Source organism: Myodes glareolus, chromosome 3 (assembly GCF_982192425.1).
Source record: "Myodes glareolus chromosome 3, mMyoGla1.1, whole genome shotgun sequence".
Taxonomy (NCBI): domain Eukaryota; kingdom Metazoa; phylum Chordata; class Mammalia; order Rodentia; family Cricetidae; genus Myodes; species Myodes glareolus.
This window is the reverse complement of record NC_142028.1, coordinates 92,350,816-92,494,994: the sequence shown is the minus strand read 5'-3', so window position 1 is coordinate 92,494,994 and position 144,179 is coordinate 92,350,816. Positions and strand designations below refer to the sequence as shown.

The following is a 144,179-nucleotide window of genomic DNA, read 5'->3' as shown; positions in this document are numbered from 1 at the left end:
GGTGGATTGTAATCTTGAGAGTAATCTTGAGAGACAAAGAGATCTCCCCTAGTAATTGTCACCCCCTAGTAATTTTCACCGGAATAGGAACTAGCTGATTAGGACCTAAGAGAATGATCTTGAGAGGCAGGGAATTGCCCCTTTGTAATCATCACTGGAATTTTTGGAATCTTCTGTGACATCCTCCCTGCCCCCCCTTTCGGATTACTGGGCTATATGGTTTCTTCCTATAAAAACTACTTCTCCCAGTCACTCGAGGTCGAACCCTTCCCCTGTGTGGGTTATGAGTCTCGGCCCCAGTGCACTGGTCCCCGTCTTGTCGTCTTGTCATTAAACCTCGTGTGATTGCAGCAAGGACGGTCTCTCGTGAGTTACTGGGGGGGTTCGCGTCATCCCGAGGCTCGAGTGAGAGCCTTCCCAAATTGGGGGTCTTTCAGTCTGACTGCAACAGAGTCTTGATCTAAAAAGCAATCACAAAAACAAGTATGTGATTATTATTTGTTTTGGGTCATGTCCCCTGTCGTGCTGGTCCATCCCCCCCCACCTCCCTATCCTCCCACCTCCCACCCTGTGTGGCACCAAATAAACCACGCCTCCTTTTATTTGACACATATTTGACTGTTGTGTGATTGTTTTCAGAATCAAGAGACTGTGATTCAAGTTCAATAGAGTTCAACTTACCTTTTTTCCCCCTTTTAGGGCTTGATTTGGATGTGTTGGTTCTCAGGAATAAATATGAAAAGTTTTTGCACCCCGATAAGTGTTATGCCCAAATCTGCAATTCCTGCAAGCCGACAAGGAAACCAAGAGTCCCATATGTAAAAGCAAAGAGCCTTTATTTTAATCAAGTTTGCATACTTGGTCTCTCTGCAAAAGTATTGGAATAACCGGAGACTCCTGAGCTCAATTAGAATAGGGTTTTATAGTAGTAAAGGTGGGGGTGAGGGGTTTCTGAGGTTTTAAGACCCCTGATTGTCTGACATTCATCTAGAGTTTCCTGGTGACTGTGTGCTGGCAGGTGTTTCTATTCTATGTGCTTGGAATGCCAGGAATTTCCGTTGAATGGTCTGTTCTTGGGTGGGGGTCAGGTGATCTCAGCTTGTGGTTCCTTCTGCAGCCAGGCCTCATCTCAGGTAAACAATTGAGACTCCAGACTCCATTTAAATTCATGGCTGGCCAGAGTCCCAGGTGATAATGGTTGGAAGAAGTAAAGAACTTCCTTTGGGTGACCTGCCCAGACTTAGATTATCATGGCTGGCCCTCACAAAAAGATAAGCTTCTCTGTCAACACAGCAGTCCAAATCAGAACAAATCAAACCAAATTAGAAAAACCCCAGGTTTAATGAGTAAAACGCTCCTGGATGGTTTTCTGCACCCCTAGAGAGGAGAAAGACCGAAAAACCACATGTCTGTTTTCTAGGGGACAGTTTAAATACCCTGTGGGAGTGGTCTTGAGCATCTCCGGGAGAGGAACCATGTTTGACAGACTTTCTGAGAGATGAGGCAAGGTTTGGGGAGAGAAAGATGGGGAAGGGGGATTGAGGCAGAGCTTCCCCAGAACATCCCAGACTCTTTAGATATATGGATGCCAGGGGCTAGGGTGGAGCTTCCGCCAGAACATCCCAGACTCTTCGAGTATATGGACTCCCATTCGTGTCTGGCTGCATCCTGTGGGCACGGGACAATGCGGGGAGGGGATGTCAGGAGTTGGTGGGCTCACACTCAGCAGGAGGTGTGGGTAGAGAAGCATCCAGTTAACTGCCATCCTGGAGACCTCAGCGTTCGTTTCTTGAGGGAGCTGGGAAGGCATTGCTAGGAGAAAAATAGACTGCTATCATCAGCCCTATGCATGGGGCTAGCCATGGGAAGGGTGCTAACTTCCAGAAAGAATGGAATGGAGACGTGCCGTGGTTGTACAGAAGCAGCAAGGGTGAATGAGTGAGACGGAAAAGCAAACATGCCCCTTATCTTGGAAAACCAAGTTCCAGTTGCTGGGTAGGTGCCTGCTTGAGTCTGGAGGGGTGGTACCAGTGGTGAAGTCCCAGGAGCTGGTGCAGGATTTGGCAGCGTATATGGAGGGCCTTCTGTGGGCTGGCCTTGGAGTGAACCTGGAAAACATGCTCGGAAAGGAATGGGGTCAAAGATGGCCTCCGGAGACTTAGTTTTTCACCAGACCAGATTTCTTTATACAGTAGCAGAACTTTTCCCAGGAAGTGAAACAACTTTCCAGCTTCTGAGGAAGTCCTAGGTTTCTCTTAAATGGGGAGGAGGAGGTCCCATCTACCCCTTACAGGAATTGGGAATTGTAGAACCCGAGTAAGATATTAAAACAGAATAGGTAGCTCCCGAGTCCGATAGAAAGTCAAGGGACTTACCTTCTACCTGCAGAGTCATCCCAGGCTCAGAGAGGACAGTGGGAGTCACCAAGTCTAGGTAACTCTGCCAGGCTGAGGAATTCGAAGGCTGAAAGAGTCTCAGATGCCTGTGTTGGTGAAGCTGGACCTCCGTGGAGTGGCATAGTGGATGAGCCCGCTTGGAGGTATTTCCATTTCCACTGTTCAGGCTATGGGCAGATGGGACATGGCCTCACTGGGTCAGAGATGTAAGGTTAAGTTGGGAGCGTCACCCCAGGCCCTGGCATCCATCCCAGCCACCTGGTCTGGGCGTTGTATTGGTCTGGACTCCAAATCCCAGCATGCTAAGTCTTGACCCCTCCCCGGGGGAGGGTCAGGACCCCTCCCACAGGGTATTTAAGTGGGCGCCCAGAGGGGGAGCACGTGGTTCCGGGTTTTGCATGTGCTCCTTGGTTTTCTGTCTCCCCTGCTATGCTCTTGGCCACCCGAGAATGCTGTATTTAATAAAACATGGGAATTTTAATTTAACTTGATTTGATTTCTTTGCCCCGGCAGAGCGGCTCGTCTTAGGGTTTTTCCTAACAAGAGCAATATCTTGATTAGCGGTCTCAGGCTGCATTTGAAGCCAGCTGGCTGAACTGACTTTGGCGGGGAAGGGGGGGGGGGGAATGGAGCCTCATGATCGACTTCCTTTGTCCCCCTTGTGGGGACCCTTGGTGGCCTCAGAGCAGCTGCTAAGGCTTGGGCTTGGAGCACAGCCTTTTGTTGCAGCCTTGTCTGTTGGGAGGACTCAGCTGCCTCTTCTCGGGAATTAAAAACTTTAAAGGCCATTTTTACCAATTCTTGTATGGGAGTTTGGGGACCCTCCTCGGCCCTTTTTTCAGTTTACCAATGTAAGTAAAAGCAAAAGGATTAGAAGGAATATTTCAGTCTCCTGTGTTTAGCTATGGTCCTAAGACATAATGCAAAGCCAGGTTTTAACAATGAACAAGGCAAAGTCTCTGAACTTTTATCTATTCATTCAAACTATTTAGTACTTAAATAGAAACTACAGAGAATCTTGGGAAATCAGACAGAAATCATTACCGTCCACATGGAATGCACAGTACGAAGATGATTGTGGCAGGCTTATACAGATAATTTTTTTTTGTTGTTTTTAAATAAAAGTGGGGTTTATTCAGTTCTCTCGCGTGATCGGGGCTGGGTAAATCAACAATGGTTGCCTGCTCACTAGAGAAGCAGCAAATTCGGTTGCTGCCCAGTCAAGGAAGCTCAGCAGTCCCTGAAGGTCTGGAAAGTCTCCCGGAGAACAGAGTCCACGCTGGAATGCTGAAGAAGCTGGAATCTGGTGCCAGCAGAGGACCTTGGCAGCCATGGTGAGACGTGGCTGCTCAGAGGGCAGGTGTGTTCATGCAGGTTTTTTCTGTGTATTTCTTCTTCTTCTGGGCTAGCCTTTCTAAGCTGCCATCCATAATGAAGCAAGGGACAGATAGATAAATGTTAAACAGTTTTTTTAAAAAAAGTTTGGGACTAGAGATGGCTTAGCAGTTAAGTGTAGCATGAATTCTAATTGTTCTTAATAATAAAAACCTGGAGTCAGTTATTGGGGTGAAAGCTGAGAGGTCAGAGAAGCAGTGTAGTCAATCACTAGAGAGACCTTTAACCTCTACCAAATCCTCAGACCAAACGGGCAATACTGTTCTCAGGCTGCCACCTCAAACTGCATTCTCTGACTGACTACTTCAGACTGCACCTCACTGCACTGAGCTCCTGTCTCCTCCTGCCTTATATTCCTCTCTCTGCCCAGCCATATCACTCCTGTCTCCACCTCCCTAGCGCCGGGATTAAAGGTGTGGGATCCCAAGTGCTGGGCTCACCTTTGTGTGAATTTTATTTCTCTTATAGACTGGATCAATTTGTGTAGTCCAAGGTGGCCTTGAACTAACAGAGATTCGACAGTCTCTGTCTCCTGAGTCCAGAAGTAAAAAGTGTGCACCACCACTGCCTGACCTCTAGTGGCTTAGCTTTGTACTCTGATCTTCAGACAAGCTTTGTTAGATCACAAACAAAATATCACTATAGTTAAGAGCCCTGGCTTCTCATCCAGAGGACCTAGGTTTGCTTCATCCAACTCACAGCTATCTGTAACTGAAGTTCCAAAGGATCCACCACACTCTCTGGTCTCTGAGGTCATCAGACATGCATGTGGTACACAGATAAACATGCAAACAAAACACTTATACACATAAAATAAAATAATTTCAAAAACTCTGAAAGCTAATGCTTATGGCATGTGTACCATGTTTCACTTATTTAAAGTAGGAGTAACCTACACATTTACAAATAATTATGCAGATTACAAAATCATTATGGTTCATTGCTTTTACACAGTGATTTTATTTACTCCTGCTGAACTTTAGTATCCATGCACAAAAGCATGTGGTTCTTACCAGAATGCTGGCTGACATTTTTATATAAGTTAAAGAGTAGAATGAAAGTAAAATAGAGGGGGCTGGAGAGATGGCTCAGAGGTTAAGAGCATTGCCTGCTCTTCCAAAGGTCCTGCGTTCAATTCCCAGCAACCACATGGTGGCTCACAACTCCTCTGTAATGAGGTCTGGTGCCCTCTTCTGGCCTGCAGGCATACACACAGACAGAATATTGTATACAAAATAAACAAATAAATATTTAAAAAAAAGAAAGTAAAATAGAGAGAGGAAAGGGAGGCCTTCATAACCATTCACGTGGCAATCATTCTTTACTGAATGCTGCAATTGGTTCATTTCCTTAATTCTGAAAGAATGTCTTCATTTGTCTTTGTTCTGTACACAATTTGATTGTGACACACACACTTTTTAGATTATTGAAGAAGAAACTAAAGGATGGAAAACAGAAAGAGTGGGGCTTGGTCTGATCTTAGGCAGGGCCGTGTATTCCCTCACCATGAATAAACATGCCCGTTATAAGGATGGAAACCGCATCTGTAGTCTGCAAGTGAAGCTGGGAAGTGTGGTTTTTCAGCAGGAAGTTATGACTTTTAATTTACATTTTTAGCATTTTTCTAGATTTATGTATTTATTTTTTCAATTTTATGTGTATACAAGTTTTTCTTGAATGTTTGTCTGTGTACTACGTATGTGCATGTGTCCGATTCCCTGGAACTGGAATTACAGGAGGTTATTACCTGACATGAACTGAACCTGGGTTGTCTGGAAGAACAGTGCCTTAGTCAGGGTTTTATTGCTGTGAAGACAGAAGTGGCAACTCTTTTTTCCTCTATTTATTTATTTACTTACTTTGTTTTTACAACTCTCTTCTCTCTCTTCTCTCCCCCACCCCCATCCACTCATCCTCCTCTGCTTCTCTTCAAAAAAAAAAAAAAAAAAAAAAAAGGGCAGGCTTCCCATGGATATCAGCCAGTCAAGGTATATCAAGTTGCATTGAGACTAAGCACCTCCTCTTTTATTAAGGTTGGACAAGGCAATCTGGTAGGAGGAATAGGGTCCAAAAATTAGACAGCAAAGTCAAAGACAGCCCCTGTTCCCTCTGTTAGGAGTCTCAGTAGGAGACCAAGTTACACAGCTGCAACATACATGAGGGGCCTAGGTCAGTCTCATGCAGGCTCTCTGGATGTCAGTTCAGTCTGTGAGCTGTTGCAGGATATTTGATCACAGTGTGAACCCTAAATTACTTACTGGAAAAACCTGTTTCTAGCTGTGGTGTGGCTCAGCCCTAGCACACACCTTTAATCCAAGAGCCTGCTTGACTATTATAAACAGGATTAAATAAAATCAACTATATAGATGCAGAGCAAGCAACCAGTCGATAGGAGATAATCATAGAGAGTAAGAGAAAGTCAAGAGGATGGGGGGGGGTGAAGGCGTAAGTCACAGACAATCCCACACCAGTTTGGAATTATGATTAATAGAATGGTTATTTATTCAAAGGGAAAAAACTTACAGATTACCGTCCCAGACAACAGCCCCTCCGCGCGAACAGGAAAGGAGTCCAGGGGCCGGAAACGGAGCCGGAAGACAAAAGAGAGAGTGGAGGACAGCCGCTGCTTTTTTTAAAGGGAGAGACCACGCCCCAATGGGCTGGTAACTCAGCGGCGATTGGCTGAAGGAGCTGAAGGAACTCCCACAGCATCTCCCCCTTTTGTTTAAGTAAGAGAGTTCTAAGCCTACTACGCAATTATATACAATAAGTACAAACCTACGAAATTATATACAATAAATACAAATATCCTATTCTAACTAGCTTAAGTCTTGTATAACAAATAACTTGGCCAAGTCATGAAAGGAAAGTAACTACATTTATATAATCTTCAATCCCATCGAAGATCTGAGAAGGGAAATAATGTTATCTGAGTAATTAGGAAGTGCAATCAAACAACTTCCAGAACATGTACCAAATCGCAGAGACAACTGGCTACCTGGACAAACACCCAAAGTCACATTTGCAGCGTTGAAGCAACCAACTTTGGCTAAGGCCTGATGTAACTGACATACCATTTTCAAAGGCAAGAAACTTCAAAACTATCTTACCCTGTCTTGGCAGGATATGACAGTCTTGTTTTATCCATTTACGGATATTCTGTAACTCTGTCAGTAGTTGAGGTATGAGCATTTTTTTACCCAAAGGCCAGTTCTGCCAAGAAGAAAGGCTCCAGGTGGAGTGTCTTTGGTGCTCAACATTCTCTCGGGCATAGATCAGTGTTGCCAGGAGTGATTGTGTCTCCCTACCATAGAACTCTGAATTAGATTAAAGGCCATTTTCTACAGCTCTTTGAAGAGGTTGAAGATTATCTATCTATACTGAATATAATCTCTATATATCTAAAGAACCTGATTAGTCTAATTATAAATGACAAACTTAGATGACTGTTGATCTATATAATTCTCAATATCTATCTAACTTAAAGACTGAGATAATAAACAAGTGTGCAATAAATGAGGACAATGAGACCTCCAAATATAAACAATGTGCAAGTATACATTGCAATATGGTAAATATATATCAATACATAAACAATATATAAGTATCTTAATCAGAGGTAGAAGTGTACAATGCAATATGGTAAATATACATATATCAATACAATATATATATATACAAATACATAAAAATGTTTTAAACAGAGGTAGAAGCATGAAGCATGCATGCATAAAATAGTCAACATAATTTAACTTTGTATCAATATATAAGAATCGATACCAATATGTTTGTCTAAAAGCAATAACTCACAAGTACAAATCTATTTATCCCATAATCCAATTATCCCTCCTTTTTTTTTTTTTTTTTTTTTTTTTTTTTTTTTTTTTTTTTTTTGGATTCCTGTGCTTATAAAATTCCTCCCCCAACCCTCAACCGTATACTAATTATAACCAACCCCTAAATGATGTCCCTAAACCCAAGGACAAACTTTATTGGGAGAGGGGACGTCGTTCTCTAGAATTACTTCCAGCTGTCATGGGGGCGACGTTCTTTCTGGGGGATCCTGTGAAAGTAAAATGATGGTTAAATTTCAAGATCAATGTCTTTTAAAATTGCAAATAGTCTCTGAGTATTTTGTGGAGGTCTGGCCAGAATGTTGTACAAGATGTGCACCATTTCAGCACGTTGGAACCGTCTTGTGCAGCTGGTACCCAAAACAGGTCTTGTAGTAGCGCTATCAGTATCATGACGTCATATCAACCAGGTGGAGTTGTTGTTATGGGGCCCCATCTTCTTCCTGGAAACTTCAAATGTCACTGTAGGAAAAACTCATTGTTCATTGTGGAAAACTTAAACATTAATTATATAGATATATACATGAATACCTATATTCAATGAGAGACATGATAGATATATTTAATGAAGGTATGATAGATATGAAGAAAAGTAAAGATGTTTTCTAAACTCATATTTCTTTCTGTCCCATATCATGGCTCTTGACATGAGACAGAAACTCCAGAAACTCTGGGTTTTTCTTTAAACAACAGGCTTGGAATTAGAGAGGGACTGAGCCAGAGTTCAACTCTAAAACCAGCTCTATAAATTTAGAAATATGATTTAGTATATGGTACTTACAGAACCTATTCAGTTTTCTTGATAGTCCCTATTGGGCCGTTATTTTCCATCTGTCAGTATTCAAATATCCAGGGTCCCTTGAACTTTTCAAAGATCAGTGTTTTCCTGTGGAGATAAGAACAGAACCCTGCCCCCATTCTATATGCTTTTCTTACCACCTGTATGGTTATCATCATTGTAGATGCTGTCATTTCTCCTTTCCAAGAGGTTTCTCCTCTTCAAATCGAACCTTTATTAATTTTGATGGTATCCACAATTTTTCTTCTCCTGTGGAAACAAGAGCAAAACCCCTTCCCCAACGTAGCACATCTCCTGGCTTCCATTGAGAGGTCAGCACGTCTTTGAAATAAACAGGTTGGTTTAGTTCAGAAGTTTTTTCCATTATCCAATGCCTCTCTGCTGCTGTTGTTCCTTTCTCATTAGCATTAAGAAAATTCAAGGTTAATAAAGCATTATGCAATCTATTTCTGGGGGTATCTTTCATCCCTTTCTGTTTGTTTAGCATATCCTTTATAGTACGATTTGATCTTTCTATAACTGCCTGACCTGTAGGATTATTTGGTATACCTGTAACGTGTTTTATATTATAATAAGCAAAGAAGCGTTTCATTTTCTTAGATACATATGCTGGACCATTGTCTGTCTTTATTTGTGCAGGTATACCCATGATGGCCATAACTTCCAATAAATGTGTGATTACCGAATCAGCCTTTTCTGAGCTCAGGGCAGTTGCCCATTGAAAACCTGAATACGTGTCTATGGTGTGGTGTACATATTTTAATTTACCAAATTCCATAAAGTGGAACACATCCATCTGCCAGATTTCATTCCTTTGAGTACCCTTTGGGTTACTCCCTGCAGGCAATGGTGTTTGATTATAGAAAGAACAAGTAGGACATCTCTTTATAATGTCCTTAGCTTGTTGCCATGTAATGGAAAACTCTTTCTTTAAGCCTTTACTATTGACATGATGTTTTTTATGAAATTCTGAGGCCTGCAGAACGCTTCCAATCAATAATTGGTCAATTTCAGCGTTACCTTGTGCTAGAGGCCCAGGCAGACCGGTATGGGACCGGATGTGTGTTATGTACATTGGACAAAGCCTATTCCTAATTATGTCCTGTACCTCGATAAACAATGAAGTCAACTCTGTGTCATCTGGTATGAATTCAGCGGTTTCAATATGCAAGATAACTCTTTCTGCATATTGTGAATCTGTAACTATATTAAGAGGTTCTTTAAAATCCCTTAGCACCATAAGAATGGCATATAATTCTGCCTTCTGGACAGAATTATAAGGGCTTTGTTCCACCTTACTCAATTCTTCTGATTTATAACCTGCTTTCCCTGATTTATTTGCATCGGTATAAAATGTCCGAGCTCCAGTTATTGGAGCATCACGTACAATTCTAGGAAGAATCCAAGAAGTTCTCTTTATGAGGTTAAGTCTATCACTTTTGGGATAGTTGCTGCTAATTTCTCCCAAAAAATTAGCACAAGCTCTTTGCCATGGTTCATTATCTTCCCATAACTTTCTTATTTCCTCAGTAGTAAAAGGCACTATAATTTCTGCTGGGTCTATACCTGCTAGTTGACGAAGTCTCAGTTTACCTTTTATAATTAATTCTGAAACCTTTTCTACATAAGTTTTTAATTTTTTACTTGGTTTATGAGGTATAAATATCCACTCTAAAATAATATCTTCCCTCTGCATTAAAATCCCTGTAGGAGAAATTCTGGAAGGCAGTATGACTAGGATGGAACTAAGATTCGGGTTGACCCTATCCACATGTGCCTCCTGTAATTTTTCCTCAATCATTGTCAGTTCCTTTTCTGCTTCAACTGTCAATTTTCTGGGACTATTCAAATCCTTATCACCATCTAAGGTTTTGTTTAAATGAACTATTAGATCAGGTGTTATCCCAACAGCTGGTCGTAGACTGGAAATATCTCCTAACAATCTTTGGAAGTCATTAAGAGTCCGTAACCGGTCTCTCCTAATTTGTGCCTTTTGTGTTCGAATTTTCTCTAACCCTATTCTGTAGCCTAGGTAATTAATAGAATCTCCTCTTTGAATCTTTTCAGGGGCAATTTGTAATCCCCACCTAGGCAAAACTTTCTTTACTTCTTCAAACATACTTTCCAAAATATCTTTATTTGAATCAGATAATAAAATGTCATCCATGTAATGATAAATTATGGACTTGGGAAATTGCTTACGAATTATTTCCAGTGGCTTATTAACAAAATATTGACACAATGTGGGACTATTGAGCATCCCCTGTGGGAGGACAGTCCATTGATATCTCCTAGTAGGCTGAGAATTATTATAAGTAGGCACTGTGAAGGCAAATTTTTCTCTATCCTTTTTTTGCAAAGGTATAGTGAAAAAACAATCTTTCAAATCAATAACTATAAGAGGCCATCCTCTTGGTAATAGAGAAGGCAAAGGAATTCCAGATTGTAGCGGACCCATAGGCTGAATTACCTTGTTGACAGCTCTTAGATCTGTCACCATTCTCCATTTACCAGATTTCTTTTTTACAACAAACACAGGAGAATTCCAAGGGCTGGTTGATTCTTCAATATGGTTAGCATCTAGTTGCTCTTGTACCAGCTGTTCCAAAGCCTGTAACTTATCTTCAGCTAGAGGCCACTGCTTGATCCATATTGGCTTCTCAGTTAGCCATTTTAAAGGTAGGGCTGTTGGTACCTCTAAAGGTTTGCTATTGGCTGTGTGTTCTTGTACAGCCTGAATGGCTGGTGACCTTTTTCCATAATACCTCATTATATCCTTCCCAGAATTGTGAGTTCCTGGAACTACAGGAATGTTAATCTGGGTATTCCATTGCTGTAGCAGGTCACGGCCCCATAAATTTATTGCAATATTTGCTATATATGGCCTTAATCTTCCTATTTGCCCTTCAGGCCCTATGCATTCCACCCATCTTGTGCTTTGTTTTACACGAGATAGGGTTCCAATTCCCAGGAACTGAACATCTACCTCATGAAGAGGCCAATTCGGATGCCAGGATTCTGGAGTAATTATACTTACATCCGCACCTGTGTCTAATAAGCCTTCAATAAAAATGCCATTTATACAGACTCTTAGCTTTGGTCTTTGATCGTTAATATACGTTTGCCAAAATATACGTTTACTCTGTCCTCCTGAATTTTTTGACTCATTCTCCACATGTAATTCATCATTTAGACCAGTATTACTTTTTACGGCAGACATTGGAGTTTTTAATTTTCTTGGTGAGACACATTTTCGACTGTAACTGGGAATGACTGGGCCACTTTTGGCTTGGGGGCCTGCGAGAGGCCCCTCAAGGAGTTTCCCGATGGTATCGGGTTGCCTTGTCTGTCTGTTGTTGACCTGCATTCGTTGGACCAATGTCGGCCTTTACCGCATCTTCTGCATATACCTGAAGGCTGAGATCTCCTACTTTTGTCATTCCCAGAGGAGATATTATTCCTAGGATTTCTTTGCCTGCAATCCCTTTTCAGATGTCCTAATTTACCACAATTAAAACACCTGGTAGTTTGATGTCTCCTCATAGCTTTGGAAATCGCTTCTCCTACCCAGGATTCATCGTTATAGCTAAACATCTCAACATTCATTGTATGCTGTATCCATTCTTCCATTGGTGCTGATCTAGATCTTAAAGGCCCAATTATCTTTTTACATTCAGTATTTGCATTTTCAAAAGCTAGAGATTCAAGAAGTATTCGTCTAGCTTCTGGGTCTGTTACCCCTATGTCCAGAGCCTTAATTAATCTTTGCACAAAGTCAGTAAAGGGTTCTCTCTGTCCCTGCCTAACCCTGGTATATGATTCGACCCTTTTTGCTGGATCTTGTATTCTATTCAAAGCATTCAAGGCTGCTTTGTGACATAAGGACAGCACTTCTTCATCATAAAGAGCTTGGACCTGTGGATCAGCATATGCTCCTACACCAAGAATTTGATCTTGGGAAACCTCCACACCTTTTGCTCTTCCTTGCTGTTCCATATGTTTGGATTCTTCTCTGAAATAAATTCCAAACATCAAGGAAGGCCCATCATCTAAAACTGCAGACACTAGCTGAGAGAAATCATGGGGGGTAGCTCTGACATTAGAAGCCCAAGTCCTTATCATTTCCTTAACAAATGCAGAGTGCAAGCCAAAGTTAACGACAGCTTGCTTAATTTCTTTTAAATCATTCATTGCTATTGGTGTCCATTTAGCTTCTTTAACTCCCTTTGAGCCTTTGGAAGTTAACCCTTTGTCAGAATAAATTACAGGGTATGTTGTTAGGACCCTGGGTAAGCCAGTTCTAACAGCTGGTGGTGGCATTGTATCCTGTCCTTGTGCCTTCTTACTCTGTTCACCAGCTCCAATAGTTTCTTCAATCATTTCTAATCTTTTTATCATTGTATCCCTTAAATCCTGAATCTCCTGACCTACCCGTGTTTCTAGTAATTTCACTAAGGTATCAGTTTTTTGGTTCCCATTCTGGAGGTTCATTCTATCTGTTACCTTATCAAAACTTTGTGGTAACATCTGAACGTCAAATTCAACAGCCTGTACCCTTTCAGGTAACTTCCTAGTACCCTTGGACATGGAGTCAATTTTGTCTATCATAGTATCCACTTGTTCAGATAACCCCTGATTTTCAATAATTTTAATCCTTTCAACTAGTTGTTCAATATTAGTCCGTAAAAATCGTATCTTTCTTAATGATAAAATATTGAAAAGAAAACTGAAACCTAGCAACAAGTAAATTAATATATTCCCATAGTCATATAAACCTTGCATGACATAATCCATTGTATTAATAAAGAAAACAGTAAAATTGGCGTTGGAAACAAAAACTGCCATATTACCTCTTGTCTAGTTGGCGGCGCTGTTGCCAAGTTGCGACTAGAACCACTGCAAAGGTGACTTAAACAGGTCCTGTTTCAGTGTCTGCCTTAGTATTTGTTAAAAACTAGGAAATATAAGTTGCTCAAGAAAGAAAGTTTAATTAAATCAATTCCATACACGGAACCAGAAACCCAGAATCCAGGGGTAGAAAAGAGCAACCCGGAAGCCGCGTATGCCTCCACGTGACCGAGTCGTTCTGATTCACGCCACTAAAGCACCGCACTTACAAGGGAAATTTAAAAACAACTCAGAAAAGAGCAAACCAGGCAGGCAGAGACTGTCCCGAGCCTGTGGAGCTTGGGAGGCGTGGGGTTTAACTGAACTGCTGGCTCCACACACAGGGCACAGGCCGCAGCTGAGGGAGGTCTCGTGACTAGCCGAGCTGGTAGCAAACAGTTGAGTGGGGGGGAAGGGGGGGTTCTACAACCAAACGTGGGGCGCCAGATGAAGGCGTAAGTCACAGACAATCCCACACCAGTTTGGAATTATGATTAATAGAATGGTTATTTATTCAAAGGGAAAAAACTTACAGATTACCGTCCCAGACAACAGCCCCTCCGCGCGAACAGGAAAGGAGTCCAGGGGCCGGAAACGGAGCCGGAAGACAAAAGAGAGAGTGGAGGACAGCCGCTGCTTTTTTTAAAGGGAGAGACCACGCCCCAATGGGCTGGTAACTCAGCGGCGATTGGCTGAAGGAGCTGAAGGAACTCCCACAGCAGGGGGGGACATCCAGTTGGAGGAGTTTCTGTTTGAGAAAGCTTTCTTTCTGGGATGACAGTGGAGGAGGAAGCAGCCAGGTGCTTTTTCTGCCTCTCTGACTTAGCAGGTTTTCACCCCGGCATCTGGCTCCTGCGTCTTTATTGATAAAATGGAACAATAGACACTTAGTTAAAAAACAACAGTGAGCTGACCATGGCATCTCTTATAAAGGAAAACATTTAATTGTGGATAGCTTACAGTTTCAGAGAGAGGTTGAGTCCATTACTATCATTACAAGAAGCATGGCAGTGTGCAGGCAGAAATAGTACTGGAGAAGTGTTATGCCCAAGTTCACAAAGTCCCCCAAAAGCCAACAAGGAGATCAAGTCCATGCATAAAAGCAAAGAGCCTTTATTTTATGCAAGTTTGCAAACTTGGTTTCTCCGCATGTCCAGCGTATTGGAATAAATGGAGAGCCCCGAGCTCAGTTAGAGTTGGGTTTTTATAGTAGTAAAGGTGGGGGTCAGGGGTTTCTGAGGTTCAGGACCCCTGATTGACTGACATTTGTCTAGGGGTGTCCTGGTGAGTGTGTGCTGGCAGGTGGTCCGATCTACAGCAGTTGGAATTTTAGGCTTTCCTTTGGATGGTCTGTTCTTGGGTGGTGCTTAGGTAATCTCAGCTTGTGGTTCTTCCTGCAAGACCAGGTAAACTACTGAGACTCAGGTCTCTATTAAATTTATCGATGGCTGAGTCCTTCTCTGGCAGGTGATAATGGTTGGAAGTAAAGAACTTCCCTTGGGTGATCTGTTCATATTTAACTTATCATGGGTGACTCCTACAGAAGGATTTGAGAGTTCTACATCTTGACCCTAAGGCCGAAGAAGGAGAAGCTGTGTACCACACTGGGAGTATCTTGAGCATATAAGACAAAGCCCACCTCCACAATGTTACCCTTCTTTCGAAAGACCACACCCACTCCAACAAGGTCACACATCTCCCATTAGTGCCACACTCTCTCTGGGTCAAACATTCAAGCACATGAGTCTATGGAGGCTATATGTATTTAAACTACCACAAGGGTAAGTAAGTGTCACAGCTCAGATGGAAAAGGGATCCTGGCAGTCAGGAGCCAAGGAATACTGAGTGTTACAGCTCGGGTGGAAGAGTGTTCTGCAGTTGGGAGCCCAGGAATAGCACAGGGCACCATAAGCATAGCAGCTCACAGCCCTGCTGTAAGAAAAGGTTTCCCCAATATAAAGAACTTCCCCAGAAAAGTTGTTACACTTGGGTTCTAGTGCTCAGAGTTTAACAACTCAGCTCTGCTAGGGGAAGGTTTCCCCAGGGAAAATGTTACAGCTCTCTTCTCCTCTCCTCTGTCTCTGGCTTCCCCAGCAAAGCTGTAACAACTGGGTACTGCTAGCGGAAGGCCTCCCCAGTGAAAGGGTTACATTACAGTCCTGCTCTGTTCCATCCACTCCATCTCTGCTCCAGCGAAAGAAGGTCATTCAAGAGCTTTATTGGGAGGGAAGAATCCAGGAGAGTGGCTGTCTCTACCGGGGAGAAAGAAGAGCAGTCACAAACTGAACAGATTTCAGTCCCTTGAGCTAAGATCTCTGCTCAGGGATTGGATGGTTTTCTGCTCAGGAATTGGTTCATTTTTTCCTGCACAGGGATTGGTGGATTTTCAGTTTAGCTGATCAGGGGCAGATTTGGCTCTGGTTTCAAAGCCAAACTGTGTTTCTTTCACTGATCTACTGATTTTTCTTTTTTCTTCTTTCTTTCTTTCTCTCTTTCTTTCTTTCTTTCTTTCTTTTCTTCCTTCCTTCCTTTCTTCCTCTCTCCCCCTTCCCCTCCCATCTCCCCTCCCCCTTCCCTTCCCTCTTCTTTCTTCTTCCTTCTTCTTCTTCTTCTTCTTCTTCTTCTTCTTCTTCTTCTTCTTCTTCTTCTTCTTCTTCTTCTTCTTCTTCTTCTTCTCCTCCTTCCTTCTGCCTTCTTCCTTCTTCTTCTTCTTCTTCTTCTTCTTCTTCTTCTTCTTCTTCTTCTTCTTCTTCTTCTTCTTCTTCCTCCTCCTCCTCCTCCTCCTCCTCCTCCTCCTCCTTCTTCTTCTTTTGCTTTCTGACTCTAGTTTTGGAGTCAGGGCATACTTCTTTCACTGACTCTGATTCTAGGGCCAACGTGTGTTTCTTTGGCACTGGTTTCAGAGTTCAGAGTCAGGGTGCATTTCTTTGGTTCTGGGTTCAGGAATAAAGTACTTCTTTCACAGGCTCAGGTCTCTGAGCCAGACTGTGTTTCTTTTACTGATGTTGATTTCAGGGCCAGGGTGGGTTTCTTTGGCTGGCCTTTTAACCCTACAACAAGCAGCTAGTGCTCTTAGTTACTGAACCAATCTCTGTAGTCCGTTTTAACATTTTCTTACTCGATTTAAGTCTAGATGATGAAAAATAGGATCAATCTATTTTTAGAGATTTGTTTCAGTTTCCGTGGAATAAATATTCTCACTTCTGCTGTTCTCTTTCTTTTTATTCCTTTCCTTCCCCCCTTTCACTGTCCCTTCCTTCTCCAGTCCTGGGACATGAACCCTCTGAGCTATAGGCTCAGCTCTTTTTTTAAAGTTTTGCTTTGAGACAAAGTCTTACTAAGATACCCAGGCTGGCTTCAACAGCGACTCTCCTGCCACATCCTCCCAATCTGCTGGGATCACAGGTGTGCACAGCTGTTCCAGGCACTGCAGTCACTTTCCAGCTGTTTATACAACCTCACTAAATGAGACCATATGAAAGTAGAAGGTAAGAGCCTACTGAAATGATTAGAAATACTGAGGTTTGGATATTTACCTTTGTTTTAATATGCCTACGTTCTAGGTTATAATGAGTATTGTAAGTTTATTTATTTTCTAATTGTCTATCTCAAGAAAAAGAAAACAACTACCACAAAACAAAAATCCTGAAAATAAAATATTCTATTTGTGAGCCAGTATGAGCTGCCTGTAGCACTGCTGGAAACATCTAACATGCTAACATTTGTGCTCTTTCTTTTCCCTTCTTCCTTGCAACTGGTCTTTTTGTTAGGATTTATGCAGTGGAGAACCTGGTCAGGTACCAGGGTAAGTTACAAAGATCACAGCATGCGAGAGCTCTCACACAAGAGATTCACTAGGCTGGGGGAGCTAGTGTGGGGAAGAAAGAAGGCCCAGACTCAGAGCAGAGAGCAGGTATGATGGCAGGGAACTTTTAAGGGTACACATGCTGCGTTTGGTGGCTGGTGATGATACGGTCATTGGTGTTGAGTTGCTGAAGGCAGGCTGGGCTAAACACTCAGAAGTATTCATGCTGTCTTGAGAACTATGATAGTTATAAAAAAGCCAACAGTAACAACTACACAAAAGAATCCTCATTATAAACAGCAGATTAAATGAACACAATCACCCAATCAGCACACATTTGTCCTAAAATTATAGAGTGACCCTCAGAAGTTCCAAGAAAAAGGAGACTGGGAGCTGAGTCTGCATAGTATGGTTTGGAATATGACTGACGAATGAGAACAAATATGCCTATCTAGGGAAAAGTAAAGCCAAGCTTGCTGAGAAAGCAGAGAACCACAAGGTGATTTATGTTGTGAAATACCCCTTAAAAGTGTCAAACTGAGCCACGTGTGGTGGTGTATCCCAATAATCCAGAACTGGAGAGGTAGAGGCAGCAGGAGAGCAAGGTCATTCTCACCTGTACAATACATTCTGGGCTAGGCTGAACTACAAGAGACCCTGCCATGAACAACCAACAGCCCCAAAGCGTCAGAACTAGAAACATGTAGAGCTAAAATTGGAAGAGATCTCTGAAAGTAGAGCAAAAAAATAATAAAGAAAATGGAAGACATGAGAAAACCAGTTCGCTTCAGTTTGGGGTAGTCCTTTGACTGAAATTGCATGTACTACAGAATCCCCTTCTTCTAAAACAGAGAAGCTTGAGGCAATGAGTCATGTGGAATCTTGTTACTACTGCTTCGCTTAACCTCCAGGTATTACAAGATTCCCCACAACCTTGGAGTACTCAGACTTCATGCCCTTCAGGGATGCCGGAGCAGCAATTAACTCCAGTGGGCAATGTAGCCTGGTCCAGTAAGGCCTTCTTTTAAAACAATGACTAGCCAGTCATCCCTCAGTGTTGCATAAGGAAGTGTCTGGTGGTGGTGTGGAGGAACCCTATTTGAAGTGTTAAGAGGAAAGTTCATAGCACTAAATGCTTACATAGAGAAGCTGGAAAAATCCCACACTAGTGAGTTAATAGAACATCTGAAAACTCTAGAACAAAAAGCAGCAAACTCACCCAGGAGGACTAGATAGCAGGAAATAACCAAATTGAGAGCTGAAATCAACAAAATAGAAACAAAGAAAACAATACAAGGAATCAATGAGACAAAGAGTTGGTTCTTCAAGAAAACGAACAAAATAAACAAACCTTTATCCAAACTAACCAAAAGGCAGAGAGAGAATATCCAAATTAAAAAAATCAGACATGAAAAGGGAGACATAACAACAGACACGGAAGAAATCCAGAGAATCATTTGGTCATATTTTGAAAACCTGTACTCCACAAAATTGGAAAACTTAAAGGAAATGGACAATTTTCTGGATAAATATCACTTACCAAAATTAAATAAAAACCAGATAAGCAAATTAAATAGACCTATAACTGCTAAAGAAATAGAAATAGTCATCAAAAATCTCCCAACCAAAAAAAGCCAAGGACCAGAAGGTTTCACTACAGAATTCTACAAGATTTTCAAAGAAGAACTAATACCAACATTCGCCAAATTATTTCACACAATAGAAACAGAAGGAAACTTGCCAAACTCTTTATAAGGCTACAATCTACCCTGAAACCCAAGCCACACAAAGACATTACTAAGAAAGAGAATTGCAGACCTATCTCACTCATGAACATTGATACAAAAGTACTCAATAAAATACTGGCAAACCGAATCCAAGAACACATCAGAAAAATCATAAACCATGATCAAGTTGGCTTCATCCCACAGATGCAGGGCTGGTTCAGGATATGAAAATCTGTCAATGTAATCCACCATATAAACAAACTGAAAAAAAAAACCTAATCACATGATCATCTCATTAGATGCTGAAAAAGCCTTCAACAAAATACAACATCCCTTCATGATAAAGGTCCTGGAGGGAGCAGGGAAACAAAGAACATACTTAAACACAATAAAGGCAATATATATCAAGGCAAGAGCCAACACTGAACTAAATGGAAAGAAACTCAAAGCAATCCCACTGAAATCAGGAACAAGACAAGGCTGTCCACTCCATATCTATTCAATATAGTTCTTGAGGTTCTAGCTAGAGCAATAAGACAACAGAAGGAGATCAAGGGGATACAAATTGGAAAATAAGAAGTCAAACTCTTACTATTTGCTGATGATATGATAGTTTACATAAATGACCTCAAAAATTCTACCAAGGAACTTCTACAACTCATAAACACTTTCAATAATGTAGCAGGATATAAGATTAACTCAAAAAAATTAGTAGCCCTCCTTTACACAGATGATAAATGGTCTGAGAAAGAAATCAGAGAAACATCACCCTTCACAATAGCCAAAGATACCTCAAAATATCTTGGAGTAACTCTAACCAAACAAGTGAAAGACCTGTATGACAAGAACTTTAAATCTTTAAAGAAAGAAATTGAAGAAGACACCAGAAAATGGAAAGCTCTCCCATGCTCTTGGGTAGGTAGAATTAACATAGTAAAAATGGCAATCTTACCAAATGCAACCTACAAATTCAATGTGATTCCCAGCAAAATTATTCATAGACCTCAAAAGAATAATACTCAACTTCATATGGAAAAGCAAAAAAAAAAAAAAAAAAAAAAACAGGATAGCTGAAACAATCCTGTACAATAAAGGAACTTCTGGAGAAATCACTATCCCTGACTTCAAACTACTACAAAGCTACAGTATTGAAAACAGCCTAGTATTGGCATAAAAACATACAAGAGGACCAATGAAACCAATTAGAAGACTCAGATATCAATTCACACATGTACGAACACCTAATTTTTGACAAAGAAGCAAGAAATATAAAATGGAAAAAAGAAAGTATATTCAACAAATGATGCTGGCATAACTGGATGTCAACATTTAGAAGAATGAAAATAGATCCATATCTACTGCCATGTTCAAAACTCAAGTCCAAATGGATCAAAGACCTCTACATAAAGCCAGCCACACTGAACTTAGAGAAGAGAAAGTGGGAAGTACACTTGAATGCATTGGCACAGGAGCCCACTTCCTAAATATAACCCCAGCAGCATAGACACTGAGAGAAACAATTAATAAATGGGACCTCCTGAAACTGAAAAGCTTCTGTAAAGCAAAGGACATGGCAGCTTTTGGGAAGAGATCTTCACCAACTCCACGTCAGACAGAGGGCTGATCTCCAAAATATACAAAGAACTCAAGAAGTTAGTCATCAAAAGAACATATAATCCAATAAAAAAAAATGGAGTACAGACCTAAACAGAGAACTCTCAACAGATGAATCTAAAATGGCTGAAAGACACTTTAGGAAATGCTCAACATCCTTAGTCATCAGAGAAATGCAAATCAAAACAACTCTGAGATTCCGTCTTACACCAGTAAGAATGGCCAAAATCAAAACCACTGATGGCAGCTTATGTTGGAGAGGATGTGGGGTAAAGGGAACACTTCTGCATTGCTGGTGGGAGTGCAAACTGGTACAACCCTTTTGGATATCAGTATGGCGATTTCTCAAAGAATTAGGAAACAACCTACCTCAAGACCCAGAAATACCACTTTTGGGTATATACCCAAAGGATGCTCAATTGTATCACAAAGACATGTGCTCGACTATGTTAATAGCAGCATGTTTGTCTTAGCCAGAAGCTGGAAACAACCTAAATGCCCCTCAACCAAAGAATGGATAAGGAAAATGTGGTACATTTATAGAATGGAATACTACACAGCAGAAAAAAAAATGATATCTTGAAATTTGTGGGCAAATGAATGGATCTCAAAAGCATCATATTGAGTGAGGTAACCCAAACCCAGAAAGACAAATATCTTATTACTCACTCATAAGTGGCTTTTAGGCATAAAACAAAGAAAAGCCAGCCTACAATTCACAATCCCAGAGAACCTAGACAACAACGAGGACCCTAAGAGGGACATACATGGATCTAATCTACATGGGAAGCAGAAAAAGACAAAATATCCTGAGTAAATTGGGAGCATGGGGACCATGGGAGAGGGTAGAAGAGGAGGTGAGAGGAAAGGAGTGGAGCAGAGAAAAATATATAGCTCAATAAAAACAACAAAAAATTTAAACAAAAATAAAAATAAACAAATTTACTGGTTTATTAGAGTGAGTGTGGTCTTTCAATGTCATTGGCTTCCATAATCTCATAGGGAGTGGCACTTTTAGGAGGTATGGTTTTGTTGGAGTGGGTTTAGCCTTATTGGAGGAAGTGTGTCACCATGGGGGCAGGCTTTGGGGTTTCCTATGCTCAGTAAACTGCCCATTGATTCAGTTGACTTCCTGTTGACTGTAGGATGTGAGGTTTTCAGCTGCTCCAGCACCACATCTGCCTGTACACTGTCATGCTCCCTGTCATGATGATGATCACCTGGACCTCTGAAACTGTAAGCAAGCCACCCAGTTAAATGTTTTACATTATAAGCTGTGGTGTTTTTCACAACAATAGAAACTCTAACCAAGACAGGGGAACTTGTGGTTTAGCTCAACTGGCTATCCCTCTGTTCTGTCATTCTGACACTCCATCCTGTCTAGGGATCTCTCTCACAAAGAAAGAGAACTCTCAGTACCAACAGGAGCATCGACCCTCATGTTTATTTAGATGCTGTTAGAGCACTCTAAGGAAGCTTCAGTGAATCAGAATCAAACCTGAGTTTAGTCTTCTCTACTTTGGGGTCCAATGTCAATAGAAATATAGACTGGACTAGTTATATCTTCTATAACTAGTCAAGATTTGTTCATTATGCCCAAGATACTGTAAGAAGGATCTCTGAGCAACTTGACCCCACCAGCTGAAAAGCTTGAGGAAACAGAATAGTCACAAACATGATACTAGCTGAAAAGGGCGGGGTTGTGTGATGCTAGGATGGCAATGATGCAGCTTCATTTTCAGCAACATGGCCCCAGATGGGAGCATTATTGGAGCTCTCCAAGGCTTCCAAGCCCTTGGCAACGAATTGGAGAAAAATTCAGAAATAGGCAACTCGTCAATGTCATGGAACAGTGGTTTAGCAAAAGGAAGGAAATAATGTTAATGCCTTAACATCATTAATAAAAAAAAATCTCTATCTTAATGAAATGTGGTATAAACCCCCATATCAAGGGCCTATTAAAATAAGTTAGGGAGATGGCATTGCTAAATGTCTTATAGAGACAGCCACTGTTAGATGAGTTACAGAGACAACCATTGTCAAACAGCACCTACAACTATATCCCATATCCTCTACCTTCTAGATATCCAGGAAAAGGAAGCCCAATGCCTTTTTAATGGAATTTGAAGAATAAAAAAATAAAATATATATCAAAGGAAGAGATTGTTAGAAACATTTTTTTGGTTGTTTTCATTTTTTTGTTTGTTTGTTTATCTGTTTCAGGATTTTTTTTAACTTTTTATTGTTTTGCCATCAAAGTGTTGATGCAAAACCCAGAGCTCTTGTCTGAAAGGGAACAAAACATGGTTTATTCTGAAGCCATTTGAATGACCACGGCCTGGGAACACAGATCTAGGTTGCCCAAAATTCCACATTCCAACATGGAAGCATGGAAGTAGTTTAATAAAGAGTGGTTTTTTAAAAATAGCTTTACAGAACAAAGAGTCATGAATCAAGACAAATTTAAAATACAGTAGAAGGACCATCAGAGAAGCAGGTAAGTGAGATGGGAAATACTTTCCTATGGTCTAAGATGCTTGTCTGAGCTTTTAGGTTGGTGGAAGTTAGCAGCCTGCTAAGTTAATAGATTCTAAAAGGTTTCCATCTGTTAGTCAGAAGATGCTGGTTCTGATACAGAGTGTGCAGGAAATGGCTGTTTTGGAGGGCTAGAACTAGCCTAAGATAAGGTAACTAACTCTGGACCTGCAACCTCCCAATCTCGCATAGTATCGGCTCCAGTCAGCCTCTGCAGATACAGCTTCCTTCTGGGAATTCTCTGTGCACAAAAGATGGTCAGGCCAACCAGGGTCAGTATTCCCAGAACCTTGTTCTGTTTCTTTGTGCCCATTAGCCAATCGTGTCAGATGTGAAGTTGAATTCCCACCAATGGGATGAAATTCCAGTCACATTTTTAAGTATGAAATTCAAGATCCCGAAAACACAGGGCATTCAACCTGGGAAACTGAAGGGGCGCCCCAGGAATTGTATCTCTACAGAGGGGCCTCAGGGCCTGCCTCTTTCAGGGTACGAATGTGGTCTCAAACAAATGCCTACTTCCTAGTTAAGGACTTTGGCCTCATTAATGAGGCAGTTGTCCCAACTCACTCGGTGGTCACCAACCCCTGCACCCTTCTCTCTAACATTCCTCCTACAACTTCCTGCTTTACCGTCCTGGACATAAAAGATGTCCCTCTATACCATGGCTCATATTTCCTCTTCGCCTTCACTTGGGAGAATCCTGACATGCAGTCTGAATGACAGCTCACTTGAACAATTCTCTCCTAGGACTTTTGGGATAGTCCCCATTTCTTTGGTCAAGTCGTGGCCGGGAATCTTTCCACCTTTGACCCCAGTCCTACGACACTTCTCTAGTATGTAGATGACTTCCTACTTGGTGTGTTCTCCCACTATTGTGTATTTGGGCGTTCAACTCAGCCCAGGGTCTAAGACCCTCACCTCTGATGGAGTCTGAGACCTGCAGGACTTACAGCCCCCAAACATGTTCAACCAGATTCTCTCATTCTGGGACCTGATGGTATTATGCCAAGTCCGTGGGGACCCCAAAAGACCACCAGGAAGACTGACTCACCAAAATGCAAAAGGAAGGTTTATTGGGTACACAATTACAAGCTGGCAGGGACCTTGTCAGTACAGCAGCAAGAAAAAGAGGTACCCCGCCCTCTAGAGGGCACTATTTAAAAGCAACACCCAGAAAAGTTACACTAGCAGGGTGTGTAACTCAGGTGATGAGTTCATCCTGATTGGCTGACATTTGTCTGGTGAAAAGTGATGGGTGTGTGCTGGCAGGTGATCCTATCTACAAGGGTTGGAATGTTTGGAATTTCCTTTGGATGGTCTGTTCCTAGGTGGTGGTGCCGGGGTAGTCTCGGTTAGCGGCCTTTCTCAGGACCAGGTATTGCCTTAGGGTAAACTACTGAGACGCGGTCCTCTATTGATCTTTTCTCACTCGAGTCTCGCGATAACACGACCCCCCCCAGTAACTCACGAGAGACCATTGTTGCTGCAATCACACGAGGTTTAGTTGACAAGATGGGAACCAGTGCAATGGGGCCGAGACTCATAACCCACGCAGGGGAAGAGTTCGACCCGAGTAACTGGGAGAAGGGGTTTTTAAGGGAAGAAACCACAGCCCAGTAATCCATAGGCGTAGGGAGGGCATCATAGAAAATTTCAAAAATACCAATGATAATCACAAGGGGGCAACTCCCTGTTTCTCAAGATTCAATCTAACTTTATCTTCAGCTAGTTCCTGAAACTGAACCAGCTAATCCTAGATTTCTGATTCTTCCCTCCCTGCTTAGATTTTTGGCTCTATTTTTTCCTGCTAGGGGGATCTGGTCTTTCACTACAATGGGACTCCTCTGTCACTGGACCCCTAACTTTGCCATCACAGCCAAGCCCTGTACCGGGTGGCCAGAGAGACCCTCATGGGAGTCTCTCACCCACCCGTCTACCACTGCTTTTCTTTCCTGCAGAATGCCCGGCCCTGACTCTCCTGGACTCCACCTTCCCCGCCCCCTCTTTACAGATAAAAAGGTAGAAGTGGTCAAAGGGGTTCTAACCCAACTTGATGGGCTCTCACATCAGGTTATTACTTTCCTGTCCAAACAGCTAGACCCCACCGTGTGGATGGCAGCCATGTTTGGAGCCCTAGCAGCAGCAGCCGAACTCACCCAGGAGACCCTCCAGATCACCCCGTTTCCGCCAAATACTGTATACTCCACCACCTCTCGAACCTTCTGACTCATTCTCCTCTTCCCCTCTTTGGGCCTTTACAGGTCCAGGTCTTTCATAGACTGTTTCCAGAAAACCCCCAACTTACCTTAGCCTCCAGCCCTGCCCCAAACCCTGCAACTCTCCTCCCTTTCCCTTCCTCCTCTTAGACCTTCTGGGTCTGGCAGCCGAAGGCCAATGCTGTCCTGTGTGACAGCTGAAGACTGATAACTGCCCCCAACAAAGCCATTGAAACCACAGGAGCCTAGGGCCCCCATCTAGGTGGCCGATTAAGTCTCTACCATTTTAATTGATACTAAGGTCATTTGGTTTATATTTCCTGTTATAAATCCTAGTGTCTTAGTTAGGATTCCTATTGCTGTGACGAGATACCATGGTCACAGCAGTTCTTATAAAGGAAAACCTTTAATTGAGGGCTGACTTACAGTTCACAGGTGTGGTTCATTATCCTCATGGTGGGAAGCATGGCGGCTTGCAGGCAGATGTGGAGCTGGAGAATGAGCTGAGAGTTCTATATATAGATCGCCAGGCAGCAGGAAGAGAATGAGACTTGCTCAAAGTACCACACACCTGTTAGCTGTTTTTTCTACAATGTGGACTTCAGTACAGATTATAAACAGTGGTAATGCTAGCACATTTAAAACTCTTATTTCTTTCTGTTAACTAAAAAAGTTCATATAAACTTCAAAGAGTCAAAGGAGTCGTAAGGCTTGGATCCATCTCTCACAAGTCAAATGAGTTCCAGGTAAGTACTCCTGCCCATCAACTGCTTAAATTTCCACATCTGTCTATTCCTGAGTGCAGAATCCCCCCCCCCCATACACACCCTATCTTGGGACTCTTTCCCTCCCCTAACTGCTAGGACTATGGGCCCGAATGTTCCAAATGTAAGATTTTCTTTTAAGTTTCTACACTTTAACTTCTATCCCTAGTCTATGTCTGTCCCAGCAGATTTCCACTGGGCTGACAGACACCACCCAGGAATCAGTTCTGGACTACACACTGCTCCAAATGACTGAAAGCCCTGAACTTGCTGAAAGCTGATCTGAACCAGTCCAACCAGTATGGTTCCCTGTCTCGCTTGAGCTGGTTCAACAAACCAGATGCTTTTGATGAGTGCCCCATTACTTGAATCCCCTCCCAGCCTTTGACTAGCATTCTAGTCTTCCTAGGCCCTGATGATGACTTTCTAATTTCAGTAGGAAAGAGTTACAGAAGAGAGTATGTTACTGCTTGTCTTCAAGAATTAGGTCCAAAGGAAATTCCCTGGCAAAGGGAATAAATAAATACCTATAGAGCTTATTGATACCAGGAAAGGAACCTGTTAGAACCAAATAGATCAAGATTCATTAGCTGAAGTAGTTCTACAATATGATAGGACACTCAACCTGCTCTATGTGAAATTAGGAGGTTATTGTATGGCTTAAAGAGAAAACTGTTGCTCCTATAAAAACGACTTGGGAATTATTAGAGATAATCTGTCTCTACTCAAAAAAACATTGCAAAAAGGGGGGGGGGGACCTGAGATGAATTAAATGACTGTTCCCACCCTCGTTTTCAGATTCCTCCTAGATAGTAACTCTGATGTCAGTCATCACAGGGCCTTTGGCCCTTCTGTTTCTGCTAAAATTATTGTTGGCCCTTGCGTCATTAATACCTTAACCAGATACACACATTTTCATGTAGGTACCATTAAGATTATTAGATTCCATTATGAATGGGTACCTACCATAGGGTAAAGGCTTTGATTCAGAACACAACTCATGTGGGGAATGTGATTGTTAAAGCTTTAAGTTTATGCTTAAGAGATGTATAAAGCAAATGCCTCTGACCTGTGTTGACAGAGGCTGCTTGTTCATTCCTGGATGATCAGACCTGAAATCATCACACAGAAACTATATTATTTGTAATACTGTTTGGCCAGTAGCTTTAGCATGTTTCTGGCTTACTCTTATATCTTTTTTCCCCTTTTTAAGAAAAGATTTATTTATTATGTATACAATGTTCCTCCTGCATGTACACCTCCAGGCCTGAAGAGGACACCAGGTCTCATTACAGATGGTTATGAGCCATCATGTGATTGCTGGGAATTGAACTTGGGACTTCAAGAAGAGTAGCCAATGCGCTTAACCTCTGAGCCATCTCTCTAGCCCTTACTCTTAAATCTTAAATTAACCCATTTCTATTAATCTGTATATCGCCACATGGCTGTGACTTACTGGGTAAAGTTCTCTCCGATAACTGTCTCTGGTGGGGCTACATGGCTTCATCTCACTGACTCCACCCTCTTCCTCACAGAATTCAGTTTAGTTTTCCCACCTAGCTCTATTCTGCTAAGCCACTGGCCGAAACAGGTTTATTCATTAGCCAATAAAAGCAACACATAGACAGAAGGACTTCCCACACCAAACCTGTAAATTCCACTAATCTAAGGACAGATAACTTCCTAGAATTCTGGGGGCTGTTGTTCATGGGGCACAACCAGCCACATGTTTCTGCTTCTCTACACATGCCTGGTTGCTGCAACTGCACAGGATGTGCTTGATCACATGTAGGTGGGAGGCACATAGGCAGGAAGTACATCAGGATGTATGCTTGCCCCATTGGATGAAGGCAGGAGGTTTATAGCCTTGTGGGTTTTGCATTTACAAGCCTCTGCCTAATGTGATTTGGTGCTATACTTTGGGAATGCCATGCATGGACCTGGCCAGTGTCCATTGTCCTAGCCAGTATTTAATAAAACTTGCTTCAAATTTAGCCCCAAAATTGTGGTAATGGTCTTATTCTTGCCTGGTGGGATTTACAATAGCCCAATAGTAAACATTTTTAGTAAAAAATGCAGATAATGGTGGGTAGTGGTGGCACATGCCTTTAATCCCAGCATTGGGAGGAAGAGGCAAGTGGATCTCTGTGAGTTTGAGACTAGCCTGGTCTACAGAGAGAGTCCAGGGCAGCCAGGGCTACACAGAAAAACCCTGCCTCAAAAATATCGAAAAAAGAAAGAAAAAAAAGGAAAAAATTCAGATAATAAAATAATTTTTAATAATTCAGCTGATAAATTTTAATAAAAATTGTTTTAACAATTTTAACAAAATGCACACATTATAAATTGAATTATTTTAGTAATTCTGTCTCTTTAAAGAACTCTGACTCTCAGAGTTGAGACCCAACGGCTGCTACCAGTAAGAAAGGCATCTGGCTTTGGTCCTGCTGTGGCTGCTGTCGCTTTCCAGGATCCCTGGCTCCTCCACCATTGCGAATCTAAGAGCAGCAGACTTGGGCTTCTCTTTCTGGCCCTGTGCTTCACTGGCTCCTGGTGTGATAGTTTGTCCCCTCCACTCTGACACTGACCTGCCTCTGACCTCTCTTAACCCCGTGTGAGGGTGGAAAGGGGATGTTACTGTGCTGATGTCCTGAGGCATTCTTCACAGTGTGTGGGAGAATGGTCTGCTTGTCACAGTATGGAAAAATACAGTACACTCTTCAGGGGAAGAAAGGGCCTTTTCATATATTCCAGGCTGACCCAGAACTCATTTCTCAAGTGTTGAATTACATGTATGCCTACCATACCAGCCTTCCAGGAGAAGTTCTTTTTACTGGGAAATTCTTAGCAACTTCCACCTTTTCTTTCTTTCTTTCTTTTTTTTTAAATATTTATTTATTTATTATGTATACAATATTCTTTCTGCATATATGCCTGCAGGCCAGAAGAGGGCACCAGACTTCATTACAGATGGTTGTGAGCCACCATGTGGTTGCTGGGAATTGAACTCAGGACCTTTGGAAGAGTAGGCAATGCTCTTAACCACTGAGCCATCTCTCCAGCCCTATTTTTTTTAACTTACATTGTATTTTATTTGTTACTAGCATGAAGCAATTTTGTGTATCAATAGGGCTCAGTGTGATATTCTGACACATGTGTATGGTATGCTCCAACCCACTCAGGGCAATTAACACTTGCATCTCCTTATCTCTCCCGCTTTGGGAGCCCTCAAGATGCTTTCTTCTAGTTCCACATACAATATATAATAGGTTGTTATGAGCCATAGACACCTGTTATACTTTGGATCATAAATATTTATGATTCAAGCTGGGCAGTAGTGGCGCACACCTTTAATCCCAGCACTTGGGAGAAAGAGGCAGGTAGATCTTTGTGAGTTCGAGGCCAGTCTGGTCTACAGAGCGAGTTCCAGGACAGCCAAGTATACACAGAGAAACCCTGTATCAAAAAAAAAAAAATTGTGATTCATACTGAGAATTCAACACTGTAGTTTCTGATGGTTGCTGAACTTTAAATACAAAGACTCTCACTTGGTAGTTCTGACTGGTCTGAAACTTACTGTGTATAACAGTCTAGGCTGGGACTCAAGAGATCCTCCTGCCTCTGCCTCCACTCCTGGATCCAAATGGATTTTTAAAAAGTATTCATTTATTATTGTTTATGTTTATGTGTGTATATTTGCATGTGTAAGGTTACTCTCAGGGGTCAGAAAAATTTCCTGGGGCCTGGAGTTACAGGAGGTTGTGGGCTACCTGACGTGGGTGCACAAAAGCAGCCTCTGTCTTTGGCAGAAACACACTGTTCTTAACCCACAGAGCCATCTTTCCAAGCACCTACCTGGATCTTTAATATCTAAAACATTCATATCGCTTGTAAGTCTGTTTGCTTACCAGTATGAAGCTACCCTGTCTGGACATTAGTTATTCCAGCCCTAATGCCTTAGTGATCATCTTTTTTTTTTAAAGTAAAAATTATAATTTGGGGGCTGGAGAGCTGGTTGAGTGGTTAAGACTCTTACTTCCCCTGTAGAGGAACTGGGTTCAATTTCCAGCTCAAAACTGTCTATAACTCCAATTCCAGGGAGTCTGACACCTTCCCTGTCCTCTGGGGACACCAGGCATGCACATGGTGCACTTAGATGCAGACAGGTAAAACACTCATAAACATAAAATAAAAATGAATCTAAAAATTGCCTTCAAATTATAATTTGTAATCTAGTCATAGATCTTTTATTCAAATACACCAATTTATTTACAGGGGAAGAAACCTTCCATGGCATGAAAGTCAAATGCCAACAAAGGAATGACCTTAGCTATGGAAAAACAAAGAAAGGAAGAAATCAGGTCTGTTCTGGTGAATCTGGGACATCAGACTGTGAGCCCTCACATGTGTTCTTTCCCTCTGGCCATAGGTCACTGTCAGCGTTTGCCAAGGCATCCGATCAGCCAGACACTGCGAAAGCTGCTCCCGTGTACTTTGGTGAGTGTAGAAAGCTGCTCTGCTCCCGTCTTATCAGGCACGTCATTGTAACTATGCAACATTTCTCCCTGAGAATATCAGTGGGGAAGCAGTCATTTCCTTAGTGGTTGTTTTTGCTCAAGGTGTACTAAATGACATCGGTTAGAGATCTAAGGACTGGGGAAACAGGAGTTTTATCTGAATAATAACTGAATTATTCAGATGGTTGTAAATGTGCCAGTTGTCTGGTTTATTTTATTTTATTTTTTGATCTGGACACTGTGGTATACACAGAGACACCACAGACAGACAGACACACGCACACATGTGCATACATAAACATGCACACATTCATACACACATGTACGCTTGTGCACATACACACACACACGCACGCACACAAAATCTTCCTCTCTCTCTCTCTCTCTCTCTCTCTCTCTCTCTCTCTCTCTCTCCCTCTCTCTCTCTTTCTCTCTCTCCTGGAACTCTATCAACCAGAAAAGAGAATTACTGGGATTTTGAGATACAGCTTTCCAGACTTCATACATAGGTTCTGTTTTAATTTAGAAATTCTACACAAATCTGCTTTGTAGCCTGGCTATAAAACTTCAGTATTCATGTGCATATTTCTGTGTCAACAAGTGAAACACTAATACATCTGTTAGTTATTACACAGTATTTTGTAGAATGAATGTCATCATAATTTATAATTTACATAGAAAAATCGTTACTAGTTTGTTTCTAACTTTTGTCATTTATACACATGAAAATTATGAACCCTCTCATAACCAAAAATTACTGAAAATCTTCTTAGATTTCTAAAGATAGACCTATAAGGTGTATTGCTTAAGAGTCTTTGGTGGCAACTGGCAGAATAATTTTTAGGAGAAAAGATGGGATTTACCGACACATTTAAAAACCTTATTTATAACTTTTGGTGGTTTTGTTTATATTTCAAATGAGAATATGAGTGTGCACAAAGAAAATGATGGACATTTGTGTTTTTTTCAAAGCTCTCATCTCAGTTATTTACACACACACACACACACACACACACACACACACACACACACTGACTTAGACTCCCCTGAACCGCGAAGTGGGAGGCATCTGTAAGTCTTAGGACAATCCCTCAAGACAACAGTTTCTTCTTTGCTATGTTACACTGATTCTCACTGCCTAGGCCTCCCCAGACACTGAGCTCAGATTTACCTGGATTCCCAGTTGCTAAGTCGTAGTAGAGAGCTCTCTTCAGACAGTGAAATGGGGTGATCGTGGGGCTCACATACTGTTTGCTCTGCTGCAGAGATAGCTGTCCTCTCACTGATTCGTGATCAGGGCTGAGAACCACTGTTTCTCATATTTTATCTGGTTTCAAAACAATTTCATGTCGGCAGGTAAAGCTGGCCTCTGTCATTACACCTTGGAGTCAAGTGTCTAGCACAGCAATTAGCTGGGGCCTGGATGGCATGTGCCAGGCACCTGAGGTCTCAGCTTTTGTGGAGAGTATGATCAGATTGCAGGAAGGTTGGCAACAGAGCCGGTGCCAGTGGTGGCAGGGTCCAGGGTAGAAACGACATCCCCATCACCATTCCTGTGACTGCTCCTTTCTTTGTACTGTTTCTTTGTTCCTTCCTTCCTTCCTTCCTTCCTTCCTTCCTTCCTTCCTTCCTTCCTTCCCTCCCTCCCTCCCTCCCTCCCTCCCCCCTCCCTCCCCCCTCCCTCCCTCCCTCCCTCCCTCCCTCCCTCCCTTCCCCCTCTCTTTCTTTCTTTATTGGTTTATCGAGACAGAGTTTTGCTGTCATTTCAGAGCCTGTCCTGGAACTAGCTTTTGTACACCAGACTGGCCTAGAACTGACAGAGATCCACCTGCCTCTGCTCCCAAGTGCTGGGATTAAAGGCATGCGCCACCACTGCCCGGCTCCTTGGATCTTTCTTCAGTGATTCTTTTGAATTGTTTGAGAATTTCGCACATTCATATGCTGTATTTTGATTAAATCCACTTCCCTGTTGCCTCCCCTCTTTCTTTCCTAACCCCTCTCCCACTCTATTCCTCCCCAGCATCATGTGCATGGGGGTAGGGCAACTTGCTAGGGCATGTTTATCCTCCAGGCTGCAACCCTGAAGGAAACTGACCATCCACCAGTAGACATCAAGTATCAAAGCTCCTCAGACTGGGATAAGGGCTTCATAAGCTCCTCTTTTATCCCTGCTGGGTGTGGTGGTTTGAATTAAACGGCCTCCCTAGGTCCCTAGGGAGGAGTACTATTAGGAGGTGTGGCCTTGTTGGAGGAAGTGTGTCAGTAGGGGAGGGGCTTTGAAGTCTCAGAAGCTCAAGCTAGGCCTAGTGACTCACTCACTCTCTCCTCCTGCTGCCTGCTGATCTGGATGTAGAACTCTCAGCTCCTCTCTAGCACTATGTCTGCCTGCATGCTGCCATGTTTCCTGCCATGATGAAAATAAACTAAACCTCTGAACTGTAAGCCAGCCTCAGTTGAGTGTTTAAGAGTTGCCGTGGTCATGGTGTCTCTTCCCAGCAATAGAACCCCTGAGAAACTGGGATTTCAGTGGCTTGATCTTGGGTGTGTATGTATGTACAAATGCGGGAAATAAAGTTCAAGGACGGGCTGGAGAGGTGGCTCAGCGGTTAAGAGCACTGATTACTCTGCCAGAGGTCCTGAGTTCAATTCTCAGCAACCACATGGTGGCTCACAACCATCTGTAATGAAATCTGGTGCCCTCTTCTGGCCTGCAGGCAGAATACTGTATACATAATAATAAATAAAATAAAGTTCAAGGACTCACACATGCTGGACAAGTGTTCTGTTGCTAATTTATACACCTAGCCTTTCCCCAGTTTCAAATAAGGAAATGTTTAGAAAGGAACTATATTTTGCTGAGCTAAAAAGGCCCCAGGGGAATTGTCACCAGGGCAGCCATCCTAGGTAGGTCTACAATTCTAAGTGGGCCAGTTTCCAACACTTCAAAACTTCTTTGAAATGATTTCAAACTTGAATGGATTCACCAATGCTTCACGCTAAGTCAAACAGCCAAGGTCAGAGGATGAAGACGCTAAATGAATTCGATGTTTGGAGGAGCGGGGCAGGGAAAAGCAGTGCATCATAGCAGGGCACCTAAGAGCCCCCAGAGGAACCAGAGTAAGCTCCTCAGGTTAGCTTACTCAACACTGTAAAAACCCAGGGCTAGTAATTTGAAAACATTTAGGCTAACCATGGCAGGCATCCTGGCAGAGAAAACTTCCGTTTTGGAGTCATTTGTGATTGATTGGTCCCCACTGTGTAAGCTCTCCAGGCAACTAGGCATCCAGCACCATCCACCCACCATTTGGGCAGCATTTGAGTCTGTCCACATCTCTGGACTTCACTGTCTTCTTGCCCTGGGCTCGGCCATCTCTTGCTGGGCTTATGTCAAAATCACTTGGATTTGACTCCAGTGTTGATTTCGGTAGTGGGTGTTATGTTTGCTGTTCTGAATATATATTTGATCCTTCTTCTGTCAATTCCACAAATGCTAATTGTGAAGACTCACTTCCAGAGAGGTTCCTGGCTAGACTGTCCTCAGTGGGTTCACTGACTTAGTCAATTTGCCAACTCATTTAGTGAATTTACCTCTTCTCTTCACCTTTTAAATCATTTTAGACTAATTAGACACAAAAAAGTAGATGCCGAGGGCTTCTGGGAAGACCACTTCATACTCCAGAAGGTTCTTCCTTTGTGTAATGAGAACAAAGGAGAATGGAAGCTATGGGTGGCCGTGACGAGAGCCAACTTTAGTGACGACAGAAAAACCAAAGAAGAGAAACAGACAAGTAACAGCACACTTTCTGCCTCTAAACTCACAGTAAGAGAGGGAGAGAGAAAGAGAGAAAGAGGGCTGGAGAGATGGCTCAGCGGTTAAGAGCATTGCCTGCTTTTCCTAAAGGTCCTGAGTTCAATTCCCAGCAACCACATGGTGGCTCACAACCCTCTGTAATGAGGTCTGGTGCTCTCTTCTGGCCTGCAGGCATACACAACAGAATATTGTATACATAATAAATAAATAAATATTAAGAGAGAGAGAGAGAGAGAGAGAGAGAGAGAGAGAGAGAGAGAGAGAAGGAATCTGAGTATGTTAGGTTGAATCACAATTTCTTTTTTTGAGACAGGGTTTCTTTGCATAGCCTTGGTTGTCCAGCTCTGTAGATCACGCTGGCCTCGAACTCAGAGATCTACCTGCCTCTACCTCCCAAGTGCTGGGACTAAAGGTGTGAGCCACTACTTCCCGGCTTGAATTATAATTTTTATAGGGCTAAGAGAATAAGTATAAAGTCTAAGAACCAAACTACTGTGTCTGTGAAGTCAGTTTTGGACTGTATTTTTTCTCAGTGTCTGTAAACTTCACAGCTATGCCCCTGCCCTGTTTATTGTTGTGGAATATTTAACTATGCAAAGATGTTTTATATTTGTTTATGCTGAAGAATATTACTTTAACTACATGAAGGTGGGTTACATTTATTTCTGCTGCAATTGTTTGATTATGAAAAGATGTGTTGCATTTGTTTTTCTTTGCCTGCTTAAGGCACCTGATTGGTCTAATAAAAAGCTGAATGGCCAATAGCTAGGCAGGAGAGAGCTAGGAGGGGCAGGCAGGCAGAGAGAATAAATAGGAGGAGGAATCTAAGCCCAAGAGAGGAGAAGAAGAGAATGAGGGATAAAGAGAGGGACACTGTGTGTGCCCAGGGCCAGAAGCCAGACAGTTGCCAGTCAGCCAGACACTGGAAGAAGTAGCAAAGTAAGACATACAGAAGGAAAGAAAGAAGGCAGGAAGGAAGGAAGGAAGGAAGGAAGGAAGGAAGGAAGGAAGGAAGGCAAGAAAAAAGCCCCAATGCAAAAAGTATATAAAGAGAAATAGATTAATTTAAGTTAAAAGAGCTAGCCAGAAATGGGCCTAAGCTAGGCCAAGCGTTCATAACTAATAAGAAGTCTCCATGTCATAATTTGGGAGCTGGTTGGTAGTTCCAAAGAAGAAGCCTGGTACAATTTATCAGTTTGCATTTTCTTACTAAATCAGCAAGTTCTTCCTCATTGTCTTCCTTGTTTCCACATTGCTATAGACGTGTGAAATGGGGTGGATAGAGAGTGGTCGTTGAAGGAATTTATAATCTACTCAGAGAGGTGGATAAACAAATAGACTGTAACACTAACATCATGCTGAATGCTGAAAGCAGAAAACAGTGGTTTTGCTTCTTCAGATGGTATGCATTGCTAACCAGGAGTCTCAGCTGCAAGGGACAGAAACCCAGTCTCAGACTGTCTAAGCAGAAAATGGAATCTACCGGCTCACGGGATTAAGAATTCCATGGTAGAACTAACTGGCTCCAGTGATGTTGGTTTTGGCGTTTCTTTCCAGTCTAATTCTACTAGGATCTCATTTTCTTCTTTAAAAGTCAATGTGAAATGGATTTAGTGGTATACCAGCCAGTTGGCACCTTGAGTATCGGGCATGATTTCCTCAGCTCTTGGGATTGCTTACTGGCGCCAAGTCCAGACGCCCTGTGTGAATTGTCCTGGCACCTCACTCAGTGCTCTGTCACCTCCTTGAAGGCAGCCTGCACCCACAGACTGAAGAAAGAGATACAAGGGCCTGAATGCCTGTCGTGATGTTTGAAGGGACATACAAGATTTAGAGCCACCTGTGGAATACGTTGAGGGACCCAAAGATTTAGAGGGTCTGATTCTTGGCAGAACTTTTATGGAAAAGATCATCAAATTCACCCCAGCCTCCATCTCAGTCCCCCATCCACCAGAAGAAATGGTGGTGGGAACAAAAGACCGTTGCAGACAGCGAAAGACTAAGTGATTTGCACTGTGCCCTGAGACCCTTTTCTGAGTGTGCACAAATGTGCGCAAAGTCAGTGAAAAGTCTGGTCTTCTCCTTGGACTGGCCTGGAACAGGATCCATCTGCAACGGCAGTCATGCCTAGAGACTTAGAGACATTCATTTTAGAAAATAAGTCCTAGAAGTTGTCAGAAACACGCCACGTACAAATCGGCATATGGGGCTGTACCTGCTATAGTCACAGGTGTCTTGGTAAGTGGTGTATGATTCCCAGTGACTGAGGAGTGAGCAGGAAAACCAATGAAGGCCTCAAGGGGCCATGTACTAAAATAAAGGCCAAGTGATGTAGGAGCAGAAAGTTCTCTGGACTAATTGGTTAGGGTTTTCTTGTTTTTGGTTTTTAAGGTGGTCTGTACTAGTTTTATGCCAACTAGACACACGTTAAAGTCATCTGAGAGGAGCAAATCTTAATTGAGGAAATGTCTCCATAAGATTGGGCTATAGGAAAGCCTATAGGGCATTTTCTTAATTAGTGATTGATGTGGGAGGGCTCAGCCCAGTGTGGGTAGTGCCAGCGCTGGACTGGTGATCCTGGGTTTTATAAGAAAGCACGCTGAGCCAGCCATAGGAGCAAGTCAGTGAGCAGCGCCCCTCCATGGCTTCTACAGCGGTTTCTGCCTCTAGGTTCCTGCCCTCTTTGAGTTCCTGCTTTGGTTTCCCTCATTGGACTGTGATTCAGGATACGTAAGCCAAATAAACCCTTTTCTCCTCAAATTGCTTTGGTTATGATGTTTTATTGCAGTCTTTTTTTTAATTTTTTTAAATTATCACAGAGCTTTATAGTATAGAGAAAATGATAAGAATCAGCCAGGCCTAAAGTTATTATATAGAAATCTGATGATAAAAAGAAAACCAAAACTCAAAACAAAACCCTAGAAATTATTGTCCATTAAACATTTAAAAAAATTAGGTTTGATGGCATACAGCTATAATTCCAGAGCTTGTGATTGGAACCAGGATGACAGAGAAAGTCTGAGGTTCTATGTAGCAAGTCCAAGGGCAACCTGAGCTACAGAATGAAAACCTGTCTCGAAACGTCAAGAGCTGGATATGTAGCCGGGTGATAGATTTGCTTTTCATGCGCGCGCGTGTGCGCGCGCGCGCTGCGCGCGCACACACACACACACACACACACTTCATTTATTTATGAAAGATGAAATAATTGAAATTCCAGGTTCCAGATAAAAATAGTCTCCAATATTTTATTTGCTATTAAAAATTAACAACTTTAAAAACCAGAACGTTCGACAGAACCGATACCTCAATAAGTGAATTTGTAACTCGATGTTAAAGTCTTACTAGAATATATGCTAACTCATTCCATAATTCCTGCAGAAGTAGATCTACCCCTTATTACAAAATAGTGTTGATTTAACATGTAAAAGTGTAAGAAAGAACTGACAATCAGATAGCAAGTCACGATCGCCATCTACTGGCCACTCACTGAAATACGTTTAATTCATTAGGTTCTTAAGCCTGCTGTAGCAATAAATGAGACTGAGTATCGGAGAAGCTTGATCCTTGGAAGCACGGCACACGGCTTCATTATCAAAGAAAGTGTCATTACTATGTCAGACATGATGTATAACATGTAGACTCATTCTTGGAAATGTCTCTTTGAAAGGAAAATCTGTGAGAGGGTTAAAATTGGAAAATCAATTAGCTTTTATTCTCTTTGCACTCAGTCCTCCCTCATCATCCGACGCTACCCAGTCCTGTTCTCTTTCCTAAGTGTTACACCATCCCCCACGTACAGCAATTACATGAATACATTATAGGGCAGGACCTGCATATGAAGAACAGGTGACTTACCTCACTTAATATTGTACAATCTCAGCCCATCCGTTATTCTGCAATCTTTTCCTAAAAGCTAAATTATTTTTAATTTTTTTATTAAATTTATCCACTTTCTATTTTATGTGTGAATGTTTTGCTTATATTCATATATGTATACTATTTGATGCCTGGCGCCCACAGAGATCAGGAGAGTGTATTGGATCCCCTGGAACTGGAATTACAGGTGTTTATAAACCACCATGTTGGTGCTAGGAATTGAACCCAGGTCCTCTGGGAGAGCAGCATATGCATGTGCATTTAATTGTTGATCTCTCTCTCTCTCCCTCTCTCTCTCTCTCTCTCTCTCTCTCTCTCTCTCAAGACAGGGTCTCTATGCAGGTTTGCTGGCTGGAACACAGTGTGAGTTCCAAACCGACTTCACTCGCTCACAGTGCTCTGCCTACCTGTCTGCTGAGATTCAAGGCATGAGCCATCATACCCGGATCATCTCTCTTTAGAGCTGAATGATGTGCTATTTTATAAATGTAGCATGTTTTCAGGATCTATTCTTCTGCCGATGGACATTTAATTCCTTCCACTTCTTGGAGATAATGAATAGAGCAATCATCAATACCAGTGTGCCGGATATCTCTGTGGTAGGAGATGGAGTTCTCTGGACACATGCCCAGCTGTGGGAAAACTGGATTCCCTGGTGGGTCTGATTTCAGCTTTCTGAGGACCATCCATGCTGATTTCCATCATGGCTGTGTTAATTTGCATCTCACAGCAGTGAATAAGGTTCTTTTGTCCTCATACCCTCTCTGACATTTGTTGTCAGATCTCTTGATGACAGTCTTTCTGCCTGGAGTGAGGTGGGATCTCAAAGTAGTTTCAATTTTCATTTCCCCACTGACAAGGGATTTTGAATCTTAAAAAAATAGTTATTTGATATTTGTGTTTCTTCTTATGAAAACTGTATTTGGTCCAATAGTTCACTTGTTGATGGGCAATTTTATTTCCTTAGTATTTAATTTCTGGCACTGTTTTTATGTGCTATTTTGTGTTTTTTGGTTTATGTCAAAATAGGATAAGTTAGAGAAGACTGATTATCAGATCATGATTTATTGGCTTATTTAGTGATTTCCTTAAAGCAACTACTTACACTGCATGTTTGCCAAGTACAACTTCACCAACCACTTATAACAGAATGACCTGGAAAAACAGCAGAAACAATGGGTCAGTGCCTTTAACAACCTGCTGACTGTCACATTCACTTCCGTAAAATCTTGTTTGCTTGCCTGCCCCACCTTGTCATTTTCGAGTGGAAAACAGGGATGCAAACTGGGCCCAGTAACAAAGCCTTCCAGGAGCTCTCCTGGCTCCTGTCCATTGGTCCATCGTGACACCCCCTCTTTCCCAACCTCATTGGTGTCGGAGTGCTTATTCCAGAAGGTTTTCCGTAACAATGTCTTTAATGATTAGCAAGACGGACCCTAGAAATCAGATGGCTGAAGCAGCAGTACTGTTAGAGATTTTTTTTTTCTACTTCTGCATCCCCCAGACTTAGAAGACAAAACCTTTTGGTTCATTCTAGGTGATCTAGGCGGCTAGGGTCTTAGAGGTGCTTCAGGGGCATCCAGCTCCATGATGTGCTCCAAGTCTACAGAGAATACCATCAGAAGAATGTACCCTGTTTCTGGGCTGGAAGGAACCCCAGCAGCTTGTCCAGAAAGAGCACTGTACACAGAGCCACCTTGTACACAGAGTCACATGGGGACCCTTTGGTGGTGGGACTTTTCTGAAATATAGAACATGGGTGTAGGGTCATTTTTCTGGGAAGGAATACCCATCACATAGCACACATTACTGACCTACACTGACTCTAGTACTAACTCTTGCTTCTGCCACCAGAATGAGCCTTTAACAAAAGGAATCTTAAAACACTATTGATGGGCTATGGGTGGAGTTACTGAATCTCTTGCATGGTATGAATGAGTTCCTAGGATTGATCCCAGAACTACATGAACTGGGTGTGGCGGAACATGCCTGTAGTCTCAATATTTTGTGATGGAATGTAGAGTGTCACATATGCAAGGAGCGCAATCCACTACTTTGTTAGACTGTCAGTCTTTTATTATAACTAATGTCAAAACTCGTCTTATTGCCCATGTAAAGAACTGGTGTATTAATTCAAACTTGGTAGCTGCCTTGAAATCCAGTTGGGCCTTTACTGATCCATGCAGTAGCAATAAGCCTCACTTCATCACCATCATCGGCAGATTTGGAAGACAATAGGGAATTCTTAAAGAGAGGAATTAGTTAAAAGAGAGAGTTTTCCCACATTTAAAAAAAAATGGGGAGGGCTGGAGAGATGGCTCAGAGGTTAAGAGCACTGGCTGCTCTTCCAGAGGTCCTGAGTTCAATTCCCAGCAACCATGTGGTGGCTCATAACCATCTATAATGAGATCTGGTGCCCTCTCCTGGAAAGTGTATATATAATAAATAAATTAATTTAAAAAAATGGGGAAACCCATTACAATGGAGGGAGTTGGATATCTGTATAATAACGTGCTAGATGGTCTGAAAATGGAATGAGAGGCTATCTAATTTAGATGGAACTTATGTAATGTCAATTGTAAACATCATCAACTTTATCATTTTTGTCTTATCACTAAAAAAGTTGGTTAATCTGAGTGCTAAGATACAGGACATAGAAAAACTTAATAAATTAGATCACAGAGATACTCAAATCTAGACAAAGGAATTTAATGGAGAACCAATTTCAGTGTTGCATTATAAGAAAAGAAAAGAACAGCCTAAGGTTTTCAAACAATGAACCTTAATATAGCCAATAACCTTACAAAATTACTAAATGACAGAGGCGCTGTTACAGCTAACTGAACTCCTGTGCCACTGTTAGATTTAAGGAGATTCAAGGAAGCAATAGTCTCATATGGCATGTATGCACCTTTTGTGAAACAAATGTTAAACTCATGGTCAGTTTGTAATAGAATTATCCCTAATGACTGGATAGAGTTGCTTAAAACTGTTTTAGTGCCTGGTCCACAATTACAATGGAGTAGACAAGAGGCTAAGATTATTGAACCATGGAATAAAGCTAGAGATAGCGAATTCTCCCAAGATCAAAATCTTGGAGAAGGAGACTACACTACTATAGAAAGGTGATCTGTATGTAATGACCACACCCTGGATTTATGCCACACAGTAGCTTTGAATGCTTGGGACAGAACTGGAGAAATAGGAAAGAAATTGAGTCATTTACTAAAGTTATATAGGGTCCAAAGGAAGACTTTATAGATTTCTTTTTTTTTAAAGATTTATTTATTTATTATGTATACAGTGTTCTGTCTGTCTGTATGCTTGCTAGCCAGAAGAGGGCACCAAATCTCATTACAGATGGCCGTGAGCCACCGTGTGGTTGCTGGGAATTGAACTCAGGACTTCTGGAAGAACAGTCAGTTAAGAAGGCTTAACCTCTGAGCCATCTCTCCAGCCCCTATAGATTTCTTACAAAGAATGACTTCAGCAGTAAATAGGATAATAACAAATTCAGAAGCTAGACGAATAATTGACTCTCTGGCTTTTGAGAATGCCAATTCTGTATGCAAAACAATGATTAGGTCATTAAAGGTAAGGTCAGCACCTCTGAAGGGATGGATTCGAGATACAATTAATATTGAATCTCCTGACCATGATGATACATGGCTAGGAACTTTATTTCAGGTAAAGCAGAGCATAAAATGGGTCGAATGTATAGGGCCAGAGGAATATTAAAACCATATGTGGATAACATAGCAATGAATTTGTGGGGATGTGATTTGTTACAGCAATGGAAAACTCAGTTTAATATTCCCCTAATCTTAGAAACAAACCATATATTGCATATAGTTATTGTACTTATTGTATATAGTTTTTCTTATATTAGTTATAGCCTTCTTTCTATTTTAGACAAAAAGGGGGAAATACAGTTGTATATTACTTGTGTTTTAATAAATATAGTTTGCCTGAAGATCAGTGTGAAACAGTCACACTAGTCAGCCATACAGGCCAGGCAGTGGTGGCACACACCTTTAATCCCAGCAGCCACACTATTAGAATAGAGGCTGGGTGCACGCCTTTAATCCTGGCACTAGAGAGGAATATAAGGCAGGTTGAGACAGGAACTCACTCATTTTCAGCATGAAAATTTCTTAGAGGTAAGAACTCTCCACTGGCTTGGTTGCTTTGCTTTTCTGATCTTCAGCTTGAACCTCAATATCTGTTTCTGGATTTTTATCATTCATGCTACCTATATATACATATATGTATATGTTATATATATGCACTACTTAGTATCATAAATATTTCAGCCACATTGTCAGTTATATAATCTGTATAGCAACTTCCTCAACTCTTTGTTATTTCATAACTTTTTATTGTAATCTGGGTGTGGCCTCTGCTTTGTGGTTTTTGACAAGGCTAAGTCAATGTGTCGGCCAAGGCCTTTGCTCTCATCTGAAGGCACAGGAACAGGAAGGCTGCACCTCCATGCTATTCGGTTGTTTACAGGATTCGGTTCTTTGAGGTGGTTGGGCTGAGAGTTTTAGTTCCTCCTTGGCTATTGGCCATATCCACCCTCGGTTCATTGCTACTGGCCTTCTCCAACAATAGCAACTTGCTCCACAGAAACTAATGAGCCAAGAAGCTCACAAAGATGGTCATCCAGATAGACACCATGGTTTTATGTAACCAGCACTTTTTCTATATCGTAGTAGTTGGACGTTATCCACGAGGCCCGAGTCATGTTCAAGGGGCAATGACTGCACCACAGCACAAAAGCAAGGACGTGAGCGTCACTGGAGCCATTTTTGAAGACTGCTTGCTATATCCATCTATTGTAAATGCATGGTAGCTCATGAATACCTCCCAGTCACAGATGGAAATACAAAAATCAAGAAAGCAGGTGCTTGGCTCTACTGAGAAACGATTGCTTTATATATATTAATTTTTATCTAGTTATTTTTGCGTATTCTAATAACTTAAAGCACATTTCTATGTATTATAAGCTATTTATAAACACTATTTAAAAATATATGCTACTTTAATACCTTACACTTAATTTCCATGGAAAGCAAATCAGACACTTCCCATAAACAATCATTTCTTTATTCTATATTCCAGTATGCCCCCATTTCAGATTCCCCTGGCTCAAAAAACTGTTTGTCTGTTTTTTTCTGTGCTGGGGATTTTGCCCAGGACTGTGTACATGACAGGCAAGGGCTCTGCCACTGAGCCTCATCCTACTCCCCCTCTTCCTCTTCTAGCATTACTTTTGATGTTTGAAGGTTCAGAATTCAGTGGGTTTGTAGGACAGGGAAAACACCTAATGTCGGTAGTGCATCAGTTGAACCCTAGACTAACCCCACTATAAGATTGAAGAAAATTCCAAAGAGGCCACTTGATGTTATTAATGTTGAGCCTTACTATGATGAAAGTTATATTTAAAAACATACAATTTCCTGAGCAGAGGGGAGGGTGCCTGAACTGTCCTTGCCCCACTATCACACTGATGACTATCTTGAATATCACCATAGAATCTTCATCCGGCAGCGGCTGATGGAGATAGAGACAGAGACCCTCATCAGAGCAACGGACTGAGCTCCCAAGGTCCAGTTGAAGAGCAGAAGGAGGGAGAAGATGAGCAAGGAAGTCAGGAGGGGTTGGTCCACCAACAGGCAGTGTGCCTGTTCTAATGAGAGCTCACCAAACTCAGCTGGATCAGGTCTGAATGAGCATGTGATCAAACCGGACTCTCTGATTGTGGCTGACAATGGGGGCTGACTGAGAAGCCATTGATAAAGGCACTGAGACTTGTTTTTACGGCATGTTCTGGCGTTTTGGGACCCTAGTCTATATAGATGCACAGCTTCCTAGGCCTGGATGTAGCGGGGAGGGCCTTGGACTTTCCACAGGGCAGGGTTCCCTGCTCTCTCTCAAGCAGGGTGGGAGAGGGAGGAGGAGGTGTGGGGGAGTGGGAGGGAATTGGGAGGAGGGAAGAAAGTGTAAATATTTGAATGGAAAAATAAAAAAAAACATACAATTTTAGAGATGGTAATGTTAGTGCCTTTACTAAGCTTACTTCTGATCTTCAGCCTGGTAGGTTTGAAAGGGTGAATATCTTCTCAATAACAACACCTCAATGTTAGGCATAGGAACTGAAAAGGTCACCCACGAATTTTAATGAGAAACCAAATTATGAAGAAATATAGATGGTTGGGGACTGGAGAGCTAGCTCAGCACTGGCTGCTCTCGCAGAGGACAGGGGTTGACATCCCAGCACCCACATGGCAGCTCGGAGCATCTGTAACTCCAGCTCCACGGGCTCCAATTCCTCCCCCTGAGTGAAATCTGCAGATACCAGGCACACATGTACACTTCTGTACACATACGTACACTTGCAGGCACACCACTCGTATCCGTGAAATAAAATGAATAAATCCTTTAAAAAATTAAAAAAATATACAGATAGATAGTAAAGGACAATAATTCATTCAAATATCTAATGTGATGGAAAGGAGAGAGCCAGGGTGATGCTCAAGGTTGAGAGAGAGCTGAAGGAAGCTGTTCCGGGGATTTTATTTACTGTCTCAATGAGCCCGATGACAATCATCAGCATACTACTATAAATTAATATGAAAAAGCAACCTATGTGAATAAGTTTAGTGTTACTGTCCATATCTAAAAATAGTGTTGGTATTATTTAACTAATGTTTTTAAATTAAGTTTAAAATGTTACTTAATTATAGTAATTTTAGTTCATAAGATTACCATAACAGTCTTGTCTATAGCAGATATCAAACATGGATTTATTTATTTTATCTTAGATGTATGAGTATTTTCCCTGTATGTGTATGCAGTGCCCAAAGAGTCCTGAAGTAGGGGTCTGATGTCCTGGACCTGGAGTCACAGAGGGTTGTGAGCCACAGTGTGGGTCCTTCTCAAGAGCAGCCAGTGCTCTTAACTTCTGAATGGCATGGAGTTGTCAACTCCATGCCAACTAAAGTCAACTTTTATTCATATGTAGAGAAAAGCAAAAGTATGCTATTTTTAGGACAATGTATGGAACCAGAGGTCACAGTGTTAAGCAAAATAAGCCAGACTCAGAAATATAAATATTGCATGTTTCTTCTCTTGTGTGGAGCTTAGTTTAAAAAATACATAGAAATAGAAAGGTCAGTATTTGGGGTTTAGGAGGATAGGGGGAGTGAGGAACAAGGGAGAGTGAGTTAAAAGGTGACACATATTGAACACATATATGTATGCATGCATATATGTACACATATATACATATACATATATGAGACATGAAAGCAGAAGTGGGATTCTTTGGAGAGAGGGCCAAGAGGAGGAAGACAACACAAGTAACATAGAGGGATACGAGCAAAGTACAGCAATACACACACGTATGAAAATGAAATTTTCAGATTTCTGCATGTCACATTCTTACCCAAAATGATCAATGACAGATTTTTTTGCCAGTTATTAAAATAAAGGATCAATTCTTTTGTATAGTAATTAAAATGGTAGCAAAATGTTAAAGAGATAAAAACCATACTTTCAGAAATTATATTTGAAGTAGTTTTTTATAATTCAATACAAATGGAAAGCCCTGTGATAAGTTATGTGAGCCACATTAATAAATCAAGACCTTTGAAAACCAGGCTTCTGTAAATGTATATGGGAATTCTTATGCCACTATCTCACTTAATTAAAAGATTTATGTGTATGAATATTTACCTGCTTATATTTATGAGTGACATGCAGAGGAGGCATCAGATCCCTGGACACCAGAGCTGCAGACTGTTGAAAACTGCTGTGAGAATGCTGAGAACTGGATCCAAGTCCTCCACAAGAGCAGCCAGCACTCTTAACAGCCGAGCCAGCTCTCTACAGCCCATATCTGTCTCATGGAAAATAAAATAATAAAATAAAATGCAGGTGAAGCTATTCACACTGGTAATTCCAGTATTGTTGAGACCGAGGCAGGAAGATCTTGCATTTGATAGCAGCCTGAGCTAGACAGCGAGACAAAGAAAGCAGACTCCATTTGGAGGTTCTCCAGTGTCCATCCTCCTTTTATGAAGTAGGTTGGTACTGCCAGGAGCAGGTATGTCTCACTGTCATGAAAAGCCCGCTATTAAAACATTACAGGGCCATATTCTGTAAGTCTCTGAAACATTTAAAGATCACATATCTATCTATAATATATTTCTGCATGACCTTGAAAACATTCCTAACAAGATTACAAGTTTGATTGTTGTAAGATAACTATTAGCCTGTATTTTTTTATTATCCTAAATAGCTTTTAAGGACTAAAACTTTACATTTTTAAATGAGCTGCATAGGTATAATACCATAAATAAGAAATAAAAATATAAAATACAGTATAGCAAAAATAACCTTAAATTTGTATTACTATACAAAAAGCCATACCAATGTAAAATATTTAAGATTAGTTGTTTAAAAGTAGATTCAGCAATCTACCCTTTTATCCCATCATTTTTACATTATATTCTCCTTTTTTTATTTCAGAAAGAGATCCTTAAATCTAATCTCCTTTGTTCAGGTTTTTTTGACCATGACTAAGAACAACTTGTAACCAACTCCCAAACAATGACAAACATCCATAGTACACCAAATGACCAAAACCAACTTATACCCCACTTCTTGGGAATGTGGTCACTGTGATTTCTAGACTACTTTTTGTTGTTTGGGGGCACTGGCACCTTTGGGGGACCCTGAAAAAATTAGAATCATGGTCAAGCCCTGGCTAGAATAGTCTGTGAGTCTGGACCATCTCAGCTAGCAGCCTTGAAGCTGTTCTGGATGCAGAACTCTGAAGAAGCTGCAGCAGAGACACTCTGAGAGGCTGGATCACCTGGGCCACCCATTTTCTTTGGTGCCTGGTCCCCTTGCTTTGAAAACATAAACTTTCAAAGTTAACATACATATCTGCAGTAACACAAGTAAGGACCGTGTATTGTACACAAACCAGCCAAAGATGATCTTTTTTGTTTGTTTGTTTTATGTTTGAACAGGTAAAATATACGCCACTTGTCTTGTCTTTCTTTTAGGTTTATTTCTTTATGTCTGTAGTCAGCATTTTCAGGGGATCTCCCCCAATCAAACTTGATCCTCTTTAACTTTCAATGAATTCGTAGCCTTTTATTTTCTGTGGGAACAAAAAGCATAACCTTTTCCCCAACATAATATTTTTTTGACTTTCATTTTGAAGTTAAGACCTTTAAAATATATATAGGTTGGTTTAATTTTGTTGCAAGGAGCAGGCCCTTTTGTTCCATCCTGACTGCCTGGCTAGCTTACACCCGAAATAATCACACCAAAACTGTATTCATTTAAACATTGCCTTGCCCATTAGCTCTAACTTCTTTTTTTTTTTTTTCTTTTTTTTTTTTTTTTTTTTTTTTTTTTCTTTTAGTAATTTTATTAAATTATAAAAAGTTTCCATTTACGCCCCTCCTCCCAACGCCCTCCCACTCCCCCCCTCCCTCTCCTCCTCCCTCTTTGTCCCCAAGGGAAGTCAGGGTCTCCTGCCCTGTGGGAAGTCCAAGTTCCTCCCCCCTCACTCCAGGTCCAGGAAGGTGAGCATCCAAACAGACTGGATCCCAAAAATCCAGTATATGCAGAGGAAACCAGTCCCAGTGTCATTGTCAATGGCTTCTCGGAAAGACTGCAGGCCAGCCACATTCAGAAAATCCAGCCACATTAAGAGAATCTGGTTGGATCACATGCTCGTTCAGTCACGGTCCATCTGGCCTTGGTAAACTCTCATTAGATCCGACCCCTTGTATCAGTGGGTGATAGTATCCCTCGCAGTCCTTCGTCATTTTCTTCCTCCTTTTGCTCCTCAGCTCTAACTTCTTATTAGATAACTCTTACATCTTAATTTAACCCACTTCCATTAAATCTGTGTATCGCCACGTGACTGTGGTTTACCGGCAAGATTCTAACCAGCGTCTACCTCAGGCAGGAGATCCATGGCTTCTGCCATTCTGCCCTTCTTCCCAGCATTCAGTTCTATCTACTCCTCCTACCTAAGTTTTGTCCTATCAACTAGGCCAAGGCAGTTTCTTTATCGATTATCCAATGAAAGCAACACACAAACAGAAGGACCTCCTACACCATAATTTAGTAATTTTCATAATACAATGTCTCTTAGCAGATATTGTTTGCTCATCAGCAATTAAAAAATTTAAAGTCAGTACAATGCCATAAAGGATCCAGACCCCCTGTGCATTTATCATCTCTATATGGCTTATTTTTATATTAATGTGCTTCTCTCTTCAAAGACTTCACTTTATAATTTTTAAACTATCCATTTTTTTCTATTATCGTCTATATCCTTTTTCTTTTTTTCTTAAGATTACACACCTTTTCAAATACACTGTAGTGTGTTTAGAGTTTTTCTTTCTGTTTGAACCTGCTTTGCTGCATATCTGTAGTCTTTTCTGTCTGCATGAGCAAAATCTTAAAATAATGTACAGCTTAGCTCATGTTGTGCTGACAGGGTTCATGCTGGCAGCTTAAGCCCACAGGCAGCGACCAGCAAATGTCTCTCTGTACCATGACCTGAGTATTTATTTCATTTTGTTCCTTGAGCGCTATTGTGAATGTGAGTGTTTTCCTGGTTCCTTCCTTAGCATGCCTACTGCTGTATAAAACAGCAACTTATTTCTGCACATCAACTTTTTACCCTTCTACGTTATTGAAAGTCATTACTAGACCTAGGTGCTTTCAGATAGAATCTTTAGGGTTTTAGATATATAATCACACTGTCTACAAATAGGAATAGCTTGCGTTCTTACTTTCTCATTTGTAGCCCTTTCCTTTCTCTCTCTTGCCTTATTAGTCTGGCAGAGAATTAAAGTTCTGGGCTGATAAGAGTTGAGAGCGTGGGCATCCTTATCTCAGTCCTCATTTTAGAAGAAACGCTTAGTTTTTTTCCTAGTTGGTATTCTGTTGGCGATACACTTGTTATATGTAAACTATTATATTGAGGTCTGGTCCTTCTATTCTTTCTTTTCTTGAATGTATGCATATGTGTATGCATGTTTGCATGTGTGTGTGTGTGTGTGAGAGAGAGAGAGAGAGAGAGAGAGAGAAAGAGAGAGAGAGAATGTACCTGCCCATGTGTGCCCACATGCCTGAATTTGATAGAGTCTTCTCATCTGCTTTCTTTTTATTTTGGCAGGGTCTTTCACCAATCCCAGAGCTATGACAAGTCTAGCTAGCCAGAGAATAGTATTTGAAAGGTAGTTCTTGCCTTTTAGAAGGTAGATCAGCTAGCTAATAAAGAGTTACAATTTAACAAACGTTTAAGTGATGATTTGGTCAAAGTTATAAACACTTTTTGTTTAACTTTCTATAAGATGAAGTGCTTCTCTTTGTTCTTTCCCCTTGAAATTTCTCCTAGTTATCAAAACGACCCCTGCTTCAGGAGCAGCTGATGGTGCTTTGTCCCTAATCCGTAGAACTGAAACCAACAATCTGTCCAGTTTTGACTCTTGTGTGTGTGGTAACTGGATGAGCTAGATAGAGACATTTGCGGGAGACTTCTGAATGCCGCAGCCCTCGGAACCTCTAAAAAGCAGTCTGTTACATAAATTATGCCCTTTCAAACCTCTGCGCTGTGTTCACTTACACAATTGATCACGGAAACTGCTTTAGAAATGTGTCTTCCAGAAATGCCGCCTATTTACAAAGCTTCCTTAACATCACAGTGAAGTGGGAGCAACTTAGTGTTTATTTCCTACAAACACCAGTGAATCCCACTTCTCCCAACTATAGTTCATCAACCTTCCCATCAGATCACTGCTGGAAACGTTCTCTCCCGCTGCAGTCCCCGTTTGGTCCCTGAGTATGAAAAGCAGCAGACGGTTTTCTGTGATCATAGATTTTAAATATTTACTTGCGTGTGCTGCATAATTTAGCGCACCGGAGTTGGAAAGCAGTTTATATGGCAGCCGACTCCATGCCAGTGTTGGAGAATATAAGGCCCCTCTGTGGCTCCTATGTGGAATTGTAAAAAACGCAAGGCGTTCTCATTTCCTTTTCTAACCAATTAGTTTGTTTTACTATAAATCTACAGAAAACCTATGCTTGCAGTATACACATATCATTATTCTGTATAGTTGCCATACAAGTCCAAGCACTGATTCTAATGGCGTGTTAATACATTATTCAGAAAAATTAAAACACAGTCATTCTGGTAATACAAATTGAGGGCCAAGCTTGGTGGTCAATTTGGCTACATCTGGAATTAATTCAGACTAAAGCTGCTGGGCACTATAGTGAGGAATTTTCTTCATCAGACTATTGGAAGCAGGAAAGACCTACTATACAACTCGATCACACTTTCTGGTGTGATCTCCATAAAAAGACACGGAAAAAGGAACGGCTTCGTGCCCGTTGGGCCCCACTTTCCCTGGCAAATTCATTTGTCCTGTTGCTGCCAGATACGGAACCCAGCCTCTTTGGGATTCAAATGAAGACAGCCCTCCAAGAATCTCCCAGGACTCCAGTGTTAGACTGGGTCTGCTGAGACCTTCAGCTTCATGGTTTTAGCAGCTACCAGAGTCTTCACCTTTCCAGCACGAGACTGCCACGGTTGGAACGCCCAGACTACATTCAGTCTAATAAATCCCCTTCCTGTATATATTCATTCTATCAGTTCTGTTCCTTTAGAGAACCCTCATACAAGTCCCTACAGAAGTTATAAAAGGCCTTGGGATAGCTTGTGAGATACATACATGCTACCTCCTCTAAGTCATCAGAAAGTGTTCCGCATCTCAAAATAGGAAATAAATTATCCAAGTAGATAAGGGAGCAGATGCTTAGTTATCTATGCTAGGAAATCTTCCATTTGTTGTCTTGCCACACCCCTCCACTGATTATTTGACTGTCCCATGTGAATGGTGAATAAATCAATCTAATAACTCCAGGTAGCTGTTTTCATGAGAATAACATTTAAAATAATTTTCCCAGTGTCATAGTACAGGTCTCTTATTCCAGCACTAGGGGGTCGAGAAAAGATCACAAGTTCTGGGCGAGCCTGGCCGAATAGCGAGAGTCTGTCTTAAAACCAAACACCACCGACTTACAATCGTGAAACACAGTTAAAAACAGAACATATTCTGTATGTTTTCCTTTCATTCTCTCGCGGTACAGCTATCGGCTGGCAAAGACTGCTGTCCCCCCCCCCCCCCCCCCCCCCGTTTGTACTCTTATTTCTTATGCATTGCTCCAACAGTCTGCGTTACTGAAAACGATACATTAGTAGAATTACATTTTGTCATTATTTGGTTATTTCTCTCCACATTTTTTAAGAGGCAGGTCCTGTATTTCAATCCTTGACAAGAATCCGAACGTGAAAACAATGCACACGTCCCTAGATGCTCCACCAGGATGTAATCTGCACCTCTAACCACAATTTGCCTTGGTGTAGAGATCTGAGTATTTTTATCCAAGAAGGTTTGGTCATAAGGACCCAAAGCTCTATGCATGCTGGATCTTGTAGTCCCGAGGCCGCAGACGCTCGCGGTGCGCGGCAGCTGGTAGCTTAAATACAGCAGTTACAGCTGCGGAGGACAGCTGTAGATTCTAACACCGGGCTGCCGCTCACAGCACGACTCTGAGCTCTGAGTTTGCAGCCCGAACACTAAGGGCCTGGGACAAGGCTGCCCGCAGGATCGCGGCCTGCGGAGGCATCGGCGTCCAGTGCTACGGTGGCCGCACAGGGCCCTGTCCGGTAGGTCCCGCCGTGCATACTCGCTGCTCGTCGTGGCTGCTGGAGCCGGAGCGTGCCCTGGTGTGGGAACTCCTGTGCAGCTGTACTGTTATCCAGTCCTGTGTCGCCGAGGGGTCGGCTTGAGTCTGGCGGAGTGGAGAAGGTTGGAGCTTGGTGTTTGTAGTCTCCGAATGGCCGGTTCTCCGGGGCCCTGCCGGTGATGCAGACCCTGACCAACTGTTTGGGTTCCTGGAGGGTGTCGGAGCTTCTTTCGATTCTTCTTTCTCGTGCGGGTCATCTCCCAGTTCCCCCTCGCTCTTTGAACTGTAAGCCTTCCACTGGCCAGCTGTTCTATCCTCCTTGGCCAGACCAGGAGCTGTTTTATTCCCTAGCTACCTCATCCCATTGACCCTTCTTTATGCCACTGTTCTTACTTCCCCAATTTCTTTCCATTTAAAAGAAAAAAAGTGCGAGTGTGAAATGTTAGATCTCAATCTGCCCATCTATAGCCCCATTACCCCTTTGGGAGTGTTTGTAACTCCGATCTGTACCACTCTCTGGCTGTACTACTAATGCTCATTTCACTAGTTTGGCGTTTCTCACTCTCACATGAGGCTTTTTGAAGTTGGTAACTCAGTATACTAATCTATGTGATGACCGATGCCGCTCAGCATGACTTTGCTTGAGTTTATGTTTCTCAGGGTTTCTTTGTCTTACTTTTTTTTTTTTTCCTGATTACTTTCCCACATGGAGTTCAGTGCTTCCTTGGAGTTAAGAATACATCGCCTTATGGCTTTTTAATATTTGAATTACTTAGGTGGGGATTTTCTTCGGTTTGTTTACCGTTTCCGAGCCGGCATTCCCATGTGGTTTTGGAATGATTTTGTGTCACCTGACAGAAAGGAGTGGTCTTTCCTGCCAGCTGCTTGTAATTTATAGATTATGAGTCTTTGAAAGTACCCAGAGGGTTTGGAAAGACTTTTGAAATGTATAGTCTCTGTATTTTCTGAGTTTCAAATTATAAAGCCCAAACAGGAAAGAGTCCTAATTAGTCCAATGTCAGTAGCTAATTGACTGGTTCACCTGCCGTAAGAATTTGAGAACTGAAGCTAAAAATTGGGCAATGTGAGGGACTGTATAATTTAGTAAAAAGAGGTAAGAGGCCACTTAATTGATGCTGTTTCTATAAAATGGATGCATACATATTTAAAAAGAATATTTTTTATTTCTTTGTGTGTCTTTCTACATGTACCTGTTCACCATGTGTGTGCCTGGTGCCCTCTGAAGTCAGAAGAGGGCGTCAGAACCCTTGGAACTGGAGTTACAGATGGTTGTGAGCCACCATGTGGGTGCTGGGAATCCAACTGAAGTCCTCTATAAGAATAGCCAGTGCTCTTAACCACTGAGCCAACTCTCTAGTTCTGTGTAGTCTGATAGCTTTGGTCAACATTTTTGTATTGCTGTTTGCTAATATTACCTAGATATTTTGTCTCTTGTTTTCTGGGAACCCTGCAATTTAAGTGACTTTTGCGGCTCCCCTTATAATTATTGTGTTACAGCATTTCTGGTTTTTGAAAAACAGTCTCACCATGCTGCCTGGGCTGGCTCCTCCTTCTGTCTTCCCATCTCAGGATTCAGAGTGCTGGGTTTAGAGGCGTATGTCCAGTGTGATTCTTTAAGGGATACAATCTGTAACTATCAGTAAAATTAAAACATACCTTTCCAGGTTGGGAATATTCCTAATTAATCTGAAATGTTTTTGGCTATGGTTAAGACTATAAATGTATAATATTTTAGAATTGGTGCATGCCTATAATTCCAGTGCTCAGGAGGTTGATGTAGGAGGAGCTCTATGAGTTTGAGGCCAGGCTAGGGTGCTTAAGTTTGTTCTAGGTCAGCTTGGGCCATACAGTGAGACTGTCTCAAAAAACATAACAAAACAAACAAACAAAAAATCACTCAACAAAAATATGACCTCTTCAAACAAACAAAAACTGACATTTTTATTTTCAGAATTAATTATTCATGGTATTCTTTATTGGAAAAAAAGGTAAGAAGTTACATAACTATTTTTTTATATATGTATTTTTCTGAGTGCTTTGAGTTTCAAGTTGACCTTTTCCTGAGATTTTAGTCATTTACTAGGCATTTATTGGATTCTTCCTGTTTAAAGGAATCATGACATTTGTTGATTAGAACTCCCTGCTTCCAGGACTCATCTCTGTACTATATAATTTCAAAACATCGTCTCCACATTATATGAACTCAGTGAGCAATTATTATTGATATTTTGCAAATGAAGACACTAACGCTCAGAGAGTTGAAGTCCAGCCTTCTTTTTGATGCTTCCTGATGCACTAAAGGGGCAAAGATTTGTTCCTTATCTTGGAATGCATAGAGCGTTAACTCAGTAAATATGTGCAGAGCAGCCGTTTTATATCTGTCCATATTTATTTTATATCTGTGCATCTATATTTATCATCTATTTCTACTTCCATGTACCTATTCTATGTGCATTTATTGCCTGCCTATCACCTATCACCACCTGGTGTGATTTCCTCTGTACCTTATATGGTGTGAGGAAAGCAATTCCAGGTGGAAGCACAAAGTGAGCCACAGATTCCTGAAGCTGGACTGTGGAGGCTCGAGATTAGAAAGACACTCGTGGACGGTTCTGTGTGGCCAGTGTAGCACACTTAGCAGGTATACAATGCCTGCATTTGAAGAAAAACTTTTGACTGAACTGATGGCCACTTTGGACTGAAGCGACTGAGTTTCGTAGATCCTGAGTGATTGCCTTCGGAATGGAAGGGATTTGAGAGCAGTTAGTGAAGGAACCCTTGGTATTTGCTGTTGATCTGTGCCGAGGGCTCGTAGCTTAGAGAGCAGGATGGCTAGCTGTCAGCTTTGACGGAAGCAGAGCAGATAGATGACCTGGAGATTCACCTGTCTTTTTTTTTTTTTAATCAAATCATGGGATTAAAAAACTTTCAAAGTTCACTACTATCTTCTGAGTTACTGTCCAAGATTGCCAACTATATGATGTATTTCAGTTTCAGAGTTAAGTTGCAAAATTCTGTTACCAGAATTTATGTCATTGGGTACTCCTCATGTTGCCAATTGAGTCTTATAACTACTTAATTTTTATTTTTAGGACTGTTTTTAATCCATTTGTAATCTTTACCTCACCTGTAACTTTTATTTTGCTAACTAGGGATTCCTGTAGGTCACACAGATAAAGGAGCGAGTGCCCTCGTCAGGGTTTCTGTTGCGGTGATGAAATACCGTGACCAAAAGGAGTTTTGGAGGAAAGGGTTTGCTTAGCTGACACATCTATACTGTAGTTCATCATTAAAGGAAGTCAGGACAGGGACTCAAACAGGGCAGGAACCTAAAGGCAGGGACTGATATAGATGCAGAGGGGTGCTGTTTCCTGGCTCGCTCATCATGGCTTGTTCAGCCTGCTCTCTTTTAAAACCTAGGACGACAGCCCAGGCACAACCCACAAAGGGCTGGGCCCTCCTCCATTGATCTCTAATTAAGAAATGACTTACAGCTGGATCTTATGGAGGGACTTTTCTCAATTGAGATTCCCTCCTTTCAGATAACTCTAGCTTGTGTCAAGTTGTTATAAAACTAGCCAGCACAGTGAATAAAACAGTCTTGTCACAGCAGACTTTTCTGTGGACTAGAGAGGGCAGAGCTATACCAGGTAGTCAAGTTTGAAGTCAGCTTTGCCAAATGCTATTACAAAAGGACCTGATGCTCTTCCCCCCCCCCCCCCCCGAGGAAGAAATATAGAGGGGAAGAGTGAAGCCAGGAGAGTGGTAGAACCCAACATGTGGGATGAGACTGTCTGGAGGAGGTGGTGGTAAAGGCAGACGTGGACGGCCGTGAGAGGCGAGGGAGAAGACGTGACTACCCCAGGTAGTTAGAGACCAAGGTCTTATAGCTGGATGGGTTGTGGGGCCTTCTTTGAGATAGAGAACATTTCAAGATCAGGTTTCCAGGGCTAAACCTTTTTATTAGTATTTTTATTGTGGCGGTGATAGTAAAGATTAATTTTCATTATTAATTATGTTATTAATATATATAATTAATTTATATTAAAATATTAAAATATAAACTGTGTCATTACTTTAATGTGTGTGTTTGAATTTAAAACAGTATGCCATTAGGTAGTCAGGCCTAGAACTCACTGCATAGACCAAAATGGCCTCAAACCCATGGAGATCCACCTGCCTCTGCCTCTTGAGTTCTTATATTTGAATAATGGACTATTACTCAGATTCTTTTGGTGGTTTTTTAATCCTTGAATGCAGAGGGGTGGGACTGTAAGTGAGAGCATCTGAAAATGTGTAGGCATCTCTTCTGAGTCTACATGTGACCTACGAAACTGTTCACAACAGTGTAGCTGAGTGTGGCGGTGTGAACGGAAACGACCTGTCCCATAGGCTCACAGAAAGCGGCGTTATTTGAAAGGAGTCAGACGGGTGACCTTTAGAGTAGCCGTGGCCTTGTTGGAGGAGGTGTGTCATTGGGGGTGGGCTTGGAGATTTCAAATGCTCAAGCCAGGACCAGTGTTTCCCTCTCTGCCTGTGGATCCAAATGTAGAACTCACAGCTACCTCTCTCTCCAGCACCGCGTCTGCCTGTCTGCCGTCATGCTTCCCACCGTGATGTTAATGGACTAAACCTCTGAATGTAAGCCGACCCCAATGAAACTTTACAAAAGTTGCATGGTCATGGTGTTTCTTTATAGAAATAAAACCCTAATTAAGACACTGAGTGATACCTTATTAATTTGTTTTTTTTTTTTTGGCTTGAGATTTGGCAGTAAATAGGGCATCTGGCTAAATTCTCATTTTGCTTACTTGGCTCCTATATTAATACAAACGTACGTAGAGGAATGCAGACTTTCTACTTTCCTTGGGCATCCCTCACTTGTGTAATTTCTGGTGGGTACTGAGTCAGTACAGTCAGTTTAGATTCCGTATTTCACAGTGGTAATAATTAGAGTCTATGACAAAGTAGCCGGACTCTGGAGTCAGGACATCTGAATTCAGGGTGTCTTGTTACTTTCTGGAATGCAGACACACAGAGTTGTGCAAAGCAGCGTAGACACTGGAAATGGGAGAGCTTACTGTATCCCTGTCATGAGGATCAGAAGAGATAGTGCGTGTGCGCAGGCTCCCCAGCGTCCCTCCCTGGTGCGGAGTTCCCGTGACTGTAATTAGGAAGCGGACTCTGAGGTCATCTGACTTTGGTAACAGTGCTTTAGTTGTATTGCTTGTGTTTGGCTTTGGAGAAAACATCATCTAACTTAGCTTGTTGTGGTCGTTGTGGTCCCGGGATGAGTTAGCACAGAGTTCTCAGGCAAGTCTGGGAGACTCCAGGTGTATCAGAACACACACAGGGTTAGTTGGCAGTGAGTACTTATCAGTTGTTAGAATTATCACTTCTTTCTTTAATCTTAGTGAACTTTAGAACGTTGCGTTCCTGTTAGCCCTTATGGGTAGAGGAGGACGTAGTTGAGCTGTTCTGAGGTCAGCTGCTCTCAGGGCAGTTTCTACCTTTTCCTTCCAGCCCAGACTTAGATGCTAGCCCTCTGCACTAGCCCTCATTTGAGCTTCTGTTGTATTTAAACATACATAGACACCCTTTTCTTACTGAGCTAGTTGAAAGTAAGATGAAGCCATTGTGACACATCGCTCCCGAGTACTTCCTCATGCAGGTTTTAATCATTAGCTCATTTTCCCATAACCACGCCACCATTAGTATACTATAGTACTTTAACGTTCCTGTTTGCATTAAATAATTACTCCGTGAGGTGTTACTTTGAAATCGTGTGGCTGTTCTATTTCCCGGCTGTTTTGTATGGTTTGGTAGCCATTCACAGTTCTTGCCCAAGTCAGTCTTTGCGCTGCTGTCTGTCTACAGCGGTGTTTCTGTCTGTCAGCCCTTTTCACTTTCTGGCATCCTCTTGAAGGAGACATCCCCCATCCTGGTGACAGCCTGTCTTTCCCTCACTGTCCGTTAGCGTGTAGTCTTCAGGCACAGCAGTCTGCTGAATTCTGGGATTGTAGTCAGGGGATGCTACAGTCTGTGTTCTTCCTTTCTTCCCCTCAGTACTATGTACCTAAGAATTAGTGGTTTTTTTTTTTTTTTTTTTTTTTTGCTGTGTGTTATAATACGCTACCACCATTCTCCTTTTAGATTAACTTATTTTTAATTTCATGTGTATAAGTGTTTTGCTTGCATGTCCGTCTTTGTGCCATGTGCATGCAGTGTCCTCCGAGGCCAGAAGAGAGTGTCAGGTCCTGACACTGGAGTCACAGATGGTTGTGAGCCACCATGTGGGTGGTGGGAATCCAGCCTGGTCCTCCGGAAGAGCAATCAGTGCTCTTAAACAACGAGCCGTCTCTCTAGCCCCATCCTCCTTTTGTTTTGTGTTCTTCTGATGATAAATTATCTCAGATTTGGTCAGTGGTGGTCGCTCAGCTGGTTCCTCTTTCCCATGCCTAGTTTCTGTCAGTTGTTGAGCGTTTTCCTACACATCCGCGCTGTGAGATGTTCTGTGCTCATCTGGCGCAGTGTCTGCTGGAGGTCTGAATCAGCCATTTCACCGCAAAGCCTGCTTTCTTTACTGTGAGATGAGGCACTGAATACGCTACTGGGTATTTTTTGTTTCTAAACATTTTAAGCAGGTCCTACCCAGCCACCCATGTGTGCTTTTAAGAAAAGAAACCATGTCATAGAGTACCTTCTGTTCAAGCTCAGCACTGAACAGAACTTCAGCACTTCTCCAATTCTCTTTCTCTAATTTTTTTAAGCATAGGGAGAACTGAGGTTCTCAACCATATCAACATATCTTTTTACCCATTCTATCCTATAACACACACAAGCTTTTAAGATTACTAGTTCATAATTGTACCCAACAACAAATCTACCAGATAAAAATTACTTGGCCATTTTATGGCCTTAGAGTATATTTCACTAAAGGTACTGTATTCAAAGTTATTTGAAATACTTTTTTCCCATGTGGTTATCAATTTAGTAAGCTACTTTTTAATAGGTTATAAAATCAGTCATCCATAAAACTCATATAGTAGACATGATAATGTAAACCTTATCATAGTGTAGCTGCAGAGAGCTCAGGGGCTTAATGTCTACTGAAGAATGTGTAGTTTACAGGTTTATTTTCCTTTTTAACCTTGTAAGGGTTAAAAGTTGTGGGTATATTTTCCAATTGCTGTAATATTATTTAAACTTAAGAATGACTAAAAAAAAAAACCACAAAAACCCAAACCCTAAAAAGCCAGACAATTTCTGTTTGTAAGTCAGAGTGATTGCGTTTGTGAATATTGTAAACAGGGCTCTTCTTTGGGGTGATGACCTGACTTAGGCATTGCTCTTTCAACAATAGATACAATTGTTGAGAACACTAGCGAGGTTTTGAGTGTTGTCTGTAGTGTTTTCGTGCATTATGTTCAGAATAGAAAGATGCATTTGTACGTCCTTGGTCTTTGTGTCTGAACAGCACAGTTGTAACTGTGTTGGCCTTGTGATACCGTTTGTGTGTAACGCTCTCACCGGGAAGGGGAACTAATTTTCGCCTGTCACACTTTGTATCTGTGTTGTGATACATGACTGTTCGGTGGTGTGCCGTTATCATATAAGGTAGAAGAAGGCAGGGACTGAGTTTCATGGCTTGCTTTAGCGCTCTTAGTGCCTTGGAGAATGAGCATGATATTTTGTGTTTAAATGGTACGTAGTTACTACCTTCAACACCGGTAAAATTTTTCTTGGCAAAAGTGACTAATGAAAGTTGACTTGGCAAAGAGTTTAACCACTCTTGTTACAAACTTCAAACTCACTGTCTAATTTCACTTCAAAATCTTCTCCCTCCCTCCCTCCTTCCCTCCCTCCCTTCCTCCCTCCCTCTCTCCCTCCCTCCCTCCCTCCCTTTTTGGGATAGGTGTTTTGCCTGCATGTGTTTCTGTGTACCACTTGCATGCCTGGCCTATGGAGGTCGAAATATGGTGTTGGATGCTCGGGATTAGTGTTACAGATGGTTGTGAGCTGCCATGTGGGTCCTGGAATCCCCTGGGTCCTCTGCAAGAGCAGCCAGTGCTCTTAACCATTGAGCCCTGTCTCCAGTTCCTCACTAGATTTTGTTTTAATTTAGCTTCTCCATTTAGTTTCCTTGTTTCTGTTGATGTGACCATTGTCCTCCTAGATGCCGCATTTCAAACTTCTGAATTATTTAGGACTCTGTCTTGTGTGTGTACACCTGCGTGACACATTCTTGCCAATCCCACTGTTTGTACTTTCTGCAGGTATCTCCTTTCCAATCCCTTACCAGTACCGCGGTTAGGTCTTCATTATTACTCCTTTATAGTCCTCCAGTCCATTAATAGGATTGGTGCTGGTTTATATGGAAAAGAGAAGATTGGAGGGGATTAGAGAGATGTTTTAAAGTATCTTCTGGGGGCCAGGTGTGGAGGCCTACACTATGAATTCTAGCATTGAAGGGCAGAGGCAGGTGCAAATTTTGTGAATTGGAGGCCAGTCTGGTCTGCATATCGGGTTCCAGGACAGCCAGGATTACACAGAGAGACCCTGTCTCAAGAAACCAGCAGCACCACCACCACCAACAGCAAAAAAGCCCAAACCAAGCAAAAACAACCAAAAGCACGTACACACACACACACACACACACACACACACACACACGCACACCAGATGGGATTTAAAATTGAACGATTAGTTTCTAAGCACCCAAGTGCGGCTGGTTATTGGAAACCATAGGGAAGAATTTCGGTTCCGTATCACAGGGCTTCTGGAGATTGAACGGAAGTTCTCTTCCTTGCCAGGCTTTATGGATGGAACCATCTCCCTAGCCCTTCATGTACCATCTTTTCAAGGAAATGTAGTTGTTAAACATGAGCACATACCCCGAAGTTAACATAGATTCTCCAGAACAGTTCCTGGGGAATGAACAGTTAAAAACATTATTAGGCTTTTACAGTTCTAACTGTACTTTGGGCTTAGCACAGTACTGACACCCCTGTTCTGAAAGTGTCCCCCTAGAGGCTAAGGAAGTGTGGTTGGCAAGAGTGTTGCAGAGGAGGTCTCATTCCTGTGGGTTAAGGCTGGGTTCTTGATTAGGGTAATGGTTTGTGATGGGTATGTGTGAACCAGAACACAGATTGGGGTTTTTGCAATTTGAATGGAATCTATTTAAAACCCTTTTTACTTCCACATTTTCTTCTATGACTCCTCTCTACCAAGCATTGTTGATTAAGAGAAGTCACTGATGGTTTGGAGTGTATCATACAGGACATACAGGTCCAGTGATCAAGATCTATTCATGATTTTAATGCCGCCTAGTTAGTAGATGTTCTGTAATTCCTTTTTAGTCTGGAGATTCAAGTAAGCTTCAGTTCTTACAATGTTAATTTTTATGTATAGATTCAATATTTAACAGCTTGGCACATTTCACTTAAAAGTATGAAATCTCTAAATATTTGTGGTTGACTTGAATTGATCAGAAGCTACTGAGATGTAACATTTGTTTATCAAAATGTAGTAAATGTAGATAAAATCAAGACAATACAGGTGCTATCTAGATAGTCCAGATATTAACTCCTTTAAAAGTTTTTAGTTTTATTTTATGTGTATATGTGTGTCTGCTTGTTTGTATGTGCACCACATGCATGTGCCTATAGAAGCCAGGAGAGGGCGTTGGATCCTCTGGAACTTGAGTGACAGGTGGTTGTGAGCTTCCCAGCGTGGGTGCTGGGAGCTAAACTTGGGTCCTCTGCAAGAGCATCAAGTACTCTTAACCACCGAGCTATCTCTTCAGCCTCCTCAATAGTAATTCTTACAACAATCGTCAAATAAGCCGTGAGGTTCATTTAACCCTTGAGGCCCATGAAGGGTGGTTATGGTGATGGTTTACACAGCCTGTGAGATGTAATGTACCATGCAACACAGCTGTGCACTTGGGTCACAAGGCAGGTATGAGGGAAATGTGTGTCTGCTCGGGACTTAGACTCCTCTCTAGCTTTTGGTTTTAAGATAATGTTTGAGTGTTCCATTCTATTTAGGTCATCATTATGAAATAACCGTGTATCAACATACTGTTTTTAAGTGGAGAATGCGACCCTGAGGAGCCTTCAAAATGTTTAGATGCATTTTGGGGCAAAACTATTACACCATTCTTTTTGCTCTTGGACCTCCATTGTTTTCTAGCCTTGTTCAGAGAATACATGTCCTCCCTGACTTGTGTCACTGTTTGTGTTGGAATTGTTTTTCTTTCTTTGTCTTAGTGCCATCAGCTTGACCATGAGCTCTAAGAGGAGAGAGCAGTGTGACTGTTGGCACCCAAGTGTGCTGGATTCCTGGATGGCATTTAAGGAGGATTTGCATTTTCAAGAGCATAAGTTTAGTGCATGAAAATAAATGAGTGGCAGGCGAAGGAGGGAGCAGAAGTGAGTACGGCACGTGACTATAGACCTGACATGGAGAGATATTAGAAAGCATAGGTGATAGCTGATAAGGGACTGATTTTTAATCAAAATATAGGCATGTAGGGACTAAAGAAATGGCTCAAGAGTTAAAAGTATGTATTGATCTCTCAGAGGACTCACGTTCAGTCCCACCACCTACACTGGAGAGCTCACAATTGCCTGAGACTCCAGCTGCAGGAGGATCTGATGCCTCTGCCTCCACAGACTCTCACACTGCACATATGTGTGTGCACACTCCCCCATCCCCTGCAAAATAATTAAAATAATAAAAACAGCTTTCAATGCAAGCATACAAAGGGCGATAATGAATGAAAAACTTAGAGTAGATTTTACTATTCATTTTATTTAATGACATAGTGAAAAGCACATAAAATTCAAACTGAGATCTGAGTGTGATCCCAGAGCCCACAGAGAACTGACTCCCCAGAGTCGTCCTGGGACATCCCCCTCCACACTTGCTCTGTAGCACGAGTACATCCCCTCACCTCTCCCTCTCTGTTCTCCTTGTCTCCTTCTCCTCCCTCACAATATTAACAAGTACAATTTAAGAATTCTGAAGCAACTTTTATATTTCATTTTGCTACAGAACACCAGTTGAGGAAGGAATTCAGGCATATGCATTTGTACACCGTGACCAAGATCTAGTTTGTATTGTTGTTCCCTATGGTTCTGTCTGCAGCTTTCAGGCTTTAAATCCTCAGTGGATAAAATATTCCATCTATTGTTGGATGAGAGAGCCTGAATACCTTCACCTGGTCTTCAAGGACCTTGGCTTGAATAACCCTTTTACTTATTAGTTTGTAATTTATAACTATCTTAATTCGTAGTTACGGACAGAAAGATTACTCTGAAAAAGACCATCTTCCCGAAGAACTCTGCTTAGTCATCACTCTGCTTTGCCCATCATTAACAGTACCGTTTAAGAGTGAACTCCGTCTCGCTCGCCCCCTTAATCTGTATTCATTGAAGAACAGCTGGAGTGCTCTCCTTTTTCATGTGATTATCCTCTGATTGAAAATGGAATTGTCACCGAGGGTGGCGGCATGTCTTTCATCCCAGTCCTGGGACGCAGGGACAGGTAGATCTCTAAGAGTTTGAGGATAGCCTGGCTACATAGAGAGACTCTGTTTCCAAACAAACAAACAAACAAACAAACACCCCTAAAAAACAGCAAAAGGATTTGTCAGAATGTAAATAGTGAGCAGATATGTGGAGAGGACAGATAGTTGTAGCAGGTATTAAAGATATCTATTTGAAAAAGGATTTACTGATAACCATACCATTTTGAACTCTAAAAACCAAACAAACAAAAAACAAAAAAGAAAGAAAGAAACCATGGCTACCTTCTAAGAAGACATCTGATAGTTGTGAGGTTTGTTATGTTGATGTTTTTCCATGCCGAATTTGCATAAAACAAAAATCAGTCTGATCACAGGGCCAGTCAGGCCAGGTGGTTTAGGTACTAGGGGGATTGAAATGCACTGGAAAATGGCCATTATCTAGATCTTCTAGGCTAGTGAAATGATTTTCCTCTTGTTTCAATCAAGGTTTGCTGAGTAGTCCAGTGCAGCAGATTTTCTCAGATGACCAGGTCCAAATCATGGCATGGAGACTTCTTACTGGTTATGATTGCTCAACCTTAGCTTAGGTTTGTCCCATTAACTCCTAGAAATTATTTTAACCTGTTTTTCTTCATCTGTGTTCTACCTTTCTTTCCTTCTGTCCGTCCTACTGCCCTGCTTATTCCACATCTGTCTGTCTGGTGGCTGCCTGGCTGACTGGTCCCCAGGTGTCTCCCTCTCTTTCTCCCTCATTTTCACTAGAACCTAGATTCCTCCTCCTATTTATTCTCTCTGCCTGTCAGCCCTTCCTGTCCCTCTACTGCCTAGCTATTGGCAGTTTAGCTTTTTATTAGACCAATCAGGTACCTTAGGCAGGCAAGGTAAAACAGCAACACATCTTTATATAGTTAAACAAATATTCCATGCCATGGTTATTATGAATAAAGCTGGTATGAACTCAGTTGAGCAAGTGTCCTTGTGGTATGATTGAGCATCCTTTGTGGATATGCCCAAGCTGGGTTCTGAAGTAGATCAATTCCCAATTTCCTGAGAAACCATGTCAGGCTCTTTTTAAAATAGTTGTTGGTCTAATATTGATCTTGAGTTCTGTCCATCCTTAAGGCAGGCTGGGTGAGACAGTATGGGTCCGGAAGTGGTGTGATCATGGCTAACCCCAGTTCTTTGCCCACATCAGCTGCCTAGCCACCTGTGACTGGAGTAAGCTGGGGACAAGTCTGGTAAAGTAGCCGTCTGTCTGATACCAGTAGGAAGGCTGAGCAAGTGAGAACTGTAAAATCAAGTGGGATGACTGCTTTGCATTGCATCCTCAGTAGAAACCCTCCCGTCTGGAAATGCCTGTCCACAGTCATATGGTCACAACCTTTCCTACTGCTGCCTGACCTTCGTCACAGTGGCTCCACTTTACACCACATCAGCCCAGCTGCTCGGATTGTAGCCTGGGGATTTTGTCCCCAGACAATGGCTCTGTTGCTGCACCAAAGGCAGCTTTAACTAATCTTTTATCTTTCTAATAAAGCTCAAGATTCAAAGGCGAGGGTAAAATCTGGGATCTCAGAGAGTTAGAGCAGGAATCTAGGCTCTAGAGAGAATGAGGGAGAAAGAGAAGGAGCTGCCTGGGGCCAGTCAGCCAGACACAGAGGAAGCAGGAAAGTAGGGCATAAAGAATGAGGCAAAGCGTAGATGAAGAGAAACAGGTTAATGTAAGTTATAAGAGCAAGTGGGAACAACAGAAGATAAGGCCGAACATTCATAGCTAATAATAAGTCTCTGTGTCATGATCTGGGGTCTCGGGGTCTGAGATAGCCTGCTGCATTTGGCACCCAATGCGGGGTACCATTTGCATTTGGAATTTTTATTTGGGAGCTGGTTGGCTGCCCAAAGAGAGACAGTTGGCTAGCCTCTGTCTACTAGTCCAGGTGGCCCTTTCTGTCTCAACATCCCGAGACGCAGAAGCTATAGCTGCATGTAACTTGCCTTGAAGCTTACACAAATTTGCTGTAATTAATTAACTTTTAAAACCCTGGCTGGGCAAGGTAGCACAGGTCTGTCCTCCCGGTACTCAGGAGGTAGAAGAAGGAGGGTGGCAAGTTTCTGGCTAGTCTGGGTTCTGTATTGTGACTGTATTGAAGCAAATAAGACCTATGGATGTTTCCAGAAAGAGAAATGGAAATAGTGAGGGGAGTTCAGAATTTTGTAGTGAGACAAATACTCACTATATAATATTATATAATACATATAAATATAAAAATGAAATTATATAATACATATTATATAACATATAAACATGGTATATTTATATGTTGTTATTCTGTGTGTGTGCGCTCGTCTGTATGAGATGTATGTATTGAGAGACCAGGTGTGTGTGTGTGTGTATGAGATATATGTATCGAGAGACCAGGTGTGTGTGTGTGTTTGTGTGCCTGTGTGTCTATGTCTGTGTGAGAGAGAGAGAGAGAGAAAGAGAGAGGGGGGTATGTTTTGAGAGTGCGTGCGTGTGTGTGTGTGTGTGTGTGTGTGTGTGTGTGTGTGACTTGTTTGTAGAGGTCAGAAGAAAGCTTTGGGAAGTTGGCCATGGAACCTGGGGATCAAACTCAGGCCTGCAGGTTTGCCCAGCGAGCACTTGTACTTAGCTACCTCACTGGCCTCGTCCACCCTTATATTTAAGGTGAAACTAAGTGAATTAACAAAAGAGATCTCTGTGTAATTTTCTTTAGTCAAAGCTGTCATGGGAGTTTAATTAAGGAGGTGGTATCTACATGACTAAGTAGCTGAATCTGACTGACTGTCTAGAAACTCTGTAGTGTCTTCGCTGTAAAGCAATGAAGGCACTTCTGGAGAAACAGTGGCCACAAAAGCTGAATTTCATTGTCTCCATCTGTGTGAGTGCCTGGTGACGGAATCTCTAGAAGGGAACCGCTGCTGTGACTCCAGGTAAACCAGGATAGAAACTGCCTAAATGAGAGAGAGAGAGACAGAGAGAGACAAGAGACACAGAGAGACAGAGAGAGAGAGAGAGAGAGAGAGAGAGAGAGAGAGAGAGAGAGAGAGGCCTTCTTAGAGACAGGGCTATTAAACTTTTGGCTTTTGTTTAAGATTTACTTATTTTTATTTATGTATATGAGTGTACATAAATATGTATTTTTGTATGAGTGTCTTGCCTGTGTGTATGGAAGGTACCATATGGAGACCAGGAGATGGTGTTAGATCCCCTGGAACTGGAGTTACAGACAGTTGTGAGCTACACTGTGTGGGTTCTGGGAATTGCTCAATAAGAGCAGACAGTGCTCTTAACTGCTGAGCCAGCTCTGTAACTCCTGACTGGACTATTTTAAGAAAAATAATCAAATAAAATGCTGAGAAAGAAAAAAAAGAATAGCTGTCAAGTTTTGTACTTCATAAGAGGGGATTAGGAGAATGTTTTTGGAGGTGGCAGACACATTTATTACCTTGATTTTGGTCTCATGAAACTATTACATATGTACATATGTGCATATCCATGGGGCCGACCCATGGATAGGTACACTCTACAGATCAGGGACCAGGCCTGCTGGGAGGGATGGATAGGTACGCTCTGCAGATCAGGGACCAGGCCTGCTGGGATGGGTAGGTAGGTACACTCTGCAGATCAGGACCAGGCCTGCTGGGATGGATAGGTAGGTACAGATCAGGAACCAGGCCTGCTGGGATGGATAGGTAGGTACACTCTGCAGATCCAGGACCAGACCTGCTGGGATGGATAGGTAGGTACAGATTAGGGACCAGGCCTGCTGGAATGGCAGTGGTGGACCTTTGAGGCCGAGTGACACAGAGGGGTTAGATTTAGAAACTGGGACTTTTTCATGTATGAAAACAAATTATTTGTTCAGTTAGTAGTAACAGGAGCATATTAAGAAGGAAGCACATTTAAATATTTTTACTTTAAAAATGATCTGTGTTCAACTATAATATTTTCTTATTTCTGACCATATTCTATTTTATTTGGGAAGACAAAGTTATTTTTAATGATATGAAATGCAATTTTTTTTGAGGGGAATTTTGAGACAGGGTTTCTTTTTGTAGCTTTGGAGCCTGTCCTGGAATTCTGTAAACCAGGCTGGCCTCGAACTCACAGAGATCTGCCTGCCCCCCTCCTCGAGTACTGGGATTAAAAGCGTGTGCCCCCAGTGCCTAACCTTTTTCTTCTTCTTTGTGTGTGTGTGGAATGGGGGGAATCAACATTTAAAAAGTGCTAGTGCAGACTTAAGAACAATTAGTGAGAAGTCAATGAAGGCCCTTAAGTACAAAATGTTAATTATGGGTCAGCTTCTGCTATTCTGTTTCTTCTCTGGTTCTTCCAAGGAAAACGTGGGAAATTGTCAGCAGGATGACTTTTAATACACTTCTGAGCAAAACAACACAACTTTTATATTCATAGTGTTTAGATTTGATTGTTCTTGGTTTTATTTGATACCCAGATTCTCCCCAATCCATTCTTACTATTTTCACTTTTATTTATTTATTTATTTTTGAGACAGGGTCTATGTAAGCCCTAGTTGTCCTAGACTTCACTATGTTGATCAAGCTGGCTTTGAACTCACAGAGATCTGCCTGCGTCTGCCTCCTGTGTGCCATCACACACGCTATCACATGCCCAGCTCGTATTAGTTTTGTTATCACAGTTTTACAAAGTAGTAGTGTACCACCAGGCCCTGTTCTCCCGGAGTGCAGGAAACCGTGGCTTGTCACATCACTTGACGACAGACTCTTGCACACTATGTGCCACGTGTGGCTCCAGCCTAGGCCCCAATCGTGGAATGTGTGGATGTGTCTCCAGAGGTTTTTCACACCTTGCCTTTGTTTGTTTGAAGCTGAAGATTTTGTAATTTTACTGCCAAGCTCATGTCTTTCAGTTTCAAAGATGACTGATTCATTTTACCAGGTTTCAAAGTCAGCAAGGTGCAGGGTGTGTGTGTGTGTGTGTGTGTGTGTGTGTGTGTGTGTGTGTGTGTGTATGTGAAGCCACAGGGAAACTTTCATAAGTTATTTTTATTCACCAATCATGGGGATTCTGGGAATCCAAGTCAGGTTGTCAGGCTTGGTAGCAAACACTTTTTACTTGCAGAGCCTCCTCACTGGCCCTAATTTTGTGTTTTAAGAGACTTAGCTAAAGGTTTCAGCTTGTGCCTGTAATCCCAGACGAAGCTGAAACAAGAGGATTATGAGTTTTAAGAAGTCATATGGGTATCAACAATTTTTTTTTTTCCCCGAGACAGGGTTTCTATGTGTAAAATAGCTCTGGTTGTCCTGGAACTCGCTTTGTAGACCAGATTGGCCTTAGACTTACAGAGATCCTTCTGCCTCTGCCTCCTGAGTGCTGGAATTAAAGGCATGTGCCACCACTGTCTGGCTAGTTATCAATAATTTAAATAATAAAAATAAATTGCTAAGGTAGTTTATTTCTTAGAGCTTTCCAAGTAAAGTATTATTGGCATGTTATGTTGCTGACTTCCACCATAAGGATACATGATGTGAATGGTTTTCTTTTCCTTTCTGAGAAGTTGTGGGAGCCTTTCTCAGTCTCTCCTCCAGTCACTGTTAGAATTAAACTAACCGAACCTCACGGAATGGTGGTCTTCAGGACCTGTGCACCCCTGTCCTTTAACCCTTTAGCTTCACTGCAGAGTCACTCTCTGGGAGTTCTTGTTTTGTTGACACATTCGCTTTTAAAATGTTACTTTCTACCCTAGAGCTATGATGTGTAATTAGTAGCTTTTATTTACTATAAATACAATATATACTATAAATAGAATGTCGATGGCCATTCTGAAGACAGCCAACATTTTTGCAAGGTTTCTAATGAGTGTGTCTAAGTGTTCTTGCAAGCACTAAAGCTGAGCTATGCTTTCCAGGTACTTTGTTATATTCAGTTGTGAGCTATTGAGGATTATTATTTAGTTATGTGATAATTTTGTTTTGTATAGTTTATGTTGTATGCTTTATGTAGTTAATTATAGACGATCATATCTAGATAAGCTCTGTAAATGAAAAAAATTTTTCTTTTTTTTTTTTTTTTAAAAACAAGGCTACTGTAGTTCAGACTAGCCTCAGATTTGAGCTCACTGTGCAGCTAAAGATGAAGTTGAACTTCTGATCCTCTTACTTCCTCCTCCAGAATGCTAGGATTACAGACATGGGCCACAGTGCCTAGTTTATGTGGTGCCTGGAATTGTACCCAGGGCTTTGTGCCTGCGAGGCAAACACTCTACCGACTGAGCCTACAGCCTCAGCTTGTTTTGCTTATTTTCAGCTTAAATTACATTTAATAATTTAAGTAACTTTAGCAATATAGTACCGTATGATATGTGTTGATTATTTATTTGCCTTATTTTTTTCTTTTAGGGCATTGAGTTTTATATCAGAATGGAATCGAGTGATGGCTTTTTCTTTAGAATTTGAATATGGAGGCTTCAGGAACAGATGAAGTTGACAAGCTAAAATCTAAGTTTATGTCTGCTTGGAACAACATGAAGTACAGTAAGTATTGTGATTTAAGGACGTTGTAAGCCTGCTAGAGAACAAACACTTTACTGTGGCTGGAGTGGTCATGGGATGTGAACGGAGTGTAAGCAGTAATGTAATGAGACTTCCTTGAAGAAAGTGGAGAGACGGGGAAACTGAAGTAAATGTGTGTCATGAAACTCACTTTTTTTCTAATCTGGTAGACTGTTTTGATATTCTCGTGGCTATGTGCATATGAATTTGCCCAGGTTATAAAAATTCTAAAGCTCTTTGAATTTAATTTCAGGTAGTTTGATATGTAAACCAGGAAGTAAACAGAATTGGTAAAATAGATGGTGTCAAGTTCATTCACCAAGGTGTGTGCCTTTCTTCTCAGTGAAGCCCCTGGACTAGACTTTTATCATTTTCTTGGCAAACAAAATCCAAACAATCCAATCCAATCAGGATTGTTGGGGATGATGAAGCCCCAGGGAGGGAGAAGCCTTAGACTGAACTTGTGTTTTAGTTGGTTCGAACAATGGCTCACACGAGGACTGTGGATGAGGAGGGGTGTGTCAGGCTCAAGACCTCGAGTACACTCCAGAAAGTGACATGGCAGCAGTCACACTGCACCTGCGTCATGGAGCAGAGTGAGACCAGTGTGTGCTTGGTGTGATCTGTGTCAGGGAGCAGAGTGAGACCAGTGTGTGCTTGGTGTGATCTGTGTCGGGACAGAGTGAGACCAGTGTGTGCTTGGTGTGATCTGTGTAAGGGGGCAGAGTGAGACCAGTGTGTGCTTGGTGTGTCCTGTACATTCTCCCTTTGGTTAAGTCCGAGGCTGCCTCTCAAAACAGTGTTACCAACATTTAGGGTACCTCTTCCCCACCAATGAAATGTTTCTGGGAACACACACACACACACACACACACACACACACACACACACACACACGGTAATTCTACATGTAGTCAAGTTGACATTAAAAATTAGCCATCACAATTTCCCTTCTTGTCAACTTGACACCCAAACAAATCCATTTAAATCATAATATTCCACCCCTGAATCCTAAAGTCTCATTTTCATCTCATTAATGCAAAATGTGTTTTAGTCTGTCTCTAGATGTACCTGCAGTCTTTGACAGTCCCAACACCGTTCAGAATTCCAAAGTCTGTTTTGAGATTCAAGGCAGTCTTTTAACTTGTAAACAAAACAGAGCCTACAAACAAGTTACATCGTTCTAATGCACAATGACACAATATGGCTTTATATTCCAGAAGGGAGGCATGTAGGCATACAAGGGACCATCAGATCTAAGCCCAGCAGGGCAGATGCCAAATCCTGCGGCACCATGCCTGGCGTCAGCGCCTATGGTGGTATTATCTGGGTCCAGACGTGCTTTGTTCCACTCCTCTAGCTCCGCCTCCTGCAGCACGCATAGCTTCTCTCTGCAGCTGGCTCCGCCCCACACCAATAGCTTTTCTTGATGGAAGTGGTCCTGGCTCCCAGCATCCTGGGATTTCTATTGCAACTGAGGCTTCATCATCACAGTTTCCTGTAATGGCCTCCCTGGGCCTTCGGTCGGGGACTCTGACCCAGACATACATTACCTGCTCTCTGTGGCTTTCTGGGACCTGGCACAAGTCTCCGTAGTGTCCTCATTCTTGCATCTTTCTTGCCTGAAAAGTCAGCACCACATGGGTGATTCTGCCAAGTTCTTCTGCCAGTTTGAGACGCAGCCTGGCCCACTTGTACTAAAGCTGTAGTAGCCTCTGCATGCCTTGATGCTTGCTTTCGAGAAGGGAATCCCTTTTAGTGGCGTTCTCAATTTAGGTTCTTTCCTTTCAAATGGATTTGTTTTTTTCAAATGGTGGAGCCCCTGATGGGCGGTGCCACGCCTTTGGGGCTCTCTCCTGGAGGTTCTCTTAGCAATCATGGCTGCTCTCTCAGAACCTACCTTATCTGCAGCTATAAGCCCCATTTTCACCCTCAAAATGACACTTATTTTGTGTTCATGTACACATGTGTGTATGTTTGTGTCTGCACACATGCGTTTGGACAGAGGCCAGGTATCAGGTGCCTTCTTCAGTCACTTTCTGCCTTAATTTTTAGCAGAGGGTCTGTCACTGAACCTGGAGCTCAGCAGTTGTTGAGACTGCCGGGGAAGCCCTGGCGACCCTGTTTCCTCCTCCCAACTCTAGGATTATAGATACATGTCTCTGCACTGACTTTTTATGTGGGAGCTGGAGATCCAAACTGAGGTCTTTGTGCCAGCCCTTTACTGCCTATCTGTCTCCCCAGCCCCACAGCATCCTCTTACGGCTTTGTTCTGTCTTGTTACTCCTTCTCCGTGTTACCCGTGTAAGATGTGAGCCTTCTGGGTTTTATATTTCCTCTGCCAAAATTAGTTTTGACTTTTGAATTTATTCTTTCCCTGGTTCTTAGGACACAAGTGCGATGCAGCTAGAGTCTTTGCCAGAACGTAACACAAATGCCTGTAACCCTGCTCCTGTCAGAGTCCTTGTTCCCTTCAAACTGTACGCGCTGACCTCCCCTGCCAGCGTTTCTCTCAGTGCTCTGGTCTTCCGGAGTCTTACAAGAGGGGCCCACTAAGCTCTGCTCATAGTACTCAGGGCTTTTCTAGCCCCGAGTCCCGGGCTCTTCCGCATTCCTTCCACATACCCAGTTCCAAAGGCCAAAGAAACACATGGTTCAGGTTCATCACAGGGGCAGGGAGTTTTTGCTCCCACTTTTCTGTGTGCTATAGAAAGGCTTCCAGGATAGACCTAAGCGGTCCAGCAGGAGCTGCCTGCCTGCTGGAGGGGCTGAGAACCCAGTCGGTATTCTGTCCATGAAGCTGGGTGCCCCAGCAGGCCCGGTCTGGTTCTGAAGGTAGAGTTGCTGGTCTTCTGTCCATGTTGGAAGGCTGAAGAAGTGGGAGTCTGATGTTAGTGGAAGATGATGTGGCTGTGGTGGCGGCAGCTGTGGCAAGAACAGACGAGCAAACACGCTGACCAGCATGAAGCAAAGGCGGCCAAGCAACGGCACTGGTTTCTCCTTGACCTCTCCTTACCTGGATGTCTGTTAGGGGATGCTGCCCACTCTGAAGGAGGGCCTTTCCCCTCATTAATCCTTTCTGGAAATGATATTAAAAACCTCACCCAGAGTATTGTCTCTGGGTTGACTCTGGATCTCATGAGATTGGCAATCAAGATTAACCTCACAGCTAGTTTCTGCGAGATGCTCAAACCCATAAAATGAGTATGTAACAGATTTTAGTCAAAGCCCTTGATGTAAAATCAGGTTAAGCGTAATGGATATATTCAACTTCTGTCCCACTGGGGGTGCCATTAGCTAGCTGTATAGACAACTGTAACTTGGTATAGGTTACATCAAATTAAAATGAACTTTAAGAAAATTGGCATGTATTTCACATAAAATAAAATATACATGTTAAAGTGTACAACTAAAAAAAAAGACTCAGTACAGAGGACCTGGATTTAATTGGTAGGGTTCACATGGTGGGTACAACTGTTTGTAATTCCAGTTCCAGGGATCTTATACCTTCTCCAGGCTCTGAGGACAGCCAGGTATACACATGGTGCACGGGGAATATGAGCAGACAAAACACTCATACACATAAAAAAAGGTTAAAAACATTGTTTTCTTGGTATTGGGGATTGAGCTCATGGCTTTACATATAGTTAACATGATTCCAGACGTGTAACCCAGGAAATGTGGAACTAGGGCTCTGACTTGTATCACTTTATGCAAAATCTTAAGTGAGTCTGAGGAGTTCACACGCATGCTAAATCTGCTAATAGGATGTTTTAAAATTGTTATTTATTTTTAACTTGTATATTTTTAATTATGTGTACACATGTGCGTATGAGTGTGGTTCTGTGCATGTGAAGGCCAGAAGAGGGCAATGGACCCCCAGGAATTGGGGTAACAGGCAGTTACCACCAGCCTTGGGATCAAGAAATTAAACTTGTGTCCTCCAGAAGAACAGCAGCTGCTCTTAACCTCTGAGCTGTTTCTCTAGCCACTATTTGATTTTTTATTTTTTATTGGTGTGTGTGTGTGTGAGTGTCTGTGTGTGCGTGTGCTTGTGTCATGATGCACATGTGGAAGTCAGAGGACGGCTGTAGACTTGGTTGTCTCCTTTCACCATGTGGGTCTGGGCTTGAACTCAGGCTTCTCACTGGCCCGTCTCACTGGGTCATCTCACTGGTTCATCTGCTGGTCCATCTCACTGGGTCAGCTCACTGGCCCATCAGTAGGATGCTTTTGAACAGAAAAATTATCTACCTAAGGCTGAGTCACTGCAAGTTTCAGTTGGCAGTGACATTTTGAGAATGGGGAAAGATCATGAGCAGGGAAGCTATTTTTGACACCTCACAGTAACCCAAGTGAAGCCCAATGAAGGCCGGTTAGTTTGTCTGATGCCCCATTCTATCTTGTCCAGCTTAGAGCCTTTCTTGTATCATCATGATTTTAATACATATTTTTCTTTATTTGTATAAAGTGCTTTAAGGGAACACTCCCCTAAAAACCACTAGTTTTAAACTTTTGTTATCAACTGTTAAATGTAAAGACAGACAGCGTATTAGACCCACATCTGTCAACTTTAATTGTTTATTTATGTCCTTGTGTTTAAAAAACCATCCCCTCTGCGTTCTTTCTGGAGAGGGTCTCTCTGTGTAGACCAGGATGGCCTCAAATTTGTTTCTCTCGCCTCAGCGTCCCGAGTCCAGCCATTACTGGCACGTGCCACTGTGGCATGTTCAAGCCCAACCCTTAGTTTCATACACTTGGCAATGCTCAGCACTGTAGAGGACCGCTGCTTTCCGTGGGAGATGCAGAGTAGTTAATGCCGGTGAGAACACCCTCTCCCACTGCTGGCAGACAAGGAGGAGAGCACCCGAGTGTTAGAGTTCGTGACTTCGGGTGGAGCTTAGGACAGGAGATTGCGCTCAGATGAGGATGTCTGAGCACTCACGTACGTCTAGACAGCTACATCAGAGAGCTACCAGGCATGCTAGCCTACTATGTGCTCTCAAGTTTCTCTCCAGGAATTTTCAAGTACTTCACACCTTTAAAATATCTGAGCTAGGGACTGGAGAGATGGCTTAGCAGGTTAGAGCCCTGGCTGCTCTTCCAGAGATCCTGAGTTCCAGTCCAGCGACCATATGGTGGTTCACAATCATCTCACAGGGATCCAAGGCCCTCTTCTGGTATAAAGGCATATATACAGATAGAGCACTCATACATAAAATAAGCAAATAAATACACATTTAAAGAGTATCTAAGATGGAAGACAATTTAAAAAGTTGATAATCTTTGCTTACTTGAGGAACAGAAGCCATGTGAGGGAAACCGGAGTTTCCACCTTTTCAGTTTGTGCCAGAGGAGCACTGAGACCCTTTTCTTTGTCTTCTGTGTTTCTTAAGTGGTAGATTTTGGTTAAAAGAAACCATAATTTATTAAAACTAGCAAAAATAGCCTCTAATTTTAGTTCATTGTCTAAATACTTGTAACTTCTAAAAATGTATATTCATAGTATAACCATGACTTGAAGTCATTTAGGAGGAAAGAAACACTGTAGGGTTGTTTCCTTGAAACCTTAACACCAGAGCCTTCTTTCTCTCCATGCAGGTTGGGTGTTGAAAACAAAGACATATTTTAGTAGAAATTCACCTGTTTTGTTACTTGGAAAATGTTATCATTTTAAATATGAAGGTAAGTGATAAACATGTAAAGTACTAAAAAAAAAATCTTTGAAGAATTCCATTGCTAAATTTCCGGATTAAACTGTTTTGGCCTGTTAACCACCTACACTTTGTATGACGTAATGTGTTACTGTATGGTTTGGTCCTTGTACATCCCTCGAGGATAAGGATCATAGCCTCTTTTCACTGCAGCCCTCATATTTTGGACTTTGATTCTTTAAGTACTAAATATTGCTTGTGTTGATGTGCTTGAGTTCTTTGTTAAGTTCTGTGGTAACTTTAGCATGTGATAATAAAGAAAAGAAATGGTCACCTCGATGACATCCCCAAGGGTCTGTCTGATGGTCACATCCTACCTCTCTACGATACTGAAATTCACGTGAATCAATCAGGCCTTGTTGGTGCCGTCTCCTTCCAGAACTTCCTTCCCTGCCTGCCTTCCGCATCCTTCATTTTCCCCTCTTGTGGGTGGGCTTCATTCTCCCTACTGCCTTCCTGGTGCATATATCCCATTCCCTGCTCTTGTTCCTTCCTCTTCCCCCTCTAGACTTTTCCCCCACACATAATTCCCCTTCTGCTTTCTTCTTAAATTGTGTTGCAGTGGAGTGATCCTCTGGTGTGTTCTTCAGTCTCCATCTGTTTATGTAGGCTTTGTAGCTCTTGTATTTCTTAGCATTGTGTAATCAGTTCGACCAAACCTCCAGTATTATTAATTATTTTATTTAATTTGTTTGCTTCCTTCCCTCACCTTTTATTGTGTGGTTTTTGAAGCATTTTGCCTTCTTCAAGCTCTTGGGGCTGTTTATTTAGTACCGACATTTCTCCATAGTATTTAGTGTTGACTAGGTCTGAAGAAGGTGAGAAATGGGTTACTTCTTGAGAGGAGATTGGAGCTCTTGTGTTTGTAGGATGAGGCATGAGAATCAGGAACTATTGCGTCATATTTAAAACAAATTTGAATGTCAAAAGTGGCATATTTAGGCATACTGTAGTGCCATGTTTAATTTCCAGGCACTTCTATTTATAACTAACTTCAAGTTCTATATAATATTGAGAGAGAGAATCATGTCAACAGAGACTTGGCATTCATTGTTTATTATCATCTGCTGAATATGTATGACGTTAAAGCGATGGGAATTTTTCACAATGAACTGAAGGAAAGGGATGGGTCAAGGAAGAATGAAGAGAGAGTGCATTGTGAAACTTTCAGCCTTTAACACCCTACTTTGGATGTTGAATTTGGAAGTGAGAGGTGTAGCTTGTACACATCCGAGGCAGCCAGCACTAATTCCTATCAGAATCTACTAATGCTGATCAGTGTCTCCAGCTGCAGGTAAAAGGTAAGATTGATGTCAGTTCGTTTCAAGTATAGAGTTTTGTAAAGTATTGAGCAAACAATGGCATTTTCATAGTAATTCTGCTAGAGGTAATCAGTCAGTCAAGACCTTTAAAACAATATGTGTGGGTGGCAACAAATTCTGAAAAATTATATGTGAACCTAAGAGGACATTTGTGTTTTAAGAATTTTATATTCTTACTCCATAGCTTATTAGTTTTGACTTTATAATTCGAGTAGAAATATTCATGACAATACAATGCACACTTTACAATGCTAACTCATGTGGCTGTACATATTTTTTTGCATATTGACAAGTCATGACTTGTTATCTTCAAGTCACATTTCCAAGAGCTGTAATATGTGTGTCTTGGGCCATCGGGGGTCAAAAGAAAGATATTTTACGTTGCCCTCTCATCCAAGAGTGATTTTTCTAGGGTGTCAGATGGTCACTGTTAGGAGCGGCATCGCTGTTAATCCTTGGATTGCTTTCCCGCAGCGCACAAACACCTCAGGGTTCGTTTTCATTTGGTTAGACAGTGTAACGCTTGTATTCCTTTTAAATGAACAGAAAAGATCAGAAGGATTGTTCTGTGATTTATAACAAAACAGTGACGATAGTACCATTATGCTTGCTTCTTTAACTATCTTTATACTATATAACTTGCGTTTTTAAAAATTCTGTAGATGAAGACAAGATGTTGCCTGCAAGATCAGGATGTACCATCGAAGATCATGTGATTGCAGGAAATGTGGAGGAATTCCGTAAGGATTTCATTTCTAGGATTTGGCTGACCTACAGGGAAGAATTTCCTCAAATAGAAGCTTCAGCCTTGACGACAGACTGTGGCTGGGGCTGTACACTGAGAACTGGCCAGATGCTCTTGGCTCAAGGGCTCATACTACACTTTCTCGGTAGAGGTAAATCACGTATCTATTTCTGGCTGCTGCTGTCCTGACTGTGATCAACAGCTTGTGTAGAACATGCTGAGGTTAACCCTAAGAGCTGATCTGCCTTCTACATTTGGATTGAGCTGAGCTGACCGTCTTACACGCACGTTCCTGACTCACCTTTCAAAACCGTGCATGCACCATGGCCACCCGTCCACCATAGTGAATTTAGTTCATATTTTGTTGTTTTAGTTGAATTCTCTGGAGTGTCTCCAGCTCATTCAGTCCTGAGCAGAAGAATTTTTATTCTGTTTATTTTCTCTGTACATGTCAGTAGTATTTTGAAAATTTTATCTTTATAAATAATCTATAATTCTCTAAATTATTTTAATTATTACTAGTTTTTGGGACAGGGTCTCACTGTTTAGCCCTAACTGACCTGGAATTCACTATGAAGAGCAGGCTGACCTTGGATTCACAGAGATCCATCTGCCTCTGTCTCTCAAGTGTTGGGCATATGCCACCATACCTGGCTATAATTCTTTATATTAAAAATTTAGGTATACTCTTAATAAGAACATTATGTTTAGAGCTTTAAAACGATCTATTAAAATAAATAAATGTGTGGAGGCCAGAAGAAGATGGCAGATGCTCTGGAGCTGGAGTTACAGGCACTTATGAGCTGTCCAGCATAGGTGCTGGGGACAGAACCTTCGTCCTCCGCAGGAGCAGCAGCATTCTTAACTGCTGATCCGTCCTCCGGTCCCTGTGCTTAGACTTTTCAACCCTCAGAAATCTCACTGATATTCTTTGCCATTGACAACTTACTTGTATTTACTTTCTAATGTCATTTTTCCTATCAGTTTTTAAAAATAATGTATACATTTGTAAGAGGGTTTTGTTTTTATCACTTTAGGCTGTTATCTCTAGACACTACTAAATACTGGATTTCTTTAAACGGTTAGACAATATCCCTGTGCTATTAACTCTTTTTTTTTTTAAATTTATTATGTATACAGTATTCGGTCTGCGTGTATGTCTGTGGGCCAGAAGAGGGCACCAGACCTCATTACAGATGGTTGTGAACCACCATGGGGTTGGCGGGAATTGAACTCAGGACCTTTGGAAGAGCAGGCAATGCTCTTAACCACTGAGCCATCTCTCCAGCCCTAACTCTTCTGTAGATGATTGAAGTCACTTAGCAAAAAAATTAATGAGTAGTGTGACAGATACATGGAATTTTTAAAAAAATTTTTAAAATGTTTATATGTTGGAGATTGAACTCAGGGTTCTGGTCATGTGCCAGAAGTGTGCCCTAAACACATCTAAGTAAGACTCAGTTCAGACCAGTTTTCTGGGGCCGATTTATTTGTGGTCCTGTGTACTCATGAGTAGGGATGGAAATGTTTGTTCCTGAACAGATCTCTGAACCTGTGACTTAATCTAGATTCAAAATGATCTGTTTCGTTAACTTACAAATAACGTTTAACGTTTGAAGATTGCTGTGTTATTAAAAACAGTAAAATAATGGTTATATTTGCTGTGTTTAGATCTTATAGCTTTCCTGGATTTATTCATTAGCTTTTAATTTACTAGAAAACTACTATTCTCTAACAGAAGCTATTCTGTAACAGATTATCATGGTGTTCTGAAGGAAGAGATCAGGGAAATATCTTAAAGAAAAGTAAAAATTTCAATCGTCTTCTCCTTTTTTTCCCTCTTCCTCTCCTTCCTCTTCCTCCTCCTCTTCCTCTCCCTTCTCCTCTTCCTCCCCCTCCTCTTATTCCTCCTCCTCCTCTTCCTCTCCTTCCTCTGCCTCCTCCTCTTCTTTAAAACAGGTAATCAAAACTAATCTCCTTTCTTAAGGTAACTACTCATAGTACTATAAACGTTAATAAGTGTTTTCTTTTTTCTTGTGCCTTTGAGAAGCCCAGTCTAGACCTGTGTCAGTGGAGTGCAGGTGTCTTTATTATTGAAAGAGTGCCCGTTTATGCCTGAGTTTAGCAGCTCGCCGTTTTCAGCCTTTCTTTTTTGTGGCTTTCCCATAATCACATGTAGTGTGTCCCCAGTTTAGAACGTTTAGACATTACAGAGTTGTTTTGAGAAATATATCATTGACGTCACCATATTCTTTTCGCTCATATGTTTATTCTTTGGTTTTATAAGCACGTCTTACTGTCTGGCTCAGTCTGGTCCAGAATGCCTTCCTGCCCTGCCCCTGCCTGGGCCTCCTGAGCACTGCTGCCGCCACCCTTCCCCATTCTTTCTCTTTTCTTCTTCCTTCCTCCTGTTTTTCCTTCTGTCTTTTTATTTTATTTTTTCTTCAGTACTGGGGATGAATTCCAGGGCTTGGAGCATGTTAGGCAAATATGAAGCTCTATCTCCATCCCACTGTTTCTGTTTTTCCTCAGAGTAGGTTCTCCCTGTGTAGGCGAGGCTGGCTTCAAATGCCCAGTTGTCCTGCCTCAGACTAGCAAGTCCTGGAGTTACCATCCTTTCCTTCCTTTCCTTTCCTTTCCTTTCCTTTCCTTTCCTTTCCTTTCCTTCCCTTCCCTTCCCTTCCCTTCCCTTCCCTTCCCTTCCCTTCCCTTCCCTTCCCTTCCCTTCCCTTCCCTTCCCTTCCCTTCCCTTCCCTTCCCTTCCCTTCCCTTCCCTTCCCTTCCCTTCCTTCCTTCCTTCCTTCCTCCCCTCCCCTCCCCTCCCCTCCCATCCCCTTCCCTCCCTTTCCTTCTTTCCTTCCTCCCTCCCTCCCTCCCTCTCTCTCTCTCCCTCCCTCTCTCTCTCTCTCTCTCTCTCTCTTTCTTTCTTTCTTTCTCCTTCTTCCTTCCTTCCTTCCTTCCTTCCTTCCTTCCCCCTTACCCCCTCTCCTTCCTCCCTCCCTCCCTTCCTTCTTCTTTTCTTTCTTTTTTGAAACAGCATCTCACTGTGTATATTAGGCTGGCCTTGAACTTGTGGAGGTCAGCTTTTCTTAGCCTCCTGAGTGCTGTGATTAAGGGTGTGCACCTTTGTGTCTGACATACTTTTTTTCCTCTTTCAAGGCAATTTTTACCAAGTGGTCATATACATACAAGTAACACTATATGCAGTGAACAGGTTATATTTACATACTTGCCTTTTTAGGAATATGTGTTGTGCATGTTGTTATATATGTGCATATGTATATTTTTGATAATATAGCTTGGACCTGGCCCGATGCACTGCATATTGAGAACTCAGACTCTGACTCGTGGACTTCCAACACCGTCAAAAAGTTTACCGCATCACTTGAAGCCTCACTTTCAGGGGAAAGGGAGCTCAGAACTCCAGCAGTTTCTCTGAAGGAAACGATCAGGAAGCATCCTGACGACCTTGCAGCGCAGAACGAGATTTGTCACAGGAAAATTGTCTCTTGGTTTGGCGACTCCCCTGTGTCTGTCTTCGGCTTACATCGACTGATAGAGTTTGGCAAGAAGTCTGGGAAAAAGGCTGGAGATTGGTACGGGCCAGCCGTGGTTGCTCACATTTTAAGGTATTGTTGTTTCTATCCCTTCTGTCTTAGAAATACCAACTTTGACAGTGAATGCAGACAGCTGAAGCCCTTAAAGACCAGCTGCATGAGAACCCTCTGCTGTCCTTTGCTAATGGGGAGTCAAGACATGGGATTACAGTTGCATTTACTACGGACGGAGTTTTCTTCTCTTGCTTATAGGTGCTGATATACAGGATCTCGTTTTAACTAGGTTCTCATTAGATTATTTGTTGCATGTTCCAAAAGCTTGGTTGCTCTTTCAGCCTGGAGGCAGGCTGTATTATTATTATTATTTTGTAGTGTAACTGTTTATTGATGGCTAGTGAGATGTCTAGAACTAAAATTATTGTTTCAATATTTCCACACACATTTCAGGTTCATATGAGTGGTAAGCAGTGAAGCCGACATTTATGAGAGCACATGTAATAGGTCCCCAGGCTCTATGTGTTCTTCCTTCTGTGGCAAATGGCAAATATCTGGGGCTTTGCAGGCCCTGCAGCTTCTGCTTTCCATTCTTCTTTCTCTTTCTATACTTGAAATAGTCAAAACCGTCCTTAGCTTACAGTCTAAAAATCCAGTCTACAGGTTGAGTTTGGCCATCATTATCTGGTGTTTCTTCGTGAGTATACAGGAGCCTACATGGTGGATCATTTAAGATTATGCAGAAGTAAGGATATAGCCAAATAAATATTTTACTTGCCACATCTGTGTGAGTCCTCTTTGCGGACGCTGGGGTTTCGTCACAGCACCTGCCATTGAGAACACTCTTGCCCACAAGGGCTTCCCAGTTCACAGTTTTGCTTACAGAATTCCGACACTTTAAATTAGGAGATTCATTTGCTCAGGTCAAATGTATTTTTTCTTCTTCCTTCCCTGCCCTGTGGTACTGGGTGTGAAACTCAGAACCTCAGGACACTGTGTAAGCGCTCTAACTCTGAACTACATCCCAGCCCCTCATGCTGAGTTCTGATTGGTGTGAGGAAGCCAAGCTGTTGTTTAAAGAAAGAAGAAGAAAAAACCGTGAACAGTTGTAGTTGGGGACCAGCGCAATATGCGTTCTTTGTACTGGATATCTGACTGTGAAGCAAGCCTTGAGTACATGTGACTCCCTGCTTAGAAAGCCTTGGGTAGGGCTGGAGAGATGGCTCAGCGGTTAAGAGCATTGCCTGCTCTTCCAAAGGTCCTGAGTTCAATTCCCAGCAACCACATGGTAGCTCAAGCAACCATCTATGAGATCTGGTGCCCTCTTCTGGCCTGCAGGCATCCAAGCAATCAGAATACTGTATACATGATAAATAAATAAATATATAAAAAGAAAGCCTTGGGTAGCCAGGGAGCTGATGAAGAAAGCCTTGGGTAGCCAGGGAGCTGATGAAGGAGGAAGTCTGTGTATGGCTGGGAGATAAGTTTCATAGCACAGGTTTTGTAACTTCATTTAGAGTGTCCAGGTAATTTAGTGTGATGTTTGCCTTGGAAAACGCAGCCGATTTCTGGCTCCATTCAGATGATAACTTACTTGGACAGCAGACATACAGATCACATAGGAGAGGCAGGGAAGCCATGGCTTGTTTCTTGGTTAGAGTTTTAAGGCTGTTTATCGTTTTCCTAGAAAAGCTGTGGAAGAAGCCAGACAGCCTGATCTACAAGGACTGACTGTTTATGTTGCGCAGGACTGTACAGGTATGCAGTGTGTGTGGTTCTAGCTGTGCGTTATGTTGGCTCACACCCTTCATGTATGCGTTGCTCATCTCCTCCTAGTTTATATTGTATGATTTTTTGTTTGTTTGTTTTCGAGACAGGGTTTCTCTGTCGCTTTGGGACCTGTTCTGGTCCTAGCTCTTGTAGACCAGGCTGGCCTCGAACTCACAGAGATCCGCCTGCCTCTGCCTCCCGAGTGCTGGGATTAAAGGCATGTGCCACCACTGCCTGGCTCAAAGCGCCTTCTTGCTTAGCCACCCCACTGTCCTGTATTTGGCACCTAATCAAGTCAAACACTTTCTGACTTACCTTATGCTTTTCCTTTTTATTGTTAGTCTTCCTGACAGAGCATATGCTCAGGGAGATCAATACTTATGTTTTGTTACTGTTGAGTTTCTAGGGACCATGTACTTGGCATTTGGAGCTTGTTGGTCCTTTGGTAGTGATACCAGAAACCAGATGACCAGCCAGTGGAGGAGGGGGCCAGCGTAAGAGTGTTGATACAGCTGCTTTTATAATGCGTGATACATACATGTTCATTATGTTTCTCCCAGTTTACAATTCTGACGTAATTGATAAACAGACGGACTCTGTGACCTCTGGGGACGCCAGGGACAAGGCTGTTATTATCCTAGTTCCTGTTAGACTTGGTGGAGAAAGAACCAACACTGACTATCTGGAGTTTGTGAAGGTAAGAAATGCTTTTGTTTTCAAGATGGTAGTATTACTTAACATAAAAACACAGAGGAGTCTCCATCTCTCCTCCACGAGTAAGTCATGATGATCCTACACTTATACATTGTGAAGTTTGGCTCCAGGGGTTGTAAATTTCAGCCTTAGGACAGCACACTAGTCTGAAGAACAGCATCCTTCTGTGACATAGTACCCTGTGAGTCTTGGTGCGGTGTGCAAGTGAGGTTTGTAATGTGGCTGCGACTCCAGCATCCTTTTCTTATTCAAAGATATTTGCTTAGTTATTCATGAAGCTAACATGTCCAATTAACTATTAAAACAAACTTTTAAAATGACCACTGTATTTCATAATTTGTTATTGTGGTACCATGATGCCAGTGAGGAATTGCTTAAATAGACAGAAGTAACTTCCCTTTCTTATTAACCAGTTAGAAGTCTGTTTGATTCCACAGCACATAGTTATGTTTCTTGAACCAAAAGAAACTGTATGGTTAGATGCATTGTCCTGTTTTAGGCACTAAGACATTTAGTTTTGAAGTAACTCGGTATTTAGTAGCTAGTTAAGTCTGTAGCTTTAACAATACTTTCAGTTTTAGTAAAGTGACCTTCTTTCTTGCTGTGATGAAATACTTGGCAGAATGAACTTTGGGGAGGTGAAATTTGTTTTGACTCACAGTGCAGAGGTGTTCAGTCCTTAGCCCGCAGGGGACTTGTAGCCCAGGATAGCTATGAATGCTAATCTTCACAAAACTGTGGGATTACTTAAGACATTATATGATTTTTCTTTGTGTGTGTGTGTGCCTTTTCTTTTGGCGTTGGTAACTATATTGCATGGTCTATAAGTGTGAACTTCGGTGGTGACAGTGCTGTGTTGCAGTGTACTGCAGAACAGATATGTATATGTTTTTCTACTTGTATGCATATGTGTTTTCCAGTGTGTTATCTTCCAAGTGCAGAGAGTCCAATTATAGCAGCAGACCTTACATATGCTCATGGTGGCTTGAAGGGTGACACACAGCAATCACCCATAACGCTTTAACAACCATCGCAGATGGTAGGCGTTTAATGCTATTTTTGATAGAATAGTATTCTTACTTGATTATTAAAATTGCATCCACACCTCAGCTGTGTTTCCTGTATTGACTACTGTGCATTACAATTGGCTCCCCATTGCACTACATCAGCAGCTGGGATCCAGAAGGACCCAACCTTGCTTTCCACTTTCCTATCAGTTAATTTTCATGGGGAAAGTAAATATAGTCCCTTATGCATTACTGTGTTTTAATCCTAGCATGGGTCTTATGCAGGGTCTCAAAGGAAAGCAGAACTGGCCTAGGAGATGACTTAGCTGGTAAAGTCCCACGAGGATCTGGATTTGAGTCCCATTTGCCCACAGCAGGTGGACATGGTAGCATGTTCCTGAATCCCAGTGCTGGGGATGTGGAGGCAGGAGGATAAGGTCTCTAGGGCTTGCTGGCCAGCCGGGCCAGCCAGTGAGTAGAAGGTCTAACTAGAGACCCTGTCTCAAGATATAGGGTGGAGAGCAACCGAGGAAGATACTATCATTCGTTGGCTTCCACATGCATGCGCACACACACATGCACACACACTCACACACTCATGTGCTTCTGGAGTGAGAGAGGAGAAGAGAAGCCCCAGAGAAGAAAAATTATGACTGGTGGAAGATGGTTCAATGCAAAATGGCCAGATGGCTAGTTTTCTGCCTAGCTTGTAAGGAATTGGTGTAAGTTTCCAAAGACTGTAATTTAAGAAGTCATTATATGTAATACATGCTGTCAGAGCCGATGTGTATTGGCATTGTGTCGGAAGGACAAAATAGTGGAGCTGAACAAAAGACTGGTCTCAACAAAATTGTTTCTGAAAGTTACGATTTGGACAGATCCTATTGTAAAAGCTAGTTATGTGGCAGCATATTTAATAGCAAAAAATCAAAACCATTTACTGGTGGCGAGTTTATTAAGTGAGGCATGTAGAGTGTGGCAGGTATAACATTATATGCTTTGAGAAAAGGGGCATTTCTAAAGTCAGTTTGTCTCGCCTGACTATAACCACGTAAAGTGGAGAAATTGGTAAAATCCACTGAAAGAAGGTTGGAGAGTAGAGCCCCTAATTTTAAGTTTCCTATATTGATACTAGGCAACAGCTCAGCTGCAGGTGCAGCCTAGCATGCCACTTTTAGTGGTGTTGGTGATGAATTAAAGCCACTGAAGACATGGCTTCTTTAGCACCATTAAAAGGCACAACTAAATCAAGAGGTTTCTATAAAGCAGTAAAAAACAAAGCCGTTTCTTTGTCATTGTATTTATGGCCTTTACCAAAGGTACTCATAATGGTCGGTAGAAGACAGGGGTTTGTACAATTCACAGAAGATGTCGCCACTGCCCAGAATTTGTGCTGAATGAAGTATCACACAATACATCAAGAAAATGTGTGTGCACACCATTAAGATTGAATAACGTCATGAAAATCTTCGTTAGGACTGAATTTCACTAAGGACCAAGGAGTTTGATCCTCACCAGTCGCACGAATCCTGTAAAAATGTGGATGTTAACTGTGGCTACATCAGTAACCTTTTTGGAAGTAAGAGGCTGAGTCAAGGCCAGACATTGAGAAGATTTTATGGTTTACAACATGTATCAACTCCTTTCTGATATCAAAAACAAAATTTGTATCGAAATTTGACACTGAAAACTGGCTTACAGATATAGCATTCTTCTTCTTCTTCTTCTTTTTTTTTAGTGGATTTAACCACTCCTTTAAATCATTAAACATGTGTCTTCAAGGTTAAAACCAGTTTATCAATACAGTGTTTCACATGATCTCATTTTAAGTGCAACTAAAATTATAGTAGTTTACTGGGCAGTGGTGGCGCACGCCTTTAATCCCAGCACTCAGGAGGCAGAGGCAGGCGGATCTCTGTGAGTTCGAGGCCAGCCTGGTCTACAAAGCAAGTTCTAGGAAGCCCATGTTGGAAGAAGGCCGCTTAGCCCTGAAATAATCACACAATAACTGTATTATTTAAATCACTACTTGGCCCATTAGCTCTTGCTTCTTATTGACTAACTCTTACATATTAATTTAACCCATTTCTATTAATCTGTGTATCGCCACATGGCTGTGGCTTACCAGCTAAAGTTCCAGTGTCTGTCTTCTGTGGCTCCATGGCTTCTCTCTGACTCCACCTTCTTTCTCCCTGCATTCAACTTAGTTTTCCCTGCTTACCTCTATTCCCTGCTCAGGCCCAAGACAGTTTCTTATTTAACCAATGGTATTCACAGCATATAGAGGTCAATCCCACATCAAGCCCAAGCCACAGAGAAACCTTGTCTTGAAAAAATAGAAAACAACAACCATAAAAAAGTGGGGTAGTTCAAATTCAGGCTCTTTAAACACTGTCACACTTCTCAATACACCAGCTAAACCACAATCCGGGAGAGACCGAGCAGTATGTGATATAAGAACTTGAAAACACATCTCAAGAACTTTGGGAAGATAATGTTCGTGTTTCCAATTTTAGTTGCCATAAATACGTTACCTGCCTATTTCCTGATGAGACAACTGGCGCTGCACCCTGGCATTCACCTTAAAGAGGTCGATGCCTTTCGACTAGACCGCCAGAGGTCTCTGTCTTCCCGAGACAAACATCGCCGGCTTCCCCTCACACCTTATCCTTGCCGTCGCTTTTTGCATCACGCACATTTGGGAGCAGCTGGAGTCAGGCTGGGCCCGAAACCCCCAGCGAACCGCAGAGAAGCGCCATTTCCTCCATCCACCAGCTACTGACACATTAGTTTCGCAAACACAGCGCCAAGGACCCTGCTAGTTTTATGTTGCCACCTTTTCTTTCTATATATAATGTCTTTTAGAAAATCCATGAAGCTGTACTGCTTTGGTATGTTCATTTTCTTGACCTATGGCTGCACACTTAGCAGCTGCTCTTTGAGACCGTCCGAGCGGAGCGGTACACCGTCGGGGTTATAGCACGAAAGCTCATGTGCACCTGTGGGCAGGCGGTGTGAAAGTCACACGCAGACCTTCTTTTGCTCACCAGCTATTGTTAGTGTTTGTGTAGTGAATGTATGAGCCGTGACCGTTCTTCACCTGTGTGGTCCTGGGAAGTCAACAGGTTGGGTGCCCCTGGTTGGGAGGTTAAGACAAGGAAGGCATGGTGTTGAGATTGCTGCTGGCCCATTGTGGTAGGGGCATGAGGAGGCTTGTTTGCATCTTGGAGGATCAGGGAATAGACTGTTCAAAATGGAAATGAGGCCAGGCTGTAACCCTCAGCGGCCTGTGGCTAGGTTCCCCACTTCTAGCAGCCACTCCCCCCCACAAGCTTCCCTTGCTTTCCCTAACAAACTGGCTGAGAACCAAGCGTTTAAATATTTGGGCCTGTGAGGACATTTCACATTCAAATGATACCGGCTCCTTGAGCCAAAACCTTTTCTTGGTGGAAGAAGTTGCCAGGGCCTTCCAGGTGTGTTTCACCTGGCAGAGGGCTCTGCCGTTGGTAGTGCTGATGGCACACAGCACTACCCGGTGCCCTGGAGTCTGAGCGAGGGAAGCATCAGTAGCTGAGCTCTTTCTTCCTGTGATCTCTTCTGTACCCGGCATGCGGGAGGTCCGTGATCAGGATTTGTTAACTCAATTGTGTTGTCCTCTCCAGTGTAATCCATCTCCTGTGCCCTCACAGCAGGCAGGCACTTTGTCTTTGTAAACTGGAAAAGGCCCAGGGAAATCAAGTGGTATGTTCAAGTTCAGATATTGAACTGGAGAGAAGACCATCATTTTGTTGCTGTAAAATCCCCCAACAAAGAGTTTCGAACCATAACGTTTCCTTGAATATCTGCTAGTTGGGTTTACATTGTAGTCCCCTTTTGAGGGTTGAAACATTATGATAAAAATACCTGAAGTGGTTGTGTGAGGATTGTATGACGGGTGTTATACTCGGCCAGAGGAGGGAGCTTGTAAAGGTCTCTCCACCTGAAAGTGAAGGGTTAGTGTGTCTGAAAGCCCCCCGAGAAAGGCCGTTCCTGGACCCCCCTCCTTCTCTCTCCGTCTTCTCCACTCCTCTTTTTGTGTATGTGGTTAGCGGTTCTACCTCTCCCCAAAACCAAAGTAGAGTCTAGTCTAACGTGCAACATATAGTTACGTGTTTTCCATATATTATTCGAGGTCTTCCCACAGTGTCTTAGACGTAGCACTGTCCCAGAGTCTTCGCACATTCCCAAGAAAGACGTTTGCTGTGTGCTTTATCACCCCTCACCACAAGAAACTCGCTCAGGTTTATTTCTGTAAGGAGATAAATGAGACGCAAAGTTCTTTCCTCCACGAGACACATTAGGACTTTGCTTTTCAGTGGATTAGCTTCAGTTTTATTGATTACTTTGTGCGTACAACTTGGTAAATCCTCACACTACCAAACGCGGAGAAGCACTCTGAGGAGCTGAGAGGTGTTTAAAGTTTCGTTTCTCACACGTGGTGGCGTTTCAGCCCCCTGGCCTAGGTGTGTATTGTGGGGTCTAGTCTGAGGCAGAGGAAGTACAGATGCTTGAGCTGAGTCTTCTTTCCGTGGCCGCACTCTTGGGGTATATATAGGTCTCTTTCTTTTCTCAGCTGGGGGAGACTTAGGACTTTCACTTCCTCATTTGCCCACAGGACATACACATTTCATTCCGCTGACTGGGTTGCCTTGTGAAGCTGAGCTTTTATTTAAAGAGAAAGGAACAGAAACCTTACTGTTAAGAAACCCTATTACTGTTAAATGCTTGTTTTTCATAGGGTAAGCATTATCTGTATTTGTTAGTTGGTTCAAGGCAGCTAAGGTTAGCAGAGAGTTTAATGCTTATTTTATTTGTTCTTTATCAGTTGCTGCTTTTATTAATAAACCACCTCTGATATTTCTGCAAGATTGTAATTATTTAAGGCTTTCTTTTTTAAAGATTTAATTATTTCTATTTTTATCCATATGAATATTTTGCTGGTGTGTATGTATGTGCACTGTATGTGTGTGTGGTGCCCAAGGAGGGTGGCAGAACCCATGGAATTGGAGGTAGAGTTGTGAGCCACCACATGGGTGCTGGAAACTGAACCTGGATTCTATGCAAGAGCAGCAAATGCCCTTAACCGCTGAGCCCTCTCTCCAGCCCCACGAGCTTGTTCTTCCGAGGCTGGTTTAGTCTGTGTTGTGCTCCTGGAGTGAAACATTTGAGATTGGATGATTTATAAAGAACAGAGATTCATTCTCTTATATTCTGGATACCTCATTCAGGGTCAGGGGACTGGCTGCTGCTGAAGGGTCTCCTGCAGAAAAGCCGGACAGAGGTATCCCTTCCCCCAGGTCCATTTTAGAGGACTATTAATCCATTCAGAAGGGTAGAGCCATGAGGATCCAAATGTTCCCCAAAGAGAGCCATGAGGATCCAAATGTTCCCCAAAGATCTCACCTTTTACCATTGTTTTGCTGTGGGTTAAGTTTCTAGCATGTGGATTTTAGAGGAAATGAACACATTCAAATTGCAATAAAGGGGTTATTTATAAGACAAAGAACTTAGAACAATTCAGATATTCCTGAGGGTTTATGAGCATAGACCACAACCATTAGGTATCAAAGTGATATATGTATTTTCCAATACGAAAAATTGTTCCTGAAAAAGTGAGCACCAAAAGTAACATGGGGCTGGGAAGATGGCTCAGTAGTTAAGAACACTTACTGTTCTTGCAGGGGACCCAGGTTCAGTTCCCAGCACCCACATTAGGTGCTCACACTCTCTGTAACTTCAGCCCCATGGGATCCATTGCCCTCTGGCTTTTGGAGGTACCTACATCCATATAGTATCTATAAACTTACATACATACACACACACACACACACACACACACACACACACACACACACACACACAGATTTTTTAAAAAATCCCAAAGAAGGAAAAGGTAGTAAGTATATACAGTGTTTAGCCACATATAAAATTGTGCTAGTAAATTTGTATATGTAATATTGTCAGATGTCAAGAAGATATTCTCCCAAATTTTAATAATAATGAGCTCTAAACTAGATGTGGTGGCACACACCTGTAATCCCAGCCTGTGGGAGGTTAGTTCAGGGTCATTCTCAGCTACTTAGTAAGCTGAGGCTGTCCTGCACAGTATGAGACACTGTCTCAAAAATGAAAAAAAAATTAGAAATGATCTTTGGGTATTCTATTTGTGTGTGTGTGTGTGTGTGTGTGTGTGTGTTTGTGTGTGTGTGTGTACATTATTCAGTTGGGGCTCCCAGCCCATAGAATGGTACTGTCCGTATTCAGGATTGTCTTCCCACGCCAGTTAAGCCTCTCTGGAGATGGCCTCACAGATATGCCCAGAACTCTGTCTCCGAGGTGATTTAAGTGCTGTCAAGTTGACAGTTGTCTTAGGATTGTTGTAGCAGTGATGGAACAGCTTGACCAAGAGCAGCCTGGGGAGGAAAGGGTTTATTCGGCTTATAAACAAAACTACAGACAAATCCCAACCAGGAGAGCAGTTGCCGTTCCAGCAGGTGCTCCTTATTCTACAATCTCAATGGTCTGGTGAAACTTACACAAGTTATTGTTGGTACAATATACACTTTAATTTTTTTCCCACTGGTCCTCAGGGTTTATTTTCTTTATAAGATACATTCTGCACTAAAAGCATTATCATCAATGCTTTGAATATCAGGACTCACGTATAGATACAGGGGCCTATGAATCTGCAATTTCTTTGTGGAATCTAATCCACTCTGTGTATACATACAGTCTGAAGTGTTTGAGATTGTGAGAGATGATTATGTCTACCTACCACATACCGTGACTGTTGGCAGCAGAGTGTACTCCTCACATCTTCCTAGGACCCGTTAGGCAGGTTCCCAACTTACAGACAAGAGTGTATAGAAATGAGAAATGCCACCAAAGAGCCTACACTCAGAACACAAGGGAATTGTGTCAGGACATAGGCACCTCCAACCCCTTAGCCTCCTTGGTTCTCTGCTTTTATTTATTTATTTATTTTTTGACCTTCATGAGGACAGACTGCCCAGGGAGCCTTTCCTTCCCCAGACCTTTGTATTAGCCCCACCACACACATGATCGACGGGAGCAGCTCTGTCTTGTTCTTTGCAGCGTTGACCCGTGTCTGCTCGCTGACCAGTGTCCACAGTTTATCCAGAGTGACAGTTGGGCAGCAGTGCTTGCTCCTCTTTCAGTGGTAACGCCTCATCCCAGCTCTCCCAAAGTCCCCTGGATGGTGCTTGTGGAAGCTGGCCCTGTGGGGACACATGCCTTCAGCATGGCCCTGGCCTCCTGGCTGCTTGCTGTGCTTCCCAATGAGGCAGTGGCTGAGTGGCCTCTGAGTTTCCGGGTCTTCCTCACTCTAAATGGCATGGCATGACCCCAAGCCGAAATACCTGTCCGGCATTATAGCTTTAGCAACATTGCGTACTTTCTTGGGGACATGTGCAGTAGACACCGGCAGACCAAAGAAACCATTCCATCTGAAGTGCGGTTGGTGAAGGGTTGAGATTACGTGGGTTCCTTACAGAAGCATGTGAGTTGGGTAGCTTAGTCATTGCAGATCCTTACCCTAGCATGCACGGTGAGTTACAAATCTGTGTCACTGGAGTCTACCTTTAGCCAGCTCCTGTGCACTCAGAGCTAGGACGTGGGTCCTGAGGGGACAGGAAGGAAAAACGGCTGGAATCTCCAGTTAGAGTCTGCTGACCTTCCCTCTGCCTTCTGCTAGGGAGTGGGAAGAGGAGTTTGTGGGGGTGGCATATGAGTGATCGCAGCTGGTCCACAAGGCTGTGTCACGCTCGGAGGAAAGAGCCTCACAACTATAGACCATAAAAACCATGTTTATATAAACATATTTACCCTCATGGTTGACTGGTGGGAAACTGCGGGTCACTCCCTGCCGCTGCTTCAATTCTATTAGCTCAGAGAAGATCAAAATCTGAGATCCAAATTATGGTTTTTTGTTTGAGACAAAAGTTTTTCACTGTAGCCCAGGCTAGCTTTGAACTGGCAATCCTGCCAGTATTACTAGAATTGTGTACATCGGCCACTGCACTCACCTCCAGGTGTGGTTTCCAATGAATGAGGAACAGCTTTCGCATTGTAATAAACAGTCATGAGCTGTACACTGTTAACATGGGGGCCTTCTGAGTTCTTCTTCTTTTTAATTCTCTAGATCACAGGTTCTCAACCTTCCTAATGCTGAGACCCTTTAATAAAGTTCCACATGTGGTGACCCCAACCATAAAAGTTGTTTTCGTTACTACTTCATAGCTGTAATTTTGCTACTGCTATGAACCGTAATGTAAATATCTGATATGCAGGATGGTCTTGGATGAAGGTGAAAGAGTCGTTTGATTCTCAAGGGGTCTCATCCCACAAGTTGAGAACCACAGGTCTAGATCTAAGAGAATGCTCTCATTAAGAGAAGAACTAGTAGCTCACTTTGGCAGGACATCTTTGCTTTGTGATGTTATTTATTTTCTCTGTGGCACATTGTAGCCTGTCTGTACTGTTGAGCAACATGCTGTAAATTAATACTGAGTGGTTTAAAAGAAAGGGGAGCCAGTTTTGGAAGATAAGTATTCCAGGACACAGAGTGAATGTAAAAAAGTAGTAACTGTTGGTGAGAAGTTGGGGTGTGTCTAACATGGGCAGTACAGACTGCTTCCTACCGTCAGCGCTTCTCACCTGACCTAAATCTCTTCATTTCCTCTGACAGGGTGTTTTAAGCCTTGAATATTGCGTAGGTATTATTGGCGGCAAACCTAAACAGTCGTATTACTTTGCTGGATTTCAAGGTTAGTGACGAAGCATGACGTTTCTTTATTGTTTTCTTTTAAGAGTGGAAAGCTAATACGAGATCGTTTGGAAACAAGATGGTTAACAGAGCCCAGTGGGGACCTCCTATGGCTGTCAGCCCTTCCTCAGCTGCTGCCTTGTTGTTTGGTCCACGACGTAATTGGATTCCTTAAGATGTGTGGTTAATTTCTGGTACTGCATAAACAAAGCATAACTTATTGGTCTCCCCGAATTCCAGAAGACGCCGCTGCCGCGTTCTGGCGGTTGCTATTTACATATTTACTTTTTGCTGTTTCTTTAGTGGTGCTCGGTGGTGATGAAATGACAAGCAATATATTCTTGCTGTCAGAACAAAGACGGCAATGCATTTTTCATATGCAAACTGTAGAATATAATTGTGTGTTTGTGAAAGTAATTTTATCACCCAAAATTAAATGACAGTCTCATCACTTTATAAAATTCTGCTTATACAAGCATATTTGATTATGCAAAGTTAATCTATGCTGCGCAGCCCCGTGTTTCTGCCAGCGAGTGGCAGGCTGGCAGGCTGTTACACCTTGACTTTTTTCTGCTGCTCTACATAGAAATTGGATTGTAAGCAGTGTCATAATAAGGTGTTTTTTGAATTACTTGTCTTCTGTTTTGTCCTTGTAGATGACAGTTTGATTTACATGGATCCTCATTACTGCCAGCCTTTTGTAGATGTCAGCATAAAGGATTTCCCTCTCGAGGTACTGTACATGGAAAGTCGGTATTGTTTCCTTCCCGTGTGAAGCGGGCTGATCTTTAGGGGCGTGCGAGGTGGCCGAGCTTGTCTAGTATCACCGTCACATTGCTGGCTTATAAAACCCGTCAGCTTCGGTCCAAAGCTCAGTGCTTGGCAGCTGAATTTTAATTTGTGGTTTGCCGTTTTCACTTATGTCCGTCTCCAACCTGTTAGATGCCTTGATTGTACTGAAATGAATGCCGAGTCTCTGAGTAGTTTTTGTAGCCAGACAACTAAGCAGTGAATTCATAGGGTCTGTCCTGGAGGGAGACAGAAGGACGGTTCCCCAAAGGAAAGCCGACTGGTTCCGTGAGCCTCCATCCTGCTTGATTTTCAGGGGCTCGTCTGGATTCCTAGCCATCGCTGAAGCCCATTTTCATGGATTCTGCTTTTCCTATAGGTGATCAGTTTGTCATCCAGTATTTTAAGTCAGAAAAGTCTGAGTTCCTAAGTGAGACAGATAACTATTGTATCATTTTACTTCGCTTGTCTTAATTGATGCTTTACGGGTTAGAATGGTTTGATCACGGATGGCAAGGGCACGGATAGTAAAGGAAGGGTCGGTGGGAAGTGTGTTAAAGGCGTTTTAGAAATGCCTTTTGAGCTAATATTAATATTAATGCTTAACAGTTTTCAAAGAGGTGTAGCTATGAAAACAAACTGCAGGATTAAAGTGTGGATTAGAAAAATGTATTGTCAAGCAACCGAGCCTCTTTTGTAAGTTAATGCCTCAGCTGTGTTCCTCCCTTCACAGAAAGTTATGTGTGAGCCGCAGGGGGTCTGCTGGGCAGCTGAGCTTAAGATGGCTGGGGCCTCACCATTGCTAGGCAAGAGCTCTACCACTGACCTAAATCTCCAACCTAAAATTTCACTTTCTGCTTTTGTCATATCTATTGAAGATTTGAAACACCTCGCATCCTCAAGCATCCTTGCTTTGATGGCTGTAGACGCTCCTGAACTTCGAGCAGACAGTGGACAGTGTGCATGTCTACAGCTGCAGAGACTGTATTCTACTGTGTCATAGGCCAAAGCAGCGTCTTTATTAGCCAATGGTGATAAAACCTATTCAAAGCATGCAGAGGGGAATCCCTTCATAAAGCCTCTTTTATACTTTGTTAGAATCACTTTTGCAGACTCTTTTTTTATGGATGAGGAAATTAAAATCGCAAACCTTTTCATCTAGCTCCGTGTAAATAATTGTAGCCATGAGATATTAAAGGCTACATTACATTAAAGATTTACATTACATGAGTGATGTAAATCTAACAAGATTGTGAAATTTTAAATAGAATATCTGTACCTTAAGATTAAAGAAGATATTTAAATATATCCTTTGCTATTATTCTTACATGTTGATTTCTTACATTTTTAGAGTTGAACTTTTGACAGTTTGAAACTAAACTTCTTTCTTTCTGAACTATCATTATTGAGTTGAGGTTTCTAGATGAAAGTCTGTAGGCCTCTCTTGAACTTTTCCATGTATCTCTAAATGCTTTTGTTATGTCTTTATATTAATTTTCATCTTCGTAATATCTCACAAATATGTTAGGATATATTGTGTGTTAGCATGTGTGATTGAGCAGAATTCTATACTGGGGGAAGAGAATCTTCCTCGTCTTGGGTCATCTTCGTTAAGGTTTTTATTTGTCTTTTGAGTCAAGGTTGGTAGCCCTGGCTGGCCCAGAACTTGCTCTGTACATCAGATTAAGCTTAGACTCATGGAGATCCGCTTGCCTCTGCCCCCTGTCAGGGACTGGATTAAAGGGGTGCATCACCACACCTAACTGAGGGCAGCTTTTAATGTGTAAAGCGCCACGGTGTGATTTTCGGGGAGACAGTGGGGTTCAGAGGAACAGTTTAGCAACCTTAGAGGAAAGGTTGTGAAAAGTCAGTGAGAAACTAGAAGAGAATGAGAGGAACACGGGGGCCTTAGAAGTGAGTACAGGTTTTCAACGTCAGTTACCTGGATAAGACAGAATTTTAGTTGTTGGAATGGAAGGAATATGATGTGTGTGTGTGTATTCATGTATTTACACATATGTGCGTATGCATATTTTACAAATGTAATTTTATGTGCCCATGTGTATCTGCGTACACACGTGAAATGTATATCCAATGTTTCTCCTGGTCCTCTCAGCTCAGAGTTACCTGAAGGAGTCACGTTGAGGGCGTTGCCTCTCTCTGTTGGCTTGCCAGCATGGCTGTGAGGCATTTTCTTGATTGCTGATTGTTGTAGGAGGGCCCCGCCCACTGTGTGGTACCATCCCTAGGCAGGGGTCCTGGGCAGCGTAGGAAAGTTAGCAGTGGAAGCTGGGGAATGAGCTGTAAGCAGCATTCCTCTGTGGTTTCTGCTTTAAGTTCCTGCCTTGAGCTCATGCCCTGGCTTCCATCATGTGTGGACTGTGACCTGTGAGCTGAAACCAACGCCTTTCCAAGCTACTTTTGGTCCTGCTGACGTCAGGCAACAGAAAGCAAACCAGGACAGTAGTACATATGTATTATTAGTGAATTGAAGTTTCTTAATTTAGACACTGTGAATCCTTATTTCATATACTTCCAGAATTATAGACCACAGTATATATTTCTTAAAAATACTATTCTGTTTATTAAAATGCTGTTTTTATTTTATTTTTTATTATTTTTGAGATGGGGGGGTCTCACTATATAACTGTGGCTGGTCTAAAACTCACTTTGTAGACCAGGCTGGCCTTGAACTCAGAGATCCACTGTCTGCCAAAGGTTGGGATTAGAGGCATGTGCCACCACCCCTGGCAAATACTACGTTCTTTAAGGTCAGACAAATCCTATTCCTGGGCATATGAGTCTGTTCCAACCCCAGATTTCAGACCTTGGAAGGATCATGCAGTGGTAACTGTTTCAGCCACCAGCAATAAGCTAAGAAAGACAGTGGACAGATGGACAAGGTCATAGTGGACAGATGGACAGGGGCGTGGGTGAACCTGCCAGGGAAGGGCTTTCTTTATGACTCGCGCGGACTGTAGCTAGTAGAAAGTTCTCTGACTCCCGAGGAAACTTCATCTCAAGGTCCAGAATCGCGTAGGCAAGTCTGAAAACAGCTGTCCTGGTATTGTTTCCATACTTAGGTAATAAAATGCATTATGCCAAATAATTACCATTCTTAATGCATATATAAAGAGTATGAACCCACAGTGTCTCCCTTAAGAAATGAATTACATAATTAAACATCTAATCACGTCTTGCATTTAATAGGTGCCTAATAATTATTTGTTCAGGCAATGAATAAATGATGCATTAAAAAATGAAATAAATAGGAGTTGGCCCTTTTTTCCCCAGAAATATATTTCATTGTCACAGAAGAAACTATCCATAGCTATTATTCCCTAAAATGTGTATATGAGGTAGAGACTGCTATTGCCAGACACTAGAATTTTAATATTAAATCATACATGCATAGCTTAAAGAATTACCATAAAAGGAACATGGCCTAGCAATACCACTTCAGAAAATATTTAAAAGGTGAATTTACTTTGCAGTAAGTAGAAAAAATTCAGAATTTAAGTTGGTGTTTTGACTTCAGAACCTGGGGAGAACAAAGCAGCCTGACCTCAGTTAGGGACGGCGGCGCTAGCGTGCCTTACCTGGGCCCTGCTCCCCAAGCAGCAGCAGCAGCAGCAGCAGCAGCAGCAGCAGCAGCAGTGACAGCGGCTCCCCTGCTGGGTGAAATCAGAGCTCTGTATCTGTGCTCTGTGGGTAACTGGAAAGTTCTTTGTAGATATCAAGAGAGCCGCAAGTTACAGTTTAGCATTTGTGGTTCTTATCTGTGGTGACTGAGGTGGAACAGACACACTGCCACAGTTGCTGGTGCTGGAAACGCGTTAGTCACTGCTTTGTACAGAGGAGAGCGCATTCGTGGGTGAGCTAGACGGGTGTCATGGCACCTTGCACAGTCTTTCTGACTCTCTTCCTATCATGTAGGAAAACCTGAAGAATCAGTTCTTGTTACTGATTTTCAATGTTTGGACAAATAATTAACTTTAGACATTGTATGTAAACGATCTTCTCATAAATATGACCTAGAGCTAGCTGTGCCTTGCACCCCGCCCACTCCTCCATATCACAGCTAACAGTCTACCTAGCCTTCCTGTCTCTTTAAAATAAAATAGTTGTAACTATATTAGTGAAAGTCCAATGCAACAGTGCTTGTGTTGGCTAGTACCTGAGGGATCTGGTGTAGGTAGTTTAGACTCCACTAATTGAAAAGAGTGTTAGCTAAGCATTTTGTGTAAGTCAAGGGTTGGTGTATGTTTACTGACGTGTTGGATTTGAATCGAACACACAGTTGGCCTGCTCAGAATGTACATTTTTTTAGAGCCCCTTATGAGTGAATTTCACCCACCTTTTATCATGTTCTATTTGGGGATGAACAAGAATATAAAACAGTAGAAAAGAAAATTGGAAGTCTATTCAATTATTTGCCAATAATTTCACACTCAGGAGGCAGAGGCAGGAGGGTTCCTTTGAGTTGGAGGCCAGCTTGGTCTACATAGGCCAGCCAGAGTTACACAGTGAAAGCCTGTCTCAAAAACCAAACAACAGGAACAACAAAAATCAGACAAAACCTCTGAAGTTGACTATGTCAGTGTAGGACATTTGCTACACGAGTCTGTGTGTTAGATTATAAGAATAATAAATGAGTTTTGAGCCTTAGAAAGAACTTTCATTTATCCATGTATACAAGCAAGATTAAAAAGGAACTTCATTCATCCATGGCCACATGAATGGTATTTGTTTCATTTTAATTCGAAGTAAATTTTTTACATCTTAAAAAGACTTATATTAGATATTTGAGTGTGTGCATCATGTGTGCAGTGCCCATGGAGGCCAGAAGGGGGCACTGGATCCCTGTAACTGGAGTTAACTGTAACTGGAGTTACAGGCAGTTGTAAGCCATCTTGTAGGTGCTGGTTCCTCTGCAGCAGTAGCTAGTGTTTGTAACAGCTACCAAGCCATCTCTCCAGCCCCTGCAGCTAGGAATTTTAATTCACTCCCTGTTTATGGATATTTGGTTCATTTTTAGCTTTGGCTATGTGGATAAAACTGCTATGAATATTTATTTATAAACAGTAAATAGCTCAGTCTCATAAAGATGCTGGCTGACAGGGTTCTAGACTAGACTACGCACGCCAACTCTGGTGACTTGTGTTTCTTCTTTTCTTCAAGTGTCAGAAATGTATCCACGCTTGATTAACAGCATAGGTCACATAGGGTGAAGGTTTGGTTAAATATGCACAATCCTGGCTCTTGTGTTTTATATCCTAAGAGAAAGGGATGTAAGCTGCTCCTTAGAAAATATATATATAGTTTTCAGAAAAAGTATTTACTTCAGTCCATCAAGTAAGGATAAATTAATCCCAAACCGTTCTAAAAATTACAGACATTCCACTGCCCTTCTCCCAAGAAGATGTCATTTCGGAAGATGGATCCTAGTTGCACCATAGGATTTTATTGTCGAAACGTCCAGGACTTTGAACGAGCATCTGAAGAAATCACCAAGGTACCGTATTAAAAGCACGGCGTTTAATGCTTGTAAATTGCCTGATTTATATTCTATAACAATAAATGTGTAAACTGCTTTATGTTTGTAAAATCCTCCTTGAATGTTGCTAACTTTGGGGAGCCAGCGTTTGAGACAAGGTTTCAGCGGCTAGTTGAAAGTGTTGTCCACTAGGTGGCAATGTTGAAACAAAAATCTTGCCAGCTCTGGCCCTGGGCAAGCAATTAGGTTACATCCTATTTGAAGAGGGTTTTAAAGGGCACTCCCTTAGGGGTAGAAGAAAAAATTAATGAAGTATTTGATCAAGTCAAATTTCATTTCTCTTTAGTCCAAGTGCTTCTTTTATTTATTTATTTTTAAAGAGAAATGATATTTTTGCGTTTCCTAGAACTGCTTTATCAAACAAAGTGTGTTGGTACCTTTTCATAACTGCATCTTGTCTGGTCTGTCTACTCAGTGGCTCTTTGAAGTAGTTACGTAACTGCTTTTTGCATTTAAATTGGTGCCTGTGTTAGGTGCGTGAGTACTCCTGAAACACAGACCCAGCTTTAGTGCCCCCCGTATTTGGTACTTTGGGAAAGAGAGAAGATTAGCTGCCCAAGAGACCAGAGTAGCCGGACGGGTGTCTTTATCAGCAGCCACATAACCCGTCCTTTCGTGGTAAGTCAGGGCAGCACTGGGCTCACCGCGAGGCGCTCAGAAAGGGTGCCCGGATGGACTAGGGGTTTTAGTACTGTTTAACGTCCAGTTGAATTCATTCCTTCAGTATGTATTTTACTTCATAGCATTAAGTACAAAGTACTTAAAGCATTAAGTACAAATGAGAATTTTAGTTTACTCGACCTGCCAAGAAGAACGGGAAATTGAAGAGGAATGTGAGAGAGAAACGAGCGAGGAGCTAGTGAGATCCGGAGACCTTCCTCCGTCCTGCCCTCCGTCCTGCCCACAGTCCTCACCTCCTCGCTCTCCCTGGCAACAGGAGGCTGGGGAACAGAGCAGAACGTGGGGTTCCCATGGCCTCCTCCCTGAACGTCAGGATTCACAGTGTATATTCTGGTTTGATAGTCCTTTGTCTTTATAAAATACTATGCGTGTGCTAAAATATATAAATCTAGGCGATCCAGTAATTGATGTTGATGAGTAGTTCCTACACCAAGGTGTATTTCTCTGTTTTCATTACTTTACTTCCTGTTTGGGTCAGAATAAGTGTGTTTGGGAAAGGAGCACGGTCTACTCCTGTAGTAAAACGAAGCATTTGCAGAGGAGTTGCGTTTTGACTTTTCTGATTAAAAATAGTAATTATGATTTCCTTTACCAGAAAAGTGATTAGAAGTATTGCTGATGTATCGGAGAGTGTGCAGTGCTAAGGCAAAGGGGGACCGTGCTGCCGTGTTTTCTCGTTGTACCGAGAGTTTTTAAGACCCAGTTCACTGCTTTCTTAAGAGAATGCTTTCCAGTAGTGACCAAACCTCACTTTGTCAGTTAGTTGGGTAGTTCTAAGTTAAGCACACACATCCCCAAACCAGAATTTGGCATTTTTAGTCAATGTAATTATTTTCCATATTTCTTTTCTATTTCTTTTAGGGTTTATTTTCTGTTTTCTCACTTTGAAAATTAAGCTAGGCAGTCTAGAATGTCATGTTTAATTTGTCATGTTCTGTGGGCGAATAGTCTCCTTATGCTGTGGTGATTGAAAAATGTTAATAAAAATTGTTAAGCTAATTATTGGATGGAGTTCATTTTGTCAGGTACGTATGCAGCTACTGTATACAAAGCATAATGGTACCAAGATGGAATTCCTGCTTTGAATGAGACATAAAGCTTCTAGCCTCAAGTAACATTTATGCTCAAGAAGGGGGACTGCGACAAGCAGACATATATTACACTGCATATGATAAGTGTCCATACGAAACTAGAAATAAATTGATGAGGAAGGAAGCAAGTTGAGCCCAGAGAGATGGCACATCCAAGTCAAAGTATTTTATTGTGATGGTGATATTTAAGCTGAGCCTGAAAGTGTATGCATAATTTCCATTGCTCAGTGAGAGGCACAGTACTTAAAGGAACTAGTGAGAGGGAAGGCCAAGCGGTTGTGGTGCACACCCAGAGAGGGGTCCACTCTGGTGTTAAAGGACAGGATGTCTGTTCCCTGACGACCTGAGCCAGAACCCCGAAGGGTGTGGCCTGGAGATTTCAGTTTCTAACAAAGCAGTCTGTACACCAGAGTTGGAGAACTGCTTGGGAGTTAAGCCAGGGCGTGACACTTGATATCTTCAGGTGTCACTAAGACATTTAATACATATCTTTATTTCTCTTCATAGTGGAAAACATGGAGGTAGAGTAAACATATGATTTTCCATTTTCATTTATTTTACAAAGTTGTTTAAGTTATAAATGATGAAAAGTGTTCATCAGTCACACTGAGGTAACAGAAAAGCAGCGAAGGCCGGGTAGACCGCCTGTGGCTCAGGGATCCGCGCGGGCTGAGCGACACCGGGAAGTACGTTGACACAACATTGCAGAGAAGCATGAATTCCAGGCCGAAGCAGCACATTAATAATGAATTTTGTGACATTAAAATTTAAATTTCAGGCATATAGACATATGAAGAAAAATGCCTGTATTCTACCACTGTGAAAAATTACACATATAATATAATTGGCTACAAATCCAGTGGATGTGGCTCTTTCCCCAGTCGCATTCCTTTTCTCGTGGTTACTGGTAACGTCATCCTGGATCAGCCCGTCACACCCGTGCATCACACATCTGCAAACGTCATATACTACTCTGTGCTGTCAGACCCCTCAGTCTTTCTTTCACTGATAGTCATTTAGCTTGTTTCTAAGATCCTAAAATTGCTTACTTCAGTTTTTGTTTTGTTTTGTTTGTTTTTGAGACAACATTTTCTTGTGTAGTCCTGGCTGTCCTGAAACTTGTTTTTGAGACCAGGCTGGCCTTGAACTCACAGAGATCTGCCTGCCTGTGCTTCCCAAGTCCTAGAATTAAAGGTGTGCACCACCACCACCTGGCACTAGAGAATATTCTTGTGCCTATCTGATCCGTTTAGGATTGCATTAGATATACTGTGTACATCAGAGTCGAAATGCTGGGCCCAGGGATGCATGGTTCCACGTTTGCCACATGCTGTCCAATGGAATCCTAAGGAACTGAATGCAAGAATTCCCAGTGCCTTGCATGATAACACGTGAAACTGTCTGACCGATAATTTTAGTCAGTCTATTAGGTAGAAGTAGTATCTGTTTGGAGTTTTAGTCTGTGTTTCTCTGATTGGTAGTGAGGTTAAACATCCTGTCAAGGTTAATTGGCCCATTTGGTTCCTCTTTTGTGCATTTATATCTCCTTTTTCCCAATTCTTCATTAGGGCTACTTATGAGGGAAGGCTTTGTAAATTTGGACCCGACTGCTTTGATATCTTTATATTTGGTAAATAATTCTCTAGGCTACTATTTTATTTGTTAATGCTATCTTTAATTTTAAGATACCAAATAACTGTTTTGTATGTTTTTTTAAATTTTGTATCAATAGAACGTTTATTAACCAAAGATTATAAACATACTGACTTCTTCCAGAACTTTTCTGCTTCTGCTCTAAACTTAGGAACTTCCATGTTGTCCCTACACAAATAAATGGTTGGCCTGGCATCATTTGTCAAGTGTAGCCTTTCTTCATTGATTTGTAATGCCCCTTTCAAGGATTCCTGGCTGAGAACCAAAGGCGTGAGGTTGGAGAGGGAGGACTTGGTATGAGGACATCTCTGAAGAATCAGCAATATCAAGCAGGCACTCAGACTTAGATCAAGGGAAAGAGAGAACAGAAGCAGGCCTAGAGGACTAGACGAGAAAGCGGGTCATTAGTATAGTCGGCCACCTACTCAAGAAATATTCGAATGCTTTACGCCTCCTATTCCTGCAGAACTCAGAGCTACTGAGCTCATGTAGTCACACCCACTGATATAACCTATCTTCTCCTCTTCATGTCCTAACAGGAGTTAAAAACCCAGTCCCTTTGCACAGGCAGGTTTTCCGGAATGCAGACACAGCAGCTGCCGGCTTCCTAAGACTTGATGGAGTCACTCTCTGTCTCTGGTCTTCCTGTTGTTATTCCTTCCTCCCACCCACTGTTCCTCCTTCTTTCCCTCCCTTACATTTTTTATGTCCTTTATTTTCCTACATGCTTTTTAATTTCTGGAAAGATAAGTGATTGTCTTGTTTTGAATCTGAGATGTTCCCCACAGGCTCATGTGTTTGAACACCTGATCCTCAGCTGGTGACATCATTAGTGGCAGAGGCTGGAGAAGCTTTAGGACGTGAGACCCTGCTAGTGAGGAGGCTTCTCTGGGGACTATAGTCTGGTCCTGTTTCGGGGCCCATTCCTTCTCATACCTGTGCCACCAGGAGCAGAGCTGCTCCTCCTCCATGGCTTCCCTGCCATGATGGACCGAATCCTGAAGCCATGACCCCAGATCAGTCCTACACGGCTTCTGCCAGATGTTTACCACAGCGCTGAGTCATGTGGGTGTAGGAGCAAGAGGATCAGTGGGCAAGGGGAACACTGCCAGGCTTCACAGCCTGAGTTAGATTGTGGGATAACTTTTCACCTGGGGTATTTCTCTGTTTCTTTTTTTTTTTATTTGGTTCCTCTTTATTTAATATATTTTGTGGCAATATCATTAATTATTTACAAATTTATGATTATTAGGCCTTATTCTTCAATGGAATCTACTGATTGATTAAAAGTTTTCTATTAGTGGTGGTGGTGGGGGGTGGCGCATGCCTTTAATCCCAGCACTTGGGAGGCAGAGGCAGGCGGATCTCTGTGAGTTCAAGGACAGCCTGGTCTACAAGAGCTTTCCAGGACGGGCTCCAAAGCTACAGAGGAACCCTGTTTCAAAAGACCAAAAGAAAAAAAAATCTATTGATTTATTTAAGAGTTTTATTAGATTTGTCTTATTCTGTGTGTGAATATTTTGCCTGCATGATGTCTGTGCCCCATAGATGTGCATAGTACCCACGGCAGTCTGAAGAGGGGCATCAGATCCTCTGGAATTGGAGTTACAGATGGTTGTGAGCCACCATGTGGGTGTTGGGAATCAAACCTGGGTTCTCTGGAAGAGCAATTAGTGCTCTAAACACCAAGCCATCTCTTCAGTCCCTGGATTGATTTTTTTTTTTTATTGAGACAAAACCTGTGGTCTTGAAAACTATGTAGCTGAGGCTGGACTTATTCTTTCTATTTTTTTAAAAAAATTATCATTTGTGTGCCTGTGTGTGTGTGTGTGTGAGTATTTGTGCGTGTGTGTGTGGTGTACATGTGTAAATCAGAAGACAGCTTGTGGGAGTCAGTCCTCCTTCCGCCATGTGGATTCCCACAGTCTTGCTCAGGCTGCCAGACGTGGCTGCAGCCCCCTTTACCCACCAGCTATCTTGATGGCCCAACTTCCAGATCCTCTTGTTTCTGCATCGCAAGTGTTGGGATTACAGGCCTGCACCACCTCGCCTGGCCCAACTGGATCATCTACCATGATATAATTGCTTCCCCTGTCTCTGTAATACTTCCTGCCTCTTGCTCTAACAGTTTGAATCTTGGAGGGTTCTGGATCCCTGTGTTGTAGTGAGTGTCACCCTTCCTGTCTCATGTTGCTTTCTTCTGGGGTCTTTCTTAATTGCTTTCGTGGTTATTTCTTCCCGTGCTGTTTGTAGGTGAAAACAAACACTGCTTTTGTTTACGTCTTTATTTTGCCTCCATTTAACAGAAACAATTTGAAATCTTAAAGAAGAGTTGAGAATATAATACAGTCAACTTCGTGCCGGAACCACTGGAGAGTGATTGCTAGCATGATGCCCCATTATGCTTGAATAATTGAGTGTGCGGTTCTTACAAACAAGGACATTCTCCTGCATCAGCTCAGTTCAGCTGTCACAGTCAGGGAAGTGACACTGTTTATCTCGTTAGTACCTGAGCTTCAGAAGGCACCGGTTACCAGTTACCCTGCTAGGGCCTGGTGTGGTTGAGGGACCAGTTGACGGCCGCGTGCGGCAGCTGTGTGTCTCCAATCCGCTTAATCTAGAGAAGTTCACTGTCCTCCCTGGCTCTCACATGAGCGTGTAGTTTTAAAGATGACTTAGACCTGCTTAAAACAGAAACAAAAAATGGGATATCTTTGATAATTTTTCAGCTTGCGCCCACGGGGCAGGTTTATCTCCTGTCTCCTCAGAATTTTGAGGTCCCCCACATTTGTCAGGTGTATTTCAGCAGGTGACACAGAATACGGTATTCTTACTGAATTTTAGTGGCTGGCATGTGATTTCAATTTGTCCCTTTGCTGGCATCTAACTCCCATCACTTATGGTGATATCTACTACATCAGTGTACTAAGTAGGCCAGAGAGATTTCTCCCATCCCTGCGTGGACGCCTGCTGTACCTGGCCCCACCTAGTGGCTTTGGAGATGAATTGTTTGGAGGTATCTTCCTTCCCTTGTCTCCTGGCCTCTGGCGTCTCCTGACTGATCCCCTCCCCACGTCAGTGTTCTCACTCCATAGATGCGCTCATCTCGTTGCTTTCAAAGCTTTTCAACAAGGTGTTTTTTTTAAATCTATTTATTAATTCCTTATGATTGCTCTTAGTGGTAGAGTTATTTTGACACACACTGTTGCATCAGGTTCTCCTAACAATGATATTTATAAAGTGGCTTTTAGCTATTTTTTAAAGCTATACGACTTGACTATAAAATGAAAAGATTGATTTTAAAAATCATAAAATTATTTTTATTTTTTAAACTTCACTAGAATTTTGCCCCAGGCACTATGTATAGAAAAAGACCTGTTACATTTTATTTAATATCCATCCCAAGGCGCGTGGCCCCTAAAGTAAGCTATAAAAGCGCGACATAGAGCACAGCAAATGCGGAAGAAGTGGGTGATGGGCCCTGCCTCAAGCTGGGTCTTTCTCCACCGCACGCCTGCGTCTGCAGCGTAGGGAACTCCTCCCATCTCTCTTGAGCATGCATTGAGTGGTCACTTCTGTCCCCTGTTATCATGCTGGCCCATCGTGACATCTTCCTGTTTCTTAACAGTCACCGTGCCACACCGTCAGTCTGCTGCAGCGTAGCTGCCACAGTCATTTTATTTAAAATGGAGAGATGGCTCAGTGGTTAAGAGCACTGGCTGCTCTTACAGAGGCCCTGGGTTTGATTCCTCGCACCCCTGTGGTAGCTCACAACCCTCTGTCTAGTTCCATGGGATCCGATGCTGTGTTCTGGCCGGCACAGATAGACATACAGGCAAAATACTCATGCTCATAAAGGAATAAAATAAGTTAAATTAAAAATGTGATTAAGCTTGTACTAATAACTTCTCATTCATACCTTTATAGTTTCTTTCCAACCCACTCGGTGTCAAAGCCCAAGTGCGTACTAACCCATATGGTTTCATGGGGCCCGAGAGCAATCCTGCTTCCTCCCCCATCAGGCCCGACCTCACCCTCCACCCTCTTCTCCCAGCTCTTTTCCATGGAGTTCGCTCTGTATGTACAATTCTCTTCCGACAGATACACTCGTGTTCCCTTCTTTGGGCCTTCCAGGTCTGCGTTCATATTCGCTTAGACTCCTAGCCATCTGCCTGTAGCTGCCCCTCCCTGTTTTGTCTCCTTAGCACATTTGCTGTCGTTCATTTTACACGTGTGTAACGCATCTGTGTGTGTTCTGCTGTTTCAGGCACACGCATGTCTTTTCCACAGCAATACCACCTTGGCCAAGTTAAGGAAATGGACTGAGTTTACTGTTGAATCACCAGTGCTTAGACTTGCCTGTCCCGTTTTACAGGCCAGTAGGTGTTTGTTGAGAGAAAGAGACTTTGTTGAAAGCTTTTCTTAGATGTTCTCGATGAGCTCCGTGGTCGAGCCATGTAGAAAGTCTGGTGTATGTTCACCTATTCCTTACACCACTGTGCCTTTATCTTAAAATGTACAGCAGTCTGCTTACTCAGCACTATCAGTGTGTGCGACTCAAAATACACTTCTTCAGAAAGCTGATTTGTCGATGTGCCAAGAAAACATGCACATATATCCTAAAAATCTGCTGGTTGAGTCCAGCTTTCCCTGGTTAGGAATAGAATCCAGCTTGAGTGAGTCTAGTCTTCCACACCTGCTCCCTGGTCCGCCCGCCCTCCCTCCCTTCTTCCCTCCCTCCCTTCTTCCCTCCCTCCCTTCTTCCCTCCCTCCCTCCCCTCTGTGTTTCCTGTTCCTTCCTGGGAATGATGAGCCCAACCCTAGATGATCTCTCTTCTGTCTACAGACCTGCAGCTCTGATTCCTGTAGGGAACTGCTGCTGACATGTTTGATGTCATTGTAAAATTCTTGTCTCCTCAATGAGAACACTTTTCTTTGGAAGTTCTCAGTTTTGAATTCTAATTGCTACAGCCTTACTGCTCTGATACGCTGTGCACCTGTGGATACGCTCCTTCCCTCTCTGATGTGCTGTGCACCTGTGGATACGCTCCTTCCCTCTCTGATGTGCTGTGCACCCGTGGACAGGCTCCTTCCCTCTCTGATGTGCTGTGCACCTGTGGATACGCTGCTTCCCTCTCTGATACGCTGTGCACCTGTGGATACGCTCCTTCCCTCTCTGATGTGCTGTGCACCCGTGGACAGGCTCCTCTTTCCCTGCTGGTACATCAGTTTCTCAGCAGTGAAGGTGAGAATGCTGTCTGTAACACTCTCTGAAGACCGAGACTAAACAAATGGCTTACGAAGTGTGTTCCCCTGGTTTACTGTGTCCGGTAGCCGGCAGCTGTGCTGACTTCACATGCTCTTCTCACGGAGTGTCCAGTTTCTCACTGTTTAAGAAGATTTTCTGGAAACTGAGAATATACTTTCATTTTATCTTGTTTGTTCTGCTTTCGTGATGTTTCTTTGTATTGGTATCCTGCTTCTCTCCAAGTTCTGACAGAACACCTACTTGACCTGTGAATGAGGCGTACATGCTCTCTGTTCCACTGTCCTGTACGCGGTGTAATGGGGGGATATTTGTATTTTCTCTCAATTGTACCCAACCTGATGATTATCATATAAGACATTCCTTTTACTGGCAAGCATATTACCTGTCAGTGCTACTGTTTGAGGCCAGAAAATGACACCAAAAATGAGAGTATTAAGAAATTAATCACTGGGGCTGCCTAGATGGCTTAGTGGTTAAGAGCACGGACCACACTTCCAGAGGACCTGGGTTCAATTCCAGCACCCACATTGCAATTTACAACTGTCTGTAACTCCAGTTTCAGGGGATCCGACACCCTCTTCTATGCCAAGGGATCCTGAATGCCCGTGAGGCACATTACTTATAGCCGTGCTTGCATGTGTGCACACGTGCACACATGCACACACACACACATGTACACACACACAGACACGTGCACACACATGCATACACACACATGCACACACGTACACACATGCACATACACGCACACACATACACACACGTACACACCCACATAGACACACACAAATAAAGACAAATAAAATTTAAAAAGAAATAATTTCATTTTAGAATAGATATTAGCACAAGAAAATTTATCTGGCTGATTATCCTCTGGCTACAGAAGAAAATTGGTATGACATATGTTGACTTCCAAGATTATGAAGGTACTTCAATGCAGATCTAACTTTTATTAAATCAAGTCCTTTTCTAAGCACACTACACAGTCCCTCACTTACTGAGTTTGATGCTCTAACGTTCTTTATACAGCTAAGGAAGTCTTAGAAAGGTCAACAACTTTCACAAACTGTAATTATTGGAGCTGGAGAGATGGGTCAGTGGTTAAGAGCCCTGGCTGCTCTCTCGGAGGACTTGAGTTTGGTTCCCAGCACCCACGTGGTGGCTCACATCTTTCTGCAGCTCCAGTTTCAGGGTTTCTGGTGCCCTCTTCTGCCCTCTGTGGGCACCGGGTATACATGTAGGGCAAAGCCTTACATGCAGGCCAACTCTCATACACATAACATGAATGTCTTCAGAAGAAATGGGGGTAACCACTAAGTGGCAGTGCCACACCTCAAGACTGTGCTCATCCGTTGCAGCCTCCCGCTTACACGTGACCACGTGACCCACCTTCCAGACCAGCTGTATTCCCAGCTGCACAGAGAATGCACATTCCCGAAAGTCTTTTCAATTGTCAGGTAGATCCTGCTGTTGAAAAGCTGCTTGTTTTTTGTTGTTTGTCTTCTGTTGGGTTGGAACTTGCCTCTGTAGGCCTTGTCCTCAGTAGTCACAGAGGGAGAGAGTTAGTTTGCTTTCTTGTCTCGGATCAAGATTCCTATTCGGTTTCCTGAGTCCATCACAGTTTCAGCTCTGTGAAATCGCTCTTGTGTTTTAGGCACATGTCTACGATGTTTCCCAAAGATGCTCTTTCTCGCTCCATGTTCTCCAACTAAATCCTTTTCTGTTTGGAATCTAGTGATAAGGACTCTTGATTTCTTGTGTAATCTTTAGTGGTTTTGAGTTTCATTAGGAAGACAAGAATAGACATTAACAATAAATGACTCTGTATGTTTAATAAATGCCAGAAGATTAATATTATGATAACAGCAATATCAGTGATAAAACCAACACATTAGACACCAGACAGTGTTGTAAGAACTTTAAATACATTAACTGTCAGTCTGTAGAGCAATTCTGTGGGGTAGATGCTAGCATCTCTGGCATTTACCGATCTGAGTGAGACGAGACAGTCTGGTCAGGTAACTTGCTCAGGCCCACACAATTCACTGGCTCTGAACAGAGGCTGCCCAGTGCCACAGTTAATGTTAGCCACCTGTACACCGTACTGGACAAGTCTGTGGGCCCGAGAGGAGCCGTCAGTGTGGTCTGAGGTAGTGTCAGGAGAATCTGGGCTAGAACTGGACGGTCTGATCCTGTGCAGGCAGGAAAGAAGTGTGAGGAAGGACTAGTCGGCATTGTGTGGGTAGACGCTCCCTGAAGAACACTGTGAGAAATGTGTGGTACAGTGATTATCAATCGAGTGTTTGAGCAAGCAATGAAGCCCAAACCACCTTTCATCTGACTCATCAGGACCTGAGATCCGCCCTCAAGGGCCATGCTTTCCCGTCTTCTCTCATCTGTCTGCTCAGATGTGCTGAGGATGCTGGCAATCACAGTCTTCAATCCTTCCCACTCCTCTGCCAACAGGGCTCGCTTCGTGTCATTCGGGTCTCAGCCTCAGCCTGGCCGCTTCTGACCACAGAACCTGAAGACGTCCTTAGCACATGGCCTTGCTTATTTTTACCATGCTCCTCATTTGTGAATGGCACACAAATCCCACTGGGTACTTGTTTAATCCCCATCTCTCTGCCTTTTTTTTTCCCCCAAGGAGAATCCTGATTGTATCCGTGATGATACTGTACCCTTCTAATCATATTCCTAGTGTCTCAGTCTGCGTACAGTCTGAGCAGTGAAGCATGGGTGGGCGTGGACCAGGAGAGTGGGGGATGTTTTGCTGATGAAATGGGATCTGTGTGCAACGTTGTCACTCTCACATCCACCTCCCCCTCCCTTGAAGGCAAACTAAACCTATGGGATGTTATTGTATTGGCAGAGCAAGGTCAGGGAATTATAGAAACTGTCTTTTGATGTCCGTTAAACAATGCAAGCTTTTTTTTTTTTTAAAAAAGGACTTCTTATTACCTTTATTGATTGTTTTTGTTTTGTTTTGTTTTTTATTTGTTGCTTGGAACAGCTCAACTACTAATTCATATAAAGGTCTCACTGTTAACAGGGAATTCTGGAAGGAAGAACTTGTTCTATTTTGTGACGGTTGATTTGATCTGATGTTGCCATGGGCCCTCGTTGTTGTATGCTGTGTAGCATGGTAGCCATGTTAGAATTAAGCTGCTGGCGATCATAGCCTGGCTGTGTCCGTCCCTTCTAGCCTTGCAGCCTTTCAGAAGTCACCTGATCCTGGAGTAGTCACTCTCCTCAGCTGCATACGGTCGGGTGACGATAATGCTTAGCAGAGAAATGGCTGAAACTGAGAGCAGGTAATACTTCAGGGGGGGGGCGAATATAGGATGAGCCAGTAGGTAGGAGAGGTGTAGGGCTTCTTTTATATCTGTATTTGGGGATGTGGAAATACACAGAGACAGCGAGTAAAGGAAGGGATAAAGGATCATTCCGAAAACACTGGGAAGCTAAACATTACAAAACCAAAAGAAGTACCATTCAAGAAAGAAATGCTTGGTGTTGGTCATCATAGAAACAAGGTGAGAATAAGAACTAATTAGGGTGTTTATTTGAGAGGGAGAAGTGCAGCTGGATTTAAGGGTGAGCAGAGAGGGGACAGGCATAAGGGGCTGACAGCATCTGCATCCTTAGTTCCACCACACGGCTCTGTAGTAACAAAGGGACGTTTCCACGTGTGCATTTGATTTCATGTGTGTGAGCTTGTTACCTGCATTTGTCTGTCTATCATGTGTGTGCCTGATGCCCATAGCAGCCAGAAGAGGGTGTTAGAATTACAGATGGTTATGAGTCACCATGTGGGTGCTGGGAGTCAAACCTAGGTCCTCTGTAAGAGCAGCTGGTGCTCTTAACCACTGAACCATTTTCTCAACACTCTCTAATATGTGTGTGTTTATGTGTGTGTATACATACATGCATACATACATACATACATACATACATACATACACTTAGTCTTAGTTTTGGTATTTTAAGACAGTATCCTGATAGAGTTAGTCTAGGCTGGCATCTAACTCTTGATCATCCCAAGTACTTGGGAGTGGGTCACACTTATGGGTGTGTGTTATCATTTCTGACTTACAGTATGCGTTAGTCTATATTGTACATTTGCACATGTCACCGAACAAGTATGTATATAAGATTATGACTGCCATGCTTTAAACAATTGAAAGGCCTTTCAAGGTGATTTTGACAATTCTTTTATTTTTCATGCTTTTGGCCGACACTGTAGCCCAGTGCAGCTATTATGGACTGTCTCAGTAGACTGCTGCCGACCGCAGTGATTGCCATGTTTGCTGGGAGGCCGTAGTGGAATGGCCTTTGGTGTGAGGAAAGAGATCATCCCTTGTTTTACCTCTGTTCTTCTAACTAGCTTTATGAGAAAATAAATTACTCCACCCCTGTCTTCTAGATTTTTTCCTTTCTAAATTCTGAAGCCTGTCAACCCAGTGCATAGATAAAGTACGATCATATTTCTTTCCTGTAAAGAAATCTATGACTTGCTTTTCAGGTAATAAAGCAGCTTCAGCATGTATTTGGGTATGTTGTAAAAACAGAATAGAATTTAGACTTGTCTAAAGTTGAAGAGCAACCACCCTAGCCCCTTTTGTAAATCAATTATGCTGTAGTAAATTAATTTATCTTAAAAATTTAAAAACGCTGTTTTCTTAATTTATGAAAAATATGTGTTTAAAAGTTTAGGAAATTATATATATTATTAGTTATATATATTCCAACAGGAAAAAAGCCAATTGTTAATTTTCCCCTCTAGAGATAAATGTTAATATTTTCAGTGTATTTCTTTAGCCTTCAAAAGGCATACAATTATTTTAATGTGCTTTAGGTTAAGTTTTATAAACAGCTTTATATTCTGTTTAAAGATGTACAGTAGGGCAGGGAGATGGCTCAGCAGGTGAGGGCATCTCTGAGAAGCCCTGGTGATGTCGGTTCCGTTCTTGGCACCACACAGCTGAAGGAATGAATCAGCTCCAGAAAACTGTCCTCTAACCCCACATGTGCCTTCACACATATGTAATAAAGACTTGTAAAAGATTATGTAATGAACACTGGGGCCTGGAGAGGTGGCTCAACAGTTAAGGGTGCTTCTGTTCAGTTCCCAGAGAAGCCGAGTTCAGTTCCCAGAATCCACATCAGGAAGCTCACAACTACTGGCAACTGCAGCTCCAGGGGATCCAGTGCCCTCTCCTGCCCGTCAGCATCACTTGCACACCCATGGCATATGCATGTGCCTATGTAAGCACACACATACAAATACAATAAATCTAAAAAAGATGTACAGTAAACAATTCCCTAAATAATTAAATAATGAACGTTGTATTTAACTTGGAATAGTATTAAATTAGTGATATATTGTCTCACATAGATAGCCTAATTTGGAATTTTTAAATGTAGATTTTGTATTATCTACTTTGGAAAATCCCAAAATTTTGATAAAATTGTCAAAATTAAAAAAGAATACCAGACTTTTCTTTTTTTTTTAAAAAAAACAATTTCAGGATATATTTCTATTTTTATTTATATACCTTTGTTTGTCTGTGTGGGTGCACACTGTGGCCAGAAGAGGACGCTGGCTCCCCTGGAGTTGGAGTTACAGGCGGTTGTGGGCCACCTGACGTGAGTGCCGGGAACCAAACTTGGGTCCCTGGAGTAGCAGCCAGTGTTCTTCGCCACTGAGCCATCTGCCCGGCCCTCAGTTTTCAAATCAGTACTTTTTTTGTATTTTGAAAGCTGCCTTGCTGCGCTGCTCTTAGCTATGGGGAGTATCTGGAACGGGTGTGGACAGGTGTTTGGAGCTGCGTGTATTAATGAACTGTTGACGCGGTCGTCATCTCCTCTGGCCGCGTGATCATTTGAGTGCTTGAATTCGTCCATGTAGAAGCCAGAATGAACTAGACAATTTACAGGGCCTCCTTTGGTTTTCATTTCCAGTTTTCATTTGTCTTGAAATGATGTCTCACTTTCCGTATCATGTTGTTGATCAGATTTCATTTAGCTTCATCTTCTAGTTACCTGTCCGGTATAGTGCATAGTTTTCTTTTTTATTAATTAAATTTCTTCATTTGTTTTGCATCCCAACTGCAGTTTCCCTTCCTTCCTCTCCCCCCATTCCCTCCTACCACCTCCGCTCCATTCCCCATAGAGTATTTTAATAGGCTGAATAATCTTAAGTGTTTACCTTTAGCTTCACAACAACACTGAGCAGGAAAGTCCCCCCAGACCTTCCTCCCCATGATCAGTCTTCCACAGCAGGGTAGTGTGTCTGTTACAGCCAAGGCACTCAGACTGACATGTTACTATTGTCCCAAATCCAGAGTCTTAAGATTTACACTGTGTGCTGTATATTCTGTGGCTTTTGACAGACATATTGAGACACATGTCATTATAATATCATAAACAATAGCTTAACTGTCAGAAGCCCTCTCTGCTATGCCTGATCAGCCTCTGTCCTCCTAGACATTGATCTTTTCCCTGTGCCCATCATTTGCCTTTTCCAAAATGTCCTCCAGCAAAGGCCATGCAGTATGGAGTCTCCTCGGACTGACCTTCTCCGCGTGGTGATACGCACTTGAAGTTTTCACATGTGTTTTGAAAGCTTACTTCTTTCCAGCACAGACTGGCATTCCATTTTTTTTTTTTTTGGATTATCACAATTTATTTGTTCTCTCATTAAAAAACAACAACAGCATCATGATTACCTTCAAGTTTTGACAGTACGAAGAAAACTGCTGTAGCCATATAGATGCAGGGTTTACTTAAGTGTATTTATTTTATGTATATGAGTGTTCACCTGCAGAAATGTATGTGCACTGCATGTGTTCCTGGGACCTATGGAGGTGAAAGGGTGTTGGATCCTGTGAGAGTTCGGTTATATAGGCAGTTGAAGATGCCATGTGGGCGCTGAGTCTGATCTCTGTCCTCTACAAGAGCAGCCAGTGCTCCTAACTGCTGAGTCACCTCTCCAGCCCTATGCTGAAGGTTTTATGTGGACGCTGCATTTTAACTAACTTGGATAAACCCCATACGTAAAATTAAAAATAAAGGTTTATCCAGAGTGGAGAAGGTGTCAGATCTCCTGGACCTGGCGTTTGAGATGGTCACAAGCTACCATGTGGGTGCTAGGAATTGGATCCTGGTCCTCTGGAAAAGCAGTCAATGTTCTTAACCCTGAGCTGTTTTCCCAGCTCCCTGGATAAACCTTTAATATATTTCTCATTTGAGAGCCTTTAATCTTACTTTAAATAAACTCAGAGAGATTGTGCCATTGGTAGTTCTCTAAGCTGGAATTGACACGTTTTGTATAGGAGGCCTTAGATAGCAGGAGGGTAAACACATTTTATAAAGGGTGACGTTTTCCCTGCGGTGGAGATTTAAATCTGATAATCGGTAAGTATCTTGGCCATAGCCAACAAACCCAAAAGTCTCCTTTCTGACCTTGAAAGGAAAGGTGATGATTCCAAGGTTAGCCACGCTGTGTTGATTTGAGAACAATGTAATATGGACACTTGCCCATCAGATTCTGGACTTCACAAGTGACACGGAATGGATATAAAGTGACAGGAAGGTCTGGCATGTTTCCCAGCTGTTGGCTGGTGCAGGATGAGTCCTCAGATGCCAATCCTTTCCGCCTCTTGTTCTTTATTTTCCATATTGCCTTTCTCCTCTTTTGTTTTATGTAGAATGCAAATCAAATAAACTAGAGCAAAGTATAAATTAAAGCCTGCTATGAATTACAGGATCTGGTGTCTTCCCCTCTGCTTTTAGTGCTTGGCTGTTTTAACAGGGTTTGTTTCCATGCAACAAAAAAATGTGTTTTATGCTAAATGTCTCATTGAAATGTTTTTTACATTGTCTCTTTTGCCAGAGCTCCCTATTTAAGCCATGTTTCGAGAGAGCCTACAAATGTAATCTCTCTCTCTCTCTCTCTCTCTCTCTCTCTCTCTCTCTCTGTGTGTGATACATCTACAGGTGATAACAAACCATATCTAACTGACAATTAGTGATGTGTCTATGTACAGTTGGTATTCTCTCAGCCTTTGCTGTGTAACTTGAACTTTTCAGAGTTTTAATGACATTTATTGGCAACAAAATTTGGTTTCTTCTGGTCCTGTTGGTACATGCCTGTAATCCCAGTATTCTGGAGACAGGGCCATTATGAGGTTGAGGCCAGTCTGGGCCATCTTATCTCAAAAGCGAAAAAAGAGAAAGAAAATTTTCTGTTCAAATATTCTTCAGAGAAAGTTTTCTATTCATTTTTATGAACATTATTTACACTTTAATAGAATTTGCTTAACAGAAAGATTTAAAATTGTTCCAAGTGTACTTGAATCTGCAACGTACAAACATTTATTTTGTAATACTTGCATGTTTCCCACAAGATTATAGGGGCTGCTTTTTTTTTTGGAGGCAATGTGTTATTGCTGTACAAGAGGTCATTGTTCCATGTTGACTGTATCAAAGCGAAACATTTCAGTCACAATTGTTGGTATAGGAATCTTTGAAAAGACCAAACCTATTTCTTTATTACATTTTAAAATGTGTGTGCCATTTTTTACATGTAGAAGTCAGAGGTCACCTTATGGGAATTAATTCTCTACACCCTGTGGGTGTCGGCTATGGTTTGAACTCAGGATGTCAGACTTGGTGGCAAGCATCTTTACCCACTGAGCCATCTCATTGGCCCTAAGAGAGCTTTATATTCTTGCTTTCAGTCTTTTAAAAACAGTTCTCTCTTAGGGAAGTTGACTAACTTTGGCTGTCTCATAGATGATGAGGGTGAGTGATTTTTAAGGCCACCTTGAGGTAGTTGCAGAATTGAGCCTGTACTGGGCCATCTGACTTGGTGTCACATTGTTTTTGTGTGTGTTACCTCAGCAAACCATCTTTCACAACATTTCACCACCGTTTTGTCACGCTCTGCCTGCTAACTTAAAGAAGATAAATTTGAGCTAGTTCTTCAGCATGACTACAAAATGATGGGACTAGAAAACTGCAGGAGACCTTGGGGTGGAAGGGCCTGGTGATCTAGCTTGTATTTTTATGGGTAAACTGGTCCTCTTTAACCCTGTAGGCAGGGTGGTTAAAACAATAGCACTGGGTGAATGTAAGTGAGAGAAATGTACAAGACAAAGTCAGGGCTAAAATGTTTAGTTTTGTCATGTGGCCCTACTATGCGCAGTTGTATCCAGTGTGTGATTCATTGTGCTGTCTCTTACAGATGTTGAAAATTTCCTCTAAGGAGAAATATCCATTATTTACTTTTGTAAACGGCCATTCCAGAGACTTTGATTTTACATCTACTGCAGCCAGTGAAGAAGACCTTTTCTCAGAGGACGAAAAGAAAAAATTCAAAAGGTTTAGCACAGAAGAGTTTGTCCTACTTTAAAGATGAGTGCATTCGTGTTTCCGAGAAGAGCTTGACCACAGGAGGGCCATGGAGAGTAACAAGCAGGCACGCGATCCTCTGCGATCCAATCCTAACTGTGCATGTCCTTCTAACAGTGCGCATTTGAAAACTCCCAAACTTGCAAGATTTTTCTGAAGGAGATGACTTGATGGCCCTTGCCTTTGAGTGATAAATAACAGTGATTCCGGTTGCATTCCTACTTCCCAAAGACATGCTGATGAAACACTACCTTAACCATAAGCCTTTTGTCCCCAGAATCTTCTACCTGCACCCGTTGGTCCCCTGGAGGTTTTGCGATATAGGTTACCTCAAAGATTGGGATCACCAAATTAATTTTCAAAGCCTTGCTTGGTGTTAATGACAGGAGACCAGAGACTGGATCTTCAGAACTGCCCAGGCTTCTGCTGTTAACGGAACCAGAGGATGCTTTGGATTTGTGCGTCTGGATAACTAAATAGACATGTCAGATCATGTGAGCGGGTGCTTATGGCAATACTTAATAACATGGTTTTATAGTAGCTACTCATTATGCGTGTGCAGAGCAGTGAAGAGTGAATATAAAGCATTGTGTTTTCTTTCTTTCTTGGCTTCTTTTTTTTTCCCCAATCCTGGGGATCGAACCCAGGGCCTTGTACATGCTAAGCAGATGTTCTACCTCTGAGCTGTCCTAAAGTGTAGATTTCCCTCATGTATTTAAAAGTTAAGTTGTCAGTAGTATCTATATTTATTTTAATTAGATAAAGGAAATTGTTTCCTATCTTAAAAGTGAACTTTTGTGGAAATCTAATGTATTACCCAATTTTTAAGTTTAAAGATGAATAGCAAGAAAGAGATGGATGTTTTTGACTTTTTTGTTTGTTTAAAGTGTTGCTGTGGTGTTTAGAGGTTAAGACTGTTTACAGGTTAAATCTGCCTTAAGTGTGTTGTGAGATGAGTTTACTTAAAGACAAATTTGTGATATCAAAATATGCCAGGATTATAAAACAAATACTTTAATAAACATGTGAGAACATAAAATGCTTTTGTTTTGGTTGTAATGTTTGGATTACTTTAATTCTCTTATTGAAAAAATCATTACCTCAGATGAATTCTCTTTGTTTCTGATGAATGGAGATAATGTTGCTTGGGAAGCAGAGCATTAACTGTTTTATGAAGCTTCTGTGTTTCCTTGTGGGTTGGTGACCTATAACGATGTAACCTATAACGATGTAACAGTTTGTATCCTGTAGTCATTACTCGTCTTTACCAGAGAACCCCTCTGTTTACAGTTGCATGGAAAGCCGAAAAGAGGGCGGGACACAGCTTCAGTAAGCCTGAAGAATAAAAACAGGTTTGACATTTCCCATTGAGAATGGTTTATTGAACTGAAGCAGTCTAAAATCTAAATTTTCCCTCTGCCCTAGATAAATCTGGACAAATTAAGTTCAATACTAATTTTCCTAGAATGTCAAGGCAGTATAAGAATGAGAAGCCAAGAATATGCCAGGTTTTATGTGCTGCATATTGCTTCATCTCAGACACTGTAGCATTGGATGGTAGACACAGCTCATGTGTGCCCTTAGACCGTCCTGTGGATCAGTACTGATTCTAAGTGTTCCTGTGTAAGAACTCTATAAAAGCTTGTAGTTACAGAAGAACCCCTGTACTTCTCTAATTCTCCAAAAGATAATATTAAAGGAGAATCTCGGAGCGAGACAACATTCTACCTGGGCAGTGGTGAGAAGAGAGGAGGTAGCAACTCTTTACATCACGTCTATTGAAGATGCTGCTTCGGAATAGTGTGTACTCACAGCAAATCTACCTGACTGGCAATGACTACCTAGAACCAGGGACTTTTAGCATAATAATATGCATCTAAAACGTATTTAGTAATGTGTAAGGGTGAATGAATGCATGGGTAGAAGTTAAGAGTGATGGGCTTCTCTTGGTTGTTTGCCGAGGCACCTTTGGCTGAGGACCAGCTGAGGCTAGGTTACTCTCTCACTAGGGAAGCAGCAGCTGAACTCTACCATTACATCAGGATAAAAGCATTTTGCTTTGAACACAGACTTTAAGTTCTGTGAGCCGAAACGGGATCAGGGATGCTTTAGCGTGCTCCCTCCAAAGGCAGGTTCTAAGATGAGCGCTCTTTAGAGTCCTGGTGGAGGGGGGTCTCCTATTAAAGATACTAGACCTCACCAGGAACGCTTCAAAAATGGCTTCGTACAAGTTTTGATAGAACTTTTAAACACAGGTCCTTTGTCTTCTTTATAAGGCTTGATGTTGTGAATTGATTTTTTTTTTTTGCCACCAGCAGGCAAGTTTAAAAGTCATTCTTTTCTGAATAAATGGATGAATAAATGAAAAGATCCTTTATAGTGTTAATATTTCCAGAAATTTCCCAGAGGTATTCATTTTTCTGGTATTACATCAAACCAACCCCATTAAACCTGTATTAATGAGGAGATAATCTTAGAAGTTTACTAACCCAGATCATTCTGGATCTGTCCACCTTAAAAGTTGATGCTGTCTGAGGCAAACACAACTTTATATGCTAATCCTAACCCCAGAGAAACTGACATTAAAACAGAAAGCAACAAAATGACTTCCCTGTGCAGTCCATCCAATTTGGGTCAGAAACCCACTTTTTGGTGATCTCTAGTTAGCCTCTATTTGTCTGTGCCGGAAAGCGCTGTGTTCCAGTCAACACGCGGAAGCCCAGCTTTCCCGTTTGTTAGAGATCACCTTCAATAGCTGTATCTGACATATAAGCGTTTTTGACTATATGTTCAGGTACAAGCATTAAAAAAAAAAATAGCTGTAAAGGATTTTCCAAAACCAGGAAACAAGAGGAAGGGCAGGTAAATAACAAAGAAACAATTTATAAAAATAAAATCACCAAGTGTGTTATTATTGAAGCAGACATGAGAAGAAGAAATTGCGTTTAAAGTATTGGTGAGAGACACTAAACATCAAGACGTTATGATAGAAGACGCGGGGAGCTGACTCAGTGGGCAAGAGTGCTTGTTGTACAGTCATGGGGACCAGAGTTTGCACCCCCAGAACCTGTGAAAAGAGGGTGTTTCTGTGTACTTCTGTAACCCTTGCACTGCTGGAGGTGGAGACAGGATTTTTGGGACTTGCTGGCTTGCTAAGGTGGCAAGCTCCAGGTTTAGTGAGAGACCCTGTCTCAAGAGAATATGACTGAGAGTCATAGAGAAGAACACCTAATGTCCTCCTGTGGCCTTTGCATATTAGTACATGGGTGTAGGCCATCTCCCATACTTCATGGGTGTAGGCAGTCCCTCTGTACTGCATGGGTGTAGGCATCCCCCTTACCTTATGGATGTAGGCAGTTTCCCACACCGCATGGGTATAAGCATTCCCCATACTGCATGGGTGCAGGCCATCCCCCACACTGCATGGGTGTAGGCAATCCCCCATACCTAGCATGGGTGTAGGCAAGTCCCTGTACTGCATGGGTGTAAGCATTCCCCACACTGCATGGGTGTAGGCAATCCACCATACCTAGCATGGGTGTAGGCAAGCCCCCATACCTATCATGGGCATAGGCAAGCCCCCATAACTGCATGGGTGTAAGCATTCCCCACACTGCATGGGTGTAGGCAATTCCCCATACTGCCACACCCTCTCCCCCAACAAAGAATACATGAGAAAACCAGTTTCCTGGAAATAAGGGATTCTTGTTTTTCATTCCAGTAAAATCATATCTCTTCCCCCCAAAGCCACACTGAGCAGCTCCAGAGGCACTAAGTGTAGAGGATCCCCACTCCCCCGACTTGGGCAGTGTGTTTACATACATCTTGCTTTTCATTTGGTGATGTTCCCATCAGCTTGCTTGCTTTAAAATACAGCAAATGAATGCAGGGAGATTAGGTCTGGTTAGGAAATCCCGCTGTCAGGAGTCGTTAGAACGGGTTTTAGTGTGAAGATGCTACACATGTACATTTAAATTATTTACTGTATTTAATAGATACCACAAGAAAAAATACACCCACCCCTTGCTGCCTTAAAATGTTTTTTTCACCTCTCTGTAGGGCCCGGGTTCCTTTCGCCTTTCTGTAGGTCTATAGAGTCCTTTAAGGATGTCCACTTGGTTGAATTTGGATTTTTATTTGATTAATCTGTTTCTTCTTGGTGAAGAGGGCCACCACACATTCAGCATTTTATGTTTTTATTTATGAAGCAGTGTTATTTTAGCCTCTGGCTTATGTGGTGTTCATTCTTATGACCCGTGACCCGTGGCCTGGGACCGCTTTTAGCTGTAACCCTTATGGCGAAAATAAAATAAAAGAGACACTCCTATTTTCGCTTATAACTTGTTCCTATAAAGACTTTACACAGTTGAATCTGAAGGGACTGAATAATACATGTTTTAAAATAATAGTTTAAGAAGATTTAAAATATTATAAAAGGGAATTTAAAATATTTAAAAATATTTAAAGCTCAAATTATTTTTAATCATATAGGCTTGACATGATCTTGCTATAGCTGTAACTCATTTTCTTATTCTTTTGTACAATAGAACGTATACTTGTCTACCTCAAAATAGATAGACATTTGCCTGAGGGTTTCAGAGGCTGATTATTTCTGTCTGTATATTAATTAAATTTATGAGACCTGCATTTCTTACCAGTAGTTTTATCACTTTTATTTTTCTGCCTTCGTGACATAGTTACAAAATAACTGGTAGTAAAATCCCAAAATGGTGTAGTCTGTTATTTAAGGTAATCGAGGGGTGCAGGATTATGTATCCATTGTGCATCTAAGTCCCAGACAAGTCTATTTATTGTAGTCATTTGGGTTAGTAATTCATTGTTGCAGCAAAATGCCTGTATAATTCTCTTAAAAAATGGAAAGGCCTATTTTAGCTCATAGTTTGGGAGGTTTCTATCCATGGTCAGTTGGCCTGTGTAAGTGTGTCATGGCAGGAGTGCATGCTGGGAGCAGAGAGGAGGGAGGGTTAGGTCACAATATCCCCTTTAAGGGTAATTGTTCTTCACTAGACCTCACCTCCTGAAGATTCTGCTCTCTCCCAGTGGTGGCTGGGGCCTAGCCTTTAATTAACCCTTGGCCTTTGGGGCCACTTAACCAACCAGAGGTGATCACAATGATGTGAAATACACCTCATGGCTCATGGTTGGGTTTCTTTTGTAAACAGCAGCCACCTGCCTCCGCGCGCTTCTAAGGCAGGTTCTCACTATGTAGCCCTGACTGACTTGGAACTGGCTGTGTAGAGTAGGTCAGCCTACAGTGCTCACAGATCTGCCTGTCTCTGCCTCCTATATGCCAGAATTAAAGGCATGACACACCATGCCTGCTTTAAACTACATCATTGTTGAGATTCATGTTTTGACACTCATCCTTTTTGTAAGTTGGTTTAAAGTTTTTTTTTGCTGTGTGTGTGTGTGTGTGTGTGTGTGTGTGTGTGCCTACCTGCATTTGTGATTGTGTGAGTACCACTGTGCATGTGTGGAAGTCAGAGGACAACTTGAAAGAGTTAGTTCTTCCCTTCCATCTTGTGAGTTCTAGGGATCAAACTCAGGTAGTCAGCCTTGGTGGCCACTGAGCCATCTGCTCATCCCTTGGTTTTTTACAGTCGTCATAGAGCTATGTAAGGATTAGCATTGTGACATGCCAGTGCATGTTCATTATCCTGAAAAGGCGCTCTGTGCTTGCTAACCGTACTCTGGTCTCTGTGTCTTTGCTTCTTACTTCCAGCCCTTGATTTACTTTATATGATTTGCCTCTCCTGGGCTTTGCTTCTGATGTCTTTATTTATTATGACCTCTTTTTAAAGGCGTTTTGTTTGTTTTTGTTTTTAAGGACAGGGTTTCTCTGTGTAACATCCCTAGCTGTCCTGGAACTCTCTCTGTAGACCAGGCTGGCCTTGAACTCTCAGAGATCCACCTGCCTCTGCTGGTATTAAAGATGTGCACCACCACCACCCAGCCTTGCATGACTTTTTTTTTTTAACATGGCCATGTACTTCACTCTTTTTGTGATTGGATAATATTCTAGTAGATTGAGAAACCACATTTCATTTATTCATAAATTGATGGGCATTTGTATTATTTATATGTTTCAGCCTCTATGAAAAAGGTGCTGTTGCCAGCCATGTCCATGATTTTATATGGGTGTGTATTTTTGATTCTCCTGGTTATGTGCTTAGGAGTTGAACTTGCTAGTTATGTGGGAAACTTTCTGGTTAACTATTTGAAGAACTACCAGACTGTTTTCCAAGGTGGCTACACCTTTTTATAGCTCTATAGCAGTGCTGAGGGAGGGGTGCTTCCAGCTTTTGCTCTTCCTTGCTCACTGTGATTTTCCCAGTTAGTGACAGCATTGGACTTCTTGCCATATGCTTTTCAGCTTCCATACTCCACTGTACTGGCTGGTTTTATATGTCAACTTGACACAAGCTAGAGTCATCAGAGAAGAAACCTCAGCTGAGGAAAAGCCTCCATGAGATCCAACTGTAAGACATTTTCTCAAATAGTGGTCAATGAGAGAGAGCCCAGCCCATGGTGGATGGTGTCATCCCTGGGTTGGTGGTCCTGGGTTCTATAAGAAAGCAGGCTGAGCAAGCCATGATGAGCAAACCAGTAAGTAGTTTCCCTCCATGGCTTCTGCATCAGTGCCTGACTCCAGGATCCTGCCCTGCTTGAGTTCCTGTCCTGACTTCTTTGGTGATGAACAACAGTGTGGATGAGTGAGCTGAATAAACAAACCCTTTCCTCCCTAGTCTGCTTTTTGGTCATGGTGTTTTATCACAGTGATCGAAACCCTACCTAAGACACTCCAGAAGAAGCTAATTGCTCGTTTCTAAGCTGGGCCATTTGTCTTTCTATTATTGAGTTGTAAGCACTCTTTCCATGTTCTGGATCTAAGGAATTTGTCAGTCATATGATTTCTTGGCATTTTCCCCCTCTGTGGATTGCCTTATTTTTGTGATGAAGCTTTCTGTTCATAGACAGTTGACCCCATTGTTTCGGGTCCTGTGTCAAAGGATGAAATGGAGGGAGGGCATGGTGGAGCAAGAGCACAAAGTGATTCTAATTTTAACCCAAGTCTAATTTCCGTTTTCTGTCTTCCCCTCTGGTTGTTTGTGCTCTTGGTGTCATATTTAAGAAGTCATGGCTTGATATATGATAAAAGAATGGATCCTGTACTTCTTTCTAGGAGTTTTGTACTTTTAGTTTTATATCTTATTCATTTCGAGCTGATTTCTGTCTATGCTGTGAAATAGATGTCTGGATTCATCCCGGTGCCTGCGGCTATCCAGCTGGCTGAGCGCCAGTGGTGAAAAGACTGCTCCTTCTCCCGTTGCACGGCGTTTGCATTCCTGCCGAAAATCAGCTGACCATGAATGTCAGGATTTGGTTCTTGACCCTCAGTTGTGTGCCAGAGGTTGATGGGAGTAGGGGTGGGGTTAGGGTCGGAGGAGGCTTTGAACCCAGGGCCTTGACTGTGCTAAGCACACATGGCATCACTAATCTGCACCTCTGGTCCTGTGTTCTCAAGCCCTCTCTCTGTTCATCGCTGTAACCTTGGTAGGAAATTTGAGAGTACAAAGTCAGTGCTCCAGCTTCATCCTCTTTCAAGATTGCCATGTTCTTTCTTGCTTCCTCTATTGTTGAATCTCTTCCTCTCCCTGCTGTCTCTCTTCTTCTCCTCTACCCTGTCTCTTTTCTCGCTATGTAACTTATGATAGACTAGAACATGCTAAGGGAATATATGCTGTCTCTGCTTTAGTTACATGCTTGGATTATAGGGATTCCCCACCACACCCAGCAGCTTGACAATTCTTGATCCTTGTATCTTCATAGTTTAGGATTTTGTCACTTTCTGCCAAAATTTCCTCATTTTTTTCAGTATTCATTTTCAAAACATGTGGTATTACTAAACATTTTCATGACATAAAATTGATCCCCAGCATGGGAGGTAGATGCTTAGAAAGTAAAATGGACTGCGCAAGGACCCCACATTCTGGTAGGTTACGCTGCCAGGGCATTCCCCAGAACCAACTTTTGTGATGCTGCTTTGTTCATTTACTTAGCGCTATTGGCTTGATTTATTTTTTAAAAAGGTAGTCTTCATGTTTATGGGGAAAATACATTTGATTTTTTTTTTTTTTGCCAAACTTTCATCATTCCACAATAGAGATGACAGAGTGACCTGATGTCACACTGGCTCCTTCAGTCACCACTTCATCCTTAGTAGAAATGTGGCTGTGAGGAATAATATCAACTAGAGAAGTAGGAATAGTTACAGCAAGGGGTGTGTGCACTTTCAGTGGGGAACGTGCCTGGCCGCGCGGATCAATAAGTACTAACCACGCTGTCCACGTTCGTTAATGTCTGTCTTAAGTGTGAAAAGGCTCTAAGAGATTTGTTTGAACTGGTGTTGGATTACAAACATTAGAAATTTACTTAAGGGTGGAGAATAGACACAGAAAACTTTAACACACGATTGGCCCCCCAAAAGGCACATTAGATATGCTTACAAGGTAAGATGATGTTTTGTCCCAAACAAGCTAATGTGTTACAGGATTAGATGGGAGGGGTGGTGTTTGAGATGAATCTGGGAATCTGATATAGTTATGTGTATGCAGAAATGAGTTAGTTATCAGCTCATGGATAGAGACCATGGCTCTGCAGTTAAGAGTGCCCAACACTCTCCCATAGGACCAGAGTCTGACTCCTAGAACCCACACTGACTACAGCTTGTAACTCTGGTTCTGGGATCTGATGCCCTCTTTTGGCCTCAATGATCACTGCACCTACATGCATAAACCCTTCCCCCTGCAAAATACACACAATCAAACAAAAATAACTACTCTTTTTAAAAAAGTAGTATAAATACTCAGAGTTGGGATCCAGAGGCAGGTGTTCTAAATAGAAGTGGAAGGACCCATCCCATAGGAGTTTTTGAGGTGCGTTTGGCTGGATTTGACACTGGCTAGGAGAACCACTGCAGGTGTTAAGTGAAATGCTTGGAACATGGCAATGGCATTCAGAGGAGAGCGAGTATGAGGATTAAAGTGTGTTGAAGCCAGATGGCTGAGGCCTGGGAGGCTTGGGCTGGACCCCTGCACTTAGGTGGGTGCCTGGGAGAAGACACCAAAGGAGGGACATTGTGAAGGAAGAACATGATAGAAATCAGGATGGAGGTTTACACTTTATGTAATGGTGAAACGCTGCAGCGCAGTTCCCCAAGAGGCTGCAGCGGGCCACTGTGGGTGGTTTAGGGCAGGCGGGTGGGAGACCACTGCAGGCCATGAGAACAGCCAGTCTCCCACTATCCAAGGCCTCTGTGGGTCCCAGTCGGGTGGGAGGTGTTGGGTGAGAGACAAAGACAGGGAGGCATATCATGCAGAGAAAGTGGGTATTTATTTAGTGGGTTATGGAGGGAAACGGTGTTATGATTGTTCGTCACTTTAAGAGACAAGCCATGCCCACTTCCTGCAGCCCCTCCCCTCCTCTCGCCATCTTGATTCTCTCTCTGTTCCCTTTGGCTCTGTGTGTTCCCCTTCTTTCTCTTCCCTTTCTCTCTCTCACTCCTCTCTTTCCCTTCCTTCTCCCCTCTTTCCTTCCCATTCCATAATTCAACTAATAAATATCCAATTCTATTCTGTACTCTGTGTCTGTCCATGTGCCTCCCACCTGCTCGCCTGCCTACATGCTGCTCGTCGCTGGGAACTTGGGACCATCCCAAGTTCATTCAAGTTGCATGGCTGGGCCCTGCCTGGGGCTGACGGCTCTCCTGGTCAGGGAACCTCACTGTTGCTGGGACCAGCCCGCCACTGCATAGCCGGCTCTGCCTGGGACTGGCTGCTCCCAGGGCCCGCTGCCTGCCGCCACATGGCCCGCTACCACCATTTGGGGTCCTACAGCATTTCTGTTGCCTACTGCTGCGGGGATCTTGCAGCATTTTTTTAAAAAAAAATCATAACAAAAGGGAAAGGGGGATGAGCAGAGAGAGACAGAGAGAAAGAGAGAGAGAAGAGAGGAGGGGAGGGGAGGGAAGAGAGGACAGGAGAAGCTACCTCTTTGGGAGAGAGATGGAAAAGGGAGAGTTCGGACTGGAAGTGGAAGTAAGATCCACTTGCCTCAGTGGATGGGGGAGGAAGTGGGCAGGGCTTTTCTCTTAAAGGGACAAGACAGACCATTACATTTTAATCCATGAAAGCTTAAAACCAGAAGATTCCTCAAGCCCTTCTCTATAGGGTCTGTTTTACTGAGGTATACATCTGCAGTTTCTGTGGAGGTATGTACTGAACTTATACGGGGCTAAGACAAAACAGGCAGGCCACTTGCTGCGTTCCATTCTTAACCTGATGAGCCTCTGAATAAAACCCAGAGATCTGTGAACTTGGACAGGGAAGCTTGAATCTATATTTCCACTAACATGCAATTTAAACATAGAATTTCTCTTATTTTTATTTTGTGAAGTTTTGTTAATAATGTAAGTAGCAAAGTACAGTGTTATCAGTCATGATAATAACCTTGTCATAGATAGGAACTTGTCAGGGGCCAGTCCCTTACAAAAATACCATTCTCCAGAGTGGAGGCGTGGAAATTTAGAAATATAGTAAAGAATGTGAAGATGCAAACAGAAATAATAAAACAGAGAAACATACAGGATAGTATGGGAGGGAATTCTAGTGAGTACTGAAAATTTGCCCACATTTAGTTTCCAGTTGCTTAAAATACCCTTTATCCCAAAAGGTAAGAGAAAGACAAAAGACTTCATTAACATGATACAAGAAAATTGACATCAATTGAAAGTCATGGGCTACATTCATAGTTAAACATCGTGTGGCTAGGACAAAACAAGTCACGCTTATACCCTAGACCAAAACATTCTGTAGGCAAACCACTCCCCTGGGTGGAATCCCAGGTTTTCTCCATAAAGGGAGCTGGAACTTAATTGGATCCTTAGACTTTTGTCTGAGGTAGGAACAGATCTACTTCTCTATTCCTGGAGCACAGGTCCTGGCTATTAGCCACACCTGTTGACAATAAACTTGAGCAAGCAGAACTCTGATTTACAACTAGCTGGGACCTTTGTTTTGAGGTGGAAGCACAATGACCTTGAAGGAACTAGAAACAAGTCCCAACTCTCTGACCTTTGGCCTTTTGGGGCCTCCACAATTCCTCTTTTTGTTAATTTTACTAAAACCTATGCTTCTGCAACAAGACAAATGATTGCATCTGCCTTGGGTTGAACACTTTTCCATTTCCCAGATTTACTCGTCTTCGGAACAAGCTAACCACACAAGTTTTGCCTTAGGTGGGGGGAGGGGGAGGATCAAAACCTGTCCTTGACTGCCAACCCAGGTAAGCAAAGGGTTAAAGGAGAAAGTACTGGACTCTGTGTCTCTGAGCAAAGTTTCTGTCAAGAGAGTTCATCAGCAATTAGCTGATAATACTTTGTGCTGTGTATACTTCAGTGGCTAATACATGTTCTTATTAAAGGAATGGAGGATCACCAGGGTTGAGAATGCTCACTTTTGAATTGGTCTAGAATATTCAGCTGTTTCAAACTCTAAATTTGTCTTATCAAACATGTAAAACTCAGGAATTCCTTGCTAGTGTCAAGCTTTTCTTAGACAAGTTCTTAACATTTTCTAATCCTTAACATCTTAGTGAACTAAAGCATTAACAGGTCAATACCATGACATGATTTAACAAGTCAATACCATAAACACGACTTAGCAAATCATGATTATCTCAAATCCATTCTAACCAAAAGATAAGAAAAGATTTTGTCATGAGAGCCCAAACGCCATGCTGTCGTTTAAGCAACTGTCCAGTCTCTGAGCAGCAGCGGAAACCTTTTGGCTCCCCTCTCCTATCTGAAGGGGGGCTTTAGGCACTCTTTGAAAAGAGTCTTTCCCCTGAGGGGAAAATCGAGGTCTCAGTTCTTGGGTCCTCTCAACATTTCAACAACAGACTGAATACCTCACTGGCGGTCTGAGTTCTGTGTCCAAAAACAGTCAAATGTTCAGTAGCTTGCCTACAGAATGTTTTCGTCTAGGGTGTAAGCGTGACTTTTTTTGCCCTAGCAACAGAACGTTTAACTATGATGTAGTCTGTGGCTTTCAATTGGTATGTTTATTTCCTTGTATCATGTTAATGCATTCTTTGTCTTACTCCTACCTTTTGAGGTCAGGGGTACTTTAAGCAGTTGGAAGTTAAACGTGGGCAAATTTTCAGTACCCACTGAAAAATTCCCTCCCGATACTATCCTATATATTTCTCTGTTTTATTATTTTCATTCATATGTTTTATTATTTCATATTCTTTACTATATTTCTAAATTTCAACACCTCTTCTCTGGAGAAAGGTATTTTTGTCGAAGCTGGACCCCAACACAATGGAGCCCATGTGGGGCCAATAGCCAACAGGAACCAGATGTTTTCATATCATAGTTAATACAGATGTCATGAAATAATTACAGATCTTTGAAATTGTGATAGGGTTTGCTACTTGGACTTATTAATGTGTTGATAAAGAAGCATATATTTTACTATACATCACATTTCAAAAATATTTTAGTAACTTCCTCGTCATCATTCATTTATTTTTCATTTGAACTTAAATGTTTCCTGGGGCATCCCATAGGTTTTTACCACACTTGCAAAGGATTTACTATAAGGAAGTTTTGAGAAGTAGAAGCCATTGAAAATGATAGGAAGAGCAGAATTCAGGCTGGAGTCTAGAGCTGGGGGTTGTGGTACACGATCCAGATGGCGTGAGCTCCATGGGAGAGGGCACAGAGTGATGGTGGAGCCAGTATCTGGAAGTGGACGTGCGAAGCTGTGCTCACCAGAGGAATGCAAACACCAGAGGAGTCCGTTGGATGCATTAGAGAGAGAGTTAGTCTCCTCAGACAAAAGAAAACTGGAGTCAGCGTGAAGAGGTGGGAGTCAGCGTGAAGAGGTGGGAGTCAGTGTGAAAAGGTGGAAGTCAGCGTGAAGAGGTGAGAGTCAGCGTGAAGAGGTGGGAGTCAGCGTGAAGAGGTGGGAGTCAGCGTGAAGAGGTGGGAGTCAGTGTGAAGAGGTAGAATGTGAAGGACCACCATGATGGTGTGCATGGCAGCGACTGTCGCATACCACATGTTATAAAGCACACACAGAGTTCATTCTTCACAAAACCCCTGGGAAGCAAAGCTCTTCATCATCTCCCATTTTTACAGACAGAAAAAAAAAATTGAGGGTCAAATGCCTGGTTATTAGAAGATCTGGGATTTAACCGACTCCAGATTCTGCAACTGATTGTAGGTGTTCCTGCACCATACTGAGAGTTAGATGTTCTGGAGGACAGAGGGGAGATCTAGGGAAAATGACATATCGGTTGTGGAGGAGGGCGGGGCCAGATAGGGCAAAGAGAAGATGGGGGTGGAGGAAAGAAAGTCTTGTTAAGCTCAGGAAGAATTCTGGGTTAGAGACCCAGGCAGTGTGAAGGGCATGGATGGAGGGATGAGGTGCACTTGACGGAATTGCTTCTCTTTAGGGAACACTGAGAATCCAGTCCCTCTTTTGAGAGAGCAAATAATGTGCTAAGGGGGACATTTATGTTACATATTCCTTTCTTTCTTCCCTTTTCCATGGCTTATCTTGCCCACCCTGAGGTGAGGAGCCTGGTCCTAGCAGCCTTATGAGGAAACATTTGTGCTTTCTCTTCTTTGGCTGCCTCTCAGACCCCAATTTTCCAGACACAGTGAATTGCAAAGACCTTTTGTTACTGTACAAAGTGGGGGAAACACCCAGTGGCACAAAACAGACCCAGGGCTTTGCAAAATATAGCAAGTTCATGTCTGCTAATATGTTAAGTTATTTAGCCTTCCTAGTTTAAGTAGCAATTTGTTGTTTTCATGCTAATACAAATTCTTGTATTAATAGGAGCATGGCCCTGGGTTTCTTCATCCGCCTGGGAAAAAATTACTTGTTTGATGGTAAACAAAGAACAGAGGGACCAATTCACTGTCCTTGTTTAAAAAAAGATGTTATGAAGCAATAGTAGAGTCATTTTAATTGTGGCCGTCTAACACTTGCAATGAGTAAGAGCATTTGTGTTCTGTTTTTAGGAAATGAAGTATTGAAGAGTACATAGTACATTAGAAATGCAAAACATGACCACATGTTCTCAGGATTTTGTCAGTGGTACATGAAAGAGCACTTGTGTTGGGATGCCCGGCTCTGAGTGTATTCTCTGTTTCAGCTTGTATTTACAGAGATGTATGAATATTTGATTAATGAGTCATGGTCTCTGGAGAAATTTAATAACTGTATTGCCGTACAAAGCCAGGCCCTTAGCTGGTAACGCAGATGCCGAGAGTGTCTTCACCACTGCGGCCCCTTCTGACTCTGAACTATTCTGTGCTGTGCATTCCTTGCTTAAAGCAAGGATCTGTGTGAGGCATCACGATGTCTGTTTTGGACTCGTTCAATGCACAGGCACAGGTTTCTAAAGATTTTCCCAGTGAATACAAGCAGCCCTAGGAAAACTTTGAACTGAGGTTTGTATTTTTTAATAGTTATTTTCTCCAGAAATCAGTTGGTAAAATCACTAATAAGTAAAAGAAAATCTCTTCAGGATTATCTGTTAGAGATTTCGTTGTATTTTTGCCTTCCTCTTTTAAAAATACCCACAAGAAGAAGGGACATGACGCACAGGTCTGATTTAGGTATGCAGATTTGATGTCTATTTGAATGACACCATCTGAACTCATCATTAAAATAATAGAACGATTTTTGGGTAATAAGTAATGGCTAATTGATCCTTTGTCCATGTCTTTCTCTCTCCCTCCCCTCCCCCTCTCTGTTTTGTTTTAAATGGCTGTGGAGGAATCAATTCTAACTTTCAAAGTTTGGTGGATGTTTTAGTGATGTTACCTCTGTTTAACTGCTGGAGTAACAGGAAGAAATGTCACAAAAAGATAAATTCAGTGTGGGAGCTTTTGCTGGAAGCTGCAACCTCGGGTTAGAATTATCCATGCTATGCAGAATTTCCTGCGACACCTCTCCTTAGGGCCACAATGCATTATAGCAGACGTGTAATGAAGCCGCTATAAAGTCTCTGGTAATTAAGGGGGATTTGACAGTAATTGCAACAGTGAATCAACTTAATTATTACCTGCTTCAAAGAGAGCTAACCTGATGTTATAATCTAACCTTTTCTACTTTTAAAATGGGAGATTAGACAAGTATATGTAGCATTTAAGAATTAAATGTGTTGAAATAGAGTTGTATTAATATACTTCTAATATACATTTTAATGCCTGTATACATATCAAGTTCTGAAGAGCTCACATTTGGCTCTCTGTGATCTATTAAAATTATTTGATATGCTCTGGAAATGGAACTGGACTCACATCTTTTATTCAAATCAGCTTCTTCCCAAGCTACAGGCAGACCTTGATGATTCTGGTGACCCTGTCTGGCACCAAATAAAGGATACATCCTTCATGCCACAAAGGAAACACTGAAACGGTTATAATTGTTTGCCTTTTGGTAGAGTATCTTTTAGAATCTCACAAATTCATCAAGGCCACAAGCACACCAGAGGTGAGGACTCTGAATTTTCTGGAAGATCTTAGCTCACTCAGTATGTGCAGCCTCGGGACAAGGGCAAAGGCACTCAAGTTTCCACCCAGAGGAGGCCTGCAATGATGCTGGAAATGGCCCCTTTCTGTTTCCTGTCTTGCTTGCAGAAATCAGAGTGGGAAAAGGTGATGGAGTCAGTACTGCTCTGATATGAATTCATGCCATACACATGCTCTTATCAGACCAGTACTGTGTGTGGCCCAGCTTTCCCCCTGCAGATTTTCTCAGTGTTCTCTGTTTTTTTTTTTTCTTGTAAGCCTGATCTTATTTGTGTCTTCATTGCCTTTAACTTTGCTAATAGCCATGTTAATTACAATGATAGCAATTAAAATTCTATAAAGTCTGCTCTGCGGTCGTTTTATTTTGGAGCGTGTGTGCTTTTGTTTGGTTTTGTGCTACTGTGTTGAGAGAGCGAACGAACTGGCTCGTTTGGCTGGGGATGAGTCACTAGCCACAAGTTTAGAGCTGGAGCAGGGTTACCCTTGTTGCTGTTCGCAGGACCGTAGGTGTGACCACATGGAAGGGAACCAGAGGTATGTCCTCATCACGGGCAGCAGTGTGTCATTGGCCGTGAGTGTGGGGCTTTGATCATTGATCTTGTGTTGCAAAATCAACGAATTCCCTGAAGAAGGCTTGAGATTATGTGTTATACACCTTGTTTCCTGAAATTGCTTCATGCCGCTGACCACGCTCTCCCTCAGTGTAAGTACAGTAATGAGTGCCGGGTGGTGGTGGCACACGCCTTTAATCCCAGCACTCAGGAGGCAGAGACAGGTGGATCTCTGTGAGTGTGAGGCCAGCCTGGGCTACAGAGCGAGTTCCACGACAGGCTCCAAAGCTACACAGAGAAACCCTGCCTCGAAAAACAAACAAACAAACAAACAAACAGAACCCAACCAAACCAAAAAAGGAATAATATATGGACTTTGGGTCATGTGCATTCTGAGTTTTATTTAATCACTGACTGACCAGGAGCAAGGTGTGTGGAACCTGTCTCAGTGTCCACCTTCCTTAGCAAACTGAGTTACAACTCCACAGGGTCTCTTAAATCCCAAGGTCTTTGGTTTCCCCAAGAGAACCTTTACAGAGCCACCTGTGAGGGCAGTCGCTCTGACAAGCCCAGTTTCCAGAGCTACCCTCTTTCCAAGTCTCCCGCTCCACAGGTGCCATGGACGTCTCTAAGTTGGGCTCAGAAGATTTAATTCACTGTCAGAGCCCGTGTAGTGGCAGTTAGACTTTTATTTTAAAGGTGGCCTATTTCCTGTTAGTAATAAGCTGAGGTGAAGGGATATATAACTCAAACCAAGTGATTTCTATGAGCTAAACAGTGTTAATACTGTCACGGCGAGAGTCTGGAGACAACGGCCAGATTCAGAATCTTTCTTTAGACACCACGTCTGTGCACTTGAGAAAGCAAATGGAAACAGTCAGGGGTCTTGCTCTGGTGAAGCTCCATCCTAACTGTTTCATTGTATGGCTAATTACATAATTGTATAACTCGTTCAGTGCTTGCTGTTCTGGGCACTGTATTGTGTGCTTACTACCTATGCCCTTTGCACACACTGAGTCGTGTTACGCTGCACACAGAAACCTATACTTCCAGGGAAGACCAAGGAGGCATAGGTTAAGAGGAGTGCCCATAAGTTCCTGGCTGGTGAGAAATGCATTCACTCCACATCTGGTGACTCCATCAGTGCCTGAAACTGCCAAGCTGCTGTGTGGGTGGGGTTTGGCATCAATGAACCATTTTGTTCCTCTTTTAGATACAGGTGAGTATTTTCGATGTTTGGCAGAGACACCCCTGATATTCAAAGTCTCTTCCAGTGTCAGCCTTTTCAGTGTCAGACATGACACGGGAAAGAGTGAGTTATGAAGCCATCACCCTTTCCAGTTCCCCTCAGGTCTTTCCCACGGGGCAAAAATGCCTACTAACTTGCCGGGAACTTTTCGGGACCTCCCGGTAAGGACAAATGCTCGCAGTTTTTAATGTGCTTGTAGCGCAGTGGAGCGAAAAGGATCGTGATCGCACTTTCTCAGAGGAAGTGTCTCACAGGGTCGCCTCAGTTTTTGAATATTAGATTATTAGAGCTAAAATATTAGATTAAGGATGGACTCATTTCTGCCTTTGGGCAACAGAGAAGGAATTTGGGGTTAGTACTAAGGTGATTGCAATAAGGGATTAATTAGAGCCACCTGGAAAGCAGTGGCGTGTCTTTGAAAGGCGGCAGAGTTTGAAAGGACTTTTAAAATGTATTCAATCCAATGAAGTCCCAACAAGTAAAGTTACTTGCTAAGTTCCACACCTGTGTATGACAGACAGCGCTGCTGTTAATGGTTTGTTGACAGAGGCTTCCATCCTGCCTGGTCCCACAGCCATTCAGTCCCAAGGAAACACACAGAGGTCTACATTAATTATAAACTGATTGGTGATGGAGGAGGGTTATCTGTCTATTGTGTTATTTTCATTGGTCAATAAAGAGACTGCCTTGGCCCCTTGATAGGACAGAAAATTAGGTAGGCGGAGAAAACAGAACAAAATGCTGGGAAGAGGGCTGTGAGGCAGAAGCCATGGAGCCAGCCACCAGGTTAGACGTGCTGAATCTTTTCCGGTAAGCCACCACCTCGTGGTGCTACAGATTATTAGAAATGGGTTAATATCAAGATATGAGAGTTAGTCAGTAGCTAACTCTCTAGAGATAATGGGCCAGGCAGTGCTTAAATGAATACAATTTGTGTGTTGTTATTTCTGGGACTAAGCTAGCCGTGCGGGAGCTGGGCAGGATGAAAAGCAGGCCTGCCCGCAGCTCCTTACTACATATGGCGCCCAGACGTGGATAACTGAATTCACAGAAAGTCTGACAAAGCTGGGGAAAGAATAGAGTAAAGCATGTTTTCTTGGTATGGTAGCAGCAATTTCTCATGTCTGCTCTGCTTGCTAGAGGCAAGCAAATGCTCTCATCTAAGAGAGGCTTCCTGACTCAGCTTTAGCTGCAAAACCTTGCAGCTCTTTTAAGAGGTCCTGCCGCGAAGCACTTAAACGGTGTTGATGAAAAGCTAAACGCATGCTTTTCAGGTTTTCAGCCATAGCAGGAAAAAAGCTGTGCTGTTTTAAAATGCCGGCTTTCTGGGCCATCCTGCCAGGGCAAACTCTGACTCTTTCAGGCAGGCAGTCTGACTGAGTGTGGTCTGTGAGCAGAATGCTGCAGCTTGCTGGCAAGGACCTTGAAGCGCCATAGACTTGTGGCAGTGAACACAGCTCTGGCTGGTACCTCTACCATGAGTCTGGAAAGCTAAGAAATGGACTGGGTCTAGCCATCAAAGCCACGGTTTTAGACTCATGTGGTCAGAAAAAAGAGATATACAGTAAAAAGAGAGTCAAAGAGGAAGGAAAACCTCTAAATGGTTTACTATGAGTTAAAAATATATGTAGGCTAAAGGTTAAAGTTCTTAGGGTAAAAAAGGAAGAAAGAGAGTAGTTGGGTGTGGTGGTATACACCTTTAATCCCAACACAAGGGAGGCAGAGGTAGATTGACCTCTGTGACCTCAAGGTGTGGTAACACACACCTTTAATCCCAATGCCTGAGAGGCAGAGACAGAGGATCTCTGAGTTCAAGGTGTGGTAGCACATGCCTTTAATCCCAGCACTGGGGAGCAGAGACAGACAGATCTCTGTGAGTTCAAGGACAGCCTGGTCTACAGAGTTATTCCAGGACAAAGATATACAGAGAACCTGTGTCAAAAAGTAAAAGAAAAAATAAAAGAAATAGAGGTTAAAAATAAAGCTGCATAAAGATGGAAAATACACAGAGAATCTTGATACTGTATGCTATTATGCTCTCTTTGAATTGTCTGAATGCTGAGGAAGGAGCAACAGCTGCTAAAAGATATTTGTTTATAAATGCTGCTGAACTAATCCAAGATAGATATGTTCAAAATACCTTGACTTCTGAATTTGGATCTAAGGATATGATACTTTGGAAAGGAGGTTCTTCTTTTGTTTTCACAGAGGATGAGACCCTGTGGATAGCTTCTATCCCAGTATGGTATGATAGACCACGCCCTCCTGAAAGGTTTCTGTGAACACCCTCAAAAAATTACTTCATTCAACTATCAACTGAGACGAAGCTAGCAAACAGGTTTACTGTGAAAGACCTGATTAACAGCGCCCCTATTCAGCAGGAAGAAGTTTGGAGAGAAATAACTACGTCCATATTCCCAGATATTGTTTATAAATATTCTTTTACATTTAAAGGGGGATATAGTATAGGTATGAATAATTTGTTTTGTTATGGATTTTAAGGTCAATTTTGTTATATGTATATATATTTCTGATTTTGATTGTGTAGTTCATTTAAAAATGCAATGTATAATTAAAAATATAGGTTGTTAATGGATAATCATCAATAATACTCAACCTTGTAGTAATGTTAGTTTGATTTTCTAGATGTGCATAGATATATTTCAGAGAGACTTTCTTCATATCTTTCAAAGACTACAGAATGTTTTCAAAGACTACATTTAATGTTTTAATAACTTAGGACCTTTCATGACAATGAGACACGACGTCTGCTCCTGGCAGCACCAATCTACTTCAAGAGGAAGATGGGCATCGAAGAGGCTCCTTATGGAGTTGGTTAGCCATTTGGGCAAGAAACTGCTCTTGCCTGGACTGTTATATAAACTGGACACAGAGAACCTGCAGAGAGAGGACTGCTGAACTTGCCTAAAGGTGAGATGATCTTTCGGGGTTCCTGATTCATGAAAGAGTCTGCGAGACATTCTGCAGGACACAGCAGATAGTGACTGAATTGCCTTTGAAATTTCCTGCTTCATGGAAATGTCTCTGGATATTATGGGCCTGAAGGCTGAAGATGGGTGCCCCAACGATACAGAGGAACTTTGGGTGACTGTCCAGGCAGCGAGATGTCTCTGTCATTTCTAGAGTTTTGGAAGTTGCTTACTTCTTGTTTACTTAGGTAATATATCCTTCTGGAGTCTTTGATGGAGTTAAAGAATGGATAGTCGTAGTTATAGTTTTCCATTATTATGATAAAGATATAGTTATAAATATTGTGACTGTAATTCTTGCTTGATAACTGTTTTGTTATGTGTAATTTTACTATGTTAAAATGAAAGCCTTTCTTTTTTGTTTATACAGAAAAAGGGGAAATGATGGAGGAGGGTTATCTGTCTATTGTGTTATTTTCATTGGTCAATAAAGAGACTGCCTTGGCCCCTTGATAGGACAGAAAATTAGGTAGGCGGAGAAAACAGAACAAAATGCTGGGAAGAGGGCTGTGAGGCAGAAGCCATGGAGCCAGCCACCAGGTTAGACGTGCTGAATCTTTTCCGGTAAGCCACCACCTCGTGGTGCTACAGATTATTAGAAATGGGTTAATATCAAGATATGAGAGTTAGTCAGTAGCTAACTCTCTAGAGATAATGGGCCAGGCAGTGCTTAAATGAATACAATTTGTGTGTTGTTATTTCTGGGACTAAGCTAGCCATGCGGGAGCTGGGCAGGATGAAAAGCAGGCCTGCCCGCAGCTCCTTACTACAGATTGGCCTATTAGTTCAGGCTTCTTATTAACTCTGATAGCTTACATTCTTGTCTGTGTTAGCCACATGACTTGGTACCTTTTATCAGTGAGGCATTCCCATCCTGCTTCCTCTGTGTCTGAATGATGACTGCAAACTGACCCTTTCCTCTTCCCAGAATTCCTCTGTTCTGGTCGCCCACCTCTACTGCCTGGTTGCCCCACCTATACTTCCTCCCTGGCTACTGGCCAATCATCATTTTATTAAAACAATACAATATAAGTGACAGGGTCTCACAGTAATAGTCTAATTTGTTCATTTAGCTCACAGAAAATTTATTTGAATAAATTTAGTTTCTGGGGCTGGAGAGATGGCTCAGCAGTTAAGAGCACTTGCTGTTCTTGCAGAAGACCCCGGTTTGGTTTCCAGCACTCACCATGGTGGCTCACAACCATCTGCAACTCCACTCCCAGGGACTCCAGTACCATAGTCTCTGCGGGCACCAGGTGGGCACATACACACATGGAGGCCAAACACCAATACACGTAAAATGAAAAACATGATCTCTAAAAGAAGGTTTAGTTTTTGTTTGGCAGTTTTAATTAAGCAGCACAAATGACTTCCCTTTTGCTGCTATCAGACGCCTTCTCTCTCTCTCTCTCTCTCTCTCTCTCTCTCTCTCTCTCTCTCTAGTAAATTGGGTCATTAGTTGGTTTTCAAACCTCCATTCCTAAACATGGCTGGCGTTCTTGTCTCAGAAATGGCTTTGCCTTTGGTGTTCAGTTGGGGCACTGATGCTGAATGTGGGGTGGAGAGCAATGGGGAGCCGGGAGAAGGCAGAATCAACCTATGCATCTTTTCAGAAAGATTTCTACCCTCCCCCCCTTCCAATGAACATCTTCACTTCCTGTTTTTGCTGTTTCCTATCGCAAGAGGCATAGGAATGTGGGGTTGATTTCCAACTGCCACACTTTCAAAAGGATTATGAATTTGAGAAAGAATGGGAGTTTCAGTTATGGATTGCCGTGAAACAAATCTCCCCCGAACATAGTTTTGATTCTTTATTAAACATCCATGACAGTGTTAGGACATCTGTATTTTTGAAAAAAATTAAAGTATAACATATTGCATAATTTCCACACTCTATAGTTGTAAATCAGTTTGTGAGCATTCAGCTCTATGCGTTCTTTAGAAGAATTTGTTACCTTCATGGTTCTGTGGTCTGGTTGGACTCAGCTATGAGGTTCCTCTGCTGTATATGGTGATACTGTGGCCACTCATCCAGCTGTCTTCATCGGGGAGTGTGGGGGCTTGAGATTGCAAAATGGTCTTTCATCATTGGGACCTTCTCCAGTGCCCCCTCCCTCCTCAGTTGGTAGTCTAACCAAGTGTTCTTACAGCTTGGCAGTTGGCTCTGAAAAATGCCAAAACAGTAGCTTCCGGGCATTTTGAAGGTTTGGGCTAGGCTAGACATAAGGTCTCTTTTGCTATAAAACAGTTTGGGAAAACAAATTTGAAGGTGAGCCTAGAGTCAGGTGTAGAGGAAGAAACGGCATTTCCTGATGGCAGAAGTGGCCATCTTTAATCCACCACAATCTTGGCTTTTAGGGATCTTAATTTTTGTTTTACAGCCAACGTTTAAACTTTTTTTGGTTGTATGTGTGTATGTATGTCTGTGTGTGTGCGCATGTGTGCGTGTGTATGTGTTTGTTTTGTTTTTGTTTTTCAACACAGGGTTTCTCGATGTAGCCCTGGCTGTCCTGAAACTCACTCTGTAGACCAGACTGGCCTTGGCCTTGAACTCAGCCGTCTACTTGCCTCTGCCTCCCAAGTTCTGGGATTAAAGACGTGAGCCACTACTGCCCGGCATGTTTTAACTTTCTTAACTTTTCAGTGTCCACATAAAATGCTCAACAAATGCCAAGATCTCTTTAGCAGAAACAAGAGCATTTCCCATTTCCCTCAAAGTCTCAGATATGCATGACTCAGGACAAAGCTGAACCCCTAGGATCATGACATCATGAAGCCCGGAAGTCAGAGGTGGCCTGCACTAAAGCCGAGATAGAGTTCCCCGCCTCTTTTCCTTTTCGGTGTATAAAATTGAGTCTCGAGTCCTAGAAATTTTAAATTTCAGAATAAAAAGAAACAGGAACACACGATGGTGCCAGAAAAAAGAATTTTGGCTGGGAATTGAGATGGGTAATTTCGTTCTGCGAAAAGACCCTATCCATTTTCTCCTTGGCTGCTTAATTCTCATTTCTCTATCAGAGTCTGAATTTAGAGTCATCTCCGACCAGGTCTTGCTCTGCCAAAACAACAGAAAGTGCCAAGCTGCCCGAACTGCGATGGCCAATTTGATATGGAGGCATTGTGAAAACAGGAATGAGTGATCAGCTTTGAATTCCCTAAACTTTTTTTTTTTTTTTTTTTTTGTAAATACTTACAAAGGATTTATACACAGGCACCATGCCGGCTTCTCTGAAAATGCAGCCAGCACGTAGCCAGCCAAGCCTCCGGCCGAAAGCCCGCAGACAATGGTGGGAACCGCATGATGGGGTGGATTGCACTGTGAAGACAGCGATGTGATTCTCAGTCCCCCTCTCCCTGAAGGCAGCAGCAGAATCACCAAGAGGCGCCTGCCCCCTTCAAATAAGATACAGCAGTTCATCATGTCAGACGCCGCCACGGAGGGTTAAGGCTACGGGGCTTCTGGCTGTCCGGAGCAGGATTTCATCTTTGGGCCCCTCAGGCCATATGGAGGAAGCCTAAAAAGTTCACTCTGCCATTTCTATTGTCTGGCATCTTGTCTCCATTTAGCGCCCCAGTGTCCTTTTGACCAGCCTTGTAAACAAAATCATGTTCGTATTCAAGAAATCAGCATCCTGAGACGTCCCTTCTCCTTAGTAAAACTCCGGTTCACGTTCAAATAAACGTACTAACGGAAATATAAAAGGATTGGTTTATTTTAACATGAAAATTTTAAGCCATTTCCACAAACTTAGAGAACTGTCTTTTAATATTTAGATTCATTCTGTGAGGAGGATTTGAAGTTATCTCTGCGGAGATAAATTTGCTGTAGAGACAGCATCGTAGAGGAAACACACACAAGCAATTCTGTGGCGTTACAACGTTGTGATTCTGTGCACAACTCCTGGAGACGCCATCAGCTCTCAGTTCAGATTTTGCACACAGTAATTGTTTCATTGTAGAAATCTTTGGTGTCTCTTTTCGGAATTGCTACATTGTCTATAAATATTTAGCGATAATCCGTGATTGGGTTGTATTTACCCCTGTAGTTCTGTATTGCAAGCGCATCTGCTGAAATGAAAAGTGGCCACATTCTCACTCGTGCTTAATTAAATGCCAAAATTTATCTACATTAACAACGAGGTAGTGAAATTTATTGATCAATTCACATGATGTAAGTTGACAAATGGCTTAAGCAATTTCCATAATTTTCTACACGTGTTAAAATTTGTAATGAAAAAGAACACTATATTCACAATAATGAGAGCTGAGAGGGGAGCTTTGTCCCAGGGCCGGTGCCCTGGAGCGGTGTGCGCGGTCTCCCCGCCCTGTCCAGGCTCGCCGTTGGAGCTGTGTACAGATGGGGCCCTGACAGTCCTACAGCTGTTCTCCTAATTGTCCATTAAGTGTTCTATTGATTCTCTGATTCAAAGTACATGTCTTTCAGCTCGAGCTATCCCGTGAAGTGGCAGGCACATTCCTTGTAGAGTGACGGAGCTGCCGGAGAGCTAAAAATGTGCCCTGCCAGTTTCAATTGAGGGTGCTGCTTTGAAAGAGAAGGCTTGGTTAAAGACGCTCTCTGATCAAGGGTTAGGCTCTATTTTCCAAACTCTTAGCATCAATCAATTAAAGTAGCAGCAGCATGGAGAGTTTTAATTCCTGGTTAAGGGTGTACAGATTGCACCTGACTGACACAGGGTAGGGCCGAGAGATCAGTATCAGCAACAGATCAGGTCGGTGACTGGGCTGTATGCAGCTGCCCTCCCCCCATGCACTTGGCATGCACAGATCAGGTAGGTGGCTGGGCTGTATGCAGCTGCCCTCCCCCCATGCACTTGGCATGCACAGATCAGGTAGGTGGCTGGGCTGTATGCAGCTGCCCTCCCCCCATGCACTTGGCATGCACACATCAGGTAGGTGGCTGGGCTGTATGCAGATGCCCTCCCCCATGTACCTGACATGCTCAGTCATTTTCATTTCACCTGCAAGTTCGCGATTAGCACTTAAAAAATAAAAGGTATCATCTGCAATTCCAGATTATGCCAATCAGAAGCATGATCAGAGTCACCTGTAATCCGGAAAATAAAAGATCTAAGATGTGTTTCTGTTGCAAGGCCCACAAATCTTCAGAGGAACAAGGAATCCTAGTCAAAAGTGCAAAGGTTCTTTAGGTCCGGAAGTGGCTCTTGGATGCAACACTTCCGGTCACTGCATTGTGATCAGCTTAGCTTAGCACTTGATCTCATTTTGTGTGGCTCTACCTCAGGCACTGAGCTGCTCTCCTTAGAGTTGATCAGCTGTGTAGTCGGCCACAGGCCACGCTTTAGGAATGAAGCGAAGTTCTTACCCCTTCTGGTTCAGGTTGCCCTGAGTAGCGTTTGCTTTCTTGTCCTAATGAGAGGACACAGGCTAATGTTCTTATCAGCCGGGTTTAGCTCTTAATTACCCTACACCACGACATCTAGTTGGAAGCAGTCTTGTGGCTTAGTGCTCCTTCATCTGTGAATGAGATGAGCAAACAATGTTTGTTGCTGCCTGTGTCTCATTAATTTAAT

At 42.4% G+C, this 144,179-nt stretch overlaps 1 protein-coding gene across 6 annotated transcripts; it reads left to right on the top strand.

Moving 5' to 3' along the window:
* Positions 1–51,750: 51,750 nt before the first annotated feature.
* Atg4c (autophagy related 4C cysteine peptidase) lies at positions 51,751–119,242 on the top strand. Of its 6 annotated transcripts, none has more exons than XM_087904813.1 (12): positions 51,751–51,973; positions 69,947–70,081; positions 75,701–75,784; positions 77,798–78,031; positions 81,179–81,509; positions 83,119–83,189; positions 83,762–83,898; positions 93,669–93,747; positions 94,403–94,479; positions 99,931–100,050; positions 108,489–108,762; positions 118,037–118,205. In XM_087904813.1, the coding sequence occupies exons 2-12, from the start codon at positions 70,006–70,008 to the stop codon at positions 118,054–118,056; spliced, it is 1,503 nt and encodes a 500-aa protein (XP_087760939.1). In that variant the 5' UTR covers positions 51,751–51,973; positions 69,947–70,005; the 3' UTR covers positions 118,057–118,205. The 6 variants fall into 6 exon arrangements, with proteins under 6 accessions (XP_087760939.1, XP_087760938.1, XP_048309100.3 ...); XM_087904812.1 differs by lacking the exon at positions 51,751–51,973 and adding an exon at positions 51,980–52,115; XM_087904815.1 differs by lacking the exon at positions 51,751–51,973 and adding an exon at positions 52,149–52,278.
* Positions 119,243–144,179: the final 24,937 nt, after the last annotated feature.

Coding starts and splice junctions, on each gene's coding strand:
- Atg4c (XM_087904813.1), top strand. CDS start 70,006: ATGGAGGCTTCAGGAACAGATGAAGTTGACAAGCTAAAATCTAAGTTT. Junction 78,032..81,178: donor ACTACACTTTCTCGGTAGAG/GTAAATCACGTA, acceptor TTGATAATATAG/CTTGGACCTGGCCCGATGCA. Junction 83,190..83,761: donor TGTTGCGCAGGACTGTACAG/GTATGCAGTGTG, acceptor TGTTTCTCCCAG/TTTACAATTCTGACGTAATT.